The sequence below is a fragment of the Acomys minous genome (genome assembly GCF_964271855.1).
Source record: "Acomys minous genome assembly, chromosome: 1".
Taxonomy (NCBI): domain Eukaryota; kingdom Metazoa; phylum Chordata; class Mammalia; order Rodentia; family Muridae; genus Acomys; species Acomys minous.
The window spans coordinates 5,482,937-5,604,832 of record NC_140483.1 but is presented as its reverse complement, the minus strand read 5'-3'; the positions used below and the strand labels follow the sequence as shown (position 1 = coordinate 5,604,832).

Here is a 121,896-nt window from a genome sequence, read left to right as displayed (position 1 = left end):
GGTTTCCAACGTGGGGGCTTGGCGAGTGGTACTCAGGTCATCGGCAGATGGAGGGTCAGGAGAAGGGGACGCCAGGAGGGGAGAGCGTGTGCACAAAGGCTGACTCAGTGAACGTGAAGGGCAGGCTCTGAAGCGGAACACACACACAAACGGCTTGTTGTGGCGCCTTCTGCAGAAAGGCTGCGGAACGCTCTGGAAGAGCTGACGCCCACACTTTAAATTTGCCCTTCCCTCACATGAATGAGCACATATATCCAAATAGGTCAGCTGAGACAGGAGCAGGGCGGATTCTGGCCTGCCAGCTCAGCAGATACGTAGGTGTTGTCTGTTGGTCTCCATGAGGCGCTGATGTGTGAAAAGTCACCTCTGTTTCTCAAGAAGAAACCCCAGAGCTATGGCTTTTGCTTCTGGTAGTCTTCAAGGGCTTAGATGGAAAGATGTGATAGTTACATGTTGTACCTTTGGGCATTTTATAGTTTGCAAATGCGCCTGATAGGCAGCCACTCAGGGGCTGGAAAGATGAATTAGAGGATAAGAGCACTGGTTGCTCTTGTAGAGACCCGAGTTCAATGCCCAGCAACTATATGAGGACTCATAGCCATCTGTCACCCCAGCTCCAGAGGATCCAACAGGTATCTGGGGCACGTGCATGTGTGCAGGCACAACATTTATGCAATAAAGTAAAAATAGATAAATCTAATTTTTAAAAGATGCAGCCACTCGTTTGTGTTGCTTAGATACAATGTGAAAGGAAAGGCCTTATTTGTTTGTGAACTGCCATTGCCTCCATGCTTAGCAGAGCACGCAGGAGATGTGTGATTAGCATTTGTTATATAATTAATTTTTCTCCCCAAAAGAAATTCAAGTGACTCTTTAATAATTCACTCAGTCTCTGGACTCTAGTTGCTCATGTACAAACAAGATGTTTGGATGGGACTAGACCATGCTGGCTGCATAGTGGAACAATCCTGGGGCTGTGATAGGTGTGGACCCATGCCCAGGTTCCTTGCTTGTCTATGAAGCAAGATCTTTAGCTATGGGTCCAATCAAGCCAAGTCAGAGGTCTCCTGCTCTGCTGAGCTCTGAAGTCCCTTCCACCTTTAAGGTTCCATCACCCATTTCTTTGTGTGTTTATCTTAACTCCTTGGAGGCAGCTAAAGGCAGAGGTAAAAATCCAGAGCCCTGTCCGTGAGCAGTAAATAAGGCATCTTTAAAATGATCGCACTAAAGGCAAAAAGTAAGAAAGCAAAAGAAAAATAGCATGCCGGCTCCTGATGCTGCCTCCATACTTCCGGAGGGAAGCTCTGTCGGCTGCGGTCACTGCTCATATTCATGGAGTCGGCTGGCAGCGACTACAGCCTGTCTTCTGTGGCTTCTCCGTACCACCCATGTGCTGTGCTGCTTATGACACTCAAGGGTCCTTGCAGGAGGAGAGGATTGAGTGAAGGACTTAGAGTCACAGGAGAGAGGAGGCTGGACCCTCTGGCCATCCTGGGCTATTTCCTTGTTATCTAACTAGCTAGCTGCAGTTTAGCAGGCTGCAGTCTTCAGTCTTGCCCGGTGACTTCTCTGGCCTTGCTGTGGTAGCTAAGTGGGTGGTGACATCTGCCTTTCTCAAACAAGCAAATGTGGCCTCACATTAGCGTGTTTCCACTCTACGGACAAGGCCAGACTTCTGTGTAACGTGGCCATCAAGCCATGAGTCTCTTGGTAAAGCTAAAGGGGGAGAGGGAGGGCAGCTAGAAGTAACTTCATGAAGGCCAGTAAAATGCTGAGAGGGAGATGCTATTATGTCAGTTTTTCTTTTTCTTTTTTTCAAGTCATATAATGTGGCCAATCTTGATTTAAGGTCAGTCAAATATAAAACTAAAGATTAGAAGACTGCAGCCGAGAGGACAGGACATTTTTGATATGATCAGGTTAGCTAGACTCTCATTCCCAGATGCAATCAATTGGACTTCGTCTTTGTGAGACATTGCGTATGAGTGTGCGCATGCACGACTCTGAGTGTGTGTGCATGAGCATGCATGTGCACATGTGTGCATGTAGGGGTGTGGGGGAAGAGAGGAGAGCTGAGGAAAAAGCTAATCAACATTTCTTAGTTGGAGTCACTTCTGGAAAGGAGAGCTACAGAATCATTTTATCTACAGAATCATTTTATCTATAGAATCATTTTATCTAAGTTTATCCAAGCGGCCTTCTTCCTTCTCTGGAGCCATGATTTGAGCTAACAAGCCACCCAACACCACCAGACGTAAGACAGACAGCCTCAAGTCTCCCAGAGCAACTTAGCATCCTGAAGGTGTGTGCAGGGCCACCATTGATGAGCAAGCAAACTGTAAGGCCCCCTGAAGACCACAGAAGAATTTTGGAGAACAGATTCAGTCTCACAACACAGCCCTTTAACCATATACATACAACAAAAGTGGACATTTATATATATAGATGCACACACACATGCGTAATAAATATAATGAAAAAAGAAGAAGGCCATCAACATGAGGGAGGACGTGGGAAGGAGGGGGGGGCTGGAGGGAGGGGAAGAAGGGAATGATGTGATTGTGATTCTCTTTCTAGTAAACCATTTTTAAAATGCTTTGTACTGAAAGAATAATGCAGTTTTCTTAACACATTACAATTCATATTAGAACAGTGTAGCTTATGGATAATTCTATAAACAACGACTGGAACCCGGACACTCCTGTGTGGAGGTAGAGTTCACCTTGTTCACTCTCATTCCTGTGTACAAAGCCATCAGCGCCTTTTTAATGCTGAGCTCTCAGCCTGGACCAAAACAGCCTTAAAGGATGAGGCCCCAAAGCTAAGCAACCTGCCTGAGTCTGCAGCCCACTTCCCACTCTCTTCTTGAAAGGTATAAATAAGCTAGGTCTGGAGGAATTGAAGGGATGCCAACAGATTGCTTTTCTGTATATATCTCTTTTCAGGATGTTCTCAGAATAGCTGTCTTCTAAAGGGCATATTGGCTTGTTTGTCTCTGTAAAATTGAAATGTCTATGTCGGGCCTTAGCTCCAGTTTAAGTTAACACAATTGCATGTACGGACATTCCTGGGGTTTCTCTCTCACACACACAGCTAGTGCTTTTGAGTTTATTTTCCACAAGATAATACAAGAGCAAGCAAATATCAGTCATGGCACAATTACATGGAACTCAAGTTGAAGGGTCTCTGCATCTGTCTGTCATCTATCTTGCTATTTGCTACCTCTCTCTCTCTCTCTCTCTCTCTCTCTCTCTCTCTCTCTCTCTCATTTAGTTAGCTATCATCTACATCTGTCATCTATTAGTAATTTATTTAACTATTGTATATCATTTTCTATCTACATCCATTGTCTTGAAAACTGTTTTATTATTTCATGATTTTAGTAAATATTTTACTTCCAAGAATTAAATTTTCTAGACCTGGAAAGACAACATGATATGACATTAAAAATACAGAGCAGAGCATTGTGGCATATGCTTGTAATTACAACATTGGAAGGCTTGAGGCTCCAGGACACACACAGACACACACACACACACAAACACACACACACACACACACACACACACACACACACACACACGCAGGCACACACACACACAGAGGTACACACAGACACACATACACACACAGACATACACACAGAGTCAGCAGTATTTCCCTGAGTGTAAAGGTGAGCTGCATCAAAATCCCCTGGAAGGATGATGTAAGTGCAGGCTTCTGCACTCCTGACCTGAGAAGTCCAGAGCTGAGGAAATGGGGCTGTGGAAGGAAGGAGTTCAGAACCTTGTCTAACAAGCAGCCTGGGTAATTCTGATGCTGAATGCATGCTCTGACCTTGAGCTTCTGGGTGATTGCTGAGCTCTCTGATGCATGTTTCCAATGAAAACACATAACCAAACATGGCTTATCAGCCAAGAGCCATTTCACCCTCTGGTGCTGTCTTTAAGGCTAGCCCTTGACATCAGGGTGACTAGCCTTTGGAAAACCATAGCTAGGTTGGGTTTGGAGGTGGCTGTTATAGAGCTTGGCACTGTGGCAAGGTCAAAGGGTCCAGTGAATCCACAGAGTGAATAAGAACTAGACCATGTTGTCTGCGAGCCTGCTTACTAGTGGTTTCTCTGTCCTGTGGCATTTGTCACGTAGAGGTTGGCCACAAAGATTGTTCATACCTAAATAGGCCTTTCTGGCTTGTGGCTTCACTTGTGTTTTCTTATATAGTTTAAATCCAATTTCCACTTAAAATAATTTAACGGCGCATAGAGAAGAGTGTCACAGGTCTTAAAATAGGATTTGTAAAGAAGTGGTGTTATAATTATCCCCAAAGATTTCTCATTTCAAGGAGGTTAACAGGCTGTTCGTTTGGGCAGTGCACGACACCCTGTTAGCTTGCCTTTGTGCTTTCCATGTACCCAACCGCGGACACCACCAGCCAGGGGCCAGGCAGGGCTCCTCATGGGACCACCTTTTTTTTTCAAACTTTCTTCTCACATTCCAGACTTCTGCCAATATCTACAGTCAATTTCTGCCTATTTCTCAAACCATAGGAACCGTGTTCTCCTCAGTCTCTTCTTCCTCTCCCCATCTGAGGAGAGACAGACTCAGATCCCCAGGGAAGTTCCCACCAAGGAAGAGCACAGGCTATGATGGTTGGTTGATAAGAACGTGGTGGCTGATGGACTCTACTCCTTTGTGCCTGGATAGTGTTATAAAACCTCCCCTTAGAATGCCATAGATGAGGCCCAGCCTGTTAGCACTGGCAGTTTGCAGTACAGAAAGGCAATGATAAGACAGTGATGACCAGTCTTCCACAGCAGGAGTGGGGGGAGAGGGGGGCAGGGGGAGGGGAGAGAAGACGAGGGTAGAGAGAGGAGAGGAGAGGAGAGGAGGGGAGGGGAGAGGAGAGAGGGGAGAGGGGAGGAGAGAGAGGAGAGGGGAGGAGAGAAGAGAGAGGAGAGGAGAGAATCTATTCAAGGCAATTAGTCCTCACTAGTTTTTAAGCTTACTTTGGAACAGAAGCTATAAAACTAATAATGTGCTATTGGGGACCTTTTTTAGTGCCCACCCTAGCTCCCAAATAAATGACACAGACCTAGTAGATTGATTCAACAAGCTTTAAGCAGACATTTATCTATTCTAACCCAATTATGCAGGTCTGGCTGCCTCCCAGCCACCTGCCTTTTACTTGCCGTCTCATTGTCTTGGCTTTCTGCTGTAGCTCTGTCCTCATCACAAACCCTCCTCACGGCGACTTCTCTCTGCTTCTGCCGTGAGTTCTTGCCTTGGCTTCCCTCAAGGACAGAGTAACCCTGTAAACTGGAATAAACCCTTTGCTCCTCGAGTTGCTTTTGGGCGTGGTGTTCATCACAGCAACAGAAAGCAAGCTAGAACCACGGGAGAGCAGATTTAAAATGCCATTTCTTGCTACATAGGGAAGCTGTGGGTCCCAAGAATTCATCTGCTTCAAATATGTTCGCATGTTACCAGCTACCCTTCAGAGCCTCAAGGGATTGTTGCCATTAACCAGGATTTCCAGGAAATCGAGATTTGATTTAAATTGAAAAGATGTAAGATTTTATGAACCCAAAGATTTAGAAGTCATTACAATAAAGGCTGACTAATCCCTTAGGGAATCAGCCTAGGATTAGATTATGCTCCTAGGATAAGTCAGAAATGCTCAAGAAAATTGGAGAAAATACCACACATACATTAAAATATTCATTTTATCTAGGGAATAGAAATAACACCGTATTTGTGTTGGTAATTTTTTATTGCTTTGACTCTCAATTGCAAAAGTTACTGCTTGATTTAAAGATATAACACATGAGACACACACAGTGTGTAGTTCACTGCTTTGCAAGAAGGAACCAAGGCTTACATAAGAAGTTACATAATCATAGAGAGACACACATGTACGTACACAGACAGACACAGAAGAAATAAATGTTTTTTAAAAAAAGTATTGAGGCTTCCAGGAAACTTGTGCTTATGTTGGGTCCTATTGATAGAAGTGAAGACAGATACATTTTCTAAATACAAAAACAGCTTCTGGGAAATTCAACTATATATAAAATAATTATTACTAAGAAAGGAAAGTTAGACAGACAAGTGAGTGTTGGTTTATGAAAACAGCCCTGGCTTCAGACAGATGAGCACTGTAGTGATCGAGAACGGGGCTGTGGGTCCAGTCCTGCCTGTCAGTCACTAACCCTCCAGATTGCTTAAGGACTAATTGTCTCACCTTAGAAGCGGAAACTCTTGAGTGGCGGCCTGGGGTTAGATCTGTTGGAAGACAAGCTTCACCTGCACAGAGCTCCAAGCACAGGGCTCCAGTACTGCAAAGCGCAAAAAGAGTGTACATTAACATCTGTCCTGTGTGGTCAATGTTTGATGAAATGACACAGACAGTGCAGCACAGCTCCAGGAAAGACTCAACAGTCAGGAGCTTTACATTTTTATTTATTTTATTTTATTTATTTATTTATTTATTTTACAGGATTTCATGTACTCTGGGCTGACCTCAAGCTCATAGCAATCTGCCTGCCTCTGCCTCTCTGAGTGCCAAGGATGGACGGGTTTCTGATGCTCCTGCCTCTGTATCCAGAGTGTTAGGATTATAGGCATACACCATGGTACCCATGTTATGTGACAAGACTGTGTCTAGGGCTTGTGCATGCCAGGCGAGCCCTCCACCAGCTGGGCCACATGCATGCAGGCCTTAAGATGAGCTGTGCCGACTGAGAACCCAGTTCACTGTCACTGGTAAGTTGGGGAACAGGAGTCACCTGGGTGCTATTTCAGCATTCCAGTTGTACCTACCAAACCTATTCTTTCATCACCGTGGTTTCTTCCCATTTCTGAGTAAACTATACTTTTCTCATTTTTTTGGTTTGGTTTGGTTTTTTTGAGACAGGGTTTCTCTGTGTAGCCTTGACTGTCCTGGACTCACTTTGTAGACCAAGCTGGCGTTGAACTCACAGTGATTCTCTGGCCTCTGCCTCCTGAGTGCTGGGATTAAAGACGTGCAATGCCACCATGCCTAGCTAGTAAAGTATATGTTTTAAAATGCCAGTTTCTAAAAGAATGTGACTGAGGCAGGGGAAGAAAACCAACAGTTATTTAATACTTTATAATGTTTGGATATTTTGATAAATTAAAGAGAAACTGAGGGTCAGGCATAGGGATGCTCATCTGTAATTTCAGCACTGGCCAGTAGGGGGCCAGCTTCAGCTACATGGCAAAAAACTATATCAGGTAGAAAAAAAAACTATTAAAAAGAAAATAAAACAGAGCCGGGGAGAAGCCTTAACTGTTAAAGTGTTGGCCTTGAAAGCACAAGGCTCTGAGTTCTGGTTTCCAGAATCTGTGTCAAATGCTGGGCATGGTGATACATATCTTAAACCCAGCCATGGCAAGACAGGAGGTGGACACAGGGAGGTCATTGGAAGCTCAGGGCAGGCTAGCCTGGCATCAGTGGCAAAGTTCCACATCGGTAAGATAATCCGTCTCAAACAGGATGGAAGGTGCCTGACGACTCACCTGAAGCTGTTTGCTTTGTGACTTCCACGCATGCCCACAGTGTGTATGTGTGCTCGCGTACACACACCAGTGAAACAAAGTGAAAGATGGGTATTACTCACATTGTTTAGTTTTAAATTTGAAAGTCTATTTCAAAGAATGACTTTTTGCACCTGGGAAGAGGACTCAGTGGACAATGCCTGAGGAATGGTGCCCGAAGTTGCTCTTTGACCTATATGTGTGCGCAGATACCACACAATCACACACACACACACACACACACACACACACACACATGCGCACACGCACACATGCACAAACACATATACAGTCACGAACACACGCGCACAATCACTCACATTCACGCGCGCGCGCGCGCGCACACGCACACACACACACACACACACACACACACACACACTGGAGGCACAGAGTTGCTACTCAGTGAGTAAGGCTTCAGTAAAGCCCAGTGAGGAAGATTCTGAGGCCTATTTTGTGTCATCTTACCCACAGTTGACAATACTGCCCTGCATCCTGGAAATCTGCGGAGACGCTGACCTCCTGTGACCTTCGTACCCCTAAAGACATAAGCGTGTGCCCTACGCTTTCTCTGAACATTCCCAACAACTGTGCTGTTGCTCAGAAGTGAAAGGCAAGCCCTGTGTGAGCTGAGGTAAACTCAAAGATGCTATTGTAGAGAATGGGTCAGGCAGAAGCGACAGGAGAAGACGGACAGCTTCCCGCTGCGTTGGGTGCATGGCAGCTTGAGACGCCGTCTAATAAAAACCTCAACACGTTGTGAATCACTGAGATAAGGTCAGGACATCTTGTGCATCTTCAACACAAATGGCAATGTTCTGACTTGTTTTTAGAGAAATTCGCAAGAACCAGGAAACACAAGGTTGGAAGCCAACAATGAACCAGCTGCTTTGGGCGAAGAGCCTGAAGCCGACCTTGCCAGGGCCTCCAGATGTTTCCTCTTACTCTACCTCATCCCTTCATTTTTATCTGAATTGCACTCACGCCAACTTCTTCTCCTCAACCAGTGGTCCCACCGGTGTCTTTAGATGAGCCAGAGACGGATGTGTTGACAGCAGCCGTTGCCACATCGAAGCAGAGTCCTATTTACCCACAAGTGAGAGAGAGGGCCTTATCTGTCCTCACCTCCTGAGTGGCACTTCCAGGCCACCTCCAGAAGGTGCTTGTGCATCCACGAAATGACCTTTCTCAAGCTATGGGGTGCAAAAATAATTTTCCCAGAGGATAGAAGATTTCTATGCTGGCGCCAGCCAGATGTTTTGTAGATCCCAGGTTGTCATGTGCGGAAGTCAGCTCCTTCTGCATCGCAGAGGAGCACAACGTTCTTGCTGCTCCAGGCCAGCTCTGATTGGTATTTTTATTACACTTCAATAACAGGTTTTCTGGCATAAAGATTTATCTCAGACCTCAGCGCGGTCATATCACAGAGCCTGAGCAGACATGATGGATTTATATCGACTGTGACCTTCTGACTAATTTGCTTTGAATGAAATAATACTCGGAAAAACCAAACACTATTCCCCAGATCTCACACCTTCACTAAAACTACAATGGAGCTATGACACTGAAGACTTTATTATTCACTATGGAGCGACAAGCAGGCTTTCTCGTTTGCCATGCAAAGAGTTTAAATAAGAGATGACACATAAGTCTAGTTGCACTTCTGTCTCCCTAACACAAGAATTGCACGTGAGTGAGCATGTGTGTGGATGGGTCTCTCGTTTGCTGATGCACATGCCAGGCTGGTGGGCTGAGCTCCTGGGGACTCCCCTGCCTCTGCCTCCCCCCTCCTTGTAGTAGTGCTGAGATTGCTGACACTCCCACTCTGTGTCCAGACTTCACATGGGTTCCGAGGATTTGAACTCAGAGCCTTCTGTTTGCACGGCAAGTGCTTTCATCCACTGAGCCATCTCCCCAGGTTATCTTTATGTCACGCAAGTTTTAAAACACTGTCCGTTAAGATGGGGACAGTGGAGGCTCCCATCACGTCTCATGAGTGAAAATGGTTTCACTCTCGGAACCAGAGAGTTCAGGTTGTTGGAGGCTTCTCTGTGTGACTGCTAGAGCACTCAGGATGGAACACGACTGGCTGCATCCTGAAAGTCCAATATCAGGGTGATGGATGTCTTCTTGGGGGGCCTCTCCTTTGCCTTGTGGCTCACCGTCTCTCTGTGACCCCTTATGGTCTTCTTTCTATGTGCACACTACTATATTAGTGCCCCACCTCTTCTGAGGTCACTAATCTTGTGGGACCAGGACCCACCCTTCTGGATGCTTCACCTCAGTCACCGTTGGTCAAAGCTGTCTAATGGCAACTTATCTTAGTGCAAAAAGAGGCCCGTAGAGCTCCGACAGTGGTGGAGGAAGAGGGGACAGAAAACTGGACCTGCGACTGAGACTGGGGAGTTACCGGGCATTTCCACATGGCTCAGGGAGGAGCTAAGGGACAGCTTTGTTCCTTCCTCAGAGATGTAGTAGAGCACTCCAGAGTCTACGTAACTGTAGAATCTGGCCTGGGAAGGGAGGGAAAGCCTTCAGGAGACACTCTGATCACGTGGAGGCTGGGAACCAGACTGAGCCATTCCTTTAACACTTAGTGACCTTGCTGCTCAGAGAGATCAATTAAGCTAGTTTTTAGGCATTGGAACATAGCACAGAAATATTTTAGGATGCTATTATTTCCATTTGGATACCTGAACAAAATCATTGATATGCCAAAGTCTCTCTCTCTCTCTGTCTTTTTGTCTCTCTGTCTCATTCTCTGCGGCTGCCCACCTTTCCCACTCTACCCCCCCCCCCCGCCCGACCCCCACCATTGTGTGTGCATCTGGTCACATGTACATCATGGTACACTTGGTGTGTGGTCAGAGAACAGCTCACGGGAGTGGTTCTCTCCTTCACCACATAAGTCCAGGACACTGGACTGTCAGACATGGACGCAGATGCTTTACTACTGATCCATCCCGCCGGCTCCAATGGTATCTTTTAAATAAAAGATTATTTCATAATTTTGAGTAAGTTTGTGGGACTAGAGATGTTTATACTTTATTCTATACACTGCAGGCACACGTTGTTTTAAGCATCACAGAAGGGAAGCTTTAAAACTCTCAGAATAGCCCAGATGTAGGCACAGTAGTAATGTACCCTATAGAGATGAAACCGCTAGAGAGCCAGCAGCTTACCCAGGGGTCCCTATCTGGGAAGTCCAGTGATTTTGAAACCTACATTAGGGCTGTCACTCTGAGGGGGAAGGTTTTACCTGAGTAGCTTCTATGGCCATTTGTCTCCAGGGATTTCCGCGCCCCTAGAGTTTCTCTGGACATTTCTGCCGAGGAACCCAAACTGACACTTTGCTGTAAGAAAGTCATGCTGATGGGGCCACCAGAGAAAACATGTCCCACGGTGAAGCAGCTAGGAAAAGCTGCTGACCCCGAACACCTGCCACCGCTGCTAATGGCAACAACTTCCGCTAAGGGAGAGAATTCAGCAAGAAGACAGGCAGTGTGGGCAGAGAGTTATGTAGCAAAGTAAAGCAAAGGACTAATATGTTCTAGAGGGAGGTTGGGGCAGGATAGCCCATGAAGTCAGGGATAACCCCCTATTGGGTTCTACACTGTGTGCTTTTAAAACAAGTTTCTATGGATATTTATGAAGTGGTTGGCGTTATTATGGGGATAAAGCAACCTCTTTTCATTTCCAAATCCTGATAGACCAGATCTCCCTTTCAGAGCATTTCTCCCCAGGAGCCTCTTGGAAGGCTTGGAAGAGTGGTCAGAACCACAGTGTGAGTCACATGCACTGTGGAAGCGGAGGACGCCACTGAAGCGACCACGTGTGGCCTGTTCATTGCCTGTGTCATTGGGTTGCCAGTCAACCGTATACTCCCAAGCTTTTTCCCTTCGGAGCCCTTTCTATATTTAATAAAGTTTCTGCCTAAATCTGTGTGTTTGCTAAAAGGAAGACATGTAATAAAAATTGGGGTCACATTTCCTATTTAGCTTGTCCAATATAATCAAAGTAATAGGATTTTAAAGGACCTCATTAAATCTGTATTCAGAAATTATAATTTAAACGTTATTATCCTTATTAATTTAATATGTATTAATTTCCTGCCTGCATTTGTCTGTTACCACATGCCTGCCTGGAGTGCTAGAAACCAAACCTGGGCCATCTGTAAGGGCAGCAAATGCTCTTAACCACTGAGACATTTCTCCAGTCAATGCCCCATTTTTTTTGATACAAGGCCTCACTAACTATTCCAGACTGGCTTCAAACTTAATGTATAGCCTGGACTTGAACTCACAATTCTCCCACCTTGTCTTCCAAATTGTTGAGATTATAGGCATGAACCACCATGCCCAACTGTTTTCCTTTAATTATGATTTTTGCATGAACTGCAGACTTCCTTGTTCCCTAGACTCTGAAGTGAAGAGGGTCTACATCTTAAATTGTCTGGGTTCGCACCTCCACCTGAAAGCAAGAATGTAGAAGCAACTTGGTCTTGCAGATGGTAGGCTTTTCAAGGGAACAGGCTGCCTCCATAATCCCTGTGGATGCCGGCTGATGCCCCGTGCTTAGCACTGGGCAGGCGTTCTGTGAGCACCCTTGGCTGTGAAGTTATGCACTAATATGATGTGCACTGGGAGCCTCCTCTGCCAAAAAGGCCAGTGACATAAAGGTCCTGCAATTAGACCTCCACATTACACCAGACACTCTGTGTACACTCTCAGAGCGTCCCTGCAATGATGTGCTGACAGTTGCCAGTCTCAGTGGGGCCTGAACGCTGCCGATGAGAATATTAATTTCACTCTATTTTCATTCCTGGCAGTTGAAAACTCAGCCTCACTGAAGCCAGTCCGAGGGAGCTGTCGTTTTGTGACTCAAGAAAGAGATCCGTCCCCCTCCCCTTTATTTTGTAAGTAGTGTGTTGGAAGTTAAATACTAAAATCGCAAAGTCTGTAAAGTCAAGCAAACTCAGTCTGCAAAGCTGGAAAGGGGGCTGTAATCTCCTCACTTGCAGAGAACCTCTGATGTCTGGAATTACTGTGTATAAAATGCCTGACTCCTGTTTCGTCTTCGCAAAATGACAAAGCTATTAATATGAACTTCCCATTTTAAAGATGAGAAGAGTTGTGTTCACAGGGGGAACATAGCTTGCCCAGTGTTCTAAAACCAGTGTTGAATGAAACCTACAGAGGCTGCGCCCTGGGGCTAAGCGCATGCCCAGTAGACCAAAGCAAATGGAGTCGCTTACACTGAAGGAGGGAGGGGAGGAGAGGAGAGATTCTGAGACTGAATGGATAAAGCGGCAAGGAACCAAATTCTCAGACTGGCCAGTCTGGCCTAAGCGTAGGAAAGTGACTTTCAGTGGCTGGTGAGGGTCCTCCAGCCTGAGTGTGTTAGTCACCTTCCTTGCCACCGCAGTGCTACACTGTGTGTGCAGCTGGCATTGGTAAGCCTTTGGGGTATACCCTGTCGCACTGATTATAGTTTGTGCTATACAGATAAAATCTGAATAGTCTTCCAGAACATGCAGATTGTTTGTTTCTGGCATTTCTCTGTATCACTCTGGCAACTACACACAGGCCATAATTTCCCTAAGAGCTTTCATCTTCCACTGCTGCTTCTCTTTTGTAAGGTCTCTCTCTCTCTCTCTCTCTCTCTCTCTCTCTCTCTCTCTCTCTCTCTCTCTCTCTCTGTGTGTGTGTGTGTGTGTACACACATGTGTACATGCCCATTCACAAGCAGAAGACAGAAGAAGGCATCAGGTCTTGGAGCTCAAGTTATAGGCATTTGCAGGACAACCAGCTTGTGACATGAGTGCTGGCACCTGAACTTGTGTCCTCAGGAGTGCACAGCAAGTGCTCTTTAACCACTGTGCCATCTGTGCACTGTCAGCCTGCCCCCAACCGCTTTTCTGTAGTCAAAGAGAAAAGGCGGAGAAGAATTGGAGATAGTGGCCGTCACAGAACCAGGGAGCACTTACGGTATGCTCCTATTTAGACGCATGCTGTGCTGGTTAGATTTTTGTCAGCTGGATGCAAGAGAAAGTCATCTGTGACGAGGGACCCTCAGCTGAGGGATTGGCTCAGTCAGATTGGCAAGTCTGGGGGCTTCTTCTTCATTAATGACTAATGTGGGAGGGCACAGTGCACTGTAGGTGGCGCCACTCCTAGGCTGGTTGTCCTGGGATGTATAAAAATAGCAAACTAATCAAGCCATGGAAAACAAACCAAGAGCGGCGAACCTCCGTGGCTTCTACTTCAGTTCCTGCCTTCAGGTTCCTGCCTTGAGTTTCTGTTCTGGCTTCCCTGAGTAGTGATAGACTATAAAGTGTAAGCTGAACTAAACCCTACCTTACGTTGTTTTTAGTCACACTATTTTATCACAGCAGCAAGCCAGGGCACATGCTAACAACAAACTGAGCAATTTAGGAAGGACGGCTTAGACTCATGGAGGCAAACCTGACCTCAGTCACCCACACCAGTGCTTTAAAGTCACTCAGTGAGTGTGTAGAAAAATCACACTCGATGCCAGATCCCTGTCCCTTTGAGATTCTGGGGACTACAGTGGAGTGTGATTTAAATGCTCAGCTCCACAGCTTTCTGTAAAACTTGCAGCCAAGAGCAGCCTGCCTTCAGCCCACTTCCTTCTCAACTCTGAGCCTGGCAGTCCCAAGCCTGGGCCCTTCAATGGCTGCCAACACTCAGAGCTGTTAAAGACCTTGGATGCAAGGAAATTCCAACAACAAAACGAGGTCAACAGAGTAAGAAAGGACAGGTGAAACACACTGCAAGGCAGCTGCAAAGGGAACGGAACAGGTGAGGGACTGGTGGACTCTGGATTGAGTATAGCAGCCTGGGAGACACCTAGTAACTTGAACATGATGATGTCCGCTCCAAAGCAGACTTTCCAAATAGGAGCTGTGGCTGGAAAGATTCAAGTTAAGAATTTAAAAGATGAAGTGGAAGATAAAGCATTAGCACAGCAAGGAAAACAAAGCCAGGGAAAGGACAAAAGAGGGAAAGGGAAACAGCGAGAGCTTTGGAGGTTCTGCGCTGACTGGCATGACAGCGAGGAGGAGGAGGGGAGGAGGAGATGGAGGAAGATGACGGATCAAGGGTGAGGAGAATAGTTTCCTTGGTCAAGGTTACTAAAGAAAACTACAAATGGGGCAATGACAGTGGGCAGCTCCTCTGGCCCCTGCAGTCGGGCCTAGTCCGAGAGCCCCAAGGGACAAATGTTAACAGTCTGGTGACTCCTCACTCACTGCCACTGCCTCAGGACCTGAAAAGGTATTCTCCATCTTGTTTTTGCTACTTGCCAACAAAGTCTGTGACCCAAGTGGGGGAAATCCTGTCAAAGCTATGCTTTTTTTCTCTTTACTTCAAATCTGAAAATGACCTGAAGGAATAACTTCCAAAATGGGTGACATGTCCGCTATGTGCCGTGAAAAGCTTTAAAGTCAGGAAGGTCTCTCACAAGCTCCTTAAATGACAGGTGCTGTCTTCTAGAAGATTGATGAAAGGAGAAACACCAGCAAGTGAGAAGGGCAGAGTGACTCAGCTCAGATGCCAGAGGCTGAGCCAACAGCGGGCAGCTCCTGGCAATGGCACCAGGTGGCTAGACAGGCCAGTCCTGGCTGTGTCCCTTACCGCACACCGTAGTTTGCTCAACTCTGGACACCTCCTGAGGAAGATCCTTGGGCTTCTTGTAAAGGGTACCCAAGAGGAGCTGAGAGCTGAACACAGAGGCCTGAAGACACAAACCCGGGGTAGCAGGCAAAAGGGTGAAGGGGCACACAGCTGAGATGGCTCCTCGTTAGTGTTGATTTAGGACTCTGAGTGAAAGCTGACCACACCGGGAGAGCAGCAGTCAGAGACTGGCAGGGCGGGATCGAGGAGCTGTGAGGCATGCCCACCCGACACCTTTCAGTCAGCTTTGTGGCATCTGATGGAGCAGGGGTGGGGAGAGATGGGTAGAGGAGGAAGGCGAGGAGGCAGGGGCCACAGCCATGAAGAAGTGGGAGGAAGGAGGAACAGGAGAAAGAGTGCAGAGGAGACATGAAGGGAGAGGAGAAAGAAGGTGGCAGAATGATGAAGAGGAAGGACATGTCACCAGGCTGGACATAGATGGAGTCCTTTGATCTGCCCGTAGCCTCTGTCTGAGGTGAGATGATGTTTTTTCACCTCCACAATAAAAGTCATATAACAATACACATCCAAGTGTCCCTTCCAACTCAGTCCATTTATTTCACCTTCCCAAATCTTAAACACTCACATCCCAGTTCTTCACTGTCCAGGTCCAAGAGGTCAGAGGTCAGGCTGCCCATCTTCTATGGGGCTCCCGCCCCCGGGCATGGCATGGTTTGGGCATGCCATTTTCTTGCTATTTGTCACATAAACACCAAACGTGCATGCGTGTAGGTTTCCCCCTATGTCCTGTCAGTGAAATGGTCCTCTTCCTCCTCTGTTAGCTGTTTCAGTTATTTATTTAATGGGGGAGAACAGGTGGTATGGTCCCTCCTCATTGACATATGGAAGCCCTGAAGTCCAGTAACTCAGAATGTGGAATTGTTTGTCGATGGGGCCTTTAGGAGGTAATTAAGCTTAGATGAAGCCAAAAGGGTGGTGTCTAATCCAACCTGACTGAAGCCATTATAAGAAAATTAACTCCAGGCATAGAAACACCTAGAGAGAGACCATGTGGGTACAGCGACAAGGCAGCCACCTGCAAGCCAAAGAGAGAAGCCTCAGAGAACCCAGCCCAGCAACGCCTTGGCCACCTAATTAAACATTGGATATAAACCCTTTGGGGGATTTGAGGCCTTAAACATTTCTGGAGGACACGCACCTCGCATCTACTTGGGTAGACATGAACACTGCTTCTACGGAGCAATCCCCAGTGTCACATGTCCCCTGGACTGACTCTCCTCCTCAGCATACCCACACCGTCACAGCTGACACGGAGTGGTGGATCAGGTAGGGCTCCCTCAGGGGGTGGTAAGTGTCAAGGAGGCTACACAAACAGCGATGCAAGGGGCAGCACGGAGGAAGATTTAATGGGGGAGTGGAAGGAGGGAGGTCCATCTGGGACCCATGCGCTTGGCTAGAACTTGAAGTTTGAACATAAAGGAATGGAAGACATAATGTACCGGCAACCAAGACCTTCTGCTTTGTTTACTAAGTCTGTGGGTTCTGTGCCCACGGCCTTTCTCTCCTCCTGGCTGCACTGGTTCTAACATAGCCCCTGGAACTTGGCCCATCATCCGATCGCTCACACGCTCACTCACTCCGTCATTCATTCATTCAGCATATTGTGGTTGACGCATTCTCATGTGCTAAGCAATATACAGGCACTGAGTCATGAAGAGCGGCGGGTGTCAGATAGGCAAGCAGAAAGCTTCATACCTACAGCGTTGTCTGGCTTCACCAACCTAATCTCCTCTGTTTGTTTAGCTATTTCCTTATCAATGGTAATATCTAATATTTACTAAGATGTTTTACCTGTGCCTTTTAAACACTCATGTCACATCTTTATGACACTAGAGAAGATGGGCTATTATCCCCGCTGTTCTAATTTCACGGGTTGGGAAATCATGGCCGAGGGTGTTAGGCACCTTTCTTAAGGTCCTAATGAGCAGCTGGCCACTCCAGAATTTGCGTGCAGCAATGTTTGACTCAGAGTTAAGATTTTGCTGTGATTTCATTGTCTTTATGAAATCACAACAGTGTTTCTGGTCCAAGAAAGATTAGGTATTTTTTTCTGAATGGCAGTAAGTATTTATATTTTAAAAATTCAATCAAAGGTATAGATAGGTATACATATCAGTCAAATTTGACTTTTGTGTAAGAGTCAAATGATTTATTCTCAGAGTCTTATTTAAAAAAAAAAACAAAAAACAAAAAACAATGCTGCAGTGCTTAGCTTTTAACAGCCAAGTCAAAACAACCTAGCATCACCTGGGAAGAAAGTCTTAATTGAGGAATTATCTAGACCATGTTGGCCTGTGGTCATGTCTGTGTGGGACTGTGTTGATTATTAATTGATGTGGAAGGCTCAGGCCATTGGATGGCACCATTCCCTAGGGGTCCTAAACTGTATAAGAAAGGAAAAAGCCAGCAGCAAGCAGGCCTGCAGGCATGCGTTTCTCTCTCCTTCTGACTGTGGGTGTGATGTGCCTTGAGCTCCTGCCGCTGCGAATTCTATGCTACGATGGGCTGTAACCAGGAGTTATAAAGCAAACAAGCCCCCTTCCTCCTTTCTATTTTTTTTCCACAGAATTTTATCACAGGAAAGGAAATGAAACTAGGAAAAATGCTTTTTTCTACTTCTGTCTCAGCTGCCATTAAAAAAAAAAATCTCCAGCTCTTTGCCATGTACTCAATACTTTTTCAGTTTCAGGCATTATCCAATGAATTCTTATCATAGACGTCAAAGGATCCTGTCTTTCACTGTTTACCTCCACCAAATATATACCACTTCCTGCTCACCCATCTACCCTTTCAGTAATGTTGAATCTCATATTCAGTATTAATAATATTCTGTGGGAATACAATTCGTATACCAAGCATGCATAGCAACCAGGGTTCTCTTCTGTTGTGCAGCTTTCTGTTTTTCTGGAGTTGGTACTTGCCTCATGTTTTTCTTAACTCTCTATAGACTCATTACCCTTTCATCTTGCATCTTGTCTACCTCTCCTCACCATGTCCACTCTGGACTGGGACAGAGCAGACATTCCAGAATGTTCTAAGATCCTGGATACCCCTTTTAAAGTCAGATCTCTTTTTTTTTTTCATTGATCCACTGTTTTCTTTTGTCTTAACCGAGAAGCTTCTTGAGAAAAGTACATGGAAGGAAAATGTTGAGACCTTGAGCGTCCAGATAAGTATTTATTCTTCTGTCTGTTTGGTAGTGTTTTTGAGTATAGACTCATGTTAGAATCAAGCATTTTTTTCCTCTTCAAAATTTGACTCATTGGAGCTACACTGTCCTGCAACATTAAGCTAATTCTTGGTCTTTTAGAAGAAATGGCTTATATTTGAATTATTAATATGTTTTGTTTCTGCTCTTGTCCTATGAACTCATTGGAATTTATGTCATTTTCTTCTAGTGCTCTGAGCTCCCTGTGGCCTGGTTTTCAGGGTGCATAGAACGGCCAAGTTTGGGAAGTGTTTTTAGGAAGCTCCCTTGGTAATTTTTTCAGATGTAGCTTTCACCTTGGAACAGTAGGTTAAGGCTTCTTAATTCTCACAGTGTAGATCAATTTAAAATTTATCTTGGGTTGTGGAGACGGGGGAAAGTGCTTGCCACAGAAACATGAGGTTCCAAGTTAGGAGTCCCAACACCCACAGAGCCAGGCCTGTTCTCTACGGGCAGCCCCCGGCAGCAGCATGGGAGGTGGCGACAAGAGAACGTTTAGGCCCATGAGTCAGGTGTACACAGAGCCCAGTAACAAAGCCCCTTACCTCAAAAAGATGGAAACTCAGAATTGTCCTCTGACCTCATACCTGTGCTGTGACATGTGCATGCACTGTGTCGCACAGACATGAGCACTTGCGAGCGCACACACCCACATGCAATTGCCTTCCCACCACTTTGACAGAATCACTGGCCCTAAGCAGTGCTTAGTAGTCATTGTCAATCCCAGCTGAACCGAGACGGCTTCCTGCAAGTCCACTCTCAGGATTCACACTTACAGCCAGGCCTCTCCTGTGCCTCAGGGAAAGCATAAGATCCTCAGAGTACGGGGCGGCTCTTTGCACTAGTGACCCTTTCCACCCAATGGTTCAGTCTTGGTTCAGTCTCAGAGCGGCATCTGTTGGGGGATGGGTCTGATGTAGTTTGATGTTAATTACTGCTTGTTGTCTGTGTGACCCACCTTTTCCTTAATAAAAAAATCATCCCACCTGGGCAGTGCAAAGGAGATAGGTAGGGCTTAGAGAGAGAGGAATTCTGGGAAAAAGAAAGACCAGACTGCCATGAGGAGAAAGGAGAGAGACCCTGAGGAGAGGAGAGGAAGGCCGCCATGGGTTAGCTGGAGAAGTAGCACATGGCCAGTGGCATGGATGGAGAATCCGGCCCAGATGAAGAACATTAACAAGCATTTGGGATTATGGATGGGCGGTAGCTTGATAAAAGTTATTGGAAACGGATGACGTGGGACTGAGGCAGGGATCCCATGCCTGCCCCACTATGGGAGGTAGTTTAGAGGATTGATATCTGCCCTGCCCCAGGTTAACTAAAGCTATTTTAAAATATAACAAGTGTCTGAATCTTGATTGATTGCTAGCCAGGCCTACAGGTAATATAGATAATTTTTAAAAAAACAATAGACATCCTATTAATATGAATCCTTTCTGACCTCCCATGGTTTCCCTTCAATGACTCATCCACAGCACACTCAATTATCTCTCTGCACAGCAAGGCTGAATTTTCCATGATGTGGGCAGTGGTGTCCAAGGAAGGAGGTGAGCGATGTGTCCAGCCAGATTCCTGCTGAGTTGATGGAAGCGTTTTCCTGTGTGACTTAGAAAGAAATGCCCGCTGAGGTATGTGCGGTTGAGTGGGGGAGCCGGGGCTGAGGGGATGATGGGAAAGAATAAGCAGCCGAGGAGGGGAAATCCAGCGGATGGAGGTCGAGTGTCCCAGTCTCTGAACTTAAGTGGGAATTCTTTGGAATGTGTTTTTTTTTGGGGGGGCGGGGAGGTTGTTTACCTCTCAACACAGAGTAAAGACTGAAAGGTTTATGGTTACAGAGCGGAGGAAAATCTTGCTTAGTAAAGACAAATTGAATGGAGTACAGCCATTCTCACCTCAGAGCTGCTCAGCTGATTTAAAAATTGCTAAGAAGTAAAGTGCCTGACTGGACCCCCGTGGAATGTCTCTGAAAAGTTTTAAGAGCTGGTCATATTGTCTACAAATGGGCACCAGAAGCTGTTATGAAAATTACTCTTTAATGACGACCCATGACCCGACTGTTACTCCTCAGTGGTTACCTTCCACCGCCACCAACACCCAGGGCCTTTTGGGGGGAAGTGATGTGGAGTTGGTTCATTTCTAAGACTGAAGAAGAAGAAGAAGAAGAAGAAGGAGAAGGAGAAGAAGAAGAAGAAGAAGAAGAAGAAGAAAAGAACAAATTCAACCTTTTCTCAAAATATCGCTTTGCCAAAGCCCCGCCCCCCCCCATACGGAGTCAATGGGATTGTTAATCTGGGTCCCTAGATCTCAGCTGGCTGCAGTCCAGCTCTGTGCCCTTCTCTCTCCTCACAAACATGGTCCAGTCAGCCTTGACGGGCTCTAACTGTGTCTGTAGGCCGAGAGCATCGAACTGCAGTTCTGCTCGTTTTTGCCCTCCATAGGTACAGATAGTTTGGGGATCACCAACCCTGTGAGGGACTGGATCGCTGTCTGTGCCCCACAAATGGAGCAAGAGAAGTGAACGGAAGCTGTATATGGGGGCGCAAGCATGTTACCCCAGCGCTCGAGAGGAAGATAGGTTTGAGGTTAGTCTAGCTTGCATGATGAAACCCTGCCTCAAAACCAACTAACCAACCGACTGACTGACTGACCAATCAACCAACCAACCAACCAACCAGGTGAATAACAGGTGTGTGTGTGTGTGTGTGTGTGTGTGTGTGTGTGTGTGTGTGTGCGCGCGCGTGCCCGTGCGCACATCTTTATCACTATTTGCTGTAACTGCCTTGAGACAGAGGAGATGCATCCCCCACTGAACCGCAAGCTCTCCATTTAGCTGGGCCGGCCAGCCAGTGAGCTGCCTGTCTCCATTCCACGATGCTAGGGTTACAGGCACACACGGCAGTGCCTGGCATTTTGCGTATGCGCCAAGGACTCAAACTCAGGTCATCAGGCTCGCAGAACAAACTGCCTTACCCGTCGAGACAGATCTTTAAAGAAACTGTTATAAAAAGAGTAGGCAGGAGAACGGAACCAACCCATGTCAGCAGACTGTCACGAATGTTTGATTTCTGCTGTGAATTAAGACCTTGCAGGGTGAGGGGAGGCCTCTAAGCTTGGAGCCAGGAAGCTGCTTTCCTTCACTCACACCATCCTCCCTCGTAGCCTGCTCTCTGGCTCTGGGTCCCTCTTGGCAGAGGTTATATCACAGAGGACCCGTGAAAGCTTGACTCTGGGTGTGAGGATTGTTCCACCCATAGGAAATCCTGCATGTAGCAGCTGTTTGTGTGGGGTGTGTGGCGCTTTCTTCTGCTCTTCTGGTCCTCATCCTGCCACAGGACAGGCTCGGGAGTGCCCGGCAGTGTGGTACGTTGCATTATTTGACCAGTGTTACCTTTCTGGAAGATACTGAAGTACTCTATGAGGGAATTCTCCTGAGGGCAGCGAGGGGTCAGGGCGATCTTGTTACGCCCCATGCCTGGTCCAGAGCCCGGCATAAAGCTGATACTCAATAAATTCTGCTCGGTGAAGAAGAGCAAATAGCAGATGTCATTTAATAACTCGCCCAGTTCTCAAAAATGTTTCTGTCATAGCTGGCGTGTAACAGAAGCTCTGCACTTCATGTGGGTGAATTCACTGAACAGTCAGAGTCATCCTGCGGTCCTGTTTCTAAAACCAAATCTGAAGATTAGAAGCTTCGCAGCACACAGAGACCTGCACCCCCACATTGCAGGTCAGTGTCAAGCTTCCTGGTGAACGTTCCAGGTAGGGAGGGGCTAACTCCTTATGGGACTCATCACATTTCACTGTTGCAGGCCAAATACCAGAGTTCTCGGACAGGCAGGGATCCCCTGGCTTTTCTGATACCACTCTCCTTTCAAAGTTAAAAAAAAAATGCAAAAATAAGTTGCTGCCGTTTGAACCTAAAGTGTCCCCCAAAGGACCTTGTGTTAAAGGCCTCATCCACACAGTGTGTCACTGGGGGCGGGGAACCTTTAAGAGGTGGACCCTAGTGCTCAAGTCATTGTGAGAGCCTTTGAAGAGGCCCTTCCTGTCTTGAGCAGCTGTCTCTCTCATGGGGCCTCCAAGGGGAAGACTTGTTACAGCCCTGTAAGAAATGGGACAAACTGATCTCGGACTGGAACCTCCAAAACTGTGAGCCCACAGTGTGTGGTGACATACACCTATAATCCTAGCCCCGGAAAGCTGAGGCAGCAGGATTGCCACAAGTTAAAGGCCAGCTTGAGTTATATAGCAATTTCCCAAGGGCCTTGTCATTTAGGGTGAGACCTTGTCCCAATTAAATGAGTAAAATAAAAAATAATAAAATTTAACAAAACCCCAAACCAGCGGCAGCTATAACAATAGCAATCAAACAACAAAACCCAAACTGAGACTGTAGGTTACTGGAAGAGGAACAGTTGACTGAGGGATTACCCGTGCGTGCGCCAACTGTGGAGCATTTTCTCTACTGATGACTGATGTGGGATGGTCCAGACCACCGTGAGTGGTGCCGTCTCTAGGCAGTAGTCCTGGGCTGTGTAAGAAAGCACACTGAGCAAGCTGAGGAGAGTAAACCGCTAAGCAGCAAGCAGCGCTCTCCATGACTGCTGTCTCTGCGTCAGGGAGAGTTCCTGCCCTGACTCCTGTCAATGACAGACTGTGATGGAGCCTAGAAGCCAAATGAACCCTTTCCTTTCCAAATTGCTTTTGGTCATGATATTTACCACAGCAAAGGCAAGCACACTACAACAGAAATGGGTACTGAAGACCGGGCTAGTGTTGTAACAGACCCGACTGCGTTGTCTCGGGGAGGATTGTGGGAGTGTTCGGAATTCGGGCTGGAAACGCTACTGAACACTCAAAGCTTAGTTGGCTCTTCTGTGAGAGCTTGGGAGAGAAGAGAGAGCTGAGAGAAATGCGGGCGGTGGAGGCGTGGCTTGTGAAGTTTCAGAGAGTTTGAGAGCCCCTTAAAGTCTCACGTGGTAGCTTGACTTAAGAATCTGGGGTTTCCAGTTAGCCGAGGCTGCCACTTGGCACAATCTAGAGCCACCTGGGTAGAGAGGGAACTTCGATGGGTGAATCGTCAGCATCACACTGGTCTGTGGATGAGTCTGTGGGGCAGTCTCTTGGTTGCTAATTGATGGAGAAGGACCAATCCTACCGTGGGTGGCATCATCCCTCGGCAGGTGGGCCTGAGCTGTGGAAGAAAGGTCACAATGGGAAAAGAAGGACTGCTACCTGGAAGTGTAAAATGAAATGAACCCTTTCCTCGCCAAGTTGCTTTTGACCACGATATTTATGAAAGTAACAGAAAACTGAGGAGAACAGGGCTTCCTTGCTCTCCAGGTGCCCATAGCCTGGGCAGGAGATATGTTTATTCCCCTTTCCTAGGGAGACTTATCCAGGATTTCCTTGTCTAAAGTCAGCAGAGACGGACATCTTTGGGCACTATTAAATCGTTCATAGCCATCCCCTCCGCAGCTCCGGGCTTTCCCTCAGCTGAGGTAGTCTGGTGCCCAGGCTGGGAAGTCTGCTCATGTGCAGGAGGTAAGAGTTTGGTGTGAGGCAGGGAGGGTGCCTTGTCTCCTGGTGTGATATGGTGACACAAGACTTTCAAGCAGTGATGACCTCTACCTAGAACCCACCTTTCAGGATGACTAAGGTAGCTGAGGCAAGTGAGAACAGCAGGAAAGAGGGGCGGGGCACGACTGTGGAGCCGTCCTTCCCTAGTCGCCCTCTGCCATCTGCCGGCCATAGCGGGAAGTGCTCCTGAATCCCTTCAGGTGGTTCCTGTGGGGGAGTTTTGTTCTGCTATGTGGGTCAGGGTAGCCTCATCTTCTTCTTCATCTAAGGTGACACAGGAATGGGCCACTATACCCAGATCAGGAAGGAATTCTTCTTACTGTGTACTTCCTGAAGTTGAAATGTGGCTTCTGAGAAAAATAGTGTCGAAAACATATCTCCCTTGAAATCACTGTTCAGAGGAGACTAAAATATCTGAGGAGTCAACCTGTCATTTTTATTTCGTTACTTGTGGGGTAACAGTTAAGTTCTGAACACTATATTTAAACTTTGACTATATAACCCCTTAATTCTATTTTAGTAGTTATTTATCTGCTGTGTGTGTGTGTGTGTGCACACACACACGTGTGCGAGCGCGTGCTCGCACATGTGGCAATTGGAGAAGACCTCTCAGGAGATGGTTCTTCCTCTCTACCACGCAGGAGTGAACTCGGGGTGTCAGTGTTGCTGGCATGTGAATTTACCTGCTGAGCCACTGATGTTGGCCAGGAAATGTCACCTCTTGGTATTCTGTCTCCTCATCTGTGGCAATAGACCTTCTGGGAGACACTAGAGCGTGCTTCTCTGATGGGTTTGATTCAGATGATGGACATTTACAAGTGTTCATCTTGTAATGGGTCACACCCCAGCTGCTCAGTAAATCCCATGCACCATGCCGTTGGATCTACCTAAGAGTTTAGGCAGCCAATCGACTATGGAACACAGAGCAACCCAGCAATTACTTATGTATATATGCCTGTGCCTGCTGTCGGTGTCACATAGCTTCCGTTTTAACACTAGAGTCAAGTCAAACAGCATCAGCCCATGCTCTCCTGTTGCCTCCTGCTAGAGTAATTCACAGTCCTTGTGGCCACCTGCACACAGTACACTATCTGGACGCCGGCTGCTCACTTCTACCTGGGAATATGGGCCTGAATTGCCTGGGTCCCTAAGGGTCCAGGCAGCCTGTTTATATTGTAGCATAGTGTCTCATGCTATGCTACTTAGGAAATATTCAGTAAGTACTTGCTGAAAAGGATCACTGTCATTGGATTCTCCAGGAATCCGGGATCAGATGTAGCAGGTGTGGACGGTGGCCGTTTTGTAGAGGAGGCGCGGGGACTTTAATGACAGTCGTAGAACTCAGAGTGGAATCAAGGATGGGGATGTTTGTGTGCCACAGATGTACACAGGGGAGAGCGAAAGAGTAACACAGACAACGGGGCTCGCCCTGATTCCACATGCAGCCACACAGTGAGGAGTCCTTGTGGTGACCCTCAGACACGAGTCCACCTTAAAGCTGGCCCTCTCTACCTCATCCTGTTCCGTGGAAATATGATTTCATTGCTGAGGCCACCACACTCCTTATGTTTACTGTCCTATTACTGATAGTCCCATTAGCTCTGAGATGGTCAATGCACTAGCTATAGATGTCAAAATATTTGTTCCCAAATTGGCTTATAATTCTTTTCTTTTTTAAGACTTTAAATTTTTAATTGATTTTTTTTGTCTGCATCTATGCATGCTCATTTTTGGTACCCGCAGAGTCTAGAAGAGGACATCAGATCCCTTGAGACTGGGGTTACAGATGGTTGCGAGCCCCCGTGTTGGTGCTCACACCTGGGTCCTCTGGAGCAACAGCCAGTGCTCTTAGCCACCAAGCCATCTCTCTGGCCCAAAGCTTATTTTTATTTATATGCATGTGTATTGTGTGTCTATGCCTATATGTGTTACATGCACATGTGTGTATGGTACCTGAGATGGCCTGCAGAGGACGTTGGATCTCCAGGAGCTGGAGTTATGGGCAATTGTGAGCCACCTGATGTAGGTGCTGGAAACTGAGCTCTGGTCTTCTGCAAGAGCCGCGAGTGCATTTGTTTGCTGAGCCATCTCCCCAGCTCCTTATCCTGAATTATCAAGAGGATGCAGAATCCCATGAGGACAGCCCTGATACCTTTTGTTAGGTACAGAGTAAGCAAGACGATTTTATTATTCTCGATTTCTTCTGTATACTTTACTTTAAAGACCAAGTCTTTCTTGATGATGTCATATATATATATATATATATATATATATATATATATATATATTATAAAGGCTTATTGATCTCATTTGTAGCCCCCATAGTGCTAGGACCCTCTCATAAACACTGGGAACTACAAAACTGTGATGTGCTTGAAGGCAGGAAGTGTATCTTTCCGCATGTTCTTTTCCACGCTCAGGGTTTTGTGCCTGCCAGCCCAGGTTCCACCACGGAGCTAACACACAGCCCATTCGATGCATTCTTAAATTCCGTGCTGCACAGGACTGGTGGTGGTGTAGTCTTGGTGAGGTCAGTGGCAAAGATGATATTAAGTGTAGTTTATTGAGCGGTCACAGCGTGGCAAGTCATTGTTATACGTTCCTTTATTCTTCTCTGAGGCAGCTGTTTTTGACATCTTTTGGAGGGCACACTGTCACATCAGAGGGTCTAAGTCATTGCCTAAAGCCACCCCTCTGGGGAATAGTGGAGATGGGATTTAGACCCAGATCTTTCCGACTCTAGGAGCTGAGTTATGGTGATGACATGGTCTGGTCCACGGTAGGTGCCTAATATCCGCGTGCGCAGCCAAACTGAGAAGATTGGACGGTTTTTGGCAGGGCGCTTCCCTCCCCATTTCCCACTCCTAACTGACTTGCAAAGGCATTATTTGCTACAGAACATTATTTTATCATTAGTTTCAGTGCTCCAAAGTAGACCAGTGGTCCCTCGAGATAGGCAACTCTCACAATCCATGCATCGCATGCATTTTTAACCCTTGTAATAAATAGTTCTGAAAGGAGCGCGTGATTAGGCTCATTTTTCAGATGAGGGAACAAAAGCCCAGGGTGAGCGACTTGCCTGCCAGCGCGCAAAGCAAAGCGTGCGAGGACGATGGGAGTTGCCGTGCTTCTGCCTGCCTCTGACGCACCCACTTCACTCTGGCCTTTTGCAGGTCACAGATGACCTGGCCCGGTGCCTCAGAGCTCCTGTCTCCCTTGTCTTCCCTCCCCGGATCGCTCTTCTTGCTTGCCTGGCAAAAATCACAGAAGTCTCATAAAAATGACAGTCAGGGCCGGGCTGACTGGTCTAATCTGGCTCTCCATCTGCTCGCTTTTAATAGGGCAGCTACAGAAAACCCAACAGTGAATGTCACAGGCAGTGGAAGGCAGAGCCTGTCCATGGAGAGGGATGGATACAACCTTCTACTGCCTCGGCCTCATCGTCTCTCTTCCTCATGGCTCACAAAGATGAGTGAGCCAGGCAGGCAGAACATAATTTACGTTTCTAGAAAAGGAAAAGATCTCCCTTGGGACATTTGTGATGTTGTCACCAGAGGAGCGCTCTGGCTCTCACCTCACTGTACCTACTTTGGCACGGGGCTTCCCCAGAGCTCCTCGGGAAGCTGGGTGCTGACTCTTCACCAGGCATCGTGATTTGTGCAGGACTAAAGCTCACGCTGCTGGGTCTCTGTAGTTATACACAAAGGCCAACGTGTAGACCTAGTCACTGTATCCTTTATTGCATATTATGACAAGCTATGGTTCATATAATCCAGAGTCTTCCAAAGTTCCATAAAACAAAGTAGATGGAGTGCTTCTGTAATGCATACGGGCCGTTAGAGTAGGAGAGGGGCACCTTTTAGCACTAACATAAGAATCATGGAAGTGGTTCAGAGCAGGACATTTCTTACACCTGGGCCCAGGGGAACTTTCACTCTGGGTTTAGTGCAGGAGGGGCCTGGGAGCCAGGGACCCTGGTTTAACTCCAGAATATAAGAATGTGGAGTGTCTCAGAGCAACTTTGCTTAGAGGTAGCTAGAGTTCACTTTGTGTGTGTGTGTGTGTGTGTGTGTGTGTGTTCATGCATGTGTGGGTGCACATATGTGCACGCACACGTAAAAGCCAGCAGTTAATCTCGGGTGTCTCCCTCAGTTGCTTTCTACCTTGTTTGTTTTGAGAGAGAGTCTCCTCCTCGTGCTCCACCTGGTGCTCCTCACAAGCCCTCAGGATCTGGCTGCCATCGCCCCTCCCGTGCTGGAGTTACAGGTGCATGCCACCGGGCCTGGCTTTGTTGTGAGGGGCCTGGAGATCAAACTCAGCTCCTCATGCTTGTGTGGTGAGCACTTCACAGCCCGGGCCATCCCACAGCCCTGCCGCAGTTCGCTGGGAGGCTGCGTCCCACCGGGTGTTTGGTAAACTCAGGAGAAGGATGTACCAAACACAGAACAGTGGCATGGCCCTGTCCATGATACACCACATGGAGTTCTTATGAGAGGTTGTTCAAAGCTGTCCCCCAAACAATGGCTAATTTCACTTGTTGAGGGGACATCTGGGTATCTCTTTAGCTAGAAAGTGCTGTCTCCTTGGCCGTTTTGCAGACACGCTTCTCCCTCTGTTTCTCTGACTGTGCCTTCTGGCAGCTCTGTAGGGAAAGCTGCTGTCTTGTAAATAGAGGGAAGTCGTGTATGTTAGAGATTGGCAAGGTAAGTGTTCAAAATGGCAGGGACAGAGCAGCCGAGAGGGGCCACGCAGGTTAGAGGGTCACCTGGTACAACCCCACTTCACGGGGATGACATTACACTTGGGGCAGTGACCCTCTGACGGCAGGCCTCTTCACCGCAGACTGATGCTCTGCCAGGAAGGTAAAATGCCAGTGCTGTGAGCATGCCCCTTGGGATAGAGGAGCGAGACAGGCCTGGTGCTAAGCTCCTGTTAGTGCCATTGCGTTCCTGGGTCTCTTCACCCTGTCCTCCATGCTAAGGGCAGGCAGGGATACTTTTGGGGTCTCTGAATGACCAGGTAAGCAAGTCACTATAGAAAGAGCAAAAGGGGTGTGTCTACCCGGTGCCTAATATATAGTTCAAAACCCAGTGTTGTCAGCCAGCCAGCTGTTGCCACATACATGGATGTCTGCCCACAGGAAGACCCGCAACTACCTGACTGTAAGCGGTTGGGTGGGGAAAAGTGATCTAAACCCACGATGGAGGCACACAAGTTCATCTCATACTCCTTGTCATGCACAACCTGAGCTTTCTAAAGCAAGCAGGCAGTGCCACGCCCAGGGGATTTCATCAGCAATATGTCCATACATAAGTTCAGCTTATTCTAATTGTGCTGGCTTGGTGGGGTTTCCAGAAAATAAAAGCCAAAGGTTCTAGGAGAATGGTGACCTTACATGCCCCACCTCCCCAAAGATCCTTAACAATTATTTAACTCAGAGGGTTTTTGTTGTTGTTGTTGTTGTTGTTGTTTTGTTTTTGTTTCTTTGAGTCAGGGTTTCTCTGTGTAGCCGTGACTGTCCTGGACTCGCTTTGTAGACCAGGATGGCCTAGAACTCATAGAGATCCACCTGCCTCTGCCTCTCCAAGTGCTGTGATTACAGGTGTGCACCACCGGGCCTGGCTTAATTCAGAGCTTTAATGGAGGAAGGAACTGGAAGCAAAGCAGAGAGAAGAGCCAGTGCCTGTGACGTTGCAAGTTTTACACTCTCTCCAGACATAGAGAAGTGGAGTGACATGGCTTGCCCAAAGTCCCGTGAGCCTGAGAGGTGACCCTGGGATCCTGCACTTCAGACTGTGAGCCAACATGCCATTCATACATGTTTGCATGTGTTCCTCCACGCTCCTCTTTCTAGACAGTCCTGTGAGCCTTACTGACTGTCCATTGAAACAGAAGACATGACCACTGAGCATTACTCCCGTTGTGTGACGGACAGGCCAGCCTGCATGATTACATTTCTGATTTTCATGACCAGTATACTGCCTTGGATTTGCCCCAATGTGTGGTCACCAAGATTCAAGAGAAATGAAATACTCTTTTTTTTCATGGGTTGGGAAAAAGAGGCAGTTGCAAGGGCTAACTTCAGAATGACTGTTGCTCTGAGCCGAGTTGGTACAAGTGTTCACAGCTAGGCTCCCATTACCACCAGCGCCGCATGGATCGCTGGCCTCGAAAGGGTCTGCACACACATCGGTGTAGGACTAGTCTCTTGAGAGCCGTGGTCATGGTCTCAGTGGCTGAAGTGTGCATGGCCTTTAACTGGCATTCCTTCATTCTGTCAAGCTCCCCTGGAGAATCTCAGCCCATCTCCTGCTCATTAGAAGTGGCACTGCCCAGGACAGGATGACCATGGTGAATCAGCAAGATGGACTCTCCCATAAAGGATAGGATACAACTTGGGGCTACCTGTGGGGGGACGGGAGGACGCTTTGGCAAGAAGGGCTACACCTTTCTTGTAACAGGTATATATAGCGTGAGGTACTTCAGAAATGCTTACAATTTGAGCTTATAAGATGCTTACAAGATGAGCTCCCAGGTCTTCTTAGCCCTGGGGAAGGCCCCCTCAAACACGCGTGTGCACGCAACCTTTGCCCTCTCCTAGCTTTCCAGACAAGCACACGTTTCCCCCTGAAACCAACGTAGCCTTCTTCGTTTTCATCCTGTCCACTCTGTGTAGCATAGAGATTGCTTTTGCAGATACAGAGGCCCTGGACTTCACTTTGGTTAGTTTCTGATAGTGAAAATAATTACAGAGGCACTCTCAATGCTTTGGGAGCCCACGCTAGTGCAGCTGGAGACTGAAGGGGAATACATCTGTGCCAGGGAGGCACCAAAGTTCATGCTTGTGGTAAAGCATCAAGGAGGATGAATGGGAGGTCAGCTCTCTCCGAATTTTTGATTACTTTGCTCGCTTGCTTTCTCATAGAGTTACGAGAAACCATGGTGCAGTCTAGACAGGGTTTAGCCACGTCAATTAGTTTACGTTTATTCTTCTCTGGCCCAGGCCCCAGAGTGAATGAACTGGGTACATCCAGCCACCGTAGCGGGCAAGCAGGTGCCCCGTCATACACGGGAGCTGGAGGTCCGAGTTGCTGGTCAGAGAGGACTGTGCTCTGGGCCCATCGTTCTTCTCGTGTTTGTCATTAGTGAGCGCCCCTTCCATCCTGGAGTGGCGTGAGCGAGCATCCTTTGATGTCAGACCTCTCTGTATTTGTTTCATTTCCTCCCCAGAACTGCACACTTACTTACTTTCCCAGAGTATGTTTGGGGGATGTGTCTACTTAGCAGGAGAACATTTTCAATAACCTCCCTTGCTTTTATTGCGGTTCTATTAGCCCTATCCTTTTGTTGTGCAAGTTCACCTGGGCCCTATCAAAGCAGGAGAGGGTCTCCCACTTCCAGGATCCAGTTAGGCAAATGAGAGGCACAGAGTGGTGGAGGAAAAAAAACAACCTTGTGCTGAAGGTCAGGACCATCTGGAAGGCAGGGGACTCACAGCAAGATGAAGCGAGCTGTGGGAGGTGGCAGTGGAGAGGGGTGGCTGAGGACAGATGCAAGCTTTTGAGAAGCAAGGGAGGGAGGAGCCCGGGAGGCAGCGCGTTAGGTGAAATGCTTCCTGTGTAGGCATAAAGACTTGAGTTTGGATACCAGCACCTGTGTAAAAGCTGGGGCGGCAGCTTCATCTGTAACCCCAACACCTATATATCTGTACATGGAACCCCACTCACCTATCTTAGCCGAGCAGTTACAGTGCGCTCCTCTCTCCGCACAAACATGTTTAGTGTTGTTTTATTCACGTTGCTGACAATCTCGGTTGTGTATGACAAGGTCTACTGTGTATTTTCAAATATAGGTTAAAATACATGGGTAATAGTGCAGTAAGGAGCCTTTCTGGAGTGAATTGGTAAGCCCTGTTCTCGGTTTGTATTGATCGCGCTCATGTGTGCACACTCACACGTGTGTGTTAATCTTTATGAATGTACACACAAGTCTAAAGGAAGAGGTGGGTAGAGATTTGTTATTCAGGTCCTAAAGTGGTTCGCTTTGGCTTTGAATACTTGATTTGACACCTGGAAGGCCTTGGACAAGGTCTTTGGCCTGTGGAGATCTTTTCTGACCTGCATCCTGTACGATGGTAGTCAGAGTTAAATGATACAATGTGATACTCAGGAGTGCTGGGAACACACGAGGCTTGACGTCATCGTCATCATCATCATCATCGCTAGTATACTTTATTAGTTACTTTTCGCATTGCTGTCGTAGTAAAACGTTGAACTGAAGCAACTTAACTGAGGAAGGCTAGATCTGGTGGTTTCAACAGGATCTCTGTCCATCATGGTGGGCAAAGCAGGAAGAACATTCTGGTCCCTGGCGGAAGTGGCATTCTGGTGGTTTTTCACATCAGGTGCACAGGAAGCAGAGAGGTAGGTGGGAAGTGGAGACAAGTACAAGCTTTAGATGCCGGCTCCTTGTGCCTCATGCCCACCAACTAGTCACCGTATCCCTAGAGTTCCACATCCTCCCAAAACAGCGCCACCAGCTGGGGACCAGGTGTTCAAACACACGAGGCTACAAGAGACATGCCAGATTCAAACCATGACAACACTCTTGGCTTACAAAGTCCTTTCGTCTGTGAAAATCTTGGATCCAGTCACAGATGAGAAACTTTGAGTAGAGACTTTTTCCCTCTTCTTGTTTCCTAACTCAACCCTAAGCATCGAGCAAACCTTTAAGGAGTCTCTATTCCTTAACTGGTGGAGCTAGAAGGCAACACCAGGCTCCAAGAACTCACGGTGCCTTGCAGTGTCTCCCTGATGCATTCCAGACAGTAAAAGTGTAAAGGTAAATGATTGTTCTGAGCCCAGAAGAATCCCATATTTGGCGAGAAAGGCCAGTGGCCTCTGGAACTTTCTGAGATAGTCATAAGAAATATTTATAGCTAAGGGCAGCCCTTCTTCAACAAGAAGCATATATATATATATATATATATATATATATATATATATATATATATATATTAATTCCACACTCTAACCAGGTCCATGTTTTAAGGTTGCTAAAATCCAACATACGTAACAAATACGAATTTTTTTCTTGACTTCATTACGAGATTTGAACTTAAATTCTGCCCCATGTCTAAGTTGGAATGTGCTGTTTCTTGGTTGGTATAAAATTAGCTGGCAGCAATTTAATGCAACTTCTCAGACTTGGTTTGAGGAGAAGACGAGGGATAGATAGAGGGCTTCGCAAGGTTGTGGTATTGGAAAAATACCTTTATCTCCTTTCAAACATTTGGAGTGAGCGAGACCCCACATATGTGTTATTAATAAGTACCTCCTTGGCCATGAAGAGAAATCAAATCCTGCAGGCCCTGATTCTTTTACACTGGACTCATCAGAATCTCCTTTTGCAAGGGCAACTCGAGAGCTAAGACAGCCCGGAGTCTTTGTTCTCCGACTGAAAGGTCACATTTTTGCCAGCCCTCGCTGCAACTTGAACCGGGAGAAACTCCAGTTCAAATTTGGAACTCACAACCTTGAGGAGTTAAAAGGTTGGTGAAACCTATGCTGTGTGAAAACTCCCTCAGAGGGATGCTTAGGGTAGACAGAGTGATGTCTTAGGAAAGCATCCCAGTCTAGGGACCGGGAGTAAAGTGCTTGCTTTGTGAGCTTTAGGCTCTAGGGCTTGATCCCTAGAGTATAGACAAAGAAAACTCAGGCTTATTGGTGTTTGTTTGTAACCCTGGCACCAGGGAGGCAGAGGCAGGTGGATTCCTTAGGCTCTGGACAGCCAGCCGAGCCTGCTCAGAGAACTTCAGGTCAGTGAGAGACTCTGTCTCAAGAGCGTGCAGAGGACAGTGAATGAAGAACATTGTCAGAAGTTGTCTCCCAGCCTTCACATACATGTGCACCTACATGTATATACCCCACCACATGCATACACATGAATATACATACACACACAGAAGAAAGAGGAACAAAGAGGAGGAGGAGGGAGGAGGAGGAAGGAGGAGTGAGGAAGAGGGAGGAAGGCAGACATGTCCTAGGGGACAAAAGACCTGTTCCTGTTCCATGGGGCATGTTTCCGGCAGAGATCAGCTCCTTCCTTTCCTTCTGGGGAAGCTAAGGAGTGGCTTACCAGGTACAGCCCCATAAGCCAGCCTGAGGAGTAAGACCATATACAGGGCAAGAGGGTGCTATGGTTAGACTGTAAAATGACCCTCATGGGCTCGTGTGTTTGACCATTTTGGTCAAACCCAAAGGGTTGTGTCCCACTGGTTGAGAACCGTTGATCTAGATTAAGGTGGCCTGAGAATATTCATGAGGGATTATCTCAATGGGGAGGCACATCCTGACCGCTGAGGACCATTCCCTGGGTGGTGGTCCTGACCTTTCTGTCTGTCTGTCTGTTTGTCTATATAAACCAGAAATTGAGTTAAGCACAATCATTTGTTGCTCTCTGAATCCTGAACGCAGACGCAATGTGACAAACGTGACCAGCCAGCCTCCTGCTCCGCTCCTGTCACTGTGCCTTCCCAGCCTGCTGCCATGGCTATCATAAGAGACTGGAACACTCTGGAACTGGAAGCCAAGGGAAACCCTTTCTCCCTTGGGTTGGCTATTTTCTTTTCTTTCCTCCCCCCCGGCCCCACAGCTCCATTCTGTGGGGGCACAGAGCCTCCTAACTTTTTTACTTGAGTCTACAGTGAGAGCAAGTCAAAAGAGGCCTCAAAATGTTGCTGTCTTTCCTCCGGTATGAACTCTCACACCGTGTTTGTCCAGGGGAGGAGGCCTCAGAGGCCTGTGAAGGGTACAACATCTCTTGCTAAAAAGGCCAAAAACCATGGAAATCCTGAGCCCAGTTTTCCTTTGGATTAAAATAAATGCTGATTGCCAAGGCGAGGGCCTTCCGTATTGATGAGGTACCTTGAGTTTCCTTTTCACAGGCAGCCACTGTAGGAGGAAACTTCATTGCCTCACTGTTCCTCTGAGGACCTCAGAGCCACCTGGAAAAAGCAAGTTATAGATAAACTATGAACTGGCCACCTCGCCAGTAATGATAAACTGCTCTGTTCTCACCAAGGGATGTCACCTGTGCTTGGAGACAAAGGATGGATGCTGTTCAGTCAGACCCTTAAGACTACACAACAACGACTATTCTAACGTGTGTGTGTGTGTGTGTGTGTGTGTGTGTGTGTGTGTGTGTGTACATGTTTGTGTGTGGGGGTCAGTGTGTGGCGTATGTGTTCAGGTACCTGTTGAGGTCAGGAGAGGGCGTCAGACCCCCTGGAGCTGCAGTTACAGGCACTTGTGAGCTACCCACCGTTGGTGCTCAGATCCAAACCCGGCCCTCTGGAAGAGCAGGAAGTAACTTCAAGAGCTGCACCATCTGTCCAGCCCCTCTTGGTTTTGACAAGTTTCAAATCCCACTGTGATGCTGCCCACCACTGACCTTGGTGAGGAATGAAGGAGCCCCTTCCCAGAAGATGGACAGTGAAGGCAGTCTGAAGTGACTGGAGAAACTTCCTCTCTTTATTTAAATGGATGGCATTGTCACTGATGACTATGTGAATTTACTATTTCTAAAATTCTCTAAAGGAAATAGCCTGAAGCTCCAGGAGGGAATCTGTAGTTCCTGGAGAAAATAAAATCTACAAATGAAATGAGAGGGGAAAAAAAAAAAAAAAGAAATGAGAGAACAAAAACAAAAGAATACATCATCAGCAAGGGTTGCTGGGCAACCTCTACTTTGATTCACGATTTTTTTTTCCCCGAGATAAGGTTTCTCTGTGTAGTCCTGACTGTCCTGGACTCGAATTGTAGACCAGGCTGGCCTTGAACTCACTGGGATCCACCTGCCTCTGCCTCCTGAGTCCTGGGATTAAAGGCATGCGCCACCACCGCCTGGTTTATTCACAATTTTTAAATCATAGATCGGATTCAGGAAACAAGCTGCACTCAGTACTTAGGGAGGCAAAGGGGGGTAGTCATCTATGAGTTTGAGGCTAGCTTGGTTTATTACACAGCCAGGAATGCACAGAGGTTCCTTATCTCAAGAAAACCAAGTAACTTATCCATACAAAATTATAGTCATATAAAATGATAAAGATGACAATGAGTTTGGGTCGAGGGAGGTGATTCAGTGTGGCCAATCCTGCTGTGCAAACTGGGGAGTCTGAGTTTGAATCCTTAGAACCCACATGAAAAGCAGCTGTGCTGGTGCTGGGACTGCAGTGTTGGGGTAGGAAGGAGAGGCTGGTCCCTGAAGACGACTGGCTGGCCTGGATGAACAGGTGAGCTTCAAGTTAGGTGAGGGAGCCTGACGCAAAAGGTGGAATGTGATGGAGGAAAGACAGGGAAGACAGGATATCAGCCGTGGGCCTTCACTTGCACACACCCGCACGCACGCGCGCACACACACACACACATCACACTCAAAAAATATTAAAAGTTAAAACAAGTAGCCAAATCAATTCCTTAGGGGGTGACAAAAGCCAGTGATTTTAACATAATTATTTCTGGCCTATAAAAACACCGTACAGTATAGACTTTTTCAAAGAATACTTTATCCACGCTCTCTTTCCGCCTTTCAAGTTAATTGTGATGAAGTAAACAGAATGTGAGAGCTGCCGTCTTCACCGCTTTGAAGTGTTCGGGGCTGTCGGATGTGTTCGCGTTATATAATGGGCCGCTTCTTTTACTAAGACGTGTTCACAGAGACACAGAGACACCTGTGGTGGTTTGAATGAAAACGGCCCCATAGGCTCATAGGGAGTGGCATTGTTTGAAGGGATTAGGACTTGTGGCCTTGTTGGAGAAAGTGTGTCACTGGGGGTGGGCTTTGGGGTTCTAAATGTTAAAGTCAGACCCTGTCTCTCTGTCTCTGTCTCTCTATCTCTGTCTCTCTCTGTGTCTCTGTCTCACCCCCACCCCCACCCCACCCCCCCACCCCCCACCCCTGCTGCCTGTGGATCCACATACACAGAACTCTCAGCTCCTTCCCCAGAACCATGTCTGCCTGGGTGCCACCTGCTCCCCGCCATGATGACAATGGACTAACCCTCTGAGCCCCAGTGAAACGCTTTTCTTTATGAGAGTGGCCTGGCCATGATGACTCTTCACAGGAATAGGGCAGCAACTAAGATGACATTTGTTTATCATTATTGGTGTAAGATTAATTTTTTTTTATTACTTCGTGCACATGTGAGTGTATGTGTATGTCTGTGTGTATGGGTGAGTGTATGTATGTGTCTGTGTGTGGGTGAGTGTATGTGGGTGAGTGTCTGTGTGCGTGGGTGAGTGTATGTGTGTGTCTGTGTGTGTGGGTGAGTGTATGTGTGTGTCTGTGTGTGTGGGTGAGTGTCTGTGTGTGCCTGTGTGTGTGGGTGAGTGTATGTGTGTGTCTGTGTGTGTGGGAGAGTGTATGTGTGTGTCTGTGTGTGTGGGTGAATGTATGTGTGTGTGGGAGAGTGTATCTGTGTGTCTGTGTGTGTGGGTGAGTGTATGTGTGTGTCTGTGTGTGAGTGAGTGTATGTGTGTGTCTGTGTGTGTGGGAGAGTGTATGTGTGTGTCTGTGTGTGGGTGAGTGTATGTGTGTGTGGGAGAGTGTATGCGTGTGTCTGTGTGTGTGGGAGAGTGTATCTGTGTGTCTGTGTGTGTGGGTGAGTGTATGTGTGTGTCTGTGTGTGTGGGTGAGTGTATGTGTGTGTCTGTGTGCGTGGGTGAGTGTATGTGTGTGTCTGTGTGCGTGGGTGAGTGTCTGTGTGTGTCTGTGTGCGTGGGTGAGTGTATGTGTGTGTCTGTGTGCGTGGGTGAGTGTATGTGTGTGTCTGTGTGCGTGGGTGAGTGTATGTGTGTGTCTGTGTGCGTGGGTGAGTGTATGTGTGTGTCTGTGTGCGTGGGTGAGTGTATGTGTGTGTCTGTGTGTGGGTGAGTGTATGTGTGTGTCTGTGTGTGAGTGAGTGTATGTGTGTGTCTGTGTGTGTGGGTGAGTGTATGTGTGTGTTTGTGTGTGGGGGAGAGTGTATGTGTGTGTCTGTGTGTGTGGGTGAGTGTATGTGTGTGGGTGAGTGTATGTGTGTGTCTGTGTGTGTGGGTGAGTGTATGTGTGTGTCTGTGTGTGGGTGACCTTAGAGGCCAGAAGAGGGCATCAGATCTAATGGTGCTGGAGGTATAGGAAGTTGTGAGCTGCCGTGTGGATGCTAGGAGCCAAACTCTAGTCCTCTGCAAGAATAATGTCGGTCTTAAGCATGGTGCTGCCTCTCTAACCCCTGTCTGCCTTTATAAATAACACTTCTCCTCGTGTCAAAGTGATTAATTGATGTTTAGTATGGAAAATGCCCTTTGACCTAGTACAAAGAGCTCGGTAAATAATAAAAATATTTACTGATTTATCTTTCCAGGCCATTCCCATGTTCGAAGAAGTAGCATGAGTACATGAGTGCTTTATTAATATTTATGTCTATAAAGATAAGATAGTATTGAAAGTACTCATTTAAAAGCTTGTTTATTTGTGTGTGTGTGTGTGTGTGCATGTGCGCATGCGCGTGTACTTGTGTGTGCACACGTGCACTTGTGCGTGCACACATGTGCATTGTGCCAGAGTGCATGTGTGGAGGTCAGAAGGCAACTCTGTAAAGTTGGTTCTCTCTCACCTTCACCTGCATCCTGGGCATCAAACTCACATCTCCAGGCTTGTGTGGCAAGTGCCGCTAACTGCTGAGCCATCTTCCCAGCCCTTAAATGGACTTTTTCTTACATTTATTATATTATATAATATATTTATGTATTTGTGCGTGCGTGTGTGTGTGTGTGTGTGTGTGTGTGTGTGTGTGTGTGTGTGTGTGTGTTTAACCATCATAGAGTATGTGTAGAAGTCAGAGACAACTTGAAAGAGTCATTTCTCTCCTTCTGCCTTGTGAGTTATGGGGATAAAACTTAGGCTGTCAGTCTTCGTAATAAGTGCCTTTAACCACTAAACTACCTCTCTGGCCCTGAAATGGTTTTTTAAAAATTCTGTTTTATAACTGATCTCTGGGGCTAAATCTTCCTATATGGTACTTTTAAGCCTAATTCTTTCTATTTTTCTTTTCATCCTACCATTGTAGTAACTATCCATGAAGAGACTGGAAGAGCTTGGGGGTCAAAGGGCATGAAGGATGGGGTGTAATGCTTAAGAACAAGCTTTCTGGAGCTGGTCTGAGCCTGCCGTCCTGCTGTCTCCTGACTCTCGGGTCTCCAAGGCCCTCGAGGAGGCAGCCATGTTTGCTGTCTACCAAGGCTCAGGACAAGGGCAGGTTGCATCCTGTGTAGAGCAGTAGAGATGCCTCACCTGCTGCGAGCCGGGCCTCCTGCCCCTGTGTGCTGGCTAGAGATGTTCTCGCTAGGTTTTAATGCTGTTCCTGCAGACACTGACACGAGCACTGAGGGCGAGAGAAGACAGTACCAAAAGGCAAGAGGGAATTAGAAAACACTCCTTGGCTGGGAAGAAGGCTCATGAGGAACACACTTGATGGTCAAGCATGAGGACTTGAGTTCAAATCCCAGCACTGCATTAACATGAACTTGGTACTGGGTGTCTGTAATCCCAGAGTTCCCTTTAAGTGGAGCCAGGAAAATTCCCAGAAACTCCAGAGCCAGCTAGCCTGGTGTACTCAGTTGCAAGTGCCAGAGACTCTGTCCCAAACAAAGTGGGAGGTGACTACAGACACCTGAGCTGTCCTCTGACTTCCACACATGCACAGTGATAAGAACACATACATGTCCTCATGCGTGCACACATGTCAACCCACACAAAGATTAAAAAATACTCTCTAAGTACGAAATCATTTGTAAGCCCTTAGCAGGACAGACTAGAGAGCTGATGGTCTCCCTGGGCTTGACACACTGAGGCTCTGAGCTCCTAGCAGCCCATCTGGAGCAAGTCCATGCAAATGGTTCCTCATTTGCCCAGTAACCGCCTATGCCACTGACAAGCTACGAACAGTCGATGGTTCACGTGTTGTGAAAAACTGGCTACACAAACTTCTCCTTGTGAGTCCCTCCCTCTCAGTTTAGCCTGTTTTCCTACTTCCTGCTAAAGGACTGGAGCAGTCACGGTCTTTTCTTTGCTTGGTGATGCCTTCAGTCCAGTTTTTTCCATCTCACCTGCTAGGAATTTTGGACTTTAATAGGGATGGAAACACTTTAACATAAAATGAAAAGATGCTATTAGCCAAGCACTTTTATTATTCCATGATCCAGGAAAATGATTTGGAACATGTTGTAAAATGGCCAGAGGCACCTGAGCCACAAAGTCCCACTGTGCAAGTGTGAAGCTGTGAGTACAGACCTCAGAACCCACGGACAAAGGAATTCAAGAAGCTGGGCATGACATCACATGCATGCGTGTAATCTCAGGGCTGAGGATGCTGAGGCAGGAGAATTCTTAGCTCCTTGAACAGAAAGCCTAGCCTAACAGGTAAGCTCCAAGCCCGTGAGAGACCTTGAGACCTTGTCTCAAAACAAACAAACAAACAAACAAACAAACAAACAAACCAAGGAGGGCATCACCTGAAGAAAGACACTTGAAGTTGACCTTTGGTCTCCACACATACACAAATACATGTGTGTGCATACCTGCACATGCTTGCACACACATAAACGTACTGAGAGCACAAAATTTCTTTTCCACATGTACTAAAGTAGTTGACTATTGTGTTTGTATGTAGAGAAAACTTTTCTTAGTAGATATGTAATTTTATAAGATTTTAGAAAACTGGGCATGTTTATAAAGAAATATAAGTAAAAACAGATGTTATAGAAAAATATAATTATTTTCTCTGGGGCCTGATTTCATCATCTTGTGGTCATGTTGAATTTGTGTTAAGACATCTGGCCACTGCATGGAATGGAACTCTAGTTATTTACAGTGTCTGTCGTGGTGAGGGCGGTGTCCGATGTAGAGGGGCACTCTGCGCTGAGTGAGTGAGAGCATGGAGTGAACGCTACTGTGGTCATGGATTTTTAGGAGGTTGCTGACATCTATTGGAGAAAGAACCATGTACCAGTTAAAACTCACTCACTCAGCAAAGATGTTTATGTGCAACAAACACATGTGTACACAAAACACAAATACATAGTTCGTGCTATCATTCTGTGGGTTTATTAGAAAGACTGTCAATCCACGGCAGATCAGAGTATTTACGTCTTACTTTACAGTTGGAGGGAGCTGCCGAGGAAGGACATGTAATAGATTAATACTGTCTGGCTTCCTTTGGTGGGGGTGGGGGAACACAGGGCTGGGGCCTCTGGTTTGGACTGGAGTTCAGAGCTGGGTACATGCACAGAATTGGTAAGAGGCTGCAACTCTGGACATATTGCTCAAGTCTCAGAGACAATGTGAGGAGCTGGTGCATGCGTGTGCGTGTGTGCATGTGTGTGCATGCATGTGTGTGTGTGTGTGTGTGTGTGTGTGTGTGTGTGTACGTGCACTGGAGTAAGATAGCAGGATAGAGGTCTTGTGGGCTCCCAGAGTAACAGTTGAAGAGAGGAGAAGAGATTTGGAAGACGGGCAGGCAGAGAGAGGAGGGAGTGGGGCGGGGCAGGCCTGCTACCTAAGTTGCTAGAGGCACAGAACTAAATGAGACCATGCAGAATAGTACCCATAGCCTGCGTGTCCTGACTCCTATGTGATTCCAAAGACAAGATCAGGAGACCAGCGCATCCTGCCAGAGTGCGTGCCAAAGTAAAGACTCCAAGGCAGATGCTGAATGCAATGAACACTGACAGGGGCTTCTCCAGATCCCTCTCAGGGCAGAGCCTCAGAGCAACAGCCTCTGCCCTGCTGAAAAATCCTCTAGGGAGGTGGAGGGTGGAGTAGGGGGTGAGGTGGGGGCAGGCCCAATGGCTAAAACTGGGAGAAGGAAGGTGGTTCCCTCGAGCCAGCTGATAAGGCCTCTGTGGGGCATCCATGATTCTAAACACTACACAGGGTAGGCTGAGGCTGGCGTTGAGGCCTTCATTCATCTTGTCTTCTTCCTTCTGTCTTTTCCTTCCCTAAGGTATTGGTCCCAGGAGCAGTTGCTAAGAAACACTGCAAGGGGCTCCATGGTGTGCTATGGAGACAGTTAAAATCAGGAAAAAAGAGGCCAAGTCCTGATGCATGCTGTTGCTTTCCAATACAGTCTTGTTTGAGGGTATTTCTTTCACCAAGTTTGGAAACTGAGAATGACTGACAACGGCTGGTGACATAAAGAGGAACCAATGACTGGCAGAGTGAAGAACTTCAGACAGGACTCTGCTGAACCTGGTTTGAAAGCTTTTAAAATAAGTTAGAATAGGGCTATTAAAAAGAAGAAGAAGAAGAGGGCTGGGGAGAAGGTGCAGACGTACAGGAAGCCACAGGCAGGAAGAGTGAGGCCACCACAAGGGTCTACTGGGCAGTGATGGACAAGGCAGGAGTGTGAGCCACAGCTGACCTTGGGCCCTGGAAGATGGTGGCCACCAGAGATGAGGTGGTACTGACCCACTCTGCCAGGAGGGTAAAAACTAAGCATCTCGGCAAGTCAATGTCTGGGCCTCAAACTGAAAAGCAGCGGTTCAGTTTCTGATCGGAGGGTCCCAACAGTCAAAGCACACATGTGGAGACAGTACTGTGTCTCCAGAGCAGATCGGTAGTATACATCTGTCATGGCAGCACTCGAGAGGCTGAGGCAGGAGGATTACCAGCTCCCAGGCCAGCCTAATCAACCTAATGAATTCAAGCTTACCCTGAGCTGCAGAGTGAGACTTTTTCTGAGACATAAAAAATAAAATAAAAATAATTAAAATGTTAAAACTATAAATATTTTTTCGCGAAGTGTCCTTTATCCCCCTTACTTGTACAAGGGCACCCCATGTCTTAGGGTGTGGGTTTAGTCTCAGAGCTCAGTGCATGTAAACGTTCTCCAACTGTATTCGGGGATGTTTCCGCTCCACAGACTTTCAGATTGATCTCCTGGTCCATTTCTTTTTAAGGGACACCAATGCATTTCCAAGCAGGGCCAGGAGCTTAGCCTTGAGCTCCTCCGGCTCAGCTCATCCTCTGCCACAGAGGCACCGTGCAGGGGAGCGGGGAGAACAGGCCCCACTGGTGTCTGTGACCCTCCAGGCAACCGCGTGGAGCGCCCAGCTCGCCCGTTCCTGGTAGGCGGTTGGCAGATTGCAGCCGGGTGAGTCCTGAGCGTGGAGTCTTCCTGCTGCCCGTCTCTCTCACAGACTCTGATAGCTCCCCCGGTTCCTGTGAAAAAACAGTCACTGCGCATGCAGAGTGTGTTTCTCAAATACAGGCATCCGGGGACCGCAGAATCACAGCAACAAACGTTACGAGGCAATATTTCTAAATAGACATGCTGAAAAAAATCCAAATAGGACCATTAAATAATAATCCTCATTAAACCCAAACCAAACCAAACACAATCATACTTAAAAGTGTATGAAAAGGGAAGGGAAACAGAACTCTGAATGTTTCAGAGGTTAGTAATTTGTTTATTAATTTGATTGGATAATTACATTCATTGTTGCTGGGTATGTTTTTTTCTGGAATGGTAATTTAAATTTTTTATTAAAACTCCCTTTTAGGTTTCTTCGACACAATGTGGCTGTCAGGGATATGGGGTGTTTTTTACGTATGCAAAAATAAAGCCAAATATTCTACAATATGCTGGTTCCCTCCAACCCCCAAGGAGGCAGCTTTCCCTAAAACAGTAATCTTTCTGTGTGTGTGTGTGTGTGTGTGTGTGTGTGTGTGTGTGTGTGTGTGTCTTTTAAAAAAAAGACACTGCTAATTTACAGGAAATTAGACAAGGAGTCTACTAGCAAACACCCCTGCTATGGCTTCATTAGTGTGTACTTTCACATAATTCAATTAGCCAAAACACATGCGCTTGCTAGCAGAGCTGTTGGCTGCACTGGGAGTGTCGGGTGCTTTAAGCAGATCTGAAACCAAATTGCATAGATGGCTTGCGAGGCTCTGTGCATACAAAGATACCTCCAGGCTCTAATAAATTCGTGAAACTTTTTAAAGTCTGATTTCCTAGCAGGCAATCACTTTTAATTAACGGGCTCACCTACAGCAACACATGTCCTTCAAAAACTTACATTATTTTTTCTTTTTGAATTTCAAAGTTTCTGTAGTAAAAGTTGAATAGCTGAGTAGCTTAACCTCAAAAGGATTCCAGGCTTTTATGACAGTTATAAATCACTGTGGTGCCTTCTCTATAAAGAAGAAAAGATTCTTAACACAACAGAGAGAGAAGGAGACCTCTTTTTAGTCATAGCTAGAAGCAAGCATTTTCTCCAAAGGTCAAAAAAAAAAAAAAACTTTTCCTCCGTTAAAGAATAATTTTAAGGACATAGTTGTTACTTGCAGAAGTAATCGCCTGTAATTTACTCTATGAATTAAACATTCCATTCTCAGGATTGAGGTTTGACATGAAGTGGGCTCCCCACTTTCTTAAGCTGCCTTTGTAGAGTTTCTCTTCTTGTCATTTTTTAGTAAACAAGGACCATTGTTGAAGAGGGGTCCTAGACAGAACCGGCCCCTGTCCCTGAGGAAAACCAGCGTTTAAATGTTTGCTGAGAGGTGTGCCCGGGGGGGGCTCGCTGCCATTGCCTTTCCAGGCCTTTGTTTGAAAGACAGGATGTGCTCACCTGCTCCTGGGCTGACTGAGGCTACTGGTTAGGTCGCAGGAAAGAGACAGAACTGGCTGAGATGAGGAAAGAGTTAAGACGGAAAAGAAGCTGTCTGTCTCCTGCGCTGTCCTCAAGCACCCTAGAGCTGCCTCAGGTTCTGGTGGAGATGCCTGCCCCTGCCAACCCGACCTGTGCCCCTTCAACTCCACAGCGTTTTCTCAACTGCAGGAGGCTGCCTTTGTTTTCTGATTACCATCCTCTTTCTCATTCAGACCGAGATTTGGGGGACTTTTGCTTTGGTAGAATACTGACACCCCCACCCCACCCCTGCCACACAGGCAAAGCAAATTAAAGGAGAAAGTTTTCTTTGGCCTACAGTTCAAGGTTACAGCCATCACATGGGGAGGTCAGGGCAGCAGGAGCTTCAGGACAGTGGTCACATGACATCCACAGTAGGAAGCAGAGAGTAATATATGGTTACTGTTACTCTGTCCCTTCTCCATTTATACATCCAGGACCCCAGCCAGGTCACGATGCCACCCACGATGGGCAAGTCTTTCCACATCAGTTAAGTCTATCATGGTAACTCCCCACAGGCATGCCCAGAGAGACCCGTCTCCCACTGAGTCTGCGTTCTGTCAGCTAACACTATCGCCACAGGGGATGTCATTAGGGAGATGATTTCTGCCCCTCTATGCATCTACCTGCAGGGCAGAGATGACAGTTCCAGCTAATGGGGTGCAGCATGGGGGACACTCAAGCCCCTTTCTTCACCTGGGGCCTTCCCCAAGCCGCTGGAATCATTCTGGGGTGACCAATATCCTGTTGGTCTCCCCGTCTCATCTCGGATCCACAGTGTGCCTAGGTATCATTTAGTGGTATTTGACAAGATTAGCCAGGCCACAGCCAGGACAATCTTCAAAACGCCAGTCTGGTTAATTCCAAGCTTAATTCTTTCAGTAGCTTCCCATGGCCCCGAAGATAAAATCGAAAATGGTGTTGGCAAAGACAGTTTGCTTCAAAACCTGAAAGGCAGTTCGATTTCCTGGACCCACGAAATGGAAGGAAAGAATGCAACTCCTGCAAGTTGTCCTCTGACCTATTCGTCCCCCTCCCCCACGCAGGCACACACACACACACACACACACACACACACACACACAGTAAATGAATGAGTGCAAAAATGTTATCAAACTTGGAGGTCACAATCCATCCGTGCCCCAAGCCAGGTCCAGCCATCCTTCCCCAACTAGACAATTACAAGAACCAAATTAAAGCAAAAAAGGGGGATGTATTCAATGTGGCCATATTGGAAGAGGGACAGAGGCATCCAGAGACCCCCCCCCCCAAGTCAGTGGTCAGGGTCCTGCAGCGAGAGCAGACTTGAATAGATAGAGGCAAGAATACCATGTCTAAGTAGTCTGGTCAAGGTGTGGCCCTGCCCGCCCTACCTTGGCTGGATGCCAGTCTGATGCTGTAAGGTGAGCTGACAAGTTGACAAGTTAGAATTGTCCTTCAGAATTGGCCAATGTTTTTGCGCACCCGGCCCCCCCCCGCCCCCCCCCCCCGCCCCAGGCTGCCACCTTTTCCCAGCACAGGTTCTTGGGAAAAGTGTTTATTTGGAAACCATTGTTTCAACAGTCTGATAGGTTGAAAGGCATAGTATGTCTTTAGAATATCGGCATTTCTGCCAGGCTTGTTACAAAAACATTTAATTATTTGAGACAGGGTCTCACTATGTAGCTCCAGCTGTCCTGGAACTCACTATGTAGACAAATCTGACCTTGAACTCACAGAGATCTGCCTGCCTCTGCCTCCCAGGTGCTGGGATTAAAGGTGTCCGCCACCACACCCAGCTCACGAAGACATTTTAAAAAGGTGAAGTGGAGAGGCCTGATTCGGCATATAGTTCTTGCATGGTCTTACTTGCTCGTATCAGGGTCTGTTACTGTCCTTGGGACAGAGCGATGACGACCTAGGCCTTATACACTAGTGGCGGGAAAGGAGTGCCACATGCCCATGCAAATAAAGAAATAATAAAAAAATATAGGGCCACCGTGGGTGTGACGTCATGAGGAAGGCCTGGCAGTGGTCAGGGAGGTGTGAAGCCCAGTTCTCTGATGAGCTGACAAGCGAAGAGTGAGAAGCAGGTAGCCAGGGGCAGCTACTGAAGGCCCTTTCCTACGCAAAGCCTGTAGAGTCCCCGAGGGTCCACACACATGATGTGCTCTGGACGGAAAGCCAGGGCCACTGGCATGTGCCTGGCCTGCGAGACTTTGTGGCCTGTCTCAGCCTGGCGCTCTCACTGAGCAATGGTCCGAGCCTTTGTCAGGCATTAACGATGAACCTTGCATTGTTGAACACCTGGGTGTTTTGTGGCCCTTCGATCCCTGCAGCCTGCTTCCCTGTGAGTTACAGTAACTGAATGTCATTGAACAAGATGAGTAAGCCAAGTTCACCTGGTTCCTTTTTCCGTTATTTTAAACTTTAAAGGGTGGGGTCTGCACCCTTTTGTCCCATGCAGATCTACGCTAAGTGCCTCTGGCGTCTCTTCCCAGGGACGTCTCCATGCATGCCTGCTGAGAATTTGAAGGTCTAGGAGCTGGAGAGACACTGGGCCATTAGGAGTGCTCCTCACTCTTCCAGAGGACCAGGGTCTCCTTTGTGAACCCACACAGGGCAGCTGGCAACCTCCGTGTAGTTCCAGCTGCTGGGGACTGGATGCCTTCTTCTGAGCGCTGTGGGGTTTCTTACCCATGCACACTAGAAATGCATTGTAACCACATGCTAAAATAACCCCCACCACCAATCAGATGGCCTTCTCCTGTGGTCTGGGGCCTCTTTACCTCTACTGGTAAACAGTGACAGTCCCCAAGCATGGCAGGTTACAGATAATGCCGCAGATTTCCTTGTCAGGTGCCAACATTTGCATCCTCAAAGTGCCTCTTCCCAAGCAGGGAAGCCTCCATGCCTTTTAACAGCTGCCCACAACACGTAGCCCCTTTAGGAATCACTTAGCAGCATTTCTTTGTGATTTCCTCTTTGGTCTCTTTAGACCGACTGACCAAAACAATAAAAATTGAAACAAGTCAGACACCCCTGGCTGGAAAATTCTAAAAATAGCAAAACCACCTGTGCCCAAGCCTGCTTTCATTCTGTTTCTGAGTGACTCCTCGTAGATAGAAGGTATTTGTTCTCTTAATCGGATGTGGCAACGTCAAATGTTGCTTATCTATTCATTAAAGCCAATACTAAATGACTATTACTTGAAAATATCCCTGAGCTACTGAAGAATGTAACTTTGCTAAATGTTTTCTTTCACAGAGATTTCTACTGGGTGGTGAATGCCTTGCTGCCTTGTCTCATGGTGTACTACCCCAGTGCTATATTTAGAGACTTACAGAGATGATTTGTCCCAGGTAATGACACAGTTTGTCTCAAACTGCTATCACCTCCTAGACAGTTTTTTTTTTCTGTTTTTGCCCCCGTGTTGGAAAGAGCTGGCTTCCTGAAGGCTCGCATACTTTTGTTTAAGTGGCTGTTTCTGGAAATAACCATATAGGTAGAATTTGAGAGTTGTCCACTCTGATGTATTATCTAGGCAATCTCACTGCAACGCAGTCATGAAGGGATTTGTCGCTGGCTTACATGAGTAGAGCCGGGGGCTCCAGCAACAGACATCTGCAGGCTTAGTGCAGGAAGCTGGAAGCCCCTGGACACGAGAAACCAAGAAGGGAGCCCCAGTCGAGCATGGTGGTGCTCATCCAAACCCTCACATTCAGAGGCAGAGGCAGGGGCTAGGTCTCTGTGAGTTTGAAGCCAGCCGGGTCTACATAACAAGGCAGCCCCAGTTGCTGGCTGATGCTTAGAATTCCCTAGAGAGATGCTGGAGAGATTGTATGAAAAGCTGACGGTGCTGAAAGCTGGGGACCACAGGCAAAGGCTGCAGCGGTAGCGGTAGCAGCAGCAATAACACACTGCTTTGCTTTTAATGTGTGAGTGAGCATGTGTGTGTATTCACACATGTGTGTGGGTGCGTGCGTGCGTGCGTGTGTGTGTGTGTGTGTGTGTGTGTGTGTGAGAGAGAGAGAGAGAGAGAGAGAGAGAGAGAGAGAGAGAGAGGGAGAGGGAGAGGGAGAGGGAGAGGGAGAGGGAGAGGGAGAGGGAGGGGGGATGGGTGGAGCTGGAAGAAAGCGTTGGCTCCTGGCTCCTCTCCAACTGGAATCACAGGTGGTTATGACCTGCCTGACATGGGTATCAGGATCCAAACTCAGGCATCCTGGTGAGGGAGGCATGATGGAGGAAGCGGCTTGCTGGGTGGTGACAGGAGCCCACCGCACGGTCATTTACTTATTTAGTTGTCCTCAAGTCAGTGATAGCATAACTAAGAGCTTAGGCTGTCCTGGGTGGGGCACATGCTCCACGTGGCAGGCCCCGTTAGCTCTTAACTGTTGGGTTATTTATCCAGCCCTGGTTCAACCTTCTTTAAAACCAGGACCGCGTGGGCCTCTGTTTCCTCTCAGAGTACTCTCTGTGCCTCTCGCTGCCGCTCTGACCCACTTACTCCATGTCACTGCAGCGCTGTCTTAGCACCTCTCTTTCATCACAGACACTTGTATGCTGGTCCTCCCTGGAAACCTTCACCAAGAGGCCATCTGGAAAGGCCTAGAATTAATCCTGTTGCCCCAGAGCAAGCAGCTGCTACTCGTCTACTTGTTTAGAACCTCCCAGGTTATGTTGTGGAGAAATGCAGGCTATAGACCGGTACCCGTGTGCAAACATGACTTTGAAAGGTGACATGCCTTGTAGATGCCATAGGCTCTGAAGTTTACAGCTATTAGGATCTTTTGCCCACGCCCAGCACTGAAGTGAACAACTGTGCTTACACAGATGTAAACAGTGACCTGATCTCTTTCTAGAACAGAAAGCTTTAAGGGAGATGATTGATTAATGGGTGTAATAGGTTTTATGATCTGTTCTGGGTTACTCTTTTCATTCCTGCCTTGCTTTCATATAGGCATGATACACTCTTAGCGCTACTGATTATGAACTTGGCCATAGGACTTCCTGTGACCATGGCTTACGTAGCGTCCGAACTGAAGAGTTAAATGTGGTTCTATGGTTTGTCTTTGCCTCCTTTCTCATCTCTTATGGTCCACCATGAGAAAAATGTGCGGCAACAGTGGGTGGTCCTTTACTCTGGGCCCATGTAGAGAAGATATAGGCAGCTGGTCAGACATGATCAAGCCCGATAAAGCTAAACAGAACTGATCTAACCTGTGGCCCCCAAACAATAGGAGCAGTTATGCTTGATAAAACAGACAAACAAAACCCTCGAATACGTGTTGTGGTTGTTGTAATAACACATGCTAATGAAAGTTGCAGGCTCTCCTTGGTCCCTGGGGATCGTGGCCATTGGTCCCCATGCACAGAAGGAACAGGGGTGGGTGGTGATGGTGGGGACAGGACTTGGATGGCTGTGAGCACAATGGAATGACCTTCTGGGATCAGCTGTGGGGAGGCAGATCAGTTTTACTCAGGGTGAGGGAGGGTTATGTAGAACATCCGGGAGGGTGTGGAGTGTCATTGGCTGAAGGGCTCAGGCACTGAGAGGCCTCACTCACAGAGGGAGGCAATTCCAGGAATCCCAGGTGCTTGCTGAACAGGTTCTGCTTGGCGAAAGGAAGTTGGATCTGTCATTTCCCTAGGGACTAGGTGACATTCCTCAGGCAGAGGGCTGTGGGTTTGGGATCCCCAGATCATGCAAAGAGGAAGCCCCACCGACAGAGGGAGTCCGTCATTTTGCACCCAGCTCAGGGCTTTCTGGTAATGTCAGACTTTCGGCATAGCAGCAGGATTTCTCAACAGGTCCGAGCTGTGGGGCTTGCCTCTAAACATGCACTATTGCTTTCCACATTGGGAAACTGTTAGGAATATGGAGAAACTGGTAACCTATTTACATGCTGCTGAAAACTTGGCAAAACACTCAGTGGGGGACAGCGTCCCATCACACTGTTAGCAATGGGCTAATTGTTCATTTTAATTGATGACAAACTGTAAGAAAGAGATGAACCAAGAAAGGAATTGCCTGTCTGCAGTAAGGAAAAAGACAGAAAAGCGAGAATCCATGAAATTCTGGGATCTGCTGACTTAATATGTGATGCTTCCTTTCATTTATTTCCAATTTTAAAGATTCATTTTACCATATAATCTGAAGGCAAGGGAGTGTGGGCCTCAGTACACAGCCTGGGAACAAGCCAGATGTGTGGCTCACAAGCCTTTTGTTCTGATGTCTGATTGCATCAAAAAAGTGTTCCTAGTAAATTATTTCAATTGGTCAAAACAGGTCCGAAACAAAGGACGGCTAGGATATAAAAATATTCACCAATAATTTTACATAGGATAGGATGCATATGTTAATTGTAATTCTATAGGTGGGTTAAAAAAAATATACAAACTAAACTCCCTGGTACCTAAAACAGCCCTATGCTACACATAGTACCATGGCACAGACTGACAGGAACTCTATTTACTGAAATGTAAAAATAACTCGGTGGGATAGGAATTGGGCTTAGGGCTGCTTGGTCACCAGGAGAGTGATTTTCAGATGCCTTTCCAATATGGGAAGAGATGTAACAAAGAAGATGGGTTCCTGGGGACTGGAGGGAAAGAGGGATGGCCAGTGTGCCCAGAGAGGACGGCTGGCCGTAGTCAAAGGACACTGTGATATTTACATGGAGGACTGCAGAAAGGCTGTGGACAGAAGAGACGCTGTCCTTCCTGGCTTACTATTGTAGGTCTCACGTAGACATGGGGTGGTAGCGGAGGAGACTCTTTGTCTTCTAGGTCCTCGAGGAGCTTCTACTGGATTTGGTGGAAGTCATGAGCAGTGAGGCTTTATGCCTGGTGGCTGATTAGACGGTGTGATATTGGTGATAACCGTCAACTTGACCGGCTCTCCAATCGGGAGATTAGCCTGTGGGGGTTGGAATGAGAACTGTCCCCCCCCCCCAATAGGCTGTGTCTTTGGGCACTTGGCTCCCAGTTTGGGGAGATTATGGAAACTTTAGAATGTACAGCCTTGATGGAGGAAGTTCATCACTGGGAGGGCTTTGAGGCGTGTGGGTTCTCCTGGCTCTGTTTCCTCCCTCTCCTTCTTGCGTGCAGATGAAATTCGATCAGCTTCTGCTCCTCCCAGCATGCCATGCTTTCACTGCCATTGGGGACTCTCCGTTTGGAACCATAGGCTAAAATAAACTCTTTTATAAGTTGCTTTTAGTCATGGTGTTTGTCACAAAAATAGAAGTTAACTAGTACACGCCTGTATGGAGCTGTCGTGATGATCTTGGTAATTGGTGTTGGTAGATCCTCCTGAGTGAGTAGGACCATTCCTCAGCAGAGGACTAGGACCGTACAAATGGAAAGCAGGAGGCAAGTGTCGAAAGCATCCACTGATCTCTCTCGACTGTAGTGTGGCACCTGTTTCAAGCTACTGTTGCCTTGACTTCCCACCATGTCAGACTACACCTTGAACTGTGAGCCAAAGCTGACTATTACAAAGGGTTAAAAAACAAGAGAGAAGGAATCATATATGAAACAGAAGCAGCAACATTTTATGCAGGTCAACTAGATTATGGATAGGACTGAATTGTGTTGAAATTTAATGTTTGCTACATATAGTTGGAATCACCTGAGGAAGAAGGTAGAGAAATTCCGTCTAGAATGCTAGTGCTTTTATATCTGAGATATAGATTAATATATTAAGAATTGAAGAAAACATCTTTCAGAGTTAGGCACTGATGTAAAAGACAGGAACCCACTTATCATGGCGGAGATGACATGGTTGGCCAGAGAAAGGTATCTGGCCAATCTTTCTGAGTCAGACATATATCTTCATGCCATGTTCGTGTGGCATTTTTACTTGTCATCGAGACATGACGTCAACCGGTAGTCACCGAGACATGACGTCAGCTGGTAGTGATGACATTCCTTCAGAGATTAAGTGCTGTGCCTTCTAGATCTAACTAAAGATGAAGCATTCCAACAAAAAATGTAAAACTTGGCTTTAGATCAACTGTAGGACACATAACAGACTGCTAACTAAATGCTGTTAATGTCATTAGGTTTAATTTGTATGAGGAGTCTCACTAGATGAGTTACTGAGCAATGGAAGATTGAAAACCAGGCTGGAGATGTTGGAGGAAAGTAAAATTAACTCTGAATGTGTTGTGTACATTACTTGGTACAAACTCTTGGTTGCTATTAGTACCATAAAAAAAATCAAATCAAATAAAACCAAAACCCCAAACCCAAATATTACACCCAATTAAATCTCAGCCTGGCTGCTTTTTTCTTTCTTTCTTTCTTTTTTTAAAGGGATAAATGTCTTTTTTTAAAACAAAGGATTTATTTATTTATTATTTATTTATTTATTTATTTTTTAATATTTATTATTTATACAGTATTCTTCTCTCATGTGTGCCTGCATGTCAGAAGAGGGTACCAGATCTCATTGTAGATGGTTGTGAGCCACCATGTGGTTGCTGGGAACCAAACTCAGGACCTCTGGAAGAACTAACAGTGCTCTTAACCTCTGAGCCATCTCTACAGTCCTCTGATAAAATGTTTTTTAAGCTCCACAGAAAATATTTTTTTTATGTACTAAGATTGACAACATGTGACCTTCTGATAATAAACAAGCGAGTCATCAGGGGGCTGAAGCAGTCAAGGCCACCTGCTGCTAAGGAAGAGGACCTGTCCAGTTCCTAACAGCCACATGGTGGCTGATAAAAATCTGTCTCTTTTGTTCCAGGGGAGCTGATGTCCCTTTCTGACTCCATAGTCACCAGGCACACATGAGGTGCACACACATACATGCAATCAAACATGCATACCTTTAGAATGAAAACAAGTGAATCTTTTTAAAAAAGGAAGCCAGGCAGGTGTGATGTACCCCTATGGTCCTGGTGCTCAGTAGACTGAGACAGGGGGTTTAGGCCTTTGAGATCAGCCTTGGAACTTAGCAAGAAAAGGAAAACATCTGTATGGAGAAGGACTAGAAGTTGCTTCAGTTGAAGAAAAATGTTAAGTAAACTGAGTGATACATGATAACCTTTGTTTTTGTGTAAGTTTACTTGCTGTCACATGCACACATGTGTGCACTGGGGACTTGAACACAGGTCCTCGTGCTTGCATAGTGAGCACTCTTGCTCTGAGCCATCACCCTAGCTGTGAATATTTTTCCCTGTACTATCTAAACACGGAAAATGTTACAAGGGGGTAGGGTATATTCTGTCCTCTTGGATGCTTCCCTAGAATGTGCTGGCATTGCCTTGAAACAATGGTGCGATGACCCCCAAGTGCTTCCCAGTGTAAACAGAGTGAGTTTCTTACTGGCTTTCATTATTCTACATAAGCTATGGAAAATTCGTGCTTTGTTTCCGGGTCTAAGCACTGCTTTAAGCTTTCCTGATGACAGTTCAACACACTATAAAAACCCAACTTCTCCAAATTGAAATGGAGAAGAAAACACACACACACACACATATACACACACACACACAGAGAATAATTATTCAAGAGTGACAGTGGCCCATCCAGACCTCGTCGTGTACTCCTTTCAACCCTAGTGACTCCAGAGACAGAGGCAGGAAGATCACACATTCAAGACCTGCCTGGGCTACAGGGTGGGCTCAGGCCAGCTTAGTTAATTTAGTGAGACCCTGTTTTAAAACAGGAAGCCAGGGCCAGGGATCAAGCGTGGTGGTAGAATGCTTGCCTGGCTTGTACAAACCCTAGGGTTCAGAGATCTGATGGGCAAGTTCTTGCCTTCCAACTCCTGGCGTAAGAGCCAGGGGTTACAGCTTTATTATTCTTATTTTCTTGGTGGGAAACAAGGTGTCAGTAGGAAATTGAACTTGAACCTTGCTGCCATTACAGACTGTTAGATGTCTTGACTGGCCACTGATGGAAACATTTGTTCCGACAAACACCACAGGGCCTGTGGGTTTATTGCCAACACTCTTTTAATGTGTTTCCTGGCACTTCACGCTACTTCAGCCCTACTAAATTTGTTTGGTTTATAGAAGAAACAGGAAGATGCCAGGCCAGGAGATGAACCAGTTCAAAGCAAATAGGTCAACGACTGTGAGTGGCAGCGCATTAGTTACTTTTCTTGTCCTGGTGAATGAACACCTGGTGGGAAACGGTTTAAGAGGCAGAGGTTATGCTGGGATGTCGTCATCATGGCAAGGACGTAGTAGGGACACTGCTTGCCGCGGCAGCAGGAGTGTGAGTTAGCTCGCTCACATCTAGGTGGATCAGGAAGCAGAGAACAGAGACAAGTGCTGGTGTTCAGTTCATGGTCTCCCTACAGTCAGGACAGGTGTCCCCCTCAGGAATCTTCCTGGAAAAGCCCTCCCCGATACCCTCAAAGACGGGCCTCATTGGTCCTCTGGACATTTGTTAATCTACTCAATCAAATTAATTGGGACAATGAAGATTTACCATCACCGTTCAAGAACCCTTAAAAAAAAAAAGCAAGCACACACCATAAAAACAAATACACCATAGATTTCCTTTAACGGTTAATGCTATGGATAATGGAAACATTTAACATAGTCTCAAGTACTCAGTGATTTTAGAAATGATCACAGTTTTTATAAAATTATTTCTTTCAGATTTATTTCTATGTATATATGGATGTGTATGCCTGGTGAGTACAGGACATATGTGTGTAAGGGCTTGCAGAAGCCAAAACAGAGAGTCAGATCCCCTGGAACTAGAGTTACAAATAATTATGAGCCACTGACATGGGGGTTAGAAACCAAACTCAGCTCCTCTGGAAGAGATGCAAGCACTCGTAACCACCGAGCCTTCCCTTCCGACTCCAGAGGTGCAAGCTTTGCAGGCCCCATGCCTGAAAAGACCAAAAGAGCGTGTTGGGTCCTCTAGAACTGGAGTTATGAATGGTTGTGAGCCACTAAGTCGGTGCTGGGAATGGAATCCAGGTCTTCTACAAGAGCAGGCAGTGCTTTTAACCACTGAGCTATGTCTTCAACCCCCAGGGTTTTTAAAAAAAATTATATTATAATAGTGATTCTAGATATAAATACATTTCGATCTGAAGAGTTTTATTCGTTTCTGCAGAATTTTTGCTTACAGATGGGAGAAAAGATCAATTTCATGGACGGGAGTCACTGAGTATTGATCGGAACTCATTTTCATGAGCGTCTTACCAGTGGCTTCCTGAGAACCAGGAAGTGGTTCCCAGCAGCCTTTGAGGCCCTCTGGCACAGCTGAACTTGTTAAGTTTTTAACCTAGGAAAGATGAAGCCTGCCTCTCATGATGCCAACATGCTGACTGCAAAAAGCTTAAGGCAGATATAGGTTCTTGGCGGAGTCAGAACTCAAGCCAGAATTTAGGCATTTTAAATAAAATTATCTCCCAAATAATTGTCTTAGGATGCTGCTTTCCTCTGCTATAATGAAATAAGACGATAAACTTGCAAAGTGAAATGTCTGCTTTGCCATTCTAGTCCAAGATGGGACCGGGCCACTGCTTTGGGCCTCTGGTGGGCCAGCTTAATGCAAAAATGGAGTTATATGTGCCGGGATCAATTATTCACCCTTGTGGTCAGGAAACAAAAGATGAAAGGCTAAGGTTCCATAATTTCTTTCAGGGCACACCCTGCAACAGCCCAATGCCCTTTCCCTAAATGTTCCACACCCTCTCTCTGTAAACCACACAGCCCACTACGTCTTTACCACGTGGACGGGCTTTTGGGGTACACGACCATCCGTTATGTTGGGGCTGGATAGATCTGGTTTGTTGGTGGTGAGAACCACTCACATTCCAGAAGCAGGTGTTCCCCTCTCCTCCAACCTGCCTTCAGTGACTCGATGCCAGTAAGACAGGTTTTCATTGTCACCACGGTAGCTGTCTCCATGGTAGCAGTATGCGCATGCTCCATAGCCCCTATAAAGGCCATGCCCCCTCACAGCCTGGCTTCTCTCTTGTTTTTCTGTCTCTGCTCAGAGGCAGCTTTTGCACTCTCCGCCTCCCCAATAAATCTCCTCCGAGAGGTCTATTGCGTGGTGCGATCTTGCGGTATTCCTAGGCCCCTAATCATCTTGGATACCTTTTGCCACAAAACAGTTCACTGCTCTTGCAGAGGACTGGGTTCAGCTCTCAGCGTTCACGTCATGGCTGACCATCTTCTATAACTCTAGGGATCCAATGACCTCTTCTGGCCTCCAAGGACAACTTGGTACACATGAACCCCCTCCCCCCCGCCACACGTACATACAAAGATAAAAATGATAAGTCTTTGAAGAGTTCCACACTACAGCAGCCGCGATGATGGTTACCCTGGCTTGTCAGTTTAACGGGATGGATTGGAAAGCAACCAAGAGATGAGCTGCCCTAAACACCCGTGAGATACTTTTCGACGAGGTTATTCAAAGTGGGAAGACCTACCCCAGAGATGTGGGTAGCACCTCCATAGGCAACACAGACCACAGGAAGACTGAGGGAAACTGGGCTTTTTGCCTCACTGCCTTTCACTGTGAGTTCTTCTGCTCCCTCGCTGCCACCTGTGATGCCGCATTCCTTCCCAGGAATCTGAAGGCAGCTTCTTCTAGCTTTCAAAGCAGAGTAAAACTAGTGGCTCTCCAAGAACCTTCCAGGCCTTCAGCACCAAGTTAAGACTTCTGAGATGCCTTGCCTCATGGATGGAGGAATTATGCGGTTCTCCGCTTTTTCAGGATGCAGCCACACATTACTGGACTGCCCGCGCGGTATTGTATAAGCAAATCTAGCACCGCCCCCCTCCTTACCATGCATCCATTCCATGCATCCAGAGAGAAGGTTAAACCACTTCTCTTCGCTTTTCACCCTCATCCACCCCTTCAATCGGCTTACTGAGCTGGGTGGTTCCGTGTAGCCTTCCGGACTGCGGGATCCTAAGACTTCTGCCCTACAACGCTGGGTACTGGAATGCTTAGTGTGTTCATACGCTCTGTGGTCTTGATCTTGTGGAGGCAGAGTAGGGTGGGGGTGGGGGTGGGGGTGGGGTGGGGTAGGGTGGAGGGGGATGCAGTGCTCAGAGCATCTAGGGGATGGTTGCTCTGCAGGACACTTTAAGGAGGATGCTGACATCGCTTTCGAGGCTGCACTTCCTACAGGAACGGATTGTTAGAAAAATGAAGGAGTGTGCCCTTAAGGCTGATCACACCCAGGCTGCATCCGAATGAATAAAAGAAGTGGGGTTAAGATCACACAGCCAGCACCCGTCTATGTCTACCTCTTCTCCTGAGGAGCAGGCGGCTTCCCTCCCCCACAGCTTTCTTTTCTTCCCCCAGGAACAGGAAGCAGGGCACTTGGATGGAACAAACAAACCTGCTTGTGCAATGCACGGGGCAGGCTCTGTGCTCTAAGGTTTCCGCCTGAATTAAAGGCGAGTCCACCGGAGAGGAAATAAAAGGATGCGCTGGGAGATCAAATGGAGCATTTGTATAGAACCTTATTCAAAATGGACACAAATGCATCAACTCTTCAGAATTATAGGTGAATCAAAGGGAAATTACATCCAAGAAGATGAAGCAGAGCCTGCGGTCTGACCACGTATGGAGCAGAGACGCAACTTTGAAGCTTCCGGCCTGGTGTGCCAAAGAGCCAGATGTGGCAGGTGGAATTATATAGCAGCCCAGCATCTGGAGAGGATAAATCCGTCCCACAGAAATTCAGAGGTGTGCAAGGAGGTGGTGAGGAACGGCTGGTTGAAAATGCATTTTTGAAAGAAAAATCGCTTTGAAGAACATAGGACATCCCTTAAAAAAAATAAAAGTAGGTCTAGGTTCAATTGCTGTATTTATTGGGGCTGGTGTGAAGGGATCTGACACAGCGATTCCTCGAGTTCCTGGGATTTCCATCCCAAAGAGAAAGGAATGGTGTCTGTTAGACTCCAGACCAGCCTCTGCTCAGGTCATGCCCATCTGCAGCTGTGTCACTCTCCTTCCTCCTGGATCGGGGCAGGCGGTGTGATTCTGGATATAGAATCACACACACCCCAACCCCTCACTCCCATCCCACACCCCCTACCTCCACCTCTGGCTTCCTGACTCTCAACCTGGAGGGGCTACTGGTCACACAGCCTAGAATAGAATATGCTAAATAGGCCTCTTGCCCACCCCCCTGAATACTCAAGGTCACACATTCCTTTCCTTAAATGCAACACCCCCTCTCAAATGCAAGACCCCCCTCTCAAATGCAAGACCCCCCTCTCAAATGCAAGGCCCCCTCTGAAATGCAAGACCCCCTCTCAAATGCAAGACTCCCCCTCTCAAATGCAAGGCCCCCTCTGAAATGCAAGACCCCCTCTCAAATGCAAGACCCCCTCTGAAATGCAAGGCCCCCTCTGAAATGCAAGACCCCCTCTCAAATGCAAGACCCCCTCTCAAATGCAAGGCCCCCTCTCAAATGCAAGACCCCCTCTCAAATGCAAGGCCCCCTCTGAAATGCAAGACCCCCTCTGAAATGCAAGACCCCCTCTCAAATGCAAGACTCCCCCTCAAATGCAAGACCCCCCTCAAATGCAAGACCCCCTCTCAAATGCAAGGCCCCCCTCTCAAATGCAAGACCCCCTCTGCCTGCTGCTTGGGAAATCAGCGAACCTGGCTGCATGCTCTACTGTGAACTCTTCTCAACCTTGTGGATTGGACCCTTCTTCCTCTACAGTTTGTAAGAGGCAACAAGTCTACTCTGCTAAGTGGGCCTTATTCTCCTTCAAGCTCCCACTGTGTGTTCTTGCTGCGGAATTAATACCTCTCTAACATATTTCTTATCCAAAAACAATCTGTTGGCATAGTGTGAACTGCCGAAAGTCCTTTGCCCACATTCCGGAGCTAGGTTTCTCCCGGCCTTCAGTGACTCAGGGCCAACAGTCCCCCAGCCATCACTAACCGCTGATGCAACACGGTTCCATTTATTTTCCCTACGTGTATGCTCAATACCCTCCATAAAGCCAACCCATGCCTAGCCTGTCTCCATCATGACTGGCTGGTCACTGTCTCCTTCCCAGCTCAGAAGCAGCTATTTTGCATCCAGGTCCCATTCCCTCCCCAAATCTCTTGGGCGAGGCCTGCTGTGTGAATTTTGTGGTATTTCTTGGCCCCTGATCGCCAAGATTCTTTTGCTGCAAAACCCTTTCTTAGTCTCAATGTCCTCCCAAGAACCTCCAGCGCTGTTGGACAGAGCAGAAGATGAGTGACAGACATTATCTTAAATTCAGTTTATGCTATTGGATACATATTATCTATGTTGCCTTCGTATGGAGAGAGGTACTCTTGCAAGCCTGCGACAAGAGCAGGATTCAGTCACCTCTCAGGCCTGAAGAAAGCTCCCCCCACCCCCTGCCAAGACCAGGTTTCTCTGTGTTAGCCTTGGCTGTCCTGGACTTGTTTTGTAGACCAGGCTGGCTGCGAACTCCCAGCGATCCGCCTGCCTCTGCCTCCCAAGTGCTGGGATTAAAGGCGTGCATCACTACACCCGGTTGAGGAAAGCCTTTTGTGTGGATTTGTTCCCTAGGCTGTCTATTGGTCAGGGTTAGGTTTTAGGGCAGGAGAGGAAGGAGAAGAGAAAGAATTGAATTATACTTTGGACAAGAAGTTTACTAAAGCAGACAATGTGGCAGGCGTCTGAAGTAGACTTCAGGCCCAAGAGACAAAACAAGGTGTCTACTTTGAAAGTCTTCTGAGGGAAGCAGAAGTCTTAACACAGCGAGGAAGCACACTTAGTCAACATATGCCCTATGTTATGTGTCTGAGACAGGGGATCAGGTCATGGGTGACATAACTCGGGCTGTGTGACAGAGGTCTTTCTTTCCTGGGGTAGAGGAGTGAGGCTTGGTTAGGGAGTGACCCAAGTAATGTAACAGTGGTCAGGCTACCTTTAACCCCCAGGGATCAGGGGTCAGGGGTCAGGGGTCAGGTATACTCTCTCCCTGCGTACAGTCTCTCCTGTTGATAACCCAGAGGGCCTGGATCCACTGCCAGGCAGAGCATTGCTGCTGCCTATATTAGTACAGACTCATGCTGGGTCCACAGAGCAGGACCCCAGACACGGGAGATCTCACCACAGCATGGAGTAGCTCTACCCACGGCACCCACACACTCAGTGTGCATCACTGTCTTCTGGCTTGAAGGGACCTTGGAGATGATCAAGGCAACCGTGTCATGTTGTTGTCTGAATCTGAGAAACAGCAAGGAGACTGTGGAGAGAGGTGGCCCAGTTAGGATAGAATTGGGGTGGGGCCACAGGTTCACACTCTAACAGCAGGACTGACTCTGTCTCCCCTGTGCCTCTTGTCTTACCCAGAGATCCCACAATGCTTTGCTGGTGTAGAGCTCTTCACAACTGTCACTTCCAGTGGGCAGTGCTATGGAGATTGGCACACTGTGACTTCAGCTCTGAGATGACCTCTTATGGTCTGCAGTAAGTGTGCATGCTTCCTTCCTCCGGGCTAGGTTAGTATGAGCAAAGCTCCCTCAGGGACTTTCCTCTGGTATGTGAGAGTGCCTCACCTTCTGAACATTTGGAGTCCTTAGAGCAGGCTTGAACCGATAGCCAGGCAGCTTAACAACACACAGGAAGCCAGTGAGAGTTCGCTGTCAGCTTGCCTTGACCTAGAATCATCTGAAAAGACAGGAAATATCTAGATCAAATTGGTCCACTGGTGTCTCTGTGAGGAACTGTCTTGATTGTTAATTGGTGTAGGAGGACCCAGCTCCACAGAGGTGGCACCATCCCCTGGCCAGGTGGTCCTGAGCTGCATAAGAAAACTAGTTGAGTGTAAGCCTGCCTGGCAACCAGCAAACCTCCGCCTCCATGGGTCTTGCCACACTCTTGGCTGCAGAGCAGGATCTTTGCTAAGAGGTGATGCTATGTGGAACAGCAAGAAGGCATACCTTCACATTTCTACTTGAGTTTCTGCCTGGATCTCCCAGAAATGAGGGACAGTAACTTGGAATTGAAAGCCAAATAAACCCTTTCCTCCCCTGTGGTTTTTGTTTTGTTTTGTTTTTTGTTGTTGTTTTGTTTTTGGTTTTTTTTGGGGGGGGGCGCAGTCAGGATATTTTAATTACATCAGAAATGAAGCCAGAACAAAGGCTCCTTCCTTCTGTGGACCAAAGCTGGTCATGAGAAAAGAGCCCTCCACCGGGCATGTTAGGGCCTCATTGATAATGGCCACTGACTTGTTCCCTGTGAGGCACTGTTGTGCACTCTTCCAACCCCAATCGCACCCAATGGCTGCCACTCTTCTGCTCCTCAGGACATAAGACATGGGTTTCAGGAGTTTAAGATAACTCGTTCACAGGCGGGGTGTCAGCCCAGTTAGCTGTCTTCCAGATTCGTGTTGCTGCCTTCCACAGTTTTTGCAGCTCTTATGAGGGGAAGGGGATGAGGTCACTAGGATGGTGCCTCCCCATGAGGGAGATCTGGCCACAGGCCAGTGGGGTCAATAACCGAACCCTGCTTCTGGAGGGGACAATTCAGGTTAGAAGAGATGATGGATGTGGTGGGTGATGTTGGGCAGTAATTGCTACTAAGGTGCCAGCAGAGTTGGGCTGTCACAGCTGTGTGGACAAGAGTGACTGCTGTAGAGTCTTGTCAAGCGACAGTGTGATGGACGTCGTGACACCGGAGGAAGATGGTACTCTCGGATAACAGCAGCAAGATCCTCCACGTTAACATCGGTGTCCTCCTCGAGGCTGTCTGTCACTGTGAAAGCGGCGAAAAGCCTTGGACTGGAGCCAGCGCATCCCACAGCCCCAACAAGAAGCAGGCCAGATTCACCCCAGCACAGACACTGCGTTTAGACAAAGCTCACTCAGGTATAAAATATAGCTCTGGGGAAGGCGACAATCCCTACCACATGTGCAGGAAGAGAGACTGGCAGCCACACTCTTGCCTGTTTTTCCTACGGGAACAACCTTTTCAGCTATTCTGCACAGCCCAAGGAGCCTGTTGCGCACTCGTATTTCAAGCAGCTATGGCTGCACACGGTTTGCCTGTGCCTGCGTCCATATCTTAACTTTGGTTGACTGTTACTGACTAGAAGGCGGATTTGGCTCTCCTTTCATTGTCTCATGAAGCAGGGGCTATCTGGTGTTCAAATCTGGGAGCACATCGTCCCAATTCCATCGGTGTCACTTCCTCAGATGCCCCCAAGACTATCTGAGCAAAGATGTTTGTGAACACTCTCTCCCTGGCTCACATTCTGAGGTGGATGTTACGTGAGTCCCTAAGCATCAGCTTGGGAGCTGTTTTAAAGGGGACAAACCCCTAGTTTTGCTGACTTGCAAGTGTTAGAGCTGTGCACACTGGCTGACTCCAGGCACCTGCGTTTTGGAAATGTCCAGAGGGATTTGAGCTCTGACTAGGAACCCTGCAAACTTATTGTGGGTGCTTCCTACGGTGTATGAGGATCTCAGCGATTAGAGGCTTCATTACATGCAGATAACATTGTTACACGTTATGGTGTTGCCTTAGCTTTGCGCTAAGCTTGTTCTTTCCTTGGAAATGACGTGATATTTTTGTGTCCAGCAGCTATTAATACTTTTAAAAACCTTTATCTATTTATTCATATTCTATTGTATTCTGACAAGGTTTTGGATTTTTTTGTGTGTGTATATGTGTGTATGTGTAAGACGTTTCTACAAGTGATTAGCTGTATGTCAGATGAGGCTTCTCACTTTATTAGCTCGAATTGAGAAAGCTTTTTAGTTTCTGCGTATTAGTGATCTGCCAAGGGTCATTCTCCTAGACTTGCGTCCCATCTGCCTTTGATCCTCTGCCCGGGACAGATGTGGCAGGGGCAGTGAGTTGTAACGGGTATGAGACTGCGTCCGTGGAAAATGAAGCCTCCAAATACAGAAGGCTGTGCTGGAGTCTCTGAGAAGAATTTGGCTAAGCAGTCTGAGAGTTAGTGCAGGGGCTGCCCACAGGAGTACAAAGGTGCTCATCGTCAGCTTCCCAGCATGCTCGAGGGCTGGATGCTCGCGTTTCTTCTCCCAGAATCCCATCTAACTTCCCTTCCTGAAATACCACTTTTATGGGGAGAAGAGAAATTATCATTTATAATCAAGGACTCCAGCCAGTATTTGGTCTAAGCTCTTGTGTAGACATGAGACTGTTTAGGAGGGAAAACCCTGGAGTTGGCAGACCCAGTTAATGTTACAAAAGGGAACATAACTCCCTGAGGACTCAGTAGAAGGAGGCCCCCTCGGTCCCCAGCTTGGCTTCCCCTGCACTCAGATGACACCTTCCGCTTTAGACCCATCCAATATTTTGATTTTGTGTTTGGCCACGTCCAACAGCACAGGCTGCCCTCTGAAATGCAGCTGATTAGTTGCCAATGGCTCTGGCTGTCAGTGTATTTTGTGTTACTGCGTGTATAAGTGTTGCAGGTGGGGAGGTCAGATGCATGTGTGAGTGCAGGTGCCCACAGAGGCCAGGGACAGTGTCAGCTCGCCTGGTGCTGGAGTTATAGGTGGTTGTGGGCTGCCTGACATGGTGCTGAGACCCACACTGAGGCCCCCTGCAGAGCCTCAGAGTCATCTCTCTAGGCTCTCTGGGTCCAGTCTTCCCTGCCCTCTTGACTCTTTCTTTCCAGAACATTCTCCAGTAATTACCTGGGAGAGGGGTAGGTAGAAGAAAGGCATTGATGCTACGTCTGTTTGAAGAAGTCTGCTTTACTTTGACACATAACTTTCAGCTGCATTTGGATATCTGAGTCTAAGTTGGAGGTAATTTCCCTTCGACAGTACAGATGATTTCTCCAGTGTCTCCCAGCCTCCAGGGTCACTGGCAGAGAGATCTGGCCTGACACAGAGCGTTTTGATCCCTTCTAGGACACCTGTGTGTTCTCACTAGAAGGTTGTGGACATTGGTTGTCCTAGTGCTGGTGTTTCGCAGTGCTGTGCCCCAGTGTGTCTAACTCTTGACTGGAGGTGCTCAGTGGGTCCTATAAATCTGGGAAGTCACTGTCATTATCTCTGGGAGATTTCATTTATTTTATTGTCTTCTGTTCTCTTTTCTCTTCATTCTATCATTGGACCCTGATTACAGTGATGTTTGGCCTCATATACTGATCTTCCAATTTTGCATTTAACTTGTTTTTTATTTTTATGTCTTTGTGGGTTTTCCCTCTGGGTTGTTAACTCCCAGGCTCCTCTCTGTTCATATATTATCATCCCCACCCTTCTCTCTGCCGTGTGTGTGTGTGTGTGTGTGTGTGTGTGTGTGTGTGTGTGTGTGAGAGAGAGAGAGAGAGAGAGAGAGAGAGAGAGACACAGAGAGAGAGAGAGAGACAGAGAGAGACAGAGAGAGAGAGAGACAGAGACAGAGACAGACAGAGAGAGACAAAGAGAGACAGACACAGACAGACAGACAGACAGACAGACAGACAAAGACAGAGAGCTGAGAGGACACTCTTGGGTGTTGGTCTAACTTTCACCTTGCCTGAACCCGGGTCTCAGGCCTCTGTACCTGACCTTGAGCTTCTCAGGAGTCTCCTCTTCCTGCTTCCTATCCTGGCACAGAAGTGCTGGGTCACAGGCCTGCACTGCCACATCTGACCTTACATGGGCTCTGGGGATTTGAACTCACTGCTTGAGTGGGAAGCAAGCACTTTACATGCCCTAGCCCACTGCCCCCAACCCCTCTACTTTTTTCCCTTTTTCAGAACATCCTGTTCTGTTTTCTCATCTCTTTGGAAATATTAATGGTGGTAGGCTAATCTTGTTTCTTCTGGTGTCCCCTCTACTGCCTTTAAGTTGCTCTTTTCACGCTCTGACTTCATTCTAGATGAATTTCCCAAGTGCCTGGTAACAGCTGCCTGCTCACATTTTATAGAATGCAGCCATAAGACTCTAGTCGGAGTGCTGGATGTGGTGGCATGTGCACTTTATGATACTGACTGGCGCTTGGGAGACTGAGCCGGAGGATCTTGATTTTAAGACTGGCCTAAGCTGTGTAGCAAACTCTGTCTCAAGAAGCTGAAAAATAAATACAGCAGCAACAGCAGCAACAGCAACAACAGCAGCAACGATGCTCCTCTGGGTGGCAGGTCGGTGTCTGGAGGGCTTCTGTTCTGTGGTTGACTTGGGGGGGTCACTGTATCTCTAATCCTTTTCTTCAGGCTGGTCAGAAACCTTGTGTGAGAGTCTTCAGACTTGCTGTCAGTCATATTCTGGGAATAAGGGAGGTGAGGTATGAGGAAGGCTCTGAACATTCCTGATGGGAACTTTCTCTGGCCATTCAGCAGCTACATCGAGTACAGCATCTGCATCTCAGGTGCGCTCCTGCCTCAGCCTCTCAGAGAGCTAACTGCGCTGTGGGGCCCTGTGGGGGAGGGCCAGTTCTCTGGCTTTGGTGCCTTGTGTGGGGTATTGCACTGACCCTGTCCAGGCTGATGTCAGCTCCCTACACCTTGGTGCTACCCAGCTGGGAGCCTTTTAAAAAATGGATTCTGAACTTCAAGATTTTGTTTTTTCTTTTTTTTCTCCCAACTTTTATTCTTGTAGGTTATTTTGTTTAAAAGTCAATCTCTGTTCTATTAGCAGGGAATCTGAGGGAAACCGAGGTTCAGTACATGTACCCAGTCCTGTGATGGCTGATGGCTGTTGTCGGCTTACCTACTTGGTGAGAGGACACCCCCACTGAGGAACTTCCTGCATCAGACTGGACTGTGGGAGTGTCTGGGGGGGGCTTTTTAGGATACATATGATGTTCAGCCGTGCATGTGGAGGCCAGAGTAAGATGCTATGATGTCGCATGTCTTCTTCAACCTTTCTCCACCTTAATTATCAGACAAGGTCTCTCACTGAACCTGGAGCTTGGGAGACTGGTCGGCCTGTGGGTCCCCAGGAACGTCCTGCCTCCACCACAGTGCTTACGCAGCAAGCACTTTACTGACAGAAGCATTTCCTCGGCCCTGTGCTTCCGGCCACCTAACCTTGTTTATAGGCCTGAATTTGTTAGAGGTTGCAGGATACTCTGGGGCTGGGGCAGAGAGCATGGCTGTGGCTGTGTGGTTTTTCTCTTTACTTCAGATTGTGAGGAGCCTTGCAGTTGCTGGTGTGCCCAGGGAAATGACATCCCCGTCCAACATCCGTATATCCGTCCTTTCTAGCCAGGCATGGTTGGAAGGGACAGGGTGGTTTTGAAAAGATGTTTGAGAATTGGCAACCGGAAAACATGACAGCTGTGCTCGCCTTCCATCTGGCTTCCTTGCGGGGCTGCGGTGCATTTGTATCCTGCTCCTGCCCTGGAAGTTAGGGGCAGTGCTGTTTCCTCTGAAGGACTGGGGCCTGTCTGATCATAGCTTTGATACCTCACAGGGGCCCAGGCAGAGGTGGTCACTGCATCATCACGGCGACGTATTAATTACCTTTCTCGGCACTCTACCCAATGCCCGGCAAGAAGTGACACAAGGGAGGAAGGGTTGTTCTGGCTCACAGTTTGTGGGAGCACAGGCCGTCCCCAGGGAGGGGAAGCCATGGTGGCAACTACCTTTCTCCTTTGTGTTTAGTAATGCAGCCCCTGGGATGGTGACCTGTGGAGAGCCACAGATAGCAGCGCCCCCTGCTGCTTCCCCAGAGCAATGTGCCCCTTATGCGCATGCGCAGTGCGCCCCTTTTTGCGCATGCCTGAAGGCATAGCGTGAGGTGACATGATTTGAACAAGGCATAGCGTGAGGTGGCATGATCTGAACAAGGCATAGCATGAGATGGCGTGATCTGAACGCACCAACCAAGAGCAACAACGTGACAGTCTCTGATAGGGCTAGGCACACTATAAAGGTTCTGTGGGAGCTTTTCCCGGGGTCACTCCGGTAGTCCAGGATCCTAAATAAACTGTGGCAAGAAGAGTTCCTGGTGTTGGTGTCTTTCCTGCTGGTCGGGGGCGGCATCGACAGTGACCCATTCACGGTGGGCCTTCCTTCCCTACTTAGACCTTTTCAGAGGGGAGGCTCCCTAGGAGAGATCCACCCCCGCAGGTGTGTTTCCATGGTGATTATGAATCCATTCCAATTGACAGCAAAGGTTAGCCACCTTAGGCAGTGAGGGGAAACATGGCAAACTGGAGAAATAGTGCAGAGTAGAGTGGGGTTGAGGAATACAAGAAGATTAATTTAAAAATTAATAATAATAATAATAATAATAATAATAATAATAATAATAATAATAATAATAAAAGCATAGGTGAAAGAGATTAAATGAGCCCATGACTGGGAACCCTGTCCTGTTCTAATCTTAGAAGTGCCTCAGTCTAGTGAGTTTGCAGGGAGGGTGCATCTTTCACGCTGCTGCCATAGAATTCTGCACTGCACAGAATTAAGTGGTGTGCTGAGGCCCAGTGTGTGGAAATCATGCTGTCCCTAGTTCCCGCCCCCAAATAAGCCCCTCCCCCAGCACTAAACTTCCAAGTCTCCAGACATTAGGGTCAGTTAACTCTAGCAGTGACTAACACGTGAGGTCCCAGAAGCATCAGGGAGGGGACAGTAGATTCTGTCACACCATGTAGTACAGAATCGGCAACTGGGTTGTGCCAGATGACAGAATTTTCCTAATGGCAAACCTTGAGTGTGGGCGCTGGTCTTCTACACAGAACTCCAAAGCACGGACCATTCCCAGGTATTCCTATGGCCCCAAGCAGCTGCATGGGGAGGGCACAGGGAGGGAGGTGAGGCTGCAGACCTACACCCAGTGGGCACAAGTCCTGGTGGGAAATACTGCCTTCATCCCAGCTGACCCTAGACTTCCACTGTCTGACAGCTAAAAGCTAGTGTTCCCTACACTCTTTCCAACCATGAAAAGTCATGATGGCCTTGATCTTTTGTTTCTAAGTCCTTAGAAAATAATCCATTTGTAAGGCTGAAACCCTGGAATTAAAAAAAAAAAAAAAAAAAAAAGTCAAGACAAGAAAAAGAAAGGGGAAAAAAACTCCAGTGAAACCCCTTGATGTTTTACTTGCCCAAACAATGTATTAACTCTAATTTCTCTCCTTTCGAATCGTCATGAAGCAAGCTCTCCCTGGATGAAAGTCTCTCGCTGCCGATGCCACTAGTTTTAAGAGGGACAGCTGCCTTGTGAAGGGGCCGCCAGCACGCCTATAGCTTTCTTTTTTATTTGTTTCTAATTTTATTGACCGCCTACAAACAGGTTGTCTTCTTTTATTGCTGGGTGTTGGAGGGTTTGGGTGGCGGAGAAGCTGGTGTGGAAGAGGTCAGCCCAGAGGACCACCTAGGGCTGGGCTGCAGCAGGAGCTTGGAGTAGGGGTACAGAATGTTTGAATTTTTTTTGGGTCATATTTAATGTTCTCCTTAAAAGCCGGGGAACCTATTAGAGTAAGTGCAGCGCAACGGATAAATGGGACACATCTGGCCCCATCCCTGACACAAACCTCCCTGTATTAATTATGCTGATCGTTACAGCTGTGAAGGGGGAGACTATTATTTATAGTGATCTTTGCTAAGTAAATCATTTAAAAAATGGCTAAATGCAATATTTCCCTTTTAAGAAGTCCTCCAGAATTAAAGAGGCTTTTCAGTGGAACATGAAACATATTGCAGAGAGAGAGAGAGAGAGAGAGAGAGAGAGAGAGAGAGAGAGAGAGAGAGAGAGAGAGAGAGAGAAGCTGTCTTGATTAATGGCCGTGATTATCAGCCATGCAAATCACTTTCACTTATTAAGTCTTGTTTAATATCCTAATGAAGGCTTCTTGAGCAGATTTGGAATTTCCAGCGAAAGTGCCTTTTCATCTCGGAGAGAATGAACCAGCACTATAAAGAAAATCTCATTTACCGGCAATCCCTCCCCTGCTCAGGACCCTTTTCTCAGCTTCCACTTCGCAGCAGGAGACAATTAACCTTTTCAGTGCCGGAAGTGATTCCCAGCGTCTCCCAGCTGCGAAGGCCAGCAGGGTCAGGGGAGGACAGAAGTCCTCTGTAGTCAGTGCTGCCGGGGGACAGTTCTAAGAAGCTGGACTGCACAGGAAAGCCTTGAAACGTGGCTGCTGCTTAGGCGACTCCGCGTGGGCAGACGTGGTATCCCGCACCCTACCAAAGGCCTTTCAAACCCCAGCTCCAGCCCATCTGCCATGGCTTATTCAGCTCAAATCAAAGACGGCCAGAAATGAAAGCAGGCAAGCTGAAGAAAAGCCCAACTAGCCTCTAAATGCTGGGCCGCCTTTGTGAGCCGCCAGGAAGTTGGTTTTATTGAGGTTGAAAGTCTGGGAGGTGGAGCTGGGTGGTGATTCAGGGAACCAACCGCCTTTGGCTTGCTCTACACAGCCCCATACTCCCGCTCTGTGGCCCTGCTCAGGCCCTGGGGTGCCGGGGTGGGCTGGGTCTAGGACCTGTTCTCCACCAACTAGGATGTCACCTTTACCCAAGGGACAGGGAGGGACTTCCAAACTGCACTACTTCTCGTTTCCAGATGCAATGTGTAGATGCGAGGAAAGGACCCAGCTGGAATCCAGGACACGGGAAAAAAGGCCGCAGCGCAGGTAGGGCTCTCTGTGAGCATGACATGGAGTGAGCACGCCCCCTGACTCACAGGAGGTCTCCAGAATGTTCTGGGAACGCAGTCTAGATCTGGGTCAAGACAAGGGGAAGAGTCTGACCATGCGCTCGTTTGCTTTACATATTAAACAGCTCCGAGTGGGCCAAACAAGAGGTCTTTTGCCTTTCCGGTGTAAACTCTTGAAGGTGATCTTCTCGCCCATGGGAAGAAACCCCATCATGCATTGCGCTTTCTCTGAACTCTAGTGAGGGTGTGGAGAGTGAGGTAGAGATGTCCTTTTCCATCAAAGAGGAGGCAAGAAAACAGAATGGGACCGTGGGCCATGCTGACCAGAAGGATTAGTTACCCTTTAAGCATGTGTACCCGAGGAACAGAGGCGGAAGCTTCCTGGGTGACCCAGGAATAGTTGAGGCATGGATTTCAGAGCTCAGTGGGTCCACCGGGGTGGTTCACATCTCAATGTTCTAAAGGACTGTTCTCTGAGCAAATCGCCACCATCTTCTTTAGTTAGTCCATGCCGACTGCCAGAAAAACACCACGGTTGGGTTTGTTGACTGTCAACTCCCCTCATAGAAGGCGGGAAGAGGAGGATCATGGAACCCTCACTGGAGTACCTGGGCAACTCCTCCCAGACAGTTGTATGCAATTCTGACCTAACTGCTCATACCTTAGGGAGGGGCTAGAAGTGTAAAGGCTGGGGAGGCCTGGGGGTGTAGCGGGGGAGGGTGATGGTGAAGGGGGGGAGGACAGAAGAGGTGGCGGGGGCGGGGCGGGGAGAACGGGAGTGGGGAGCACTGGGGGGCCGTGGGGCAGGGCTCTACCTATGTGGCTCTAGGGAGCCATCATCCTTGCTGGATGCAGTCCTTCCAGTGTGATTGCTTTAAGGCCACCCACTCTCCAGCTTTAAGTCCTGTGCTCTGTAAGGAAGCCTAATAGACTGTTTCCCCCCGTGTGAACTTCACCTTGGCTAGTCCCTGACAGCTTTGGAGCAGGCGTAGACATCGATAGTGTCTTCCCCGGGACAGGATGTTATCAACCCTCAGCCTTTCAGCGTATCCTGATTCACCACACAGACTGCCCACCTTACACATCCTCTTTTTCTTTCTCTCCCTCTTTCTCTTCCTTCTCTCTACTCTTTCTTTCTCGTTTCCTTCCTTCCTCCTTCCCTCCCTCCCTCCCTCCCTCCTTCTTATCCTTTCACATTACGTTTTTCATCTTTTTATTGCTTGGGACTTTATTATCTACTCTGTTTAAAATAGTTCCGTCCCTCTTAGTTATCACTAAAGACTGGCTGAACACATGACTGAGTTGGGAGTTAAAAGCCCAATGGAAGCTCTTTGGTTGGTTCTGTGCTGGCTCCGCTGTTTAAGCTGCCGCAAGATTTAAACAATGTTGAACCTGAGACATCGATTCTCAGGAACAAGTAAGGCCCTCATGGTCTCCTCAGCTTGCCTGCTTCACCGGCTTGTGTACGCACAACACAGTAGCAACACTTTGAAAGCTACACATGTGTTTGGGGTGTGGTTATTAGTGAGCCACTTCCTGTTCCGCTATCCTTACTTCCTGTGTCCTTTTCAGTATCAAATCTCTTGTGGCTCCTTTGTTGTATAGTTCCTCCCTTTACGCCGTCATCACCTCTTCCGGACTGTCATCCTGCACATGCGCAGCTGCGTTAGTATTTGCCAGGGACCTCTCTAAAGACACCATGTATATTAGCTCATAGCAACCCACTTAACCCTTCTACAACTGGAGAAACCGAGGCACAGAAGATGGCTTTAGCAGGTCTCAGGGAGGGGGCAGCAGTATTTTCTGTCCTGCGTCCTCCCACAGTGTCACTCTGAGAAGTAATATGAATGGCTGTGAAGGTGCTTTGTAAATAAAAATGTTAGAGGTTGCTGTTATAATTAAATATTTTTTTAATGACAAGGAAAATAGAAACTTTTAGAATATAGAAAAAGATGCATCTATGAAAATACATGCCATCTGTTCTTTGGCAGTTTTGTAAATACTCTGTGGAAGGCCCAGGCCTCAAGATGTGGTTTTTGATGCCCCTGCTAAACTTCCAGTTTAATGAGATTTTAGCAACTTTGCCCAACCTCAGTCTCTCTCTCTCTCTCCACACCCTGGTGTGTGTGTGTGTGTGTGTGTGTGTGTGTGTGTGTGTGTGTGCGCAATGTGAGTACCTGCAGACATCAGAAGAGGATGTATCACGTTCTCCAGATCTGGAGTTGCAGATGGCTAATGAACCACCATGTGGGTGCTGGGAACTGAGCCTATGTCCCTTGCAAGAGCAATAAGTGCTTTTCAACACTGAGCCACCTCTCCAAGCGCATATTATAATTTTTAAGGTGGTGGTAAATTACACACAACATGGGCAGCCTGGGAGACAGTCGGTCAGGAAAGTACACAAGGACCTGAGTTGCTGCCTGTGCTGTCTGCTCTCTGCTCTCCCCTCTGTGGGTTCACTTTTATTGCTGGCGTGCAACCATCTGATGCTCATGAAACAGAATTGATTTCATCTTGTGGGACCCTCTTTTTGTTTTGAGTGTAAGATTTATGTTTTTAACTTTTTCTTGTTCCTAATCTGAGAAATATTCTCCTGGGCTTCCTGATGTCTCTTTGCACTTTCATCTTTCCCATGTAGGGTCTGATTCATCCTTAGTGACCTGAGGGGCAGACCAGTTTCCTTTTCTACCCACATGGCCCTGCCCTCTTCTGATGCTGTCCACAAAGCCAAGGCTCTGAGGATGCTTCTAGTATGTGCCAAGCGCCTAGATGTGCGCCTCTGTGTGTACTTCACAAGGATAAGTTTAGATCAACTTTTCCAAGGTTTCCCAGGCCCTGGACGGCTTATCAGAGATTACATAACTCTTGTAAGATGAACACATCTCCCTCTAAAGTCCCAGAGTACAGAGGAGAAAGGAGCCTAGGAATCATACAGGCTGAGCCTTTCGTTTGATGCTACATAAGGTAACTATCATGTCCAGTGGGCATTAAAGGAACCTTTGAGAATGTGGGAGTTGCCTCAAAAGGTGAGAGGACCAGCCTCATTTTTCTCATTTCTCCACCAAAACTTAATTGTGGCCTGCACCAGGATTCTGGGCCGAGCTCGATTCGGTTTGTAGTGTTTGTGGTTTAGCTTATTCTGGTAGGTCAGGTGCTGTGACCCAGGCTCCTCAGTCATGGGGAGCATTTCCCACTCAATACACCCAGCTCTCTGGAAGGAGCTCCTCACACTCCCTCAAGTCTCAGAGGCACCCTGGGACATATGCAGATATTTATTTACTTAAAATATTTTTTTAAACTTAATTTTATTTTCTGAGTGTTTTGCCTATAAGTGTTTATGTGCACCATGCGTGTGTCATGTGCCAGTTTAGAAGAAGGCATACAGTGTCCTGAAACTGGAGTTTTGGGTGACTTCCAGCCTCTGTGTGGGTGAACCAGGTCCTCTGGAGGAACAGCCAGTGCTCTTACCCACTGAGCTGCGTCTCCAGCCCCGGCTCAGCTGCAGACAGTTAAAACAAGTTTCTCATCTAACCCAAGTGGGAAGCACTTGGAACCTAGTGAGGAGAGGAGCTTGGAGTTCATCATGTTTGCATCTCTGGCCTGTTGCTATGGCACCTGAAACAAGCCGAGTGGAGAACAGATCAGGAGCCCTGAGGCCTGAGCATGCGCATCTACCACTGGTTTCCCAGCCAGACAACACTGATGAGCATCACTTGGCCATCCACCTGACACATCTGTGGGGTCCTTGAGCTAACCTGTGCTACATGGGGAGAAGGGCTGTTTCCTGTTGGTATGGAAGTCTATTTGAACCTTGACTATCCTCAAACTGTCCTTGCTGATAAAGCAAAGGTTCCAATGATGAACCAGTAACAAAAAGCCCTGTGTCAGCCATCCGACACAACAGACCCTGAGTCAGACAGGGAGGCCTGATCTACCAGAGAAGCAACAGGGAAGTATGTGTAATTTAACAGGCAATAATTCCAGGGCACTTATTTAGGTAACAAATAGAAGAGATGGTTTCTCTGTCTGCTTTGATTCACTTCTGAATGTTTAATTCATTTATAGTTTAAAAGAGTAGACACATCAAATAGACTTTGAGTTGCTCGTATTTTTGACATGATGGTGCCTGAGAGAGAAAACTGCAGCTTGTGACACTATGGCTTTTGTACTCAAAGGTAGAGCTGTGAAAGAAGAATGAGTGGAGACTACCAGGGCTTGGCAGAACCATCACACAGACGTGTAGACAACTCAGAGGGAGACATAGATGGGTGTGTGCAGACCCTTGAACGTGCGTCTGCACTCCCTTGAGACTAATAGCATTGCCTACATAAGTTGCATGGCCAGACACAAAGGCAAAGAGAAGGCTAGGCTCAAAAGCAAGAGGAACACCTGTAGCTCTCGGGGTGTCATACTCTGGGTGACTGACTGTATTTGTCCCTCCTGGTAGGCATAGCCTTCTTTTTTAAGCAGAAGGTACTTGTCTTCCACTCCAAAAAGAATGAATACGCGAAGACTGCATGTTTAAGGTTAAATGGCAGCGTTGCTGAGGAATTTATTTCGGTGAAAGGCAGAGAGGTTATTGGGGTGAAGGGGGGACCCAAGACAACATGGACTTGGATCCCTGAGTTGCTAAGAGCTTCCAGAGAGCTACCCCTTCTTCCCCTACTTTACGTTCTCAAAACCAAGGATAATCTATGATAAGCTGGTGGCCTTCTGTTTCTATGCCCTGTCTATCTTAACCTAATCACTAGATTGCTGCAAAATTAGCTCTAAATGCATTCCTAGGCTAGACGCATTCATATGCACATTGTATAGGTATGTGCTTGTATGTGTAAATGCACGTGTGTGTGTGTGTGTGTGTGTGTGTGTGTGTGTGTGTGTGTGTGTGTTTAAGCCAGAGGTCAGCACTAAACATGTCCCTTGGTCATTCTACACCCTACGTACTGAGGGAGGCTCCCTTATTAGCACCCACAGCTCACTGATTTGGACAGTCTAGCTGGGCAACTTGCCTCCAGGAAGCCTTTATCTCTGCCTCCCAGTCTCTGGGATTGCAGGCAGGCTGCCATGGCTTCTTAGCTTTTACATGCATGCTGGAGGTTTGAACTCAGGTCTTCTTGCTTGTATGACAAGCATTTTACCATCTCCCCAGTCCACATAGTGCTTTCTTGATCTCAGCCCGTCGTGGTTTGCCTTTGTCCATGGAATCAAACGCAGACTCTTCCGTTTAACTCTCCAGACACTATGCTCCTCAGTTTTGATTTTCATCTTTCATCCTGGCTTTTTATGGCCCTGCCTACACTGTAAAGCACCTGATGCTTGTCTCAGGGAGTCTTTAGATGCCCAGTCGATGCCGACTGCCCATGAGCTGCAAGTTCTGATGCTAATTCTTAACTGTCCTGCAAGACCTGGTTCAGTGGCTTTCTTTAATTTTTTTTTTTTTTTTTTTTTTTTTTTTTTTTGGTTTTTCGAGACAGGGTTTCTCTGTGTAGCCTTGGCTGTCCTGGACTCACTTTGTAGACCAGGCTGGCCTCGAACTCACAGTGATCCGCCTGCCTCTGCCTCCCAAGTGCTGGGATTAAAGGCGTGCGCCACCACCGCCTGGCGGCTTTCTTCTTTTGAAGTTATCTCTGATGGTCCCAGTGGATCTTTTCATTCCTCTAATGATTTATGTTTATCTTATGGCACGGCTCCTCCAGCCCCTCCCCTCCCCTCCCCAAGTGAAGGCAACTTCCTGTATTACCGCCATACAAAGCTGGAGATTTATTTGATACACTTGCTTTTCTCTTCTTTTTTATTATTTCACTTAATTAAAAAAATACTTAAAGGGTGTAGTGCGAATGCAGCCCCCACTACCGCAAGCCGTGTGGATGCTTTTCCTGTGTTTGGGGAAGTACAGTCTGGAGGACAGGGGATGGACATCGCTGTGGGAAAGACTTCTGTGCTCCTGGTTCGCTTCCCTGCTCTGTGAGGCCCTTTTCCTCCTCCTCCTCCTCCTCCTCCTCCTTCTTCAAAAGTAGCACATAATTTGTAAAAAACGCAAAGGACTCTACATAATAAATGATTATGAAGAGAACAGCAAGTGGCTATCACCCACCCAAAATATGGCTAATTTTGTATGAGTCCCTGCTGCTGTGTCTGCGTATCGTGTTGCCTTTCCTCTTTCAGTACCTGCTTCAGAGGTGTGGGCTCAGTGATGGTGATTACAGGATAAGGTTGGTCCAGTGTGAACAGGGACTAGGGTCAGAGCCATCGCAGGGCAAAGGGCTCAGGCATCGTTTCCTGACTAAGGATTTATCAAAAGTCCCTCCAGAGATATAAAGACCACATTTCACATGCGAAGTGTGATTTATTTGTAGAAGTTAGGAGACTTGAGAGACTGCTCGGTGGGTAAGAGTGCTCTCTGTGCAACCATAGGGATCCGACTTTGGATCCCAACATTTATACGACAAATTAAGTGTGTTCTCAGGAGGGCCATATCCAGCACTGTGTGGGGCAGATACAGGAGAATCCCTGGAGCTGGATGGCTCTCAACCTGGTTGAAAAACATGAGCTCCAGGCTCAGGGAGAGACCCCGCCTCAGAGGAAAGGGCAGAAAGTGATAGATACGCATGGCCTCACATATACACACTGCACATGCCACACACACACACACACACACACACACACACACACACACACACACAGATGATATATGTATATATACCACAAATACCGCACACACACACAGATGATATATGTATATATACCACAAATACCGCGCGCGCGCGCACACACACACACACACACACACAGATGATATATGTATATATACCACAAATACCGCACACACACATACACACACACACACACACAGATGATATATGTATATATACCACAAATACCACACACACACATACACACACACACACACACAGGCCACACACATACACACGTACACATATCCCATGCACATATACAGAGGTCACACACATACATCACACACACACATTTGTCATATACACACACCACAGGCATACACATATGCCACACACACCTATACTACACACACATGCATACACAAACACCCACACACCATACATGTATGTATGCTATACATACACAAGATACTTTAAAACTTTAATTCATGTATATTCATTGTATAAGATGATGAGCACTCATGAACATTTCTATTGTGTGGTTTGCTTATCCTCACCTTCCACTCTCCTCTCTGGTCCCCTCGCCTGTATCCCTGTGGTCCCTTCTTCCTCCCTGTGAGGACACGTGTGATTCACGAAGCATCTGCCGAGTGATGAAGCCCAGCACGTTGGGGATCAAAGTCCAAGTCAGAAAAGGCATGGCTTTGCCAAACTGCACCCAGAGTCAGAGGCTTAGGGAAGTTAGGAGTGGTGGCTGTTGACTTAATCTGCTCAGGTGCCTGCCTCAGGGCAGCAGCACCAGGGTGGGGTGGGGTGGCAGAGTTCAGGGGTGCGGCTGAGCTCTCAGCAGAACCAGACTCCTAAAGCTGAATCTGATTTTCAGCCTCTAGAATGACCAGGCGGCAAGATTGAGAACCAGGGCTGGCAACAGCATCCCGTGCCGTCTTGCTGCTGTGACCAGTAACCTTCTCAATATTTACATTTTATTTTTATCTCCTCGATGGAGAGGCATTATTTGTGCGCAGGCTGTTAAAAAACAGTTCTGAGGGAAACACTCGCAGCTGCTTCCCCCCTGTTTTCCATCTGCTGTGTTTACACGGCTGTCCTCCTGTGCAGTTAACTGTTGCTTGTCAGAGTGGTTGGGATTTTCTGAGGACAGGGGAAATAAAATCCTTTAGGGTGGTTGGGTATGTGATTGACCTGAAGTCATTGTCTTGGTTACTCACTAAGTACTAAACTCAGAAGTTGAGCAAAGAGTTAACTTGTTGAGTGAGACTGTGTTACTGTGAGTATCTGCCTGTACCTTGTCTTCCATTTAATCTTAAGAATGTAAATCCTCAGTTTATCTGGAATTACTTAGTGGAGGCTGATGTGTGACTGCAGCAGATTATAACATCCCATCACCACCTCTGAGCCTCTTTACTTCTTATTCTTTTCATAGCCGATCAAAAACGCCGTGTGAGCACCACAAGAGCATATTAAAAGACCTTGGTCTTAGGCATTGATTTCCTTCAGGAGAAATAGCAAAGTCCCCTTCTGACCCACGGGCCACGTCATAATCCTGTGGCTCCATAGCATGCCTACACCCCAAGGGAGATGAAAATATTCCTGAAAAGGAATTAATTTTTCAGCCAGAGTAATAACCCCAGCTGAGCTGTCGGGAGGGGAGAAAGCATGGCCTGTGGTTGGAAGTAATTCAGGGTCAGGCAGTTGTCAGTGGAGACTAGGGTTGGAGAATGGGTGGAACCAGTATTGCGTGATGACATTAGGGCTAAGCAGGACTCTTCTCTCTGTCTTTCTTCCTCCTCCCTGAGATTTGGAACAGGATTTTATTGCCTGATCATGTCTCAGACATGGAGAGGGCTGATGCAAGCAAGCCCTCCTCTCCAGTGTGGGCTGGAATTTACAGGCAGGATGGGACACTCGGCTCTGTTCATGGACCATGCTCCCCTGAGCTTCAGGGCATGGGGTCTTGCTGTTCAACATGACAGCCACCTAGAGCTGTGCTTCCGGGTCACACAAACACTTTGTCCACGTAACATGCCTACAAATTTGACATCTGCTAGTGGGGACTCCCTGGGTCTCACTGTATCCAGAAGCTTCCCAAAACCATGCCAAAGGGCTTAGCAGGCTGAGAGCCGCCATTGTGCGTAGGCTCTGAGAGCCCTTGGAGTTGTTCTCAGATGGAGTCTCTGTTTCAGAGATGTGGTGCCTGCGTGTGTGGAGCCCGTGTTTCAGTTACATGTAGATTGTATGAGTGGATTTCTTTCTAATATGCTCACATGACACCACCAGAATCCGGAATTACCCACCTGAGGACCTAATGTCTATTTTACCAAGAGAGAATGGGTTAAGAAACAATTCTCAATTCAGGAAATGCACACGTGTGTAGTATACATGACCCCTGTGTACTAATGTAGAAGTGATGTGTGAAGATGTGTTGCAGGTTTTTAAAGCAACATCTTAAGGAGCCCTGCCCACGGTTATGATTCATTTCTTGGTCTTGAGTTTGTCTACCCATTTGATTGTTTTAAAAATAATTTGATTCTTGAGGAGACGTGGTGTCAAGTATCCATAGGACAGACAGAGAGAGAGAGAGAGAGAGAGAGAGAGAGAGAGAGAGAGAGAGAGAGAGAGGTTGGGGGTGGGGAGAGACTGACTTCTAGACACAGGATTGTGAAGAAAGCCATGGCCAGGCTGGCTTTGTGGACATGAGATCTGGGTAGTAGCCTAGAGCCCCATGCCTAAAAATATGTTAATTAACTATCTTTTAATTAACTGCTTCAGTACTCCAGGTGCTCCCTTCCCTTTACTTCCTTCCTTCCTTTCTTTCTTCCTTCCCTCCTTCCTTCCTTTTCTCTCTTTGACACTGAAACCTTCCAAATGATCATTACACATCTGTCTTTGACTGCATATGATCTCTTGAAATTCTTCATAGTAGTTTTAGAACCTTTCAAAGTTAATATACAAGATAACGAGTCTCACCACATTTCATGCATCCCTGTACCTCACTCACATCATGATCCCTTATCTCTTCATGGCATTTTCTTTTCTTTTTTAAAAAAGATTTTATTTTTTGACATATACATTTATATTATCACACATAAATAGAAAAATTACATACAGCAAGAAGAACCATGAAACAACCAGGGATCATATGAACGTTACATTCAAGGTGTTTTGGCTAATTGCATTTGGCATCCTTGTAGAAAACATCTTTGCTGTCCTGGTGAGTCTAAAATTCTGAACAAGAATCAATATCTATCATATCTTTTCTCTGCCAACTCAAAACCTTTATCTAGACCTAAAAATATCTTAACTCCTAAACAGCTAAGGTTAATTGTAAGACTAAACTATCTGATCTTCAACCCCATCAGAATCTTGAGAAGGACTGAAACTTGATTACTTGAGTGAACTGGAAGTGCAGATTAGCAGCTTCCAAAATGAGAGGGAAAGAAAAACAAAACAAAAATGACAGAGATAGTTTGCTGCCTCAACAGTCACCCAAAACTCTCTATAATGTTGGAGTATCATCTGCAGCCTTCTGGCCCAATATAGCTAATGGACATATTTGTGAGACAGGAACTATTGAGGCCTTACTTACTCTGTCATGGCAGAGTTTGGCCATTGACTCAGCCTGTATCCAAGCTTGCCCATTTGTAAGCAGAATCCTCTCTGTGGCAGAAATGAGGATGTTTTGCCCAGTGGCTGCTTTGCCACAGTTGAAGCCATCTCCATAAGGAGGTCTTTTATGCTCATCATCATCTTGAGGTAGGCTGGGTGTTGCTACAAGTTAACCTGCCTTGTTGTCAAGGAATCTTTAAGATATCAAAAACTTCTTAAATTTGGGTTCCTACAAAGGTATTATTTTCCCCAAATCAGCTGGGAGAACCTTAAGAAAACAATGCCCCATTTCCCCTAAGGCGGGGTGGGGGGGGGTGGTTGGCGGTTGGATAGGTTTATGTTTGCTCTCTTGGGCTACAGATGCTTGTTTTCTTTTTTAAATATTTATTTTATTACACATGAATAAAACAAACTACATACAGCAGGGAGAACCATGAGACAATCATGAGTTATATAAAGGTTACATTCATAGTGATTTGTCTATTTGTATTTGTTCAGACCTGAAATAAACATCTTTCCTATCTTGTTGGGTCTAAATTTCTGAATGAAATTCAATATGTATCCTATCTCATCTCTATTAACTTAAGTCCTTTGTCTTGATCTAAAAAGATCTTATCCCCTAACCAACTAAACTTGATTATAAAACTAAACTATCTGGTCTTCTACCTTCCTCAGAGACTGTTGGGTGACTGTTCAGACAGTAAACTGTCTCAGTTCATTTTTTTTTTTTTTCATTTTGGAAGCTGTACTACCGGTTCACTCAGGCATTTAAATTTTATTCCTTCTCAAGATGCCTGTTTTCATTGGGAGTTGCTTACAGGTTATTATTGGTCTTATTTGGAGAGAAAACAATGTTGGACTCAGGGATGTCTCTCTTTGTCTTTCTTTCATATAGATGGAGATAGAGGTTGAAAAGAAAGAAGGGGGACATAGAAATATGTAGAGATGACAGAATAAAAAGTAGATTATTAAATCTACTCCTCAATGTAAGGCCTTATTTGTTACTAACAAAAAAAAAGGTTATTTTTAATTCATTGGTATAGAATTTTGTATATTGATATAAAATAAGATGAATTTTGATACACTGATATAGAATTCAAATTTAAGACTATTCTCCACATACGTTATATATATTTCTACTCTAATATGAGGTGTTGAATCCATACAACTCAATTATAATACAAAGCTTACTTCCAACACCTGGAAAGTGCTGTTGCAGGCTGATTAGGATAATTAAGTAATATAAGCCAATTATGGTCATGTCAACTACCAGCCTATTTTTAATCACAAGAATATACACCTTAGATTTAACAGATAGATATGCTCCTATAGATAGATAAGGTAAAATAGTTAGATAAAGTTTTCAAAGCCTCAGCGACCTACAGAACATGATATTTTCTTTTAACCAGGATAAGCACCTGTCCTGGGCATGGCCTCTTACGGTAATCTGCCCATCACACCCTGGAGTTGCCACTGCAGGTGCTGCGAAGACTCAGAGGCCTTAAAGCATTAATTCGAGGCCATGGCAGTAAATAGGTAAATAGGCAGGGACAAGGGCCTTGGCCAAACACCCATGATTTCCTTACGTGGTTGAGACAATTCGGTGCGTGTGCGTTTGTGATGACACTAGCATGGCTTCTTGACCATGCTACAGTCTGACCCTCTTCAGGACACAGGCAGCTTTGTGGTAAGCATTCCTGCAGTGCACAGGTGAGGAGGGTAATAGTCACCTGCACAGTGCTATGACAGGGTCTGCCTAAGGTGTGGGCTGGCACTGTGTCAGGTGACTTAGCTCAGGCTGAGGTTGAAGGGTAGCTATGGAGTCACCATGTCAGGAGGAGGAATTAGAGAGTTGTAGAAGACAGGACTAAACATGTAAAGGCCAAGGGGTCCAAGAGAGGAAAACTGAGCCTTAAGGGAGTAAGTCCCAGGTGCTGGGGTATGGGATGCAGTTATGTTGGAGAGCTCAGTAGGGGTTAACACGTCATAGTGCTCTTAAGTGACTAAAAATGATCACAGTGACCATGTTACTGATGCGAAGGCCTTGCACGTATCCCATCGTTTCACCCCATAATAGCTTTGGGCAGGCTCACTTGTCAACTCCCCTTTACAAAGAAAGAAAGCAGAGACATAGAATGTGTTTGCCACATTTACTAATGAGTTATAGACACAGGAGTTGGGCTGATGTGATGCCTCAGTGGAAAATACACATGTACAAGCACGAAGACCAGTTCAGATGATGGCATCCACATACGAACCACATACAAAGCTGGCATGATCCCATGTGCTCCTGAGCCAGAGATGTAGGGTGGAGGTAGGGGGAGCACTTGGGTCTGTTGGTTACCGTTCTAGATGAAAAACACACAAGGCTCCAGGCTCAGGGCGAGGCACTGCCTCAAAGGAGGATGATGATACAGGAGGGCATCCAACTACCTCCTCTGGCCTCCGTGCATGAGTGTGATCATGAGTGTGTGCACACACACATACACATGCACACACGTAATTTTAAATTTAAAAATTTTTACATGTAATCATCAACTATAGTCTAGCTTTCAAATCATGTCTCTCTCTCTCTCTCTCTTTCTCTCTCTCTGTATACACAAACACACACACACAAACACACACACACACACACACATATAACCCAACAAACAACAACAGCAACAAAAAACCAAACCAGGCACTACAATACACATTTTAAAAATGAAATAAGATTCAAACACTAGTGTGTCTCTTCACATGGACCAGGCTCTATACCACTATGCAGTGTAATCAAGACTGAACAAGTCACACCAGAGATGAAAGACCATTAGCTAACCTTAAGTAGACAGGTCACGTGAAGAACCTTGCAGTTCAGAAAGGCGGTTATTGCAGCTTCCCGAGGTACAGGGCTACATCTGGCTCCGTGAGTCTGGGCTTGGCTCACCAGCACTGCAGCCTTACCTTGTTTCTTCCTTTGGTTTAGCTTTTGGAGTCTGAAGGACAAACCATGCAGATTGCCACCTCAACTCCTGATGTGAAGCTTTTAGTAAAGTTCCCCAGGGCAGACAGAGCGTGGAAATGAAGTCCTGTTTGTTGGCTGAAGTTTGTCCTCATTATGGACAATTATTACCACTCTGTTGGTCAGTATTCATAGACATGAAATTATTTACAAATGGCAATTTGCATTGTGATGTTAAAGAAAAAATTAAGTCTTTATAGCGCCTCACAGTATTTAATTACATGCTCAAGGCGCGCGCACACACACACACACACACACACACACACACACACACACACACTCAACCCTCTTTCTCCAGTCTTGCCCTCCTGTGCTCAGCTTCTTAGGCAGGTTTTATCACCTGGCACTTCCTTTCCAATCCACCCTGCAGGGCCTCCATCTTCTGGCTCAGTCTCCTCCTCCACTCAGAGCATCGTCCCAGTGTCCTAGCTACCCAACACCGGCACCTTTTGTCCTCACAAGGAAACACCATGATCATGAGGACCAGACTTGGGAGTCTGCCATAACTAGGTCAACATCTCAGGGCCTTTGACCCTAAGGTTGGTCTCAATTTCTTAGCCATAAAAATGGCAAGTTAATATCAAGCATAAGGTCCACTAGGGAGCAAATCAAGTGAACTATTTGGCTGCACAGTGGTTCCCTTTCCTGTGGCATCACCCCCTGTGATCCCCACCTGCATTAGCAGGTGGCTGCAACCCCCGCACATGCTATCTTTTCTTATACATACATGTATACATGGGGGTTTGGTTTGGAGGCCAGGCCAGGCACAGGATGGGTAAACAATCGCTCATAATAAAATAGAGCTATTTCATTGTTCTCAGTCTTCTCATGGTGGTATGAGATGATACACTGTCCACACGAGGAGCCGAGTGAGGTGAATGGTATGCACATCACAGCACGGCTGATGCTACACAGGCTGGCTGAAACATACATCCTGTCTGTCCAGTAGCCAAGACAGCTGCTATGCGATTAACGAGCGGGTGGCACATACAGCAGGGATACACTAGGAAATGAGCAGTGTGTCTCTTGGGAATGCGGCAGCACAAGGCCTCACTATACTCTTCAGAGTGGCATATAACTTAACGCTATGATTATTTCTAGAAATTTCCATTTAATAGTTTTGGACCAGAGATGATGTATTGGTTACTCTATCCTTGTTGAGACAAGATAAAGGAGGTTTATTTTGGTTTACAGCCTGGGGGGTGGGGCGATGGCAGTTCGTCATCCTGAGGAAAGCATGGCCACACAAAGTTCCACGGTGTGTGGGGGGTGGGGTGGGGGCAGCGGCTCTGGCACTCCTCACCTCATATCTCAGTGGAGCAGGAAGTAGAGAGCAGACAGGAAGGGGCCTGTCCCCATTGAGTTAGTTCCTCCTGAATATTCCATCATCTCTCAAAGTAGCGCCACCTGCTGGGGACCAAGTGCTTAAGTATATTAGCAGGAGGGAGATACCTCACATTCAAACCACGACAGCTGATCTCCTCTAATTGACAAGACAGAAAACAAAATGGTGGGAAGTGACTCGTCAGCCCCAGTGGCTTGTTGGCACCACGTTCCTGTAGAGTCTGAAGTCTCTCCCACGGCTGCCACACCCCTTCCCACCGTCTGTCTTTGTAGCACTCAGAAGCTCCGTGGGAATGCCTGTCTGCACCAGTGACTTGCTTTTCTGACGAGTGTGTTAAGAGGCTCCTTGCAGGCTGAAGTCAAGGAACTCTTTGGAATTGTTCCACAGAATCCACTACAATCCAACATGGCATTTATTGGTCACCAGGATGGAACTCTACCCTGGATATTAGTGAAAAATAAAGGCCAGTGTGGTATAGACGACTCCTCATTGAAACGGGGGGCAAGTTGACATTTGAAACTAACACCACCCCCACCCCACCTCCATCTCTACAACAGGTAATGGTGACCTAGTCATACTCTGGGCTCTTGAACTAGGAAGTGACCTTAGGCTGCTCTCGGCCCACTTTTGAGAGATGTCAGTTGGTGTGGAGGATGGCTGAGCTCACAGGGCGGCGACTGTGTTCCTTAGGCCCTAGGGCCACTCCCAGCATGTTGTTGTTGGCCAATGAATGAGTGAATGATTGCATGAATTAATGACTGAGGAGCGCACTTGCGCCCACCATGTGGATTCCCCTGTGGCTCTGATTAAAGCCGCTGGTTTTAATCAAGGCAGACTATCTTCTTTAAACGCAAGGATTAGCTTCTACAGAAAGAGAAATGTAAACGGGACTCTAATTAGAGCATTTACTAATTACTCTGCCCACTGAGGGCATTGGCTGTGGTTTAGTCTTTAGCTGGGACAGCCATATGACTTTCTCTTTATCTCCAGGAAGGGAAACATGGACTGGAGAGATTCATTTCAATACCCCGATTCTTTTCCTCTTCCCTTTCACCCTCAAAAAGGGTATTGCAGCAGGGAGGATCACAGATGCAGCCCCCGAACAGCGGACCCAGGCCGGCAGCGCTCAGCGCTTCTCAGTCCCGGAGCCCCAACTGCTGAGGCAAAGATAAATCGGCAGGAAGATTTCTTTGGAATGATGTGAATTTAATGAATCATGAAAACTATCCCCAGCTGTTCTTAAATTTAAGGGAGATTGAGTGATAACAAAGGATAGGCCCCCTTTCCCCTTAGATGTAGGTTGGAGCGGAAAGAGGTTAAAAAAAAAGAAAAAAACCAACAAAACCCCCGAGGCCACAAGCTTGTCTTTTCTTTTCCATCTCTCCTATTGTTAAGTGGGGAAAAGCTGTCTGCAGTCAGCATCTACTGAAGGGCATGATGAAGAGTGTTTGCCATTACCAGACTTGAAGATCAGCGAGACTTAGGAAGCGACAGGCTCCTGACCCCACCCACCACCCTACCCACACCCCACTCAGCACCTCTGTGGACAGGAGCTCTTCCTGGACTGAGCAATGCCCTGTGTTCCTTTGCCCCACCAGTTGCTGCAGCCTTCACACCCCAGCCCTGGAAATAGGTGTTGATTTGTGTGTTGATTTGTGGGGTGTCCTAGGTCTGCCCTCAGCTGTGGCATTAGAAAAGAGACCATGTGGGGTTGCCTGGGCTTCAGAAATCCCTGGCCCAGATCGCACAAGCCCCATTTGTAGAGACCCGAGGAGGGGTGGTGCATGTCTCCCCTCCTTTTCTCCTTTTCATCGGGGTCTTAGTTAATGAATGACCCCACCCCATTCCAGATGCTGGGAACAGGCTCTTGTTTAGTGCTCAGCTTAACCTCTCCTGGAGGACCCAAGGCAGGTGGATACCTGTGACAGTCATGAAGAAATTCCTGTCCCCTGTTCTCTCCTGCCCCTGCCCTCCTCTGCTCCCCCTGCCCTCCTCTGCTCTCCCTGCCCCTGCCCTCCTCTGCTCCTCCTGCCCTCCTCTGCTCTCCCTGCCCCTGCCCTCCTCTGCTCCCCCTGCCCTCCTCTGCTCTCCCTGCCCCTGCCCTCCTCTGCTCCCCCTGCCCTCCTCTGCTCCCCTTACTCTCCTCTCCTCCCCCCACTCACCCTCCTGCTCACCCCCTCCCCTACCTCTCCCAGCCTTCCTCTGCTCCTTCCTCTTTCCCTGGAGTCTATACCTGTCCTTGAATACTCCCTCCTTTCCTGAAGATTTATAAGACAAGCATAATGAGCCTGCTAAGCAAGAGGTTTTATTTTTGTTTTCATTAAAACAATTTTTACCTCTTAAAAAAAGAGGGGAGAGTAAAAAGAGGGGGCGTAACAAGAAGGGGGAAATACTTCTTTATAGCCTGGGCTGCTCTAAACATTGCAATAGTCTTCCTGCCTTAGAGTTCCAAGTCGTGGGACTACAGGTGTAAAATGCCATATCTAGCTAGGAGTTTTTAAACTTCTAAGTGCAAGTGAGAAGTGTGTTGGAAGAATGGAAGTGCCAGCATCTTTGCACAATCATTTGGGAAAAGGGGTCTGGTTGATGAACATAGCCACGTGGTTATTATCAACGACAAACAAGAAAACCGTCAGCTTTCTGTGCACCAGATACGACTTTAATGTTTCTCATATACACCACATGACACCCACCCAGAAAAGCCACACTTCCAAGCAGTCAGTTGTTAAAGGTGTGTATTAGGGCTGAACTACACAGAACAAGAAACAGGCTTTTACAGTTGACAATCTTGGGGTTCACAGTGGGATCAAATATCCTGCAACAGTTGTCTTTTGACAAATTGGATTTGTCCGGGTGCTCGCAAAGATAAAATATGCTCCCCACCCCACTGCTGCCCAGCTATGTTGGCTTACACGGTTGTGGTGCATAAGACAGAGTGGTGAGCCTGAAGCAAAGAGCGAGACTGAGTCCTGTCTTAATAGAGGAGGTCGAGAAAAGGTCAGCTCAATGAGGTGCTAGTTGGGGGTCACCACTTAGGAAATGGATTCTCTCTGTATTTTTCCCTTTGAGTCCGGTAGTGCTTGCTGCCTTCCCAACACCCCCCTACACGGTTACACCCCCTTACACGGTCAGCCCGTGTGCTAGTTGTGCGGCAAAACATCTGACAAAAGCAGTTCAAGGATGGAGGGTTTTATTCTGGCCCCCAGCTTGAGGGGACACAGTTCACTGGGGGGGGGGGGAGTCAGGAGGGGGAGAGGGGAGGCGTGGCAGCAGGAGCACGTCATGGCTGGTTATACCACCTAAGCAAGTCAGCAAGTAGAGAAGGATGCTGGCCATCGGCCTCCTTTAGCCTCCATATTGAGTCCTGGCCCTCAGCCCATGGTGTGGTACCACCTACTCCTGGGGGAGTCTTTCCTCCTTACTTAAACCTCTCTTGAAGCAAGTCCAGAAGATTTTTCTTTTAGGCGATTCTCAGTCCAGTTAAGTTGGCAGTGATGATAACCCCAAAAACATCCAGATCACAAATGCAAAGTCCAAGCTTTCTACAGCATCTCATTGGCCCTGGATGTTTTCCTTCTTCAGAGGGACAACAAAGTCATGATCTAAAGAACTGTACGAAAGGAACTTAGTGCAGAAAAGTAATGGAGGCTCGAGGGTGTAGGTTGTGATGCATTTGAACAACCAGAGAAAATTGCCAACATGTCACCTAAGAAGTGGAGCAGAAACTAGGGTGTGAAGAAGAGGAAGGATGAAGGGTGGGCGGAGGACCACAAGGAAGAACAATAGGACTGTAATTCCTAGGAGCCTTTGATACCATTGGAGACACAAACCCTCCCATCCTTGCCAGCCTCCAACATGGCCTTTGAGTGGTGTGTGTGGGGGGGCGGTTCAGGGGAGGCAGAAATCAAGGAAAAGCCACAGGTTTGAGGCTTAGCTGGTGAAGAGTCCAAAGTGGGACAGCCAAGTGAAAAGCAGGGAGGGGAAAAAGACCAAGACCGGGGCAGCACTGGCTGTGGGCCACACACACACCCCTGGAGTGCAGCCATCTTGAAGGGGGCATCCTGTTTTCTGCTGGACATCACAAAGTAGGCTTGAGCTAACTGAATCAGAATCTCATGTGACAGTTGCAAACTGCTGCTGACTTCTGGGCTGCGCTCAGACAATCAGATGGTTCTTTCCAGCATCTGCTGAGTAACTCCTCCCTCACTGAGCTTTTGACCTAATTTGCTAGAGTATAGTTTTGAGATGACTTCTTAATGTCCCGTGCCCACACTTTGTTTGGAGGTAATAGAGAAGCAAAGCCAACGCAGGACAGTCAGGCCAAGCAAGAGAAAATCACGTGGCAGGAGTAATGGGATAAATCAATGATCGGCTCACAGTAATCAAATCTGGCCGTGGAGTTAGCCGAAAGCTTTTCCTTTGAGCATGTGGGCACAGAGCTGGATCTGAGAGTTCTGTTGCCCATATCTGAAAGTTCAAATAGACCTCACAGGGATCTGTTACTGGGGCGGATGGTGATGAATGCAAGTTTTATATGGCTGACAATTGTAGGCTGGGTGGAGGACCATAGCTCAATCCCCAGTATCACAACAAATAACATACTGACTGCAAGGGAAGCTAAGTTTAGAATGTAGTTATAATAACCAAGAGTCAGAATTGAGGGTCACCAGCCATTGCTCTAGAATTTTCAAGCACTTATTTCGATGAGGTTGGTTGCTTCGGTTCCTATTAAGGGCTGCACTCACCCAGGTGCCCTTGCTGTGTCTAAGCTTCAAGAGTGAAAAAGCCACTGTCTTCTTGTCTGTTTACTCACTGTTTCTTAGTTTCATAAATTGTATAACACATGAGTTGGTAGTGCCTAACGTGCTTAGGCAGACACATGTGTCCACATGAAGCATGTACATACATGTAGATATAACGTAGGCATCCTTTTGTTAACTGAAAACACAGCCTTCCATTAATGTCATTTCATTAACTTAACTCTTCTCTTTGGCTTAATAGGTTTTAACCCTAGAATGTTCTGCAGTGTCACGGACAACTTAATAATACGATACAGCCGAACTTCTAGCCTCGTTGCCCACTCAGGGCCATGAACACACATGCTCCTTGCTGCTTGTTTACTGTGGCTTGCTATGCCTATACGAGTTCACTTGTCGTTTGCGTTAGGAGGCAGTCTGGTGGTGAAGGGAGTGGTGACAGGAAGGGGATGCTGAGCCAAGTTTCAGACTTAGGTTTTGTTGTGTTCTCACAGCAAAAGAATAATAGCACAGGACCATCATTTCCTGGTGTGCTCTCAGCTGTTGAGTGACAGCCTGTGTTGGAGATTCTGGGTTTCTGCTTTTGGTCTTGCCTTCTCCCACAAATACATTTTCATTTTTCTCCTAATTATCTTTTTGTTGTTGTTGTTGTTGTTGTTTATTTAAAAATTTTCTAGTCTTTTCATCATCTTAATGCCTTTGCGTTTTAGAATGCGCATGAGCAAGGCTGCTTACAGCCAAACAGTTAAACAGAGCCACAATACTGATTTTAATTCTCTTCCTCTCCTGGTGTGGTAATTCCTGGCAGGATCAGCCAGTTTTCTTGTCTCTCGGGGACTCTGCCATGCACAGTTCTGAAGAGCTGAGGCTGGACCCTCTGGGAGAAGCTGGACACAGAGGGTCAGGTGCCAGTCAGCCTCCAGGGCTCTCCTTCTTCTTGACTTCCAATCACTGGCAGCTGCAGCCAAGGAAGCAGGTGAGGTCCAGGTCTAGCTTGATTGACGGTAGAGGTGGATTGGAGAAGGCATCAGGAAGGATGTCCGTTAAAAACAGGAAGGTTTCAGGGAGAGCCAAGAGACACTGGAGATGGCACAGCACTGTCCCTCACTCTGCTTCCTGAGCCTGGAGGGGGGTGGGGGTGGGAAGGGATTCAAGAAGCTCCTGTGCTCTCTTCCCTCACCCCATATCTCTAGAGTAGAGGTTCTCAGCCTGTGGATGTCCTGCTCATCAGATCTTTACGTGAATTCATAACGGTAGCAAAGTTACAGTTACAAAGTAGCAACAGTTACAAAGTAGAAGTCATGTTATGGTTGGGAGTCACCCCAGCATGAGAAATGGTAGGAAGATGCCAGCTTGGCTGTGTCTTACATGATACCTTCATGTCTGAGAACTGAGCAAGACAAGCCCACTGGCAATATTGCATTTATACAAAGATAAGCAGGACCTTCCCCCAGACCTTATGCTCTGGCTATGGCCTTCCTTATGAGGACTACAGTTAGCAACTGCCCACTTGACTGTCTCGAGCCTGTACAGAGGCCATGTGAGCTGGGAAAGGTGCTCTTGCCTCTAGGTTGAGTCCTGATACTGATGTGTGGGTCTTCAGGACTGAGGGGGTAGCCAAGGGGTGGGCACCTTGAGTCTCAGAGAGAGAGAGAGCTTGGCACATGGCTGAGAGAAAGGAAGGGGGGGAGGAACACGAAGCTGATGGCCAGCTCTTATAACCTCCGTGTCCTACCTAGTATGGAACTCAGGAGAATGGGAATATTATGTTGGACCATTTCAGAGTTGTTATTAAGAAGAATCATCATAATGAAGGGGTTGAACACTGCATTTGTTGGCATGGGTTATAGCTTTTGGATGTTCGGATAGCTGGCTCATTGGCCCCTGACTGCATTCTGACTGCAGGCCCCACAGATGTTAGAACATTTGTGTAGCCCTCGCTCAAGTTCTGCACGAGAGGGAAGCAGTGTTTGAATTCTGTCCCAATCACCAGTAATGTAGGGACTATTTTGTTATTCTGATAGCTTTTGTAATGCAAGGAGGCAGGATACGCCGGGTGTAGTGGCGCACGCCTTTCATCCCAGCACTCTAGAGGCAGAGGTAGGTGGATCTCTGTGAGTTCAAGGACAGCCTAGTCTACATAGAGAGTCCAGACCAACCAAGGCTACACAGAGAAACCCTGTCTCAGGGTGGGGGGGGCCTAAGAAGAAGAAGGAGAAGAAGAAGAGGAAGAAGAAGAAGAAGAAGAAGAAGAAGGAGGAGGAGGAGGAGGAGGAGGAGGAGGAGGCAGGACAGGCCAGGCATGGTGTTGCACGCCTTTCATCCCAGCACTCTGGAGGCAGAGGCAGGCGGACCTCTGTGAGTTCAAGGACAGCCTGGTCTACACAGAGAGTCCAGACCAACCAAGGCTACACAGAGAGACCCTGTCTTGGGGAAAAAAGGAAGGAGGAGGAGAAGAAAAAGAAGGCAGGACAGGTGCACAGTAGGGCAGTGCCTCATGGGATAGGAATTCAGAGTAAGACTTGGAGGCTAGTGGTGACTCCACTGATGCCAGCCCAGCCGCATACTCAGCACTGGCCTCCAATCCCCGTCACCACCATTGCCACCCTACCACATCTTTATCATCTCTGAGAAACCTGTGGAGAAGGGTTGATTACTGTTGGAAGGAAAGAACAGAGTTGTGTGGTGTTTTGGATGACCCACATTGTATTCTACCCTCCTGTTCAATGCTTGGTAGTTCTGCTGCTGTAGTTCTATCTACAGTATTTAGATTGACTGTCACAGTACTGTAGTGCCCTTTCTATGTTACCTCTATCTTAGTCAATACAGTTAATACAGTCTAAAGCATGAAAGAGGAATGTTGGAAGTTCACTTATATTGAATGAAGTTGCAAATGATTTAGCGTCATATCTGTATTTGGACACGAGTTTGTGGCATGTATTTGTAAACTGTGAATTAGCAATTTGGTGACATTGTAAAGTATGGGTCTTATTTATTTATTTATTTATTTATTTATTTATTTATTTATAATACAGAGTCTCATTTAGTCTATGCTGGCTTTGAACCTGGGAAGTAGCCAAGGATGACCTTAAGCTTCGGATCCTCTTGCCTTTACCTCCTGTTGGCATTACAGGCATGGACCTAGTTCTTGTGGCAGTGGCCATGGAGTCCAGAGCTTCATGCTCTCTGGACAAGCACTGAACCAATTGATCCATGTCCCCAGTGCTGGGCCATAAATTCTAAGGATTAATCATGATGAGTGAGTCAGATGATTTTGTTTGTCAGATGTTAATGACTCCAAAGAAGATTTAGTTGGTGGCTATTTTGGCTCTCTTTAAACACTCACTTCCACACACATATGCGCACACACATACACACATATACATATATACACACACATACACCCCACACACATACACACATATATATACTCACACACACATGCATGCATGCATGCACACACACACACACACACACACACACACACACACACACTCTAAAAACATGGTAAACACAATCATAGAACTTCTATTTATAGATAATTTAAATGCTTTAAAAATCAGAGTTCTGTGTTTTAGAAAGAGTATTGTCTAAAATAGTTAGCAAAGCCAATTCATTGTTTGTTAAAGCAACAAACTATATAAATAATAACCAGAGCAGCTCTAGACTGGCTACCACCTACTTAGCCTGCCATGTCAGGGACCTCACTTGGCAAGAGAATAGTCTCCCTTATTTGTGGTTTTCTTTTCTATAATTTCGGATGCATGTGGTCAGAAGCAATCCAAAACTACTAAATGAAAAATTCTGAATATAGACGAATCAAGTTTTAATTGCAGCATTGCCCTGAGTCACAAGATGAAGGCTCTTGTTCTTATTCTCGGCTGGTTAGACATGAATCAGCCTCTGCCCACTGTTTCCTCACTGTATATTTTACCCTCCTACTAAGTGCTAGGCAGCTCTGTTGTAGTTCTTAGATGGACGGTGAGGTACTGTAGAGCCCCTTACAAGTTACTCTGAGCACTGGGGGCAGGCCTGTTGGCAGCTCACACGTGCTTAGATGAAGCTGAGGTGTTCTTCTGAAGCTGAGAATTTCTGACTTTTAAGAAGGAAAACAAACAAACAAGCAAAACAACAACAACTCCAGAAAATCACCTGTGAGGGTTTCTAGGAGCTGCAGCATGGGTGAATCTTCCAGAAAGGAAATCACTAAAAAGGAAAAATAAATTCATGTAGGATTTTTGACACACCTGTGCCTGGAAAGTTACGAGCACAGTGAGTGCCGCACAGTGAGTGCCAAGTGCCAAGTTGACACAGAAGACGCTGTCTGGAGGGCTTGGGACTTATCCCTGAAAAAGGAGATATATGCCCTCTTACGTTGGAAAATCAAGTAAATTCTCTAAAGGATTCTTCTATAATCCTAACTATGAATTCTCTCTTACAGTTTGTTTTACTTCATTTTGGGTTAATGTTCAAATTGCTGGTCTGCCCTCAAGGGCACATGGGTGGTACAGCCAATCTGGGTGCTAAGCCAATCTGACCCAATAATGACAGGGCCTCGATGGCCAACAGGAGCTTGATACCCTAGTCTGTCCTCTCTTTTAGTCAGTGTTGTTTGCCCCGAGGCTCCAGAAGCACCTTAGGGTGTCAAGAATGCCAGCCAACACTGGTTTATGTAACCATTCCTGTTTTGTTTTCAGTTGGGAGGTGAGGTCAAAGGTGAGCTTTCATAGAGGCCCACTATCCAGGCTGGGTCTGGGGCCTTTCCAAGGAGGCAGAGTCCAGTTGACGTTGGATGTTGACCACTAGTGTCAACGGACAAGGGGCCAGTGATGAAATCTTTCCCTCAGGTTTTCTAGGTAAAAATGGAAGCTGAACTATGTAGAGCCATCACTGGACCTTGTAACTCAAAGGGACCTCTGAACAGAGTGGTCTGGGCTCACACTGACTGGGAATGAATGTGTCTGTTTCCTTGAGTCTAAAATGAGGTAAAGGTAGTGCTCATCACAGGGGATTCCCTTAAAGTGCACGCTCTCTCTGTCTCTCTCTGTCTCTGTCTCTGTCTCTCTCTCCCTCCCTCCCTCTCTGTCTCTGTCTCTGTCTCTCTGTCTCTCTGTCTCTCTGTCTCTCTCTGTCTCTCTCTGTCTCTCTCTGTCTCTCTCTGTCTCTCTCTCTCTCTCTGTCTCTCTCTCTCTCTCTCTCTCTGTCTCTCTCTCTCTCTCTCTCTCTCTCTCCTTGAGACATGGTCTCTCACTGAAACTGGAGGTCGCTGTTTCAGCTGACCTGGCTGACCAGTAAGCCTCAGGGATCCCTGTCTCTACCTAACCCATGCTGGCATTGCAGGTGCATGCCATTGCGCCCAGCTTTTCATCTAGGTGCTGGGGATCTGAACTCAGGTCCTGACGCTTGCGTGGCAAGTACCTCACCTACTGACCTCACACGGGAGTCTGAGTCTGAGGCAGTAAAAGGGATGGATAATAGAAGGAATGAACGAGCACAGAGCTGTAACCGCCTGTAGCTGTCCCGGGAGATGCTATTGTTTTTCTGTCCTTGGTACCAACTGCAGCCACTCAAGAGAAATGGCTGTGTGGTGGGCACCTTGTTAGCCATCTATTTTTTTGTCCCCAGATCATAGTTGACGAAAGTGAGACATGGAGAAAGTTCACCATCTGTTCAAGGTCACATACTGATGCGTGATGGTTGTGGGAATCTGACTCAGTGTTGTCTGGCACAAAAGCTTTTGCTTTTTGTCACAAGACACCCTGAGCAAAACAAAAACAAAACAAGAAATCCACACATCCTAGGCAGGCTCCAGGCTTCCTGAGAAGGGTGTTCGGGAGCTCTTCCAATGGCCAACACGACAGGTGTGGCTGTGACATTTTCGGGCGATTTCTTCAAAGGATTCTTTCGTGAAAAGTTAAATTCCATACCATTTCAATGTATTTTTGTAAGCATTTGTGTAACATATATATATGTTTGCATTAGTGTTTAAAGATCTAGTCTTCATTTTAGGGCACAGAGGCACCTTCAAAATCAAACCAGTCAATGTCATTGATTGGCCGTGCCGCTGTGTGCAGAGGACATTTCAGGAAGGCTTCCTATCCCAGCTGTGCCTGTCACTGCGCATGGCACTGGAGGCTGGGCATTCAGTTGTGTCCCATAGGGTTTGGTGTGAGGGACACTGCACGCAAAAACAAGCCTGTACCCTGCTATGGGAAGCCAGATGAAGTTGGGGTACATGCTGTGGTGAGAAGGGTTGGTAAACAGAGTCTCCGAGGCGCAGCCCCCCCAGCTCCGATCTTCTCGGTCGTTCTTCAAGGAAAGCCTGACTGGCGTGCGTCCCCACAGGTCTGTCACACTGGAGTGGAGCTGACTCTGGTTGCACGCCCTCCCTACCAGCTTACTCCTCCTGGCTCCTGAAGGTCTCTTTTCCCCACAGGCCACAACCAGGGAAGATTGATGGCTGGAGGAAAAAACAAAAACAAAAACAAAAACAAAAAAAAACCACGCACGGTGTGGTCTACAAACAGACAGAGCCAGGGGTGGGGGGAGATCATCCTTCCTCCTCTGTTTGTTCAGAGATAAAGAGGCCCATTCAGTCCACATGGGGTCCAGCAATTTAACCATAAACTACACTAGTGGTTGCCAGAAAGTAGCTGCCCTTCTGGGCCGAGTCCAGGGCAGGCACCTCAGGTTCAGAACCCTCTGTGCCAAGAGTCCCCAACTCCTCCCTTTAAAACAGTCACCTTTAAAGCATTCATTCTGCAACCTCAGAGCCTATCAGTTTTTCTTTTTCTTTTATATATATTTTTTATTTAAAAAGAATAAAAAGAAGAAGAAGAAGAAAAGAAGAAGAAGAAGAAAAGAAGAAGAAGAAGAAGAAAAGAAGAAGAAGAAGAAGAAGGAGAAGAAGAAGCCCGTTGTATTTCTAATCCTCAGTAAACCTGGAGTCACAGGTCTGATGACAATCCCAGTTCCAAAGACAAAAATTTATTTATTTTTAATTTTTATTTTTATTCCTTTCTGGAAATTTTTTCATTTCTTCCCACCCACCTCACCCCCATTCCTCGTTTCCTCAGGAAACCATTCAGCTAGAGACAGAGGGAAAGTTCCCCAGCATAGTTTGCTAGGCCCCACAGCCTCACAGGCATCTGTCAACTCCAAGAATAAGCTCACAGCCTTGCCCTCCAGAGTCTCTACCTGGGGACAATTGGAAGGCTTTCGCCCTGCTCACACCAGCTGACCTCCAGGGATTACTGGAGGCTGGTGTGTCACCTTTTGGGCTACCCAGGTAAAGCCATCACAGAGCTTCCATGGGATCCCTGACAGGACAGTCTGGAAAAGCACCTGCAAAGACAGCCCAGTGCGCTGCAAGAGGAAGATGGTGGTTCTTGTCAAACAAAATTTTCAGTTTTTGACTGTGAAACAGAGTTTTCGGTGCTGGGAACAGCCTGGCAGACAGCCTGTCAAGGCCTGTGTTCTCTGTTCTGGAGAAAGGATGCACATCACCAGGAGGGATAAATAGGCAAAACCCAAGAGAACAAACAAAAAATCAAATGTGGTTTTTTGGTGGTAAGTGATATGAAGGAATCAAATAATGTTTTACTATAATGACCAATTTCTATTGTGTTTGCAAAAACAAAACACGTCCCTACTACTCCAGAGTCAGCTGCCTGCCACCGAGCTGAGGGGATTCTTGGTGGATGAGGGATGCCTTCATCCCATCTGCACCAGGGAGCCTACATCCTCCTCCAAAGGTGACTAAAGAACTTCCGTGAGTAAAGGTTTGGAGTCACATGCGTTTGCACCTTCTCCTGGTTGGACACCATGTGACAAGAGAAAAAAAAATACCTCTAGAGGGCTTGACAGAGCGTTCTCCACTTCATGGTCCCCAACAAATGGAGAGCTTGTGAGAAATATTCGAGAGGCAGAGAACAAAACAACAGACCAGTGTTTCCAACTCCAAGCAAAGCATCAGCTTCAAACCAGAAGGGGTCCTCGTACTATTCCTGTTTCAGGATTCGCTCAAGTAACTGAGATCAAATCTAAGCTCCCTAAACCCCAGCAGTGTTGCAGCTTCCAGGAAGGGCTCTTCTCCTTCTGTTGGCCTGCACTCATCTTCCTGGAGCTGGGGGAAGGTGCCCCACGTTTCTTGGTTTGCATTCTTACATTACCCCTGGATTAGCTGGAGGAACCTGTGCAATCTGGTGGAGCTAGCTGGAATCCAGGGAAGTCCTTCTCTGAGCCTACGCAGCCAGCGGCCAGCAGGTGTCAGCAGCTCATCTACTCTTGGTCCCTGGCAGAGGGACAGAGCCCACCAAGAAGGAAGCCTAGGGCTGACACTACTGCTTTTAAGTTTCAGGGAAGGCTTAAAGATTTGGTCCGCCCTTGGGCCAACCAGCGAAGACTCAGGGGATGGTGTGCCTCAGACCAGACTGGAAGATATATTCATGAAACAGATGCTTGCTCCTCACACTTAAACGGGAGGTTATTTTATTTATTTTTATTTTATTAATTAAAAAAAATTTTTTTTGGTCAGTCCCATTTACAGGTACCAGAATTTGTCAGAGATTTACACAAGGTTGTTGGGAAAATTTCAAAAGTTAAAGGCAAGTAAATTTGCTTTCAAGTATGATTTCTGCCCCCCCTTTCCCCCCACCGCCCAATCCTTTAAACTTTATGTTTTTAAAATAATCTCACTAGACTCTTGAGAAAGAATGCTTAGGAAGGAAAAAGCAGTCTGAAAATTACAAACAAATTTTCAAACAGGAGGCCTGAAAAAGATGTGCAAAGGGCAGAAGGCAATTAAGACCAGCCCCTGTGATTGATTATTTATTTTACAAAGCCAGGGTAATCCCTCCGTCTAATAAATGTGAGACCAAATACCACTGGTGAATTAAACATCAACACAGCTAAAAATGCCTTTGGTTTATGGAGGAGGTCTCATGTGCACTCCTGGCTCCCAAACCTATCAGCAGGTATTCCTCAGAAACCCAGGGTTAGGGGGCAAAGACAATAAAGGCTTACGTTCATTAGGTGGTCCCTAAACAGGAAATGCCCAGGTCAGTGTGTGTGTGTGTGTGTGTGTGTGTGTGTGATACCCAGTATCTTTTCTGGTTGTTCTTCATCTTTTTGAGTCAGGGTCTTTCACGGAGCTTGGTATTCACCATTTTAGCTAGACTAGCCAGCCAAGAGGCCCCAGGATGTCTCCCCCCCCCTTCAGCATGGGGATAAGAGGCACGTGTTGCCATGTCTGTCATTTCACATGGCTTCTGGGAATTGAACTTAGGTCCTTGTACTTGCTGCGCTTAGCGACCCGGCCATTCCCCCAGCCCTTGCTTACTCTTCTCTCAATGAGCCTCTAGTATTTCTTCGTCTTTTTTGCATTTCTATTCTTCTGGCTTTGGTGTCCTGCAGCCTGTGCTTCAGGGTCAAATCTACACAGCTCATGCCTTGTTGGCCAAATCACTGCGGGGCTGGCCTGGCAGAGGAAGGTCAAGTGAATGCTGTTGGAAGTATCTCAGTGAAAATCTAGTTGGAGTTAAGTATGGAACCCAGGGCTGGCCTTTGAGTCCGATTGGGAGCCATCTTGCAGGCACATGAACTTTGACCCCAGCTCCATCCCCAAGGCTTGGCATGGTACATGGCCCAGCCAGTGATGGTTTACCTACTGGAAGATCAGGGTGCAATCTGCCTTTCCTCCTGGCTCCTTACCTCTCTTACGAGGTCCTGGCATCACCCTCCTGCATTTCTTGTGATCACTTCCAAAGCTCTTCATTTTCCTTCCCAGGTCTGTCCTCCCAGCAGCTTTCCTTGCAGTCCCCTGGAACTGCCTTCGATTTTATTTTAATTTAACCAATGCTTCAAACTCCAGCTCCAGACTGATGCCTTCCCCTGTTACTTCACCTTGATGTTATTTTTCATAATTTTAATTAGCCATCTTATTTTACATGAATAATTACATAGATATAATTATATAACAATAATTAATATTTGTATCAGACCTCATATTATATTGCCATTTCTATGATATAGGCCTCTTTCTTCCATGTTTTCTTCTAAAATAGATGGGTAAATTTGAAATTTGAGGTAATTTTCAGACTGCCTTTGTCAATGGCGTGGTGCCTATGATAGGCACTTGTCAAATGAAAGCAGAAATAGTGGCTGGGGAGATGGCTCCGTTGGTAAAGTGCTTGCTGTGGGAGCACGGGCTGAGTGGGGTCCTTAGAGCCCTGTAAGAGTGTGTGATGTTCAGTACTGTAATTCAGGCTCTGGGGGGGGGGGGAAGGCAGAGGAAGCCCATGGGCCTCACTGGCCAGCTAGCCTAGCTTTGCCTAATTGGTGAGCCCAGGTCCTAAGGAGAGACCTTGCTTCAAAAACACCAAGGTAGATGGTGCCTGAGAGCAGTGATGGGCGGCTGTTCTTCCACACCAGCACATACATGTACTCACATGTGCACACACTCCTCCCTGAGTGCATAGTCAGGAACACACACACACACACACACACACACACACGTGTGGAACTCATGCAAATGCACGCACACAAATATACATGTGCGCAAGACACATGTGCACGTACACACACCCACACAGAGGAACTGTTCTGTGGGTTAATTGTATCTCAGCCTCTAATGTTCGGAGTGAAAATCTGAGATAAAAGAGAAGCAGGGCTGAGTCCTCAGCTCCTTCCTTACTCATTGTCTTTTGAGATCCTTGAGCGCCACCACCGGCCTTTCCCAGGTTGAGCTTGTTCCTAAAGGCTGGGGCTCTTTTCGGCAAGGAGGAATGCCAGGCCTCAGTCCCGGGAGGGAAATTTGACCTGCTAATTATATGCAAAGACTTTCTCTCTCAAAGAAGGTCTGACTTTGTTGTCACTGGGAAATGTCAACAAATGGCATTATCTTCCTTTGAGCAGTCTCTGGCTGCACAAGGAGAGCCAGGTGAGTGGGGACCTTAGAATCGCTGGGGACCTGGGGCGGGATGGGTGTGGTAGCCGCTGAAAGACTTCCTGCAACTTTGATCTTGTGGCTGAAACTTACAGGGAGAGCCTTGAAAGGCAAGGCGTTTTTCTGTGTGCCCCGGGTGTAAGTAGAGGAAAGGGGTGGCCCTGAGAAACAAGGTGGTGTCCCAGTGTTGTTTCCGCTGGCTGGACTAAAGGCTCACTCAGTCACCAGTGCGCACCAGCGTGTCAGTGTAAAAGCAGCCTAAGAGCTGGTTATAAAAACTCACGATGGCCCCGTGGCTTCTGTTTACCCCAACCCAAGTGTCATGTCACCACTGTCTTCAGTGCTTCTCACTATGGTTTCTCTGAGCCTATGGTTCCTTTTCTAGAGATTAAGGAAGTTGGGGCTCAAGGGAGTAAGGGATCCCCCCTACCCCTTAACCCCCCCCCCCCCCCCCGGCTGTAACACAGCTCTTCTTGGAGGAGTTAGCAATCAGGCATTTCCACGGCCAGCCCCCAGGGGACTTGGCTACAAGCAGGACTTCAGGCACCTCCACTGCGAGCCCCAGAATCTCAGCAAGCCCCAGAAACTCAGCAACAGGAGGACAAGGCTGGGTCGCCTCATAAGAAGACTCATTCCTTTCCTGGCGGCTCTCCCTGTAACCCCTCCCCTAATAAAACCTCCCACATGGGACCTGTCACATGGCGTGACTTATGAACCCGTAGCATAACTCCGCCGTGTAAATCCCAACAGGAGGTGGGTTTTGAATCAGACAAGATGGCAGCTGGTCTGGATCCTGGTCTCGTCTTTGCCAACCTCTGCCTCTGCATCTGTGGTGGCTTGGATGTGGAATGTCCCCTAAAGGTTCACACATTTGAACTCTTAGTCCCCAGCTGGTAGCCCTGTCTGGGGGAAGCTGTGGGACCTCTCGGGGGTGGAGGAAGTGAGTCACTGAGAGCAGACTCCGAGGCTTTCCAGTGTGGTTCCACTTCTTGTTCACTTTCTGCCTCCTGATCCTGGATGCAAAGTAATCAGGCAGCCTCCTGCACCTGCTGGCGTGCTCTCTCTGGTGCGATGGCCTGTACCTCTCTGTCAGAGTATTTTATCACAGCAACAAGAAGGTGACTAAGGCAGTGCCTCATAAAGGACTGTTCACGACCACTTTGTCAGTCGCATCTTTTTCTTGAAATGATGGGACTGAGAAGACGCCGTACAGCTGCTCCGTTGTAGGTGGGCACACAGCTCTGTGTACAGCACTTGAGTATGGGCAGCCCAAGCTAGGCGCATGCAGATGTGTAGTACAAAGACCTGGCACAGGGGCAGGGGAGAAAGCTCAGTCCACAAGGGCTTGAGGACCTGAGTTTGATTCCCAAAGCCAGCAGAAGAAGCTGTAAGTGACAGTGCACACTTCCAATCCCAGCACTGGGGAGGATGAGATGGGAAGATCCCTGGAGCTCTTGGTATGGACAGTCAGTGTAGCTGAAATGGTGGGCTCTAGATCACACGAGAGACTCAGAATATAAGTTGGATTCTGTACTGTGCCTGTAAAAATGTAACTGATAGTTGAGACTGAAGCTCCATGGTTCCTGAAGTGCCACTCTGACTGCATAGACAGTCGCTGGGATGCATGGAGTTTGGGACTGGGCATATGTTTGATTAGCTTCCTTAGTCTAGCTATGTGATGTTTTCATTTGTGAGTTAATGACAGTAAAGTGATTTAAAAAACGTCAACAAAAAGATGGAGACTTGATGAAGACATCTGATGTAACCTCTGACCCCCATACCCATGCATGGGTTCTGAATCTTCTGACTCTTGTAGGATAGAGGTGTTATTCTGCTGTTTCCTTTTAATGGGAACATTTTGCTGAGGCTTAGGAACACAACTCACAAGGTTTATCAAGTTCCTGAAACTTACAAGACTCACAAAGTCCTGCCTTAAGATTATATACTCATTATGTGATGGGCAAGAGAACACTCTCTGACCACCCAAACTGTCTGCAAGTTGTGCAGGTAGCTCCAGGGACGCAGCTTTGGTTAGCCCTCAGAGCTGTTTTCCATGCTGGCATGGGCTGTTCAGTGTTGCAGATACCCCATGAGTCACTTACACTCACTCCTATAAGTAACCCCAATAAACTCACTGGTTCACTAAGATAGAGTTGTGTGGAATTGTTGCTTTTTGGTGCCCTATGTGGGGTGAATAGACATTTGCTCAGGTCCCTATGGGAAAAAAAATCTATGAGCATTCTTCATTGTAAGGCAGTTAGCAATGATACAGATGGAGATAGTTATGGCAGGTGCGAAGGAACTCTACCAACCCACAGGGTGAAATCCAGAAAGCCTGTCTCCATTAGCTGTGTTCAGATATCCATATATGACAAATTAAAGATTAGACCCTTAAGTTCCCTGCCAGGAAGTTATAATGCAACCAGGAAGAGGAAGCCACAGAGATTTAACTATAAAGACTTACTGGTGCTGGGCGTAGTGGCACACACCTTTAATCTCCAGCACTTGGGAGGCAGAGGCAGGTGGATCTCTGTGAGTTCAAGGCCAGCCTGGTCTACAAAGAGAGTTCAGTTCCAGGATAGCTAGGGCTATTACACAGAGAAACCCTGTCTCCAAACACCAAAAACCAAAAACCAAATAAATAAATAAATAGTTACTGGGGCTGGGCATGCAGCGCAATGGTGGAGCACATGTTTTATGGATGCAGCCCTGGCTCACTCCCTACCAAAAAGAAGCAAATGAAAGAAAGCAAAAGAATTATTTACTGTAAAGGAGTGGGAGGTTGGCTAAGAGTAACTAAAAAGAACTTGGAGAACACAAGGATAACAATGGTCAGTGGCAGCCATTACACTTGGAGCTGAGAAGGAGATCTGAGAGATCCCCCTCCTGTCTCTCTTACCTGAAGAACTGAGGCCCCGAGCATGCTGATGAGTGACACTGTCTATAGCCCACTGGGGGGCGGGGGAGTTGTTGTGTTGATGGAGTTTGTTAGAAACCTGCCCTCTGGAAGTTGCTGGAAGTCACCCCTGTGGGGTGCTGGGGAGTTGTTCAGGAGGAAGTGTCACTCTAGACTCCTAGAGGTGTTAGCAGCGCTGCAGACCTGGGGTGTTGCTGGCCATACGCACTGCAGCCTCGGGTTGGGGAAACCGCAGCTCTTAGGCGTCTGGTTGCTGCAGGCTCCTGCGTACCCAGGATCGAGTGCACACATGGAAGGAGATGAGTGCTTTAAAAACTGTCTGTGGAGCCCAGGCGTGGTGGCACACACCTTGAATCCCAGCACTAGGGAGGCAGAGACATGTCGATCTCTGTGAATTTGAGACCAGCCTGGTCCGCAGAGTGAGTCCAGGACAGCCAAGGCCATTACACAGAGAAACTCTGTTTCAGGAAAAAACAAACAAACAACCCCCCCCCCCCAAAAAACCGCCTGCACATCAGGACTACAGAACCAGAAGCCAGAAGCCAGAACCCAGGTGGAAACTCGCTTCCTGCTCCAGTGTGAGACTCTGGGACTGTCTACTTAACATGGTACCAACTGGCAAAGGAAAACAACTTGAAGGCCCCAGATGCATTTTCTGAAGAGCAGGCTGTGAAGGGTGTTTGGACTTGGAATCAAGAAGGTCATGAATTCAGAACTAGAAAACTGTAGAAGAACATTAACCATGATTTACTGTGTATGAGTAATAGGCAATATACTAGTCCTGGAGATTCCCCGTGGCTCAGAGTGTAGGGTTTTGAAAGGCACTCCAGATCGTTTTGGTGTGTGGTCTGCTTGGATTATTCCAATCGTTCTCCAACTGCCGCCCCCTTTTCTTGTTGCCATATCATTTGTTTTGCACACAGCAGTTACATTAGTCTATTCCCCACCCCCCCCATAGGTTTTGCAAAAACCACAGAAACTAAGTACTTATAAAACAGTATGTGTGTACTTTCTCATCATCTCGGAGGCTGGAGATCCCAGGCTGAGTGTCTCCATCTCTGTTCTCCTGGCTGTGTTACATGATGGGGAGACAGAGATGGACTTGCGTAGACAGAGGAGGAGCTCCTGCGTGAGAAACCATCTTGCTGTGTAATCGCCTGGTCTCAGGGACACCGACTCACTCTAGGAGTACGAGCACCTTCTGAGGGCAGCACCTTCAGTGGCCCAACCACCGTGGACTGGACCTTACCCCCTAAAGGCTGGACCATACCTCAAGGACCCTGCATGTGTACCCAGGGGATTACCAACGGAAAATCTTTGGTATCCAAACCCAAGCAGCAGTTGAGGGATAGTACTGAGACACAAGTCAGAAGATGCCCTTCAGCTGCTCAAAATGACCAAGGGACCCATCTCTCTAGAGAAAAATGCACATCTCTTCAGGGACCTGCACGATTTGAGTCCCCACTGCCTGTTGCCAGCTAACTGCCCTTACCCTTTGCCTGGACGACACTGCTCTCAAGCAGGCCAGACACAGCCTGCCTCAGGATGTATGTTCCTAGAGTCTCTTCCTCATACTGGCCTCCTCTTCCAGATTTCTGCCAGCCCACCTGCTTTCTGATTGTGGTTCAGCTGACACCTTCCCTGTGACTCCCTGCTTTACCCCTGGTCTTCTCCCCATGCCCCTGAGCACTGGACACTCTACCTACAGCACTGACATTTCTCTATACTGCTTACCATCACTGCTCACTGCATGTTCCACTGCTAATTTTGTCCATGTTGTGTAGTGTTGTCCCACTAGAGCACAGGCTGATGAGAAGGGGACCTTTCATCTATCTTATTTATGGCTGGATTCGCATTATGATGCCTAGGACACCGCAATGAGGACTAGGACGAGGTTGCTTCATGAGTGTTGGGTGAATGGACACACCCTGCATTCTGAGATACCCCTGTGGAGTTTGTGGACCAGGGCAGCCATGGCCAAGGCAGTTCTCAAACTCTTTGTAATCCTGTACACACACCAGCATGTTGAGACTGTTGAGAAGGCCTGCACTTTGTAGAAACAGAGCCTTATAGAACAGCAGGGGCAAAGGCTCCCGAGGACACTCCAGCACCCACTCAGAAGTGTGGGAGAGCAGGGTAGCCCACTGAAACAACACATAGCGCCTTGGAGAGAGACAAGCACCACTCTTCAAGAGGATAATATTTTACAGAGACTGAGTTCTTATCCACGGTTTTTGTTTTGCAGACCTCTGGGGGCCTCCAGAAGACAAAACTCCACATGAAAGTGAAGCTGCTTTGTCTGTCTGTCTGTCTGTGTTCTTTCCAGAGTCAACGCTCCCCGTTCCTGAAGGAAGGAAACATATCTACGACTGGCATTTCCTTCAGGCTTTGGAAATTGTCCTATCACCATTGGGGGTCAAAGCCTCCTGCCTTCTCTTAGCCCTGAGGACTGAGGGCATTCCAAGTGTGGCCTTGCTGAGTGAGTCACATCCCCATTCCATGCAATTTGGATCATATTTATCTAAGGACAGAGAAGGATTCCTGGATGAATTATTTAAGGAATGGGCCAAGAGAGCAGAGAGAATCACCCTGAGATTGGTTTCTGCAGAATCAACTGGAGGGGACAAATAAGTGTGACAAATGGCGTCTGTGTGGGGTTGGAGAGCCAACAGTCTAGAACAAGCCTTCAGTTCTGTTTTCATGGAACAAATCAGCAGAGGACCGGGGGAATTGTCCAGTGACAGAGTGCTTGCCTGCCATGCCTCCTCCAATTCAATCTTCAATCCTCCCTTGTCACATACCCCCAAAAAGCCAACAGAAAAGTCACCACTAGTGCTGAAGGCAATTAGAGTTGACTTAGTTTCATTGGATCAGTTAGGACACCCAAGCAATTTAATGCAAGTCTGAGTACTCCTTTCACGCCAAGAATTTACACTATATCAACCACACACACATATCCTTTCCTGGGTATAAGCATGATTCCAAGTCTTGTAAGTTCACAAAGCCTAGAGAAATCATTGTCACCTCACCAAACCTTTGGAAGATGTATTTGGTCTTGAGAGGTTCACGGGAAAAACCCTCCATCAATTATCAGGAAGTCAGATAAGTTATCTCTTGTTCTAAGGAAAGCCAAATTAAAGGAAACAAGGAACCATGTTTAATGAAGGTAGTTGATTCTCTGGTTCCCCTAAAGACCATGAAAGATGAGGATGAAAAGGTGCCCTCCACTTCTCTCCTTGTCCCAGCATCCTTCAGAATGACCTCTGTCTTTTTCATACTGGTAATACATGTGTTCCCCAACTTCCAACTCGTTGTCCAATTCCCGCAGAGGCCACGTCCTCCAGCAGCGTCTACAGGAGTGACCATACCCACGTGAGCGTCCTCTTCAGGCAGCCTGGTGCACACACACCAATCTTCTTCTTCTGAGTATTTCTGTACCCCGTGGCTAGTCTGTCCCCCTCTCTTTTGCAGCCCCCACCTTGGAAGGGCTGCAAGAGCTGTTCCTTGGAAGGGTGAACGTTTTAGCTAAGCCGTCATCCCTGTTGTAAGCAATGATTGCTGAGGTCAACTTCTCCAGGGTCACAGTTTCAGATGTGATTTGTCCTCCAAGAACTTTTTCTGTTCCTATCTCAGTCTGGACTATTGTCTGCACCTAGGCAACTCAACTTGACATGTCTACTTTGGTGCTGGACACATATCTCTGACTTAACATGTCGCCCAACTCTGCTCTGATTTCCTCAACAAACTCTTGGTAGCGTTATCATCTTGGGTCATCCCCCCCCCACTTTTTTTTTTTTTTTTTGCAGCTATCCCAAGCTGAAAAGCTTGGAATTGTGTCATATTTTCTGTCACATCTGGGGTATCAGCATATCCTCTTGACACTGCCTTCCTGACCCCGAGTCCCTTCTCTGCTCAATTTCCCCTGTAGGCTTACCTTTCAACTGTCACTCAACTCTAGCTCAGGGCCCTCTGCATTACTCAGTCATTGGAACAGCACCTTTTAGACTGAACTCTCATCCATTATGGTGGCTTTCTATGTCTCTCAGAATCAAAGCTGGGACTTGTAAGCTCCGAAGACCCTATGGGACTGACCCACGTGGCTCTGGCCAACTCTCCCATCTAATTTCCTACAGCTTCCTTCCCTCTCTGTCTTGGGGCTACATGTCAGCTCAGGCCACCTTCCACTTGGGACAGCTCTTTCTCCAGGGTCTCTGTCTCTTCTTGCAAGGTCTCTGCTGAGGAGCTGGGGACGTGACTTGGTGGTAGACTGCTTGCTTGGCATGCTCTGGCCTTGGGTTCAATCCCCCAAATTAAACAAAAATTTAAAAAGTCTCTGCTTAGACGACACCTTTCATTATTTTTCCTGACCACCATGAAAAATAGCAATAACTTTAGGCAGCTTCTGTCATATGTAGATAATTAACAATGGATAGCCATACAACCCCCCCACAAGTCTTCCCTTCACCCCACTTCCTATTGCTTTGTGTCTCCATTGAAGTCCAGTGACTGGTTCTGTTACTGATGATGTACCATTGTCTATGTTTATGTACTTGTTATCTGTCTGTGACACTGAAACAACTACAAGAGCCGAAGAGCTCTATCAACTGCAGTCACTACTGCTTCCGGTGGCCTAGAACACCAGGCCAGGTAAATGTGACTGATTAAGAGCACCTAACAAGACAGAAGGTGATGATAGATAGCCGTTCATAAAGAATACACTGTTAATTTAGGGCGCTAGATAGGCCTTTAAGAGGACTAGCTCAAGACTGGGGGAGATGGCTCAGTGGATAAAAAATGCTTGCCATCCAACTGTGAGGACCTGAGTTTGAATCCCCAGAGCCCTCTTAAAGCCAGGTACAGTAGTGTCCATCTTTAATCCGGGCACTCCATACAGGTGAGGGACAAAGACAGCTGAGTGCCTGGACGCTCAAAGGCCACTTGACTTGGAGAACATAGTGGTGAGTAAGAGACGCTGTCTCAGTCAAGGCAGAAGACAAGGACTGGCGCTCAGGCGTCCTCTCCATTCAGGTGCCATGGTTTGCATATGCTTGCTCTCACACTGGCTCCCCCCGTCACCCCTCCAACTCTCTCTCTCTCTCTCTCTCTCTCTCTCTCTCTCTCTCTCTCTCTCTCTCTCTCTCACACACACACACACACACACACACACAGAAAAACACACACTCACACACACTCACACTCACATAGGGCGGGGTGTGATATTGAGATTTAATTTTCTTTCCTTTTCTTTTTGAGACAGAGCCTCACAATGTAGACCTGAATGACCTGAAACTTGTTATGTAGACTATGTTGGCCTCAGAGATGTACCTACCTTTGCCTCCTTGGTGCTGGCATTAAAGGTGTGTGCCACTATGCCTGGCCAACAGCCAAAGTTTTTTTTTTTTAGAAATGTGTGACAGAAAGAACTATGTCATAGACAGAGGCAGTGAGAATAAATTATCCTTAGATGATTTGGATCCAGGAAGCTAAATGCTCCATGTTCAGGACCAGTTTGGACCAATGCTTCCCTGGCTATGTGTCACAGCACAATATTTAATATTGCAGATTCTTCGGGTTTTGTTTTTGTTTGGTTCGGTTTGGTTTTATTTTTCCACAAGGTAGAGTCAATAAACCTACTTTGGAATTTTTATGAAGAAACTATGTTTAAAAGTATTCAGCGTGGCACCTGGATACAACATATACTCAGTAAATGTCATAACTGCCCTTTTGTAGCACAGAATAACAAAACACCGCTGGCTCTGTCCTCAGACACCAACAGTGGGCTGGCTTGAGTTTGCATTGTAAGTGATTTGGGCTTGACATTGAACAGGCATTACCATATAAACCACATGGAAATTAGTGCATTAAACACAGAATCAGACCAACCTAGTTGCGATTCACTTGGGTTGGGGTCACGTGGAACAGTCTGAGTGGGTGATGGTCCCTCTGGTTCCTGTCAGCACTTTCTAAAGGAACCGGTGAGAGGCAGTGTTCCGAGGATGCATGTGGGAGGAGGTAGGAGCACAGGGTCCCTTTGCTGTCAAGTGAAAGAGGTGCAGATGCTAAAGTGCTTCTGGGGCTGCATTTCCACTGCACAGCTCGGGCAGAGTCTAATGCCAGACTTCCTGGTAGTACGCTGGGGAAAGGAAACAGCAGTTAGTTCTGCCTTGGCTCCAGCATTAAAGGGTTTTGAGAAGAGGCAAAGTCTGGATGTGGGCCGTTGAAGGAACCTGGGTTCTGTTGTATGGTAGCCGAGGGTTCCGTGTTGTCTGCCGGGAGAAGTACAAAGACACGTGATTTAAGGTTTCCTAGTTGGAGACTGTGGCTGTGGCTCAGTTGGAAGGCTGTTTGCCTGGCAGGTGCCAGCCCTGGGTTTGATACCCACAATAAGCTGGGCATGGTGCCATGCTCCTGTAATCCCAGCACTCAGGAGTAGAGGGCAGGAGGGTCAGCAGTTCAACTACATAGAAAGTTTGAGGCCAGCATGGGCTGCGTGAGACCTTGTCTCAAAAAAAAAAAAAAAAAAAAAAAAAGGAAATAAAAAACAACAAAAAATATAGTCTTTTAGTTGGAACACTAAAGGAGTGGAAAAATCAGGTGCAATTATTTTTCATAACACACTTTGAAATGCCCTGTAATGTTGACTTTTCTTCCATGTTAAGATGATGGTCATTTGCCACGTCCCCTGGATGGGGAGACCTGGTGGCACTTAGAGGAAGGATAGCAGGCTACCAAGAAGAGACTTGATACCCCATGGGCATATACAGGGGGAGGAGGTCCCCCTCAGTCACAGACATAGGGGAGGGGAGTAAGGGGAAACAGGAGGGAGGGAAGAATGGGAGGACACAAGAGAGTGATAACAATTGAGATGTGATATGAATAAATCAATAAAATATTTAAAAGAGATGATAGTCATTTGTAGAATTTATTGATCATCTGTTATGCCTAGGTATAACATTAGATATTTTAATTTTTTCTTCATAATATGTTTCATAATTTTCATAGAGAAAATATACAAATATTATTAATAAGATAATTTATATTATTTTTTTCTTCTGCTTCTTGCATTTACCTTTCATCACCAAAGGTACTTTATGTTACAAGATATCTCCATGTGGGTTGACTGCCTCTCCTGTACCCAGAGGTCACCTGTGGCTGGTGGCCACTGTGTGCCATAGGGATCTAGCAAGTGATCCCTCCAGGCAGGGAGATTCCACCAGGGGCAGCTTAGGCCACGTCTCTTCCCTCTTGTCTTATCACTGTCCCCTCTGAGAGGGCCTCAGTTTGGCCCCGGTCATTTCCTGCCAGGGTTAGTCCCTGGTGCTGCCAACCCTTCCCAGAAAAGGAGTGGTTTCCAGAAAAGACAGAACCTGTTGAGAAATGCAGAGGGGCAGGCAGCAAGCCATTTGAAGGGCACTTGGGTGTCACCCTCCAGGAGCCTGTGTGGAGGTCTGGCTAGCCTGTGGCTGGAGGGCCAGGCTGAGACGCTCTCAAGGCTAATGGAGGCCTGGCTGATGGGCAGGGAAGGGGCTGTGACTTGGCTCCCTCCTGAGAAGACGACCTTCAAAAGCTGAAGTGTCCTACCTTACGGCTTTGTCCTTTGCAATCCCTCCCCAGGCCTGTCCTCCATCCTCCCTCTGCCTCACAGTGGCTGGCCCTGGGCTTCTCCTCTCCAACCAAGGGGAATTCAAGAAAAAGAAACGAGCTTACCTTGCCTGGGGAGACTCACCTGGTACATTTGTCAACAATGGCGCTTGGCTGGAATGTGATAGTGACTTCATTTGTCACAGGCTGTGTTTATGTGTTTGGAAGATTTATTTGTTCCCAATGAAGAACTATCTAAAGAGGTCTAATGAGCCTTGAGGGCTCTTGTTTGCTTTCAGAGTTTGCATCAAATGGGGGCATCTCTTCAAGGCATGCTTGCCTCTCTGGGCTCTGTGGTACCCACTGTGAGGAGGGTGAGGGCCAAGGCCAGTGCCGTTCTCATTCTCAGGGTGCACGTGGCCTTGGGATGCCCAAGTTCTTCATTCATCTCCCATCGGGGGGGATGCTTACATTTGGGAATGTTTAGTTAAGATGATATTTTTCTTTATGCTTATAATGATTTGCATAATCTTTTGTTTGTAGAACTGACAACGTGCTCTCTAGGCAGGAGAGGAAGGTATGGTCAACGCAGATGAAAAGAGTGGCTTGGAAGCTGCTGGCTTCTTCATGTGACCCGCACCCCTGCTGGCCTTCCTGCTTGCTTTTGCTTTACTTGGGGTGGGGGTTGTTCTTTCTGATTAAATGTCACTGTTATTTTAGTACTCTGGTTATGAGGGGTAGGATAGGCGAGGGTATAGAGACAGAAAGAGAAGGAGGCTGGTAGAGCAGAGGCAAAGGGTTGAGGGAGAAGATGCTGAGCAACCAGAAGTAAACAAAAGGATAGAGAGTATTGGTGTGTGTGTGCATGAGTGTGTGTGTGTGCATGAGTGTGTGTGTGTGCATGAGTGTGTGTGTGCATGAGTGTGTGTGTGCATGAATGTGTATGTGCATGAGTGTGTGTGTGTGCATGAGTGTATGTGTGTGTGCATGTATGAGTGTGTGTGTGTGCACACACACGTGCGTGCGTGCGTGCGTGCACCCATGCCTGTGGGGGGCATGTTGACGGTAAAGGACAATGTCAGATGTTGTTCCTCAGACGTTGTCTGTCTGTTTTTTTGTTTGTTTGTTTGTTTTTTTTTTTGGAGACTGTCTTTCACTGGCCTGGAGCTCGCTGAGTAGGCTCACTTGGCTGAGCACTTCCTCAGTGCTGGGATTACAGATGTGCACCACTCATTATGGGTCAAGTCGATGCGCTTAGCTGTGGGTCCCTGTGGACCTCCAAGTCCAGTGACGGCACAGGCAGGATGGTCTGGAAGAAGAACTTGGGCGGACTTATTTGGTGAGCCACTGGACTTTGGAATTCTCTGGCCTTCTTTCCCCATTGGTGCAAACCAACCAACCAACCAATGGGAGCAGCGGTTCCTTCTCACAGAAGTTTAAGACTGAGGGAGGACATGAGAAGCAGCAGCCACCAAGGCCTCCAGGTGCAGCGTGAAGGTTTTTGTTTGATTTTTCTTGTTTGTTTATTGTTTTATTTCCTTAATCTTGTACCTTGCAGGCCAGAGTAGGTGGATTCAGGCTCATCCTGGCTTGGCAAGGCCCACTGTGCTTGCCTCTCCTCTGTCTTGCATTTTGGTGTGTCTCCTGGGCAGCCCAAAGCCACCATGAGCATATTTACCCTCTGAGAAGTGGTAAATGTGAACCAAGCCTTCTCCATCCACAACATCACTGGTGCTTGGCTCAGCTGGCCCTGATCTTCCCACTTTAGCATGTTGTTTGTTCACAGACAGGAGCTTTTTGGCATAAGATAACAAGATAGCCAGATGAAATGCAGGGTGTTCAGCTAAACTCTAATGCGGAATAAACAGTGGATGGTGGTAGAATATCAAGTACATCGTGCATGGCTCCAGAGATGGGTCATTGGGATGGCTTGGTGGCAAAGTACTTGCTGCTCAAGGCTGGGGACCTGAGTTGGGGTCCCTATAGAACATGAAGAAAAAGCCAAATGTGGTGGCTTGTGCCTAGTGTCTCAGCCCCAGGGACATGGAGATAACAGGATCACTGGGCTTGCTGGCCAGTGAGTTTTGTTAACTCAGCAAGCTCCAGGTTCACTGAGAGACCCTGCCTCAAAAACAATGTGGAGAGAGAGACTGAGGAAGACATCAATATCTTGCCTCCCCATGCACGTGTGCCTGCACATCCATACAGACATATGCATACACATGAGTGTACACACACACACACACACACACACACACACACACAAACACTCTTTGCAAAATGTGGGTTTGTTTTACTAAAAAAAAAAACCTTTTCTTTGTTGCAATTGAATCTTACCAGAGCATCCTGAATTTTTATTTGTTAAATGGCAACTATGGCTATGGGAAATACAGTCTTGGAAGATGCAGCTTGTGTCTCTGAGATGCTTATGGTGCAGTAGAAAACTCATGTTTCCATTCAGCGCAGATAGATAGAGCACTGATAGACCAAAGAAATGCTTTTATTCCAGCTCAGTTTGGTGACTGATGTTTGTTGGCATTACTTTCAGAAGCTGGCTGGGGCGGATGCATCTCTGGGAATCTCACCTCAGCCTGGGTGACAACTCCTCAGAGCTGGACTTCTGCACAGCTCGACCCAGAAGAACCTCTCAACTCCAACACTTGCTGATGTAATAATCTTCTCTGGGGCCTGGTGAGGGGTTGTCTAACTTTCTTGTGGCTTTCTCAGCCTCCTCCCCTCCCAGAGTTAGCAGCTACACAATGGCTGACTAGAAGACACTGAGATGGGAAGGTCAGCTGGGGACCTGCCACACACGGCCTTCATCAGCATCATTGCTGGGGTTTGAATGACCGTGGGACCCAACGTGCCTGTGCTGGGAGGCGATGGGCCTGGTGCTCTGCCTCCTTGAACAGTTCACAGCAGGAGGGTGGTTATTGTGAGAGTGGATTCGTTAGCTAATTTCCTCTCTCCTGCTCAGATGTCTAACCACCTCTTGCGCTTCTGCCTTCTACAATGAGATCCAGAGGCACCCTGGCCCTAGCCAGAGGCCTGCCCGTGCTCTTGGGTTTGCCAGCCTCCTGAATCGTGAGCCAACTAAATCTCTATTGTTTGTGAATTACCCAGCCTTGGGTGCTCTGTCAGCAGAACATGGATCAAGACAACCATGTTACCTTTTATTCTATAGGTATTTATTCTATAGGTGTCTATAGGGCCACCACTATACATGAAACGTAAGTCTAGGAGCCAGGGACTAAGCAGAAGGTGAAACAGACTCTTCTTTCCCCATGATCACAAGTATGATGCCTCAAGACACTAGGCAGCTGTAGGCACCATGGACACATATGCGCGCGCGTGTGCACACACACACACACACACACACACAGACACACACACACATACAGCAGGGAAGAGGCCTACAGAAGGTCTGTATAGCCTTTACTGGGAAGGTTCTACCTAGAGGCAAGGCTGTGCAAAGGCCCTACTGCTGGCCACCCTCTCACACGATGTTAAGTGTGCCCCTTGTGAGACCTCGGATAACCCTGCACAGGCTTTTGTGATGGTCTTGGCTTCCATTCCCTTCAGAAGCTGAGGAGACTAAAGGGGTAGAAGGTTCCATTTCTCGATCAGGTCACACATCCCGCTGCTCAGGCAAGGTTTGATATTCCACACGGAGGTGCCACCGTTTTCTTTCTTTCTCACTGAGAAGAGAGGGGCCTGAAAGGAGAGACACCTGGGTCCTCCCAGCCCCCCGTCCTGCCCCCAACTTTGGAAAACCCCCTAGAAGCCTACTGGGACCTGGGTGTGGTGTGCTCAACACAGGCCTCCTTTGCTGTGAGTGAGAGTGGCCTCCCCTCCTGCGGAAAACTGATGCCCCAGCTCAGGGGTCTGTTCTCTCCTGAGGATGAGGGTAGGGTGGCTCATTCTCAAGGTCCCTCGGGCACCGACCTTGTACCTAAAAAGGAGTCATTGTTTTCAAAACCAGCCTTCTATTCCTGCCAGATAACCAGCCCATTAATGTGTCCAGGTTGTAAAACGTTGGCAGGGCTTCCGATTTTAGCAGCAAGCTTTTGTCCGCAGGCTGGTGTTTTCTTGTCCATTCACTGGGCCTGGCTCTCCTTTCAGGGCTGGGCACTGGCCTCTGGGTACCCAGCCACACACTCCAGGCCGGCTCAGCCTCCCAGCATTGATAACATTGTTATTATTAGGCACGGCCTGTGGAATGCCAGAACTCTTTCCTCAGCCTTGGCTTTGCTGGTGCCATGAGGAACAGCCCATGTATCACAGTGGCTGTGGGTCCATGACATCCAAGGCTCCTGAGAATCATCCTGAAACTAGGCTTGGAACCCTTACCCAACCGGAGCTGGGCACACAGCCCCACTTCCCTCCAGTGCTGGGGACAGGACCCCAGGTGTCCCTCACTTCTCAGTCCTGCTCAGTCTTAGAGCTCTCAGAACTAATGACTCCAGGGACTCTGTCTCTAGAGCCGTGACTGCAGACACCTACCCTCAGGCTTGTTCTGTCTTCCCCCGGCACTTTAAGATGTGTGTATGTTTTTACACCAAATAAATGACCTTTAGTATCTTTCAGCCATCCAGATGGTAAGCGGGGGGAATCTCTGCATGCCCAAATTACCTCTTGGGGTGCTGAATAATGCCAGAGCCAGGGGGCCCAATGGGGCAGAAAAATGTCCGTTTTCCCTCACTGGTATAAACATCTGCAGTCAAGGGCACAGCATGCACTAGTCTGAACTGTGCGGCTCAGTGTATATAGTTACAAACTTCTGTGTGCCCACGTTTATGCGTGTGTATGTACATGCTTCTGTGTGCACCTATATCTGTATGTATACTTACATGAGTCTGCATATATTTCCATGTATGTACACTTATATACTTCTATGCACACTTATGTATATGTATCTATACTTAATGGCTTGTGTGTATACTTATATGCATGTGTGGACACACAGCAAGTTCATGTTTGTACAACGGCACACACGTACATAAGTCACCCACCAACTTACCAAATAGGCTTTTTGAGACTACTACCATTTTTACTTTAATGACACTTCTTACGTGCTGCCATCCCTCAAGGCAAAGCTAGACGGCTCATCTTTACAGTAAACTGTGCAGCGAATACCACAGACTTTGATATGTTGTTGCGCTGAGGTCTGCTCTTGGTTCCTAATGAGTTAAGTGCCTTGCCCTGGGGTTGTGTTTCAGCCTTCCTGCTCTGTGCTGGGCTTAAACATAGTGGAAACTAAGTTAAGGGCAGTGCTGTTCTGTATATCAGTATGCCCACTGAGCCAAGGAGACCCATTTATTTTTAATTGAATTAAATTGCTCACCAAATGAAAGTAGCATACTTTCATTAATATTTAATTACATACAGTGTTAAACAATGATCACAAAGAAAACTTCACAGCTTTTTCTGTCCCTGTTTTATTTTTTATTACTTTGTTGAACAAGACACTCTTATTAGCTATTTTACGCTTGGAATTTTAAGGGCCCTGCTCTTATCCCACTTGAGAAGTGCTTAATTGGCAGGACTCAGCTGGGTGAAGAGGTATGTTGGCTGTGACGCTGGCCACAACAGTGTGTGTGTGTGTGTGTGTGTGTGTGTGTGTGTGTGTGTGTGTGTATTTATATGTGTGTGAGTGAATGTGTGTATGTGTATATGTGTGTGTATGGATGTATATATACATGCTCAGTCAGTTGGCAATGGAGAAATTCTGGTGGGGGCTATCAGGCTCTAGCCAAGGAAGCACACGTTTAGATATGTTGAGTTCAGTAGGCCAACTTCCATTGCAAGGAGTCTTCCCAGGGGAAAGTCTTCCACTTGCATGACAGGTTCCATGTTTTCTCAGACTGTCCTCATGCTGTAAAGCTGATTCTCAAATCTGAGAATTACCTGAGAATTGCACGAGGCAGTGGTTAGAACACAGGGTCCCTGCTTGTGTGGCCAGGAGCTCTGTTTTTCTGAATTCCCACCTGTGTCCGTGGTGCAGACTGATGGAAGGCCACTCTCTGAGAAATAGTCTTATGAGTGTCTAAAACAGGACTGAAGAGACCAGCAAGAGTGACTGTTTCTGTCCACCTTGCCACCACAGGTCATATGTGTCCACCATGCCACCATGGGTCACATGTTGCCTAGGAGAGCTATGAAGGAGTCCAACACAAAATTGTAAATTACTTCAAACATTATGAAATTTTCTTTGTATAATTTTGAGAACTTGATTACACAGTTCTCAAGGTGAACTTTGCAGACAACAATGTCTGTCACAATGTCAAAGGGTTGGACATGGCTGAATTAGTCACTTCTAGCGGGGAATTGTTTTCCAAGTAAACCCCAATAGACAAAACCCGTGAAAGTATTGATGCAGTGCTGTAAGTAATGCTGGGACTTCTTTTTCTTCTTTGCCTTTCCCTCTGGGTTAGACTCAGAACTAAAGCCCTCAGAGGTACAGTTTGAAAGCTCATTATTGCTAAGTATATGATAAAAGCTTTGACTAGTTAGGTAAATTGTGTATGTGTGTGTGTGTTTGTGTGTGTGTGTATGCTTATGTATGTGCTGTGCATACATATATGCACATTCACACATGTGTCAAGATATGTGTGCAGGTGCTCAGGCACATATGTATTTATGCGTATAGAGACAGAGGTTCACACCGGGTGTCTTTCTCAATCACTCTTCTCTCACTGAACCTGGAGTCCTGGGATTTGGCTAGCCGACTTACCTTGGAGATCCTGACTCTGCCTTCAGTGTGCCCCGCCAGGTCCTCCTGACATTTACATGGATGCTGGGTGTTTGCACTCAGGTCCTCACACTTCCCTCACAAGCTATCGGCCCACTGAGCCATCTTCCCAGTCCATAGCCTAGTAGCTTTTGACTGTCCCATAAGAGTTGCCTATGCATGCCGAGCCCACATCCTCAGAGCAGGGAACACTGTCGTCGGCCGTCGGTTGGCAGGGTATCAATCCTTTCACTCATTTTTCATTCAGCAAAAACTGAACAACCTAATGCAACAGATGTGTGTAGACATGCTGTAGACGCTCTGCAGTGGTGGACAAGAGACAGTAATTTTTTTTCTCAGCATTTGTGGGTCAGAGATGGGGTACAGAGCAGCACACAAAGGCCAGGAGGGATGGCAAGGAACCATGTTAGAAAGTCCCAGGAAAAGTGATACTTGGACAGGGACCTGAGTGGCAAGAGAGAAAGCCCATGGGGAGAGTGGAGGGAGAGATCTTCGGTGGATGCGCTGGCGTGCATGGGTGGAGATGAGTAAAGCAAGGCTGTGCTGTGTGGCACAAGGGAATGGTGTGAGGCAAGGACAAGAAGGCCACGATGGCTGCCTCTGACTCCAAGGTGAGCAAGCTGCAGTGCCATAGGGCCAGTGTGACTCTGGGCATGGCCCTGGGCTGCTGACTGCAGGCACAATTTTCTTAACAATTATATTTTATTATGAACTTATTAACCAAGCGTACCTCACTTATAACCCGACTAAACTAAACAAGAGGAAAAGGAAGGTTAAAGAACAGAAGAATGAAACCTTCTGGATATCAGTTGTGAGGAAAGATTCTCCCGGCATAGTCAGCAGGATTTCTTCTGCTGGAACCTGGAGCAACCAGAGCCCGGAACCTCTGCCGGAGCCCCAAGCCCCGAAGCCTTCCCTCGAGTGGTTTTCTCTAGGAGCAGCTCGAAGTGGAGCGATGACCAGCCAAAACTATCCCAAGTCTCCAAAGACACCCCACTTCCTGTTTTTGGCTCACACTTGTATCTCCTCTCAGAATCTGTTCAAGGAAGCTTTTCAGCTGGTAACAACCAAGCTCCACCCACATGGTGGTCCAACTTCTAAGGAGGTAAACATCACCTGCTCTCTCACAAGTCTGTTCCTCACCCCACACTTGGGATCTAAACAAGGATCTCTCCTTCAGGGGACCATGTCGTTTTCTCCAATTTCCCATTTTCTTCTGAAAGTAACTTGCCTCTCTTCACAGAGTGGCATCTGCCCCCTCTGCCCTTGGACATGAGAGTGGAATAGGCTACAGCCGAAGCAACACTATGCCAGGTCTGGGTATGGCCTGGGACTGGCCTTACAACGGCTGCCTCTCTCCTCTCAGAGAACTCACAATTGGGATTCTCTCAGCCACCATGCTGTGAGGAACCCTAGCCCCACAGGCACTGCCACAGCCACTGTTAACCCAGCCTCAGTCCCCACTCAGCATCAAATGCTGCTCAGGAGGGGAGCTCTGCTAGACACCGCCTTCGGAAGGCAGTGGCCCAGCCAGAATGTGAGCATTAGCTCTTAGAAGAAGGCTGTGTCCAATCATCTATCAAAACCAGGAGATAGACTATAGTATGGCTGCTTTAGGCCACGGAAGTTTAGGGTAGATTCTTATTTCAAAGTGAATCTGGTGGCCATGAACACCAGACAAGTGGTCCATCTTCTTTCTCCTTTGCTCAGAATGCCGTGTGCTTCTTCGTGAGATGCTCCCAGCCAATGGAACACTAAGGGAGACCCACTTCAGGTCAATGACATCTTGCTCCAAGAAAATTAATAAATTTGATGTTCTTAAATGTCTTCTTCCTCTGTTTGTATGTTTCTCTTATTCCAAGACTGCAAGGAAAACAGAAAAACGAAAGAGTCAAGTTTAGGAAGTCACCCTGAAAGGGTTTTTCTTTGCTTCTCTTCGAGGTGGATTAGTGTACTCCGAGAAAGCCCTGGGCTTTGGATTCATGGCAGACATGGATTCATTGGCCACTTCTTCTGTATTGCTAAGTTAAAAGCAAAGTTGAACTCTCTGGATTAGTGTCCCAGTCTACCAACTGGGAGGGTCACTGAGCAGAGAGAGGATAGGGGTTTGCAGAGCACCCGGTGCACCCTGTGCGTGCTGAAGGTGCTTCCCCCACTCAGACCCCTCTCCTACCCTTCCCCCACTCAGACCCCTCTCCTACCCTTCCCCCACTCAGACCCCTCTCCTACCCTTCCCCCACTCAGACCCCTCTCCTACCCTTCCCCCACTCAGACCCCTCTCCTACCCTTCCCCCACTCAGACCCCTCTCCTACCCTTCCCCCACTCAGACCCCTCTCCCACCCTTCCCCCACTCAGACCCCTCTCCCACCCTTCCCCCACTCAGACCCCTCTCCCACCCTTCCCCCACTCAGACCCCTCTCCCACCCTTCCCCCACTCAGACCCTCTCCTACCCTTCCCCCACTCAGACCCCTCTCCCACCCTTCCCCCACTCAGACCCCTCTCCTACCCTTCCCCCACTCAGACCCCTCTCCTACCCTTCCCCCACTCAGACCCCTCTCCTACCCTTCCCCCACTCAGACCCCTCTCCTACCCTTCCCCCACTCAGACCCCTCTCCTACCCTTCCCCCACTCAGACCCCTCTCCTACCCTTCCCCCACTCAGACCCCTCTCCTACCCTTCCCCCACTCAGACCCCTCTCCTACCCTTCCCCCACTCAGACCCCTCTCCTACCCTTCCCCCACTCAGACCCCTCTCCTACCCTTCCCCCACTCAGACCCCTCTCCTACCCTTCCCCCACTCAGACCCCTCTCCTACCCTTCCCCCACTCAGACCCCTCTCCTACCCTTCCCCCACTCAGACCCCTCTCCCAACCTTCTCTGCTTTCCCTTCTTCCCCCTCTTCTCCTTTGCTTGCCCCAGGAGAGGACCTGTGAGCATAAAACGAAGGCAGGAGATAAGTGAGAAAGCCGCGAACAGAGCTTGGAGTCGGACAGGCATGACGCTGGGCTTAGTCACGGGCTGGAAGGAGAGTAAAGGTCCCCCTCCAAAGTCCTTGGTGGCCACCGTCTCTCTGTCTGCTGGGTGATTCACGATCTTGGGGCCACTTCAGGTTATTGTTAATTGGCCTCTTAGTTTGCAAAGCACATTCACATACCTTATTGAATTTGATTGTCCCGATAACCACAAGCCAATTAATATTTTCTTCGTTTTACAGATGAGCCAAATGGGGCCTCACCGTGGGTGAGACATGAGCCCCCAAACCAAGAGGAAAGAGCTTGAGCCCAGATACCCTCCCTCTAAAAGCACATTTCCATTGTCCTTTTGCTCTCTCCTGAAAGCCACAGCAAAATTAAAAACACAATGGTTCACTCACCAAGAGATGCCCGTTACCCGAACTCTTAAAAAAGAGACTTCCGGGAACAGGCAAACAAGCAAAAAACACAGCCTCGCTTCTGTAATAACGGCCACTTAGGAGAGAGAAGGTCAGAGACTTAACCTAACCATGCCTGCCTTCTTAGCCCTTTCCTGCTCCGACTCCAGCAGTTCAGTTCTGCTAGCATTTGTACTCTGTGATCTCGGGGCCAGTTTCTGCCGCTTGATGTGTGTCCTTGTTTCTCTTCGTTCCTACTTAAGATTTCAAGGTCCATCCTTGAAGTCGCTGCCTGGGTAAGAGTCCCCTCGCTCCTTGTCTCCTTATCAGACGTCTCCTCTGGGAAAGCCCTAACACTGGGTAAATTTAACCCCGAGTCTGGTCATCATGTCAACTCTCACCTTCCTCACTGAAGGTGGCTGGAGAAAAACTATGCAGCTGGAGGGAGGCCCCGCCGTTTCATCCAAATGGCGAGCCCCGGGTTTGTGCCTAGCACCAGCTGCCCCTCCCCCAGACCCCTAGACTACCTACCTCTGTTACAGCCTTCAGAGCTATTGCACATCTCTTTCCTCAGAGAGTCAGCACCACCCCTCCTAAACACACCCAGGAGGGACACTCTATAACCTTTGCAGCCCATCTCTCTCATCTCCTCGTGCTGTGAGCTC

At 47.4% G+C, this 121,896-nt stretch overlaps 1 long non-coding RNA gene across 1 annotated transcript; it reads left to right on the top strand.

Moving 5' to 3' along the window:
* Window positions 1-20,016: 20,016 nt before the first annotated feature.
* LOC311607554 lies at window positions 20,017-70,332 on the top strand. The gene is made up of 3 exons (XR_014782631.1): window positions 20,017-20,108; window positions 22,068-22,207; window positions 70,212-70,332. It is a non-coding gene; the product is annotated as an uncharacterized lncRNA (long non-coding RNA).
* The last annotated feature ends 51,564 nt before the right edge of the window (window positions 70,333-121,896 follow it).